General features: G+C 46.4%; 6 protein-coding genes across 11 annotated transcripts in view; 2 read left to right on the forward strand and 4 right to left on the reverse strand.

Moving 5' to 3' along the window:
• kif3a (kinesin family member 3A) overlaps positions 1-8,723 on the reverse strand; it is a 13,332-nt gene extending 4,609 nt beyond the window's left edge. The window contains exons 1-9 of one of the 3 annotated variants that reach the window (XM_049028259.1): positions 8,566-8,723; positions 7,896-8,178; positions 7,620-7,764; positions 7,054-7,138; positions 6,656-6,761; positions 6,319-6,458; positions 6,009-6,206; positions 5,154-5,328; positions 2,782-2,880 (exon numbers count right to left, since the gene is read on the reverse strand). In XM_049028259.1, coding sequence (XP_048884216.1) covers positions 2,782-2,880; positions 5,154-5,328; positions 6,009-6,206; positions 6,319-6,458; positions 6,656-6,761; positions 7,054-7,138; positions 7,620-7,764; positions 7,896-8,178; positions 8,566-8,571 — 1,237 coding nt within the window. In that variant the 5' untranslated portion in view covers positions 8,572-8,723. Of the gene's footprint in view, positions 1-2,781; positions 2,881-5,153; positions 5,329-6,008; positions 6,207-6,318; positions 6,459-6,655; positions 6,762-7,053; positions 7,139-7,619; positions 7,765-7,895; positions 8,200-8,565 lie in introns of all 3 variants that reach the window. The other 2 variants (XM_049028258.1, XM_049028261.1) reach the window with 2 other exon arrangements.
• An 8,040-nt stretch (positions 8,724-16,763) lies between these two features.
• LOC125750046 (POU domain, class 4, transcription factor 3) lies at positions 16,764-19,316 on the reverse strand. Its single transcript, XM_049027311.1, has 2 exons — positions 18,782-19,316; positions 16,764-18,454 (listed from the first exon to the last, which is right to left on the reverse strand). The coding sequence occupies exons 1-2, from the start codon at positions 18,899-18,901 to the stop codon at positions 17,567-17,569; spliced, it is 1,008 nt and encodes a 335-aa protein (XP_048883268.1). The 5' UTR covers positions 18,902-19,316; the 3' UTR covers positions 16,764-17,566.
• Positions 19,317-24,930: 5,614 nt separating this feature from the next.
• Positions 24,931-36,532, reverse strand: LOC125750044 (RNA-binding protein 27-like). The gene is given in 23 exon segments (XM_049027305.1): positions 24,931-26,965; positions 27,437-27,550; positions 27,784-27,867; positions 27,984-28,175; positions 28,452-28,556; positions 28,678-28,845; positions 29,032-29,106; positions 29,188-29,298; positions 29,899-30,018; positions 30,347-30,550; positions 30,764-30,917; positions 31,103-31,164; positions 31,166-31,245; positions 31,367-31,519; positions 31,870-32,001; positions 32,661-32,766; positions 32,768-32,886; positions 33,515-33,808; positions 34,120-34,343; positions 34,506-34,585; positions 34,683-34,813; positions 34,976-35,094; positions 36,315-36,532. Coding segments are annotated over 23 exon segments (2,976 nt in total). The 5' UTR covers positions 36,374-36,532; the 3' UTR covers positions 24,931-26,875.
• A 552-nt stretch (positions 36,533-37,084) lies between these two features.
• lars1b (leucyl-tRNA synthetase 1b) lies at positions 37,085-49,328 on the forward strand. Its single transcript, XM_049027304.1, has 32 exons — positions 37,085-37,250; positions 37,570-37,691; positions 38,498-38,585; positions 38,676-38,756; positions 38,870-39,007; positions 39,127-39,288; positions 39,476-39,588; positions 40,090-40,153; positions 40,290-40,357; positions 40,447-40,672; positions 40,865-40,952; positions 41,397-41,473; positions 41,585-41,638; positions 41,721-41,861; positions 41,944-42,021; positions 42,114-42,199; positions 42,305-42,370; positions 42,543-42,625; positions 42,722-42,860; positions 43,220-43,432; positions 43,897-43,954; positions 44,072-44,135; positions 44,625-44,808; positions 44,916-45,006; positions 45,090-45,230; positions 45,520-45,660; positions 46,157-46,267; positions 46,652-46,762; positions 47,086-47,190; positions 47,372-47,467; positions 48,646-48,778; positions 48,891-49,328. The coding sequence occupies exons 1-32, from the start codon at positions 37,245-37,247 to the stop codon at positions 49,094-49,096; spliced, it is 3,534 nt and encodes a 1,177-aa protein (XP_048883261.1). The 5' UTR covers positions 37,085-37,244; the 3' UTR covers positions 49,097-49,328.
• Positions 49,329-49,752: 424 nt separating this feature from the next.
• Positions 49,753-68,334, reverse strand: sh3rf2 (SH3 domain containing ring finger 2). Of its 4 annotated transcripts, XM_049027306.1 has the most exons (12): positions 68,320-68,334; positions 66,855-66,980; positions 65,650-66,063; positions 59,944-60,195; positions 59,128-59,223; positions 57,624-57,947; positions 54,735-54,874; positions 54,347-54,415; positions 53,473-53,643; positions 52,531-52,784; positions 52,118-52,437; positions 49,753-52,023 (listed from the first exon to the last, which is right to left on the reverse strand). In XM_049027306.1, exons 3-12 carry the CDS (start codon positions 66,022-66,024, stop codon positions 51,799-51,801), a joined length of 2,226 nt encoding a protein of 741 aa, XP_048883263.1. In that variant the 5' UTR covers positions 66,025-66,063; positions 66,855-66,980; positions 68,320-68,334; the 3' UTR covers positions 49,753-51,798. The 4 variants fall into 4 exon arrangements, with proteins under 4 accessions (XP_048883263.1, XP_048883264.1, XP_048883266.1 ...); XM_049027307.1 differs by lacking the exons at positions 66,855-66,980; positions 68,320-68,334 and adding an exon at positions 66,675-66,781; XM_049027309.1 differs by lacking the exons at positions 66,855-66,980; positions 68,320-68,334 and adding an exon at positions 66,708-66,730.
• Positions 68,335-69,066: 732 nt separating this feature from the next.
• LOC125750802 (PRELI domain-containing protein 2-like) lies at positions 69,067-82,991 on the forward strand. Its single transcript, XM_049029062.1, has 6 exons — positions 69,067-69,348; positions 71,422-71,479; positions 71,958-72,031; positions 72,454-72,614; positions 76,982-77,087; positions 80,850-82,991. Exons 1-6 carry the CDS (start codon positions 69,274-69,276, stop codon positions 80,904-80,906), a joined length of 531 nt encoding a protein of 176 aa, XP_048885019.1. The 5' UTR covers positions 69,067-69,273; the 3' UTR covers positions 80,907-82,991.
• The last annotated feature ends 60,555 nt before the right edge of the window (positions 82,992-143,546 follow it).

A 143,546-nucleotide genomic window follows, 5' to 3' on the forward strand; every position in this document is an offset into this window, starting at 1 on the left:
GACGGGCATCACCAGTGTGACTGGACAAGACGCCAAGACGCCCAAGAAGGACGGGCATCACCAGTGTGACTGGACAAGACGCCAAGACGCCCATGAAGGACGGGCATCACCAGTGTGACTGGACAAGACGCCCATGAAGGACGGGCAGCGGTGCAAGACAGCTCACCGACCCGGAGCCTGGCCTTTTCAGCATTTATGTTCATACACCGTGAGAACTGTGTGATCATGATTCTTTAGCCAGAACAGCATGCTGAAGAAAGGATGGAAAAGTCAATAAAAATTTGCTGAAGGCAGAACGCATTTCTCGGTACCAGCACAAGTTAAACCACAACACTGATTAACAGTAGCGACAAAGGATGCTTCTGCAGATGGAGGATTGCTACAGAGCAGAGATAAGGAGCAGAGCTTGCTGCAGAGCCAAAGTAGCTTTCAACGGCTCGCCTGCCAAGCCGTTCATCTCCACGAACGGCACTGATATGAAAGACACTGATTATTAGATATTTACAGTGAAACCTCCTGACAAGGCAATAACTGCTTACAGTAAACTCGGTGTTAAACCGGGTTACCAGATCAAGATGCTGCACTGGCTCAATTAAATACCTTCAATGTCTGCTCAAAATGCAGGGGCGAAAATTACTCAGAGTGTGTTAAATGACATATTCAATCAGAAATGAAGGTTTCAGCTCTGACTGAAAGCTTACAGGCTGAGGGGTAATATCTTACACGTCCTTTCTGACTGAGGCACCTTTGGTCAAACTATATTCAGAGAAGGAACTTAAGGGTCAATTTAAAAGTTTTGCTAACCTGTCATCTCGCTGACTGGGTCTTACAGAGATAGGGGGTTAGATAGCGTGGTGTAGGTGGATGCATACTTCAAACAAAATTGACAGAATCATTGTCATTTTGGCAATACGACGTTGCATGAGGGATATTCACCACGGTGATTTCGGCACACTACCTGTACAATGGCCACTGAGGCGAACGTTTTCGTTTGTTCTGGTCCCACCCACTGACCATGATTGGCTGACATAAATGTGACAGTACAGCATTGGTCAGCAGGACCAATCATGCAGTTACCAGCATGCTTTACACTACACCGCATGTATCTTTAAATGTGTAAAGTAACGTGTGTATTTTAAGGGTTGGGTCCCGAAATAGTGTCAATATGACACCAGTTCCTATACAATCAGTATGTAAGGGATCATACTGCTTAAATGCCTAAGCTGTTGATTGAAATATTTGCCATCTGGTGCTCAGGCAACAAAAACATCACCGCACCGCACATACTGTCGCTAGTTAATATTACACTTGGCTCAGATGTTAGCAGACCCCTATCGTTAGCTACCTTAAACGTGGTTAAAATGCTAAACAGTCTAAAGTGAGACTATTTCCTTCGAAACGATTCAGACACTGGAGCATTATGTAAATTTTATTTTGTCTTTATTTTTATTTATATATTTAAGGTTTTAAGTTTAGTGATTATTATACTTGTGTTTGATTGTATTTATGTGAATTTATGTAAATCTGTTTAGTATTTACTTATATTGACAAATTTAAGATGTCGATATATGCTGTTCTTTAATGTTGTCTTTTTGTGCTTTATTAATTTTTATATATTTTAAAGTTCCGATTTGAACAGCATTGGAACCATCCCTATTATTCATGTTTTAATGACAAATGTCGTAATTGTAATGTTTGTTGTAGAATGCATGTGTTTTGTTAGCGTGAAACAGTGAGTGTCGTGCAAATTTCTGGCCTCCCTGTCTGTGCTGCTGCTAGTATTAAATCAACAGTGGCTGTTAATAAAGAGAGCAACTTCCATTTTAAGAGCTGTCATATCTTTTATTAAAAAGACGGACACACTCGCCGCAAGACGTGTATTTGCGCTCTGTACGTGGGTCTGCTGCATCGAAAACATTCTGTAGGATTGCAGTGTGGCACAGAACAGTTTTTATGCGACACATGTTCTTGCAGGCATTCTCAATCCTGTTTTGTCCAGACATCGTTTGAACTGTACGGTCACCGTTGACAATCTGTTCTAGTGATGTGCTACTTTCGAAATTGTACCGAAACTGTACCGAAATTTCTTACATATACATTTCTTACATATAACTCTGCGTAAAGGTAACAACATGCTGTATTCATCTGCATGCTTGCTTGGTGCATATCAAAACAACATTCAAATTGAGATGTACAAATATTTAGATTTTAATCTCCGCTTTCAGCCTCGAGTGCACAGGTATGCTTTCAAGTACGCACTTCTGGGTGCTCGAGTACTCATTTCCATCTCTTACTCAGACACTTCTGAAACCAGGCCATGAAGTCAAACAACTGGACAGGGAAAAAAAACTCAATGAGCGGGCCTGCTCTGAAGGTCAGCCAAGTTCATCAGCTGAGAGGGGATTTCATTAGCTTGCGTGTCGTCATAAGGGCATCACCCTGTCATGGTGACTGGGAAGCTCCCCGCCTTTCAGGGGAGAACCGACAGAGCGAAGACGGTCGTGTGACTCTGCCAGGGGTTTCCTCCACCTGGGAGCCCCACACGGCCAGTCACACCGACTGTTTGAGAGAGGAACAGGTGTCCGAAGAGCAGCAGAAGAAACTTGCAGGCAGATACCTGGATGCTCACTTATTCTACCAACAATATTCCATATCCCAAGTGACATATGAATGCCTCCATAACCGGTTAGCCCATTCTAGCCCCTTCATTTGTAACCAAAAGCCATTACATCATCGGCAGCTCCTGGGTCAGCACGCAGTCGCGATGACGGAACGCCATACCTCTGCGTTTCCTGAGCTGCTCCCCACTCTCACCAGGGTCCAGAGCGGAATCGTCCATCTCCTCTGAGGCGCTGCCCTCAGACCCAGAGATCTCATCCCCTTGAAAAGCAAACACAGCATTAAGGCAGGGATCCATCACAGATGGATGCAGGTCAAAACCCAAAGGGAAATAAGTGGCATTGACGATACTGCCATATAAACAAACATTAAGAAATAAGAGTATTTGATACAAATTACGTTTTAATTATTTTAAGAACACTAAAATGAATTTCATCTAGGACTAAGACTAAATCGGGATGGTCGTTTCAATTTTGTGGTTTGGAAGACACTTAAAAAAAAATTTAAAAATGAGTCAAGTTACAGGAATGTAGGGCTAACCGCTCTGGGGAAAATATCTAAATGCGATTTTTCTGACAGATACAGGATTGTGATTTGATTTGCTGAGTTCAGGATAAAATCAATTTAAAAGACATGACGCAGCCTTACCATGAGATACCATCGAAATATTAAGTGGTCTATATTCTAATGCAAGGATGAAAAGTTCAAGATATGAATTGCTTCCAATATGTATTTAATATGGTCATATGATTCGGTGTGGACGCTGCTCTCAGATAATGCCAGACTCTTCATTCGCAACAATTTACTATACAGCAAAGCCAACCAAACATGGTAAAGTGATTGTATTTAAGTGTGCATTTTAAGTGCTGCGTTTGCAAACATCGCTCGACCGCTTTTTTACCCTTAGTAAAGTAACAGCGTTTCCTGAAACACGTACACTAGCTTTTAAACAAGGAAAGTTATTAAAGGCTTTTATATTTAAAAAAAGCATTATTCCTGAAGACTAATCAGCTAATCACTTTAAAAGTGCAGCCTTAAATTATTCAATAACACATTTTAGCCCTTTTGTGCTTTTCCCACAACTCAATACTGCCACCTGGCTACTATGAGCAGTGGTGGGAAAAGTACTCAGCTTCCGTAAGTCAAAGTGCAGATGCCACAGCAAAATGTTACTCAGGTAAAAGAAAAAGTTATCCAGTGAAATATTACCCTAATAAAAATAATAAAAAAAAAATACTAAAATAAATAAACAATTAAAAAAAATACAAAAGCAACCTATACCTTTAAATTCACTCAAGACGGGTTTGAACATAGCATTGCAAGTTACAGCGAAGCACAACAACAGACCTGCCAACCTCGGGATTTTTGTTTTTTTGAGTACCACAGTGGTGGCGCTCTCACAGACTCTCACTCGGTTGGGGGGCGTGACCGGAGTGCGCAAGCGGTGACTTTAGCTGGAGGGGCAGAAACTGACGACTGGCAGGACGCTCGGCCAATCATTTCATTTGATCCAAATGAAATCATTGGTCAGACTTTTCTTAGAACCATATGAGAATGTAATGATGAGGAGTTTCTATACCCTGTGGATTTCTCACCTTTTTGTGTGCCATCAGCTTATTAAAGCATTTGCATTTTACATACTTATGTATCTATTTTTTTATTACTTTAGTTTTAGTTATCTGTGGACCAGCAACCTAGCTGAAAATATCAAACATAGTTCCTCATCTTCAATCACATTTAAGAATCTGCAACCAGGGGCGAATCAAGCTTTTTAAAAGTGTGTGTGTGTGTGTGGGGGGGGGGGGTAGGTAGGTGGGGGAGGGTTCTAGGATGGGTTACATTCTCCTGGAAATTATTACATATATATCCATCCATCCATTTTCCGGGGGGTCCGGAGCCTATCCCGGAAGCAATGGGCACGAGGCAGGGAACAACCCAGGATGGGGGGCCAGCCCATCACAGGGCACACTCACACACCATTCACTCACGCATGCACACCTATGGGCAATTTAGCAACTCCAATTAGCCTCAGCATGTTTTTGGACTGTGGGGGGAAACCGGAGGAAACCCCACGACGACATGGGGAGAACATGCAAACTCTGCACACATGTGACCCAGGCGGAGACTCGAACCCGGGTCCCAGAGGTGTGACACTTAAAGTGCACCTCTGACTATGAGCTACTATGCCTCTTGCTTACAAGTTTGTTTTCATTCATAACACAGCACACATGGCTTAAAGACATCACTGCGTTAGTGAAACAGCACCATATAATGGTGATCGCAACTGCTGATTAAAAATGGCTTGTACCTTAAATGTGAATTGGTTTATAACACTGAAATTTTATGCTGCCAATTAGATGTGGTACAGAAGCGGCTGGGAGAGAGAAAGCCAAGACAATTGAGGTCCAAAGCACATTCAAATCCACGCCAGTGAGCTGAGGCTTCCAAGCATCAGCCACTGCAGTGAGAATCCTGACATCTTGACCTTTCGGACCAAAGTTGACCACAAAGTGAAAAGTGAAAGTGGGCCATACCCTCTAGTAGCTTCCTCTTCAGATCCTCAATTTCCTTCTGGAACTGGCGCAGGAGGGCATCCTTGGGGTCCTCATTGATTCTGGCTTTATTCTTGATGTTTTTGGCACGGTTGGCGTAGCGCAAGGTACTAATGGTCTCGTCATAATTGTAGTCTGCTGGCCCGATGTTGGCACACTATAGAGGAGTGTAAAAAGCTGGTTTTACCGTCTGAAGTGAAATGTATTACATATAGAAACATTTAAATCTATATATCAGTCTGTATTCAGGTACAGTTCAAAAGTCTGGACACATTCACTTAAAATCACTTATTTCTCAACAAGATACTAACTCGAAGGTTATGTATTAAGTTCTATGGTCTCCATTATCCACCCGACCTAAAGCCTGCAGAGGTTTGGGATGAGTTGGATGGAACAGCAAGAGCAAGGAAGCCAACTTGTGCCCAGAACTTATGGAAACTCCAGGACTGTTGGAAAAGCATTCCAGGTGGCTACATCTGGAAGAGCTACAGGGCTGGCATCAAAGCAAACTGGAGCTATTCTGAAGCTGAAAACTGAGATGTTGAACATTTCTCTTGGTCAGTGTAATATTTGATGTGTATTACTTAACTGCCTCAGGTCCTTTTACTTTAAGGTGAATAACATAGCTAAAACAGAGACAAATGCATTAAAAGTGGGTGCGTCCAGACTTCTGACTGGTACTATATGACTTAAATCAATAAAAAAAATATATAATTCATTCATTGTTATTTCGACAAGCAAAAGACCCTTCAGAGAGATATTCACCTAAAAAAAAAAAAAGCACACTACAAGAGCGATGGGTTTCATTACAGTCATATCATGGACATTCCCCGTTACCATCATTGTCTTTGAATTCCCGCCCAAAGAGTCCTGCAGCAGCCGGGTGAGTTTGGAGTTCCTATACGGAACGTGAGTGCTCTTGCCATCCACCAGGGCTGAAATTACGTTCCCCAGGGTGGACAGTGACAGGTTGATTTTTGTGGCTTCCTTCAGTCGCTGTCCAGTGGCTCCAGTCTTCCCCTGCCTCTCAGATCCCTGTCACCACAGACACGGGAGATCAGCACTGCCTCTAAAGACATCCCAACAAGAAAGCCAGATTCAAGCCAGAGATTCACGTGTGTGACATCAGCAGGACGGAGGGACTCACAGCCAAGTCTACAAGATGGAGTTTGCCCATGCGCACGTGCTGGTTACCGTCAACTCCCTTCTCGCTGCACTCGATCGTGATGGTAAAGATGGCATGAGAGCGCGAGCTGTGCTCGTTCATATTCGTGGCTCCAACAGAACCTTTGCATAAAAACAACGTTTAATCCATTTTGAAATGACCATCTGAACACATGGAAGAAGCATTTCTCTTAAGCACCAAGGCTGGGGTAGCTCCGCCCACAAACACCAAGAGCCGTTCCTCCCACTAACCCACACAGAGTCCTTGGAACAGCTCGACTAATGAAGTGCCCCACGTTTTGCACCCCTTTGGGACTCACGGTTCTTGTGACCAAGTGTCATGATCCTGTCCATGTCATCAGCATTGTTGACCACGTAGCCTGACAAATCCTTAATGTACACACCCACATCTGGCCTTTCCTTTACCTGCAGTCACAATATCGATGGAAACATGGACATACATGCGCATTATTATTAAAACAGACCAAAATGCATTAAAAGTTCACCTTAAACTTAGAGCCAGACAATGCTGATATAGGACCAGGTATCTAAGTAAATATTACAAAAAACAGAATGCAGATATGCTCCCCTCACAAATTCAGAAGTTTCACTGTGTTTTCCAAAAATAAAATTTCCACTGTCAATGTTATGAAGCACGACATCTTCGGCCAATGTCTTCCAACATCTGATTGATAGGAGGATATCAGAGTGATCTCACCTCTAACCTCTGCAACTGGTCCTTTCCCAGTAAGTCTCGAACTTCTTCATTGTAGATTTCCAAGTAGGAAACCCGAACCAAGAACCTGAAGCACAAGGAGCCATGACATATACTGAGAGTAACAGAGTAACTCATTTTTAGCCAAAACCCCAAAAAAACAAAACATAGAATATATACAATACATTTCTATATAACATGACAAAAATAAATAAAACTGCAGTCTTATTAAAAATGATAAGGTTAAGAATACCACAGGAACGGAGGGGAGGCGGGGGCAGTGGGTCAGTGGGTTAAGCTGCCGTGCCTGTGAGCCAGTTTGAACCCTGACCTTGGCAGAATGTTCACGTTTCTGTTAGGCCATGAATAAGACCCTCCCCAATGCACCCAGCAGCACCGCATATGTGGTCTGACCCAGTACTCAAAACCCAAGCTTTGTTCTCAGCTTTGCAAGACTCAATGGAGAACAAGATAGGATGTACAAAGCATTCCAGTATGTCTGTACTCATACCTGCGCAAAAGGGCCCTTAAAGGGTGGCCAGGTCATAGAGTACCCCCCCCCCCAGTACCTGGCATCTCCCTCTGCTTTGGCGATGTGGCCGAAAATGTGAGCAAATGAGTTCGGAATGATGCCCCTGAGCTCAGGCACTGCCCTGACACCTTCCATTGTGAATGTCTTCCCGGTGCCAGTCTGACCATAAGCAAAGATGGTTCCTGAAATAAAAAGCCAGTTAAACAATTACGCAACACATTTATTTTCAGGTTTTTAACTTATCAGAACGTAATCAAAAAAGGGCCGAAAAATTAGTTTTAGTCGCATCAGCATCACAACAAGAGTCATTTACCATTATAACCTTCCAAGACCGAGTCGATGATGGGTCTGGCCGTCAGATTATAAACGTCAAGCTGCTTGCTGTCAGGCCCGAAGACGGTGTCAAATGTGAAGGTCTTTGGGGGCTCGTTGGGGGTGTCTGCCCTGCTGACGGTTATGGTCCCCCGGATCTCGTCCACCATAACTGCCTGCTTGAAGCCCATGACTTTCTCTTTCTGGTTGAGGGGGCGGCACCGCACCACCACCTTCACATTGTCACTGACCTCCACCTTCTCGGCTCTCTCAGCCCTGTGACCCTGTCGGGGTATGGAAGGCATCTGGTGAGATGGCCAACAATGAAAATGCGTTCAAATCCTTACAAATTCGGGTTCCCATTAGATCAGACTGGGATAGTTAGCAAAAACGGGGAATACATCTGGAAATGTCATGCCAAACGCAAACATGCACAGTAATGTATGTGGCAATTCATACGATCAACGTCCATTCGGCTAGTTATAACTGGATAAGTAATACAACTAAAATTACATTAACATAATATTAACATTAAAAAACGAGCAGGAAACCGCCTTATTAAGCTATGAACTGACACTCACCATGAGTACATTACAGTATTACCGAGCAGGTAGGTTAGGTTCAGTATCTACGCGAGAACAGCAGCCCCCGTAATGAAGAAAATAACTTACCGGCATCTTCTACAGTTATTAAGAGGTCAGCAATATTCTAAATTCCAAAATCTGTCGGTACTTAAAAAAAAGCGCACTGAACGTTATCCAAAATAATCGTGGCTTAGCTCCATTGCTAAGTGACCATTTACACAGATACAAACGTCTGCGCATGCGCGCTGTTTTGTTAGTTCGTAACCATCTGACGGACGCAGAACATAGTCAATTACAGGAGGGGACTTTGCGACGTCGCACCCACAGCGAGCCAATCATACCGCACGTAGCTGGGACTATAACATCACGCCCAAGTCGGGCCCATTTTCCAGTGTTGCATTATTTTGGGGAACATACGTTCCGGTATTTGTGGTTTTGCTCCTGATTTTTAATATACTCTGTCTCACTAGCTGTTGTCAGGCAAATTATATCACAGCTAATGAGCTGAATCACCTTTCCCCGCATTAGTATTTCTGTTTAATCCTTTGTTGTTTTGTAAGATGTAGATTTCATATATTTTATAGCTCCATTTCTTTACAGATCGTGAATGCAAACGGAAATATTTTTTTTCATGTTTTATTGGATTATATGTATTGGGGAACCTTTCATTTATTTATAATAATAATTGTAGAATTATATTGTGTAGTGTATGCATTTTCAGTTAGTTGGTATACTTTCATTTAATACTATAGTTATAATAGACAGTTTCAGTTAATTATGGGGAAGAAGACTGAAAACATTCACTTCCATATATTTATATTATCATCAGCATTGTGTGTCCTTTAAAAACTCTCCTAAGGTAGTCAGTCTGCTGTCTGTCTCCCCTTTATTTCTCCAGGTATTCTTATTGTACAGCATACCTGAATTATGCATGTATTCTATTATACTGTTCATTTAGGCGTTGAATTAAACAGGTGTCCCATTCAGCTTTATCACCTTAGCACTATCTCTCTCAGTCATAAATTTAGTTGATAGTAGATTTAATGTACTATTTCAAAATTTTAGGTAACCTTTTATACAAATACTTTGAACTCACCGTGAAATAGAGTTACCAACACATCACCAAAAATACATTCTGATGAATTATGTTATCAAAAGCTCCCAGAAAATATGGATCAAAGCTCAATACAGCAAATGAGGTTGTCAGGGTTTGAAATGTGTATGTGGTTAGCTGGTGAATGCAGATGGAGGACTGACCCAGTGGATCCTAAAGGACTCTGCTGAGTCGCCCCCATCTCTTCCTGCACCACTCCTAAACAAGGTGCTTTGCTAAGGGGTAATGCTGGTAAGAGGCAAAAACATTTAAAGGCACCAGTCCTCTTTGTTAACATCCATTATTTAGATAAGAGAAGGTATCTGGCATGAATCTGCATGCAGCAGAAGGCGAGTAAAATGTATTTGCACTTCAATGCAGAGTCTAATTACCTGCATCTCTTCTATCCATCTTTCATGAGGGGATCCCACTTCATCACACTGAGCCAGAGAGCTTGATTGTAGCGAGCAGCAAAAGTGACAGATCAGTGTTTCCCAATCCGGTCCTCGGGGGCCCACAGACGGCCCACGTTTTTGCTCCCTGCCAGCTCCCTGCCAGACAGTCCACATTTTTTTCTCCTCTACTGGGAGTTGGGAGGGAGCAAAAATGTGGGTTGTCTGCAGGTCCCTGAGGACTGGACTGGGAATCACTGTGACAGATGCAGTGATCAGTAGCTCTGTCTCGCCTTGCAGCAGTCTCCACTCTAATATGTCACATCTGAGTCATTCCCCAGAAAGCAAGAGCCTTAAAGTTAGAAAAATGTGTTTTAAAAACATTCCTGCTTCTCATGGTGAACAAATAAGAATCAGCATTGCAGAAGGTGATCTGGGGATTAGTGTATGTACTGTATAGTGCGTGGTGATGGTTGAGGTGGTTCGCCCCTGGTCCTGTAAAGTATTTTGGGTGTCTTGAAAAATGCTATATAAATGTGACATTCATTCATTCATTCATTCAAGAAGGACCAGCCTTTTCATGGGTGGGGATACACCTTCAGGCCTGTCTGAGGAGAGGTGTGGTCCAGGGCGAGCAAGCTGAGGCCAACATAAGCAACATAATGCAACTGTAATGAAGAATAATGGGTGACAGTATACCGTGTGACCTTTCTGGAATTTATGGAGCAGCCAGCACCAAACGGGAGCGTGGCCACACGGGTTATGTTAGCCCAGGCTATGTGATTACATTTCCAAGATATGTGTATATTTCAGTGCATATTTAGCAGGGGGTGTAATGGTACACAAAATTCACAGTTCGGCACAAACCTCGGTTTTGGGTTCACAGATCAGTGAAATTTTCCTGGCCTTCGTGTCTCCTTCCCGTTTGGCCAGCAGGTGTTGCTGGTCATCCTGTCCTCCTCCCTGTCACTTGTCCCTTAAGCCCCTGGTGCGTTTTCCTTTGCTCCATTGCTGCATAACTCAGTGGGCTCAGAACTGGGTACCTAGCCAGTCTTTGTGCTTCAGGGTTGGCCTCTGGCTAGATTATCTGATTATTAGTATTTATTTGTGTTTCTGTTTCCCCCACGTTTGGTCTATTGTCGTTTCCTTGGTCTTGCGTTTTCCCTGTGTGTACTGCCACAGTTCAGTTTCCTAGTGTAGTAATTGCTCGTGTATGATTGGTGTTCCTGGTTTCAGTGTTTTCTGTCTCTTACTTCTTTGTTTATTTAGTGATACTGCTTACACCTCTTTCTCCTTGTTCTTATGCCTCAGTAGATTAGTTAATTGATTATGTCTTACACCTGCTCCTCATTCGCTCCAGTTTTCTGTGTGCATAAGTGTCTGCCCTGCTCTGTTCTCCAGTCAATCATTTTTGTGTTTCTGTGTGCTTTTGCTTTTTTGTTGGCGTGATCTATTTTGTTTTAATAAACTCCTTTGTCTTGGAGCTGTAAGTGGATTGTCGCTTTCTTCCTGCATGCCATACCCCGAGTCCGTAACAGAAAACAGTGTTTGTTTTGAAATTAATTATTATTACAACGGCAAACACGATGAGGAACAGTCGCAATCGAAAGGCAATGCATCTGTAGACGTGTCTGAATAACGAAAACTAAGAGATGCTTATATGCACTTCGTAAAAACAGTTATGAAAAATAAGTAAAACCTAATATCATAACAATCATAATGAACTAATCCGCGTGTTCTCTGCAACTGATATCTGTAGGGATAAAAAGCCATAATATAAAAGTATTTATCAGCCTGGTCTAACTTTTCTGTGCCCTAAATGCCACAGGTACACTAATTGCAGTGGCAGTTTCTGCTTTGCTTCCGTCGTACACACATTCGGATGATGTCACCTCGAATGAGTTGGCACGTTTGCTTACGTTTTCACGGAGCCCCTTGGGTGTCATGGTAGAAAAAAATATTATTTCATAGTAATTCGTGCTCTCAGGTTCGTGCGCTCAAATTAATCACCAGTCAGAGAGCACGAATTTCAACTCGAAGTATTAAACCATCTCGTTGTGTTTCGTAAACCAGAATGATCTTCCGAACCGTACAAAACAAAAAACCCCTAATATTTAGCTAAAATGACATATTCAGATGGGGGCGGCATGGTGGTGCAGTGGTTAGCACTGTCGCCTCACACCTCTGGGACCCGGGTTCGAGTCTCCGCCTGGGTCACATGTGTGCGGAGTTTGCATGTTCTCCCCGTGTCGTCATGGGGTTTCCTCCGGGTACTCCGGTTTCCCCCCACAGTCCAAAAACATGCTGAGGCTAATTGGAGTTGCTGAATTGCCCGTAGGTGTGCATGTGTGAGTGAATGGTGTGTGAGTGTGCCCTGCGATGGGCTGGCCCCCCATCCTGGGTTGTTCCCTGCCTCGTGCCCATTGATTCCGGGATAGGCTCCGGACCCCCTGCGACCCAATAGGATAAGCGGTTTGGAAAATGGATGGATGGATGGACATATTCAGATGAATTGTGGCTGCATACAATCAATGAAAAAATAAAATTATTTAGCAAAATTGTTTAGCGTATGGGGGCGGTATGGTGGTGCAGTAGTTAGCACTGTTGCCTCACACCTCTGGGACCCGGGTTCGAGTCTCCGCCTGGGTCACATGTGTGTGGAGTTTGCATGTTCTCCCCATGTCGTCGTGGGGTTTCCTCCGGGTACTCCGGTTTCCCCCCACAGTCCAAAAGCATGCTGAGGCTAATTGGAGTTGCTAAATTGCCCGTAGGTGTACATGTGTGAGTGCATGGTGTGTGAGTGTGCCCTGCGATGGGCTGGCCCCCCATCCTGGGTTGTTCCCTGCCTCGTGCCCATTGTTTCCGGGATAGGCTCCGGACCCCCCGCGACCCAATAGGATAAGCGGTTTGGAAAATGGATGGATGGATGTTTAGCGTATCATTATACAGGCAAGTTTCCCTTTTGTGCGGGGTCCCCTGGAGGATGGGGCCCCCCTAGAGGGCGGGGCCCCCTGGAAGACGGGGTCAGTGTGGCAGCACCAGTTGCACGACCCTTTCAACAGCTTGATGTACATTAGTGAGGGACTTTGGCTGAAGTTTGAAATGGCGAAGTGGCGGTAATGGGAGAGGACTAATAAAATGCAGAGCAGTGGCTGGCTGCCTCCATGTTGGTCACAATTTCATTCATCGCTCTTGGCATTTTATGAATAATTGAGTCGGCACTGTCTTGGTTCTGCTGTCCCCTGCCCCCCCCCCCCCCACACAGAGTCCCGGTGCCTTAACACGCACCCTGCCCGAGAGAGAGAGAGAGCTGCAGCAGAGTCCAGGAGACAGTTTCTGGCAATTAAGCTGTGCTCTCATCCCCAATCTGTCAGGCATGGTTTCCACTCCAGAAACATCTCAAGCAGACTTCCCGTCTCACAGCACCTATTGCTTCAGTCCTTCCCATGGCGATGCTCTTTGAAAAAGTTATCACACACCACATTACTTATTAACGTTTCTCTGTAAAGAGGAGCATTGACTTGTCAAGGATTTCTGCCCGGTTTTGAGCAAAGTCTCACGATAAGGCATAGTGTCAGTATCTCAGGGCCTGCATATGCGGTGCGTCCCCTCTTCTTGGTGGGCCGATGGAAGAGTTACCTGTGCTACATCTCTGCTATTGTGCTTTCGGAGCAGATTCGATACACTCACATGGCATCGCTGTAAACGATAGTTTAAAGAACGACAGTTTTACATACAATGAAAAACGCAGACATTCCCTTTGGCCCAAGCCTGTGAACTCATGATAGTATAGGCCTACGTGAAGAAGCGATCCCTCTAATCGGACATGAATAATGGATCAGCTCTCACTCCCCGCATGTTGCTCTTCTGTGCTGGGAATCTTCTCAACTTACCTTTATAACAAGTATGTTATGGCATCCCACACACTGGGCATCCCACCAATCAATAATTTATAGCTGCCTCCCTGCATGGATGGCTTCACCTATGAACTGACACACTGTGCCTTTTTCACAGAGTTGGGTCGCCCTGCACTTCATAATGAATGGCCCATTATACCCATCTTTATAGTATTACCAATTTAATTTACTCGCCAGGGGGCCTCGTGTATAACGACGTGCGTAGAATTCACACTAAAACATGGCGTACGGACAAAACTAGGAATGTGCTTAAGCAAGAAAAAATCCAGATGCATAAAACTGTGCGTACGCACCGTTTATATATGAGGCCCCTGGTCATCAGAGGCAGTTTCCCACATAATGATATTACAGTACTGAAGGCCTAACTGTTGCTACACAAAACGAAAGATATATGACCCCCGACAGCGTTAATAGGGAATGCTGTAAATAAATTAATTAATCAATAAATAAATTAATTAATTATTAATAATAATAATAATAATAATAATAATAATAAGAAGAAGAAGAAGAAGAAGAAGAAGAAGGAGAAGAAGAATCACATGACACTTTGGTTTTAGCGCATTTTGACTTCAAGACCGACTGCCGATCTATTAATTCCTTTCCGTTAATGATCACGGTTATTATTTTTTTTTTAAGTTTTTAAAGCAGCCACATACGAAGAGCAGTGGTACATCTGTGCCATCTAAAGATCAAGATAAAGTTCAAGTTCCTAATAACCATCAAGGAGTGTGAGCTATAAGGATGGGGGGTGGGGGTGGCGGGGGGTTGCTCCGGGGCGTCTCAATGCCAGCAGGATTCGGCAGCGCGCTGCTGCCTTGGCATCCCCTGGGGATGCAGCAACAGGTGTCGGCTGATGAAAAACATCCCCGATCAGACCTGAGACCTTTCACTGGCTATCATGTGATAGCTGTGATGCTATCGTGCGCCATACAGCATGCGTTTCATCCCTCTGCGACGTTCCTGCGAACGTTTCCTATTGGTATCACCTCCAGTCGTTTGTAGCATTCATTATTGATGACGTTTTTTGTCATCAGTGCATTTAACATTACCTTTTTATGTGGAAATAATTTGTGGGAGTACGTCTAATATATTTTATTAGCATGGCAGCAGAATAAGTCCCACGAGGCAAAGTGTCAGTGAATGCTGACCCGTCAGCAGTAGCGTGTGCTGAGCGCTTTCCTTAGTGCTGAACATCGTATCACTTTGTTGCTATTGCTTCCAAATCTCGCAAAGGTTCCTGATATAGTTCCACCTTATGTTTCGTAGAACACACGCACTTTTACTGAGACTAGATTATCACTCGTCTTTAGAACATTTAGCGTCCCTTTGTGTTTCGTTTTTAAAGCCTGGTTAAAAGAGTGGGAAGAAACATTAACGAGGCGTTTTCTGTGACAATCCCCGTTGAGGTTGTTTACCCTTTGAAGCTCACAGGCGGGAGACTTTAATGCTCTCCTTTATGCGTGTATTGCATGTCAGCCTAAACCGATTGTAAGTTTTAGATAATCACTCTTGAATCGTTCCTTCACACCTCAAAGGGAATAATTCATAAACCTGGTTCGTTTGGTCTCAGAAGCAAGATATGCTTAACATATTAATGATCCTGTAGGAGAAACGATTTGTTCGGTGATGTCTGAGATACTCTGAAGAAAAATGCCATCTATGAAGTGTTTTTTTTTGTATATTACAGTACATTGCGAATTAAAGCACACCTTCAGTACTTTGTGATGGCAACACGTTTGTGATAAACGTTAATGCTGTTTTATGATTTACAAAAATGGGTTGGCCTATATATATTCTGCTCGTTTTAGCAATTATTCTAAAACAAATTTCATATAAAGACCCATGCTAACATGTGTTTGTATCCCGTTTACATGTCACTAACCATTTTTATTCGTAAATCAGGATGAACCGAAATTCCCTATTGTATGTCGAAGCGCCGGTCAAGCTGTTTCAATTTCAGAACATTAATTTTGTTTTCACTAGGTACCTGCAATACGCGTATGCTTTTATAGACAACGATTAATGTAAAATAACTTTATTGCAACCCTTGAATTATCTAAACATAGTGTTTTCATACACTGATTCGATTTAACAGGCCTAACCGGTAAACATTTCCACCCATCCATCCATCCATCCATCCATCCATCCATCAATACGACATCCTCGATACATATAACTAACTGGATATAAAGTCGTTGTACAGCCATCTTTAAGTGGTTTTATAAATACATGTTTATCTTAGTTTCAAATAGAAAACCATGATAGTAATAATAGCAGTGAACGTCGTCTCTTCCATCGTCTGAACAACCCCCTGTTCCATAGTTAAATACATTAATATTACCGTGTGTTATGCAGCATCACACAATGCACAATGAAAGGCGACAATTCACACTTTCGAAACGAGGCACAAAGTTATCCTATAACAAATCTCCTCAGCAAAGAGAGCGATTAAATTCTATTTGATATCCTTTTATTTAGTATTTGGAAGTAGTTAAAATGTGTCGGTCTCTGCAAAATATTTAAAGATGCACTTTTCGTTAATCTTTTATCTTTGTCGCTCGAGGGATTCATAAACAAAATACACCACAACGCGTTTTGCTTTTCTCACTTTCATTCAACATAATTTATGTACAGTTTATAACAAAGTGCATATATTTTCTATCAAAGGTGTGACACGTCGATATAATGTCGGACACGCACTTAATACGTGAAATAGGTCATAACGATGAGACTTTCAAAAACAGCTTCATCGTTTTTTCAAAATCTTAAAAAGATCTCTTCCTACGAAAAGAAATAGCTTTTTCACTTTGATAAAATATTAATAGCTGATTGCTGAAGAAAAAAAACTGAATTTCACAGGAATAAATACGTTGTAGCTTTTTAAAAATTGTTATTTTATTGATTGACATCAAAACTAATACATGTTTGGTCAAATATAATTTGAAATGTGAAATCTCAATATACATAACAAAATGTTCGATGTTATAGGCCTGTATACTGCATATACATATACACTCTTCTAGAGTAAGATGATAGACCTTCATTCTTATAGAATAACGTGAAATATGCACTTTTATTAAAACTATATGTTATTTTCATTTGGTGCAGTCGGTGCAAACCCAATAAGTTAAAGTGAAAGCTTTTATTGGTGAGTAAAACGTGTCCTTGTTTAGTTTCATAATGGATGAGTTCAGGGTATTTGTCGTTCAAATGTGATTCACTGAACTACAGCTCCCTGCGAAGAGACATACATACATTAAATACATACATTTTAAAATGAAGCGTATTATGCTTAAACGAAAAAAAAAAACTATGAAGTAATTATAAAGAAATGCATGTAAGTTTATCATTCTTTAAAGATTTTTTTCACAAACAGAATTTATAGTGAGTTGTACATACCGATCGAATTAAACCGTAAAAATGTATATATGTATTTCATCGTAAGGGATAAAAGACAATCAAATACCATAATAAGCATCAAACAGCATCAAAGTGACAAACAGTTTACCTTTGTGAACGTCACGTAGGCTAGTTTATATCTCATCGCGAAACAAAATCAACAAAAGGGAACGAAAACTTCAAATGCGCATGAACGCGAATCCATTAATCGATTAACTAGAATCCTTAGAAGTCATGGAAGATCCCTGCTATCGGCATGTAAGACACAAGTAACACCAATGAATTATCTAATGTACCGCTGAGTATTTCATCCTTTTCTGTTTTTGTCTTTGATTACAAAACCAAACTCTAACGACGTTCTTTTTAAGGTCCAACTTTTCTGCGATGGCAGCGATTTTTTCCGAGGATGGACGGGGCTGGATGGCAAAATACGCCTCCAGAGATCGTTTCTCAGGTGCCGCTATCGAGGTGCGTTTTCGCTTCCGCTCGTTTCCATTGAAAAGTTCAGGCTTGTTGTTTTTCTCTCGATATGCCGCTTCTGCTTCTTCCAGCCAAGCTTGAAGGACGGGCTTGAGAGCAATCATGTTATTATGAGACAAAGTGAGAGACTCGAACCTGCAGATGGTGCTCTGACTGAGGGAACCGACCCCGGGTATCTTGAGGTTGGCGAGGGCGGACCCAACGTCAGCTTGAGTGACCCCAAGCTTGATCCTCCTTTGTTTAAACCTTTCAGCGAAGGCTTCCAGCTCTCGCGGATCTGATTCCACATCGTTGATGCACGACATGCCGCTATGCGTGGACAAAGAGTGGGGGTGACTCATACTCATTGCTTGGTGAAGGTGACCCATGGTCTGTAGGTGATGCTGATGCACTTGAGCGGACATCAACGACGGATCTGGTGCCCCCATGCCATTCACGGTTAAACTTGAGGAAATGTGGTCCAGTAGGTCTCCTTCCAGAGTTTGATGCACGTGGTGATGGGAGGTCAGAGTGGATGGGTGAGAGATGGGTACTGTGGAGGAGGTAGACGTGCAGGGGACACTGCTCATGGTATGGTAGGTCACGTCTGGCTTAAAATGATGACTCTTGCCGTGGGAGACAATGTCAACAGCCGCCAGAGCTTCGGCGCGGGCCAGCAGACTCTCATCAAAGCCGCCGAATATATTGCCCTGGAGCTGCAAGCAGGAATGCGCATATCGGAGTCAGGGGGGAATTCTGTCAACTCTGGATTGAAAAACATTTCCAAGCACAGAGAGAAACCTCCTCAAAGCACAGGTCATAAAAATTAATATGAAGGCTGAGGCATTGCCTCAATAGGCATGTGGATCACAGGGAGACAGGGTGAGAGAAGGGGGGAGGGGGGGGCGAGAGAGGGAGGGAAATAACGACAGCGCGAGAGAGAGGTAGAGCGGAGTTTGATTGTTTTACCGCCATGAAAAAAACATTAAGCTAATGTCCGTCAAAAAAGTGCCTTTAAGCAGTAATTATGGAGATTTACGTACCTGCGGGGCTGGTAAGCAAACTCTACGCATAGCTTCCGAACTTGAGTGGAGACCGGAGTACTTGGGCTCCTGTAGAGCTGGGTGCATTGAGAAATTCTGCTTGCCGTTCATGGCCATCATCTTGCTTTACACACCTTGCGGGCAGCTATACCTGACATACGTAGGCGCTGGGGCGACTCCCTGGCTCGCCGCTGTCACTCTGAGCTATTTCCAGTGACAGAGCCTCTCTGTATGCATCTCTCCCCACCTGCTTCTTTACTCATCTTACAAGCCGCGCGCCAGGAATAGGGCTGGGAGCTGTGCGCAAGCGTGCTGCGCGCGACCAGGCAGGGAAATTAGCCGGGGGATGCAAGATCATTTAGCTTCAAACATTTTGTGCAGCTTGGCTTCTGTACAAGCCACCCTGTTTTAATCACAAGGGTACGCATGGGGAGACAGTGAGGCACATGACACCGCCTAACAAATTATTCCTGTTAGATTTCATTCAGAATGCGTCGCGGGGGTGGTTTGCCGGTCGTTTGCACAACTGAAGTCCAGGTACTGATACTCGTCTCAACAGACTTGCCTAGTTAAAATGAGCAACGCATTAAGTTCGCATTAAATATAACTAACTTCCACCTTGCATATTTCCTAACAATGGACCGTGCATGTAGCAGGTATGAAGAACTGGAATAGCATATAAAATGTATGATAGCCCAATATTTAATTACATTGAGTTGCAATTTAAATGCAGAAACAAGTAGGCCTATCTGAAGTGAGTAGATTTTAACACATTTCACATTTAGGGATCATAATTATTACCATATTTACAGATGGATGGGATCCCATTAGTATTTACTCGCGTTTCGTGTTCACTCTTAGAAAAAAAAGACAATTTATATACCACTACTTAAAACCAGCAATCAATGCAAATTTAAAATAAATAGTTAGTAAACCATATAAAATAGAATAGTTTGAAAAATTGTACTATAATATTTTAGCTACTAGTTGTTAACAATGCTATTTAATAAGATGATAATTCTGGTAATATGCTTGCATTAATGAATAGGTGTCCAGAAAGTTTATGATTCATAACCCAACCCAACTATAATAAATACCCAAATGAGAGATATTACCACAATAGCTTCAGATAAAGGTAAGTAAACAACACGTGCTCCCGGCAGTTTATACAAAGAAGACAATATACAGTGTCATACCCTTAGCGTTTTAATTACGGTGGTTTTAGTTCAGGACCGTGGAGAGCTCACGTTTAGAAGAAGCGCGTTTTAAGTCGCACAGTCCTCAGAAAATGATCCCGACCGTTTCCCTCAGCCAGCGAGGTAACAACAGAGTATTCATAAGATCCCAAGTGAAAGCTGGGCAAAACATGGTGAACGAGCCGCGAATGTTAAAAAAGGAGTTGATCTTACAAGAAATAAGCTTCAAGTAAGGAGGGAAATCCGCTTCTTGTCCCATATACACACGCCGATTTCCATAAAACATTCAAAGTAAATCATCTATATTTCACGCGGCCTAAATAGTGACATAAAAGTTTTATTTAAAGTGGTACCATATTTAAAGCCCGCCATTGCTCGGAGGTAATTAACTAGAGTATAAATTGTATTGGCTTTCCTTTGAATAATTCAACGCAATTCTGGCTATGCCAATATCCAATAATGTCGATTGTTATCTCCCGTTAAAAGGTTTTCTATGCAAAAAAATAAACCTAAGTGTTCTACAGTTGTGTTTACTTAATGCAATGTACAAAGTAATGCATAAAATCAAGTGAGAATGCAGGCAGAGATATTCCATCTACATCCTGCATCTGTTTGAAGAGTCATAAAAGTGATTGTTAAATAGTTAGTTGCTGAGAAGGAACACTCGTTTCATTTTTTATTGCTCAGAATGAATGAACCATATTAAAATTGTATTGTTGTTATTTGCGTATTTTACCCACGAATATGTCTGGATATGTTTATTTAAGGGTAAATGAGGATGAATACCATATTCAGTAGGACTCATCACGGTAATCAGCCGCACTTTGCATGTATTTTCCTTATCTACGCTGATTTATAAATATTTCATTCAGTTACATACAGTTACACACAGTATTTCCCAGACTACAAAAAAAATCAATAATATTTACTGAAATTAATCTAGGTTATTAGAACCCGCGCATCTCGTGCAAAGCTTGGGATTTCCAGGAACGTCTGGCTGAGTAATTTCTCCCTAGAAGCTGGATAATCGGAGTCCAGAGAGCTTGTGGTCAGCCACCATCTACGCCAGGTGACCACCTGTTTGCATTGGTCCTGCCGTTTCCATGCTCGCTGAATTGCACAGATGAAGAAGTCGGTCAGGCCAGTGACGATTGTTCCATTGCAAAATCTGATCCAGTCGGACTCTCTGGTTACCCAGACGCTGAATAATTCAGCGCGTGTGCGGCAGGCATCCATTACCTTGTAGAATTTCTCTATTCGTTAAGGAGATTAACCGGTGCACTCTAACCGAGTAGAAAATCTATCACACACAGACTACACATCACTGAGACAGAGATTTTGGTTCTTTTATATATATAGTATACAACAACCACACGCGTCACAGAGAACCTGCACAGGGTTCATAGACTGGAAAATATCGCACAATATACACGTTAAAAGCCTTTGAAATATACCAAGAACACAGATTTAAGTAGAAACGAGAGAATGTTAGGGAATTTCGAAAAGAGGTATAGTACTATAGAGATATCTTTTTCTTTTGACAGCTCATATGGCATTAAATGATTTTAGCCAAGTTGCCAATGAATACAAACTGATTACTGACACCAGTATATGCAGCAGATGTCAGATGAAGTCAAATATTCATATAGCTATATAATAGGATGCCGTTACAGATGATTATCTGTGCTGTAATCGGTATACATTGTCTATTAACTGGAGTGGAAGTCAGTCTTACGGACTAACGCATTTTCCAGTCAGGTCCGACCCTCCTTTAGGTGATATAGGCGATCGCCTAGGGCGCCATTTGATTAGGAAAAAGGCACGAAATATCAAGTGGGGTGGGGGGCAGAAGATTATGTGATATTGGCTATTTAAACTATTGTTAATATTTCACTAACTAGCTAGTTAACAGCCAGAAATCCTGTGCAACCGATTTTTAAATTGGGGGAGGGGCAACAGAATTTCACCTGGTGCCAGAACACCCAGGGCTGCCTGCAGGGCTGGATGCTGAGAGGGTGATGTACCCCCTGCACAGGAGAATGGGGATCACCATGGACTGCGGAGGATGTGAAGTTCTGGGCCATGTTTAATCCCAGTCCAGCCTGGGTTCTGCATTTGTGCTTCTCATACACGGAGGGGGGAGTGTCATGGTTTCAACGCTGCGTCTCTGGTGACAGATTTGATGATTTACCAAATCCACGCTGATACCGAGAAGCATGGCTACCGCAGCGCGTTCGAAAGCCATGCCATCGCGGGAGGATTACTCCTGGCTGGGCACTCCTTCATGTTTTATCCGAATAACGAGTCAGAACGCACCTCCAAATTCTGAGAGACAAAGCACGGAAGGGAAGGACAACTCAAACCAGTCACCAGACCTGCCCAGGCTCCAGATCTCAATGCTTTTGAAGTAGCTAGAAAGTCTCAAGGAAAGAAATCGACAAGCAAAGTGCTTGAATGGAATATTATTTAGCCTTATGTAACGTAGAATATAAGTATTATGATATATATTAAAAAGTATGCCAAATATCCATGACGTACAATGTAAACATTATAATGTAGGCTAATCAACACCATGTAATCAATTGAGCTACTTTATCTTAGTCCTGAATCTATGAATATCCACTTTTATTAGCGTATATTTTATCACTATATTAAAGGACAAATATGTTATCAACCTTCTAGTTAGACAATGTGCAACAGGCTGAAACTGCCAAGGTTACTACTGAAGGAAGGGATTCGCCCGAGTTCACCAGAAGTTCACGGCTGAGCATTAAAAAAAACAACCAAGTGGAGCTGCTCGCGCCACCATTATGTTTGGCCGAGGGACCAAACGGTAAAAGTAATGGCTGACAAACTTATCACCTAGGGGTGTGGATTAAGGGACAAAACAATGATTGTGAATGGTTGAAGGAATGATGATGCTCAAGTGACGAGATACTGTTAAATGATAAGAACTTGTATAAAAATTGGTGTAAAACAGTACTGGATACACCAAGTGTCCGGCCTTGGTTGTAACTTCTTTGTTGCAATAAAGACTGAATTTGGATGCTACACAATTGGCTTCTGATTTGGCGGGGAAGGAAAAACCACAACACTTCTCTGGGAAGTTCTTCAGAAGAATGCAAGCACATAGTTACTGGGGGAGCTGGTGCCGTCGGCTGATGGTTCAGATGTAATGCAGAGTTAGATTTCTCAGTAAGTTGTGACTTATTCAATACACTTGAGAGTTATATAGTGCATTTGACAGCAGTCACCCCAAAGCTCTTTAGGTGGCTGTGCTGTGATACGTTATTATGACAGAATAATATGAAAATGGAGGGCAGGAGGAAGGAAAAATATATCCAGATTACAGCAGAGAATCGGGAGCAAAAACTCCCAAGAAGGGAGGAAAAAAAAACCTCGGAGTCCAAGGTCAACTGGACGCCCCCCCCATGCATGCTAACATTATGGGACAGAGTGGGCCTGTTTGCTAAGAGCAGGGTGAAAACGAGGGGTATGCAGCTCTGATCCCAGAGTGTTGGTACCCGGTAAGTTTCCCTGCTGCAATCTATAGTGAAGGACGTGCCCCATATCGCACCATTATTCCTGCTCCGAGGCTGAAATGGTTCCCCTTCCCATTCCTGAAATCAAGGGAAAATAAGTCGAGATCAGTTTGCCACGCTGTCGGCTCAGGGCTTCATCTTCTTACTCTGCCCTTCTCCCTCTTTCTTTTATCATTTGAAGCCAGACGTATGAAGCAAGAGTCCCTTCAGTGACAATGAAGGCAGCAGAAATAGCAGATGAAGCTATTTGTTATGGGCATAGGTTCAGGGCCAGAGAGCAGTGCTTTAAACCGAGGCGGGTTGGGGTGTTTCGCGCATGACTTACCGACTGAAGAGATGCACAATTCAGTAGCATTTCAATGAGTCAAATTAATAAAGTTTAACGATGTGCAGGAATTTCTGAACAGGGACTGCGATGCGACGGACGAGAGCTGACGTTACACGGACCCTTCTGGCTTCTTAGCGTAACACTAGGGTGCAATTCCACGTAAAAACGTTTACTTGCCCTCCTGCCCTATATCAAGCTCCTCTCCATCATCGAGGATCTGCACGTAATCGACGTTCAGCAGTAACCCTCATAGTCCTATTTGAACACTCCTTACAAACATACCTGCAGTTTTAATACACCAGCTCTTAGTGTTAACTAAGCAGAGTACAAGGAAACCTGGTAGAGGCCCAATCGTAGATTTGGACACAATTTACAGCAACACTGAATGTTCCCAATTGCACATTATCATGATACTTTTGTTAAAGGGTTACATACAAAGCCCCAGACAAAATATTTCCATCACAGGACACAATGCAGGGGACGTTCAGGACGGGTCATACATCAAGCTCCAAGCCTCCTTGGCTCCTAGCAACAAAAAAATATAGGAACAGTGAAGAGGAGACAGCACTGGAGCTTTAGTCCATGGCTGATAGCTGGACAAACATTTGGAGAATCGTCAGCGTTTAAATTGCCCATAACAACTCAGCACATGGAACACAGGCAGTGACACACTGAAGAGCACAACCATGCATCGCAAGGTGCTAAACGAGCACAAAGATGGCTGGTTTTCCATAGATCCATCTTCCAATCATTTAGCCAGTACAGAGCTCATCCCAAGGGACGAGAGAGCACCTTTGGCAGGATGCCAGTCCAATGTAGGACAAAAGCACTACTACTTAAGACCAGTCTAAATACATGTATTAACTGCCCTGAGGAAATATGCAAAGGTAAATAAATATTTGAATTACATGCATGCAGAGCTTGGCTAGGATTCAAACCTCCAACCCTGTGTCAGACTATACTACACATGCAGGTACTGTGGCGCCCCCAGGTGGCCACTTCATCACATTTAAATTGAGCAAAACCCAGAATCTACGAAGACTGGCACACTAGAACAGGAAAAATGGAAACAAGACAAAAATGTGGGATATATATTGGAATGGATCCTTTTTTTCCAAATTAGATTTTTTAGTCTGCTTTTTCTCTGTTCTTTCCTCAAATTATTATTTTTTTTTACCTCCCCCCCCCATTGCTGCCATTCCATAGTCTTTATTGGTAAAAGCCAACATGCTTGTGTTAGAAATTGATAATATAAACAACAAATCAAAGAGAAAATTACATCCACAGCTCCCCGTGTATAAACAGTAACAAATCTGAGCACTTACTGATTTCACATCACTACCATATAACACACATTTGCACAGCCTGCCGTTAAATGAATGAAGAAACATCACCGCACGTGACTCTGGGTGTCAGAGAAATAGAGCGAGTTGACGGTGAGAGTCAAACTTAGGGAAGAATAAGCACCGGACAGTAATAAACCAGGTGGAAAAATTCTCTTTTAGGACATGTTGTAACTGACTAATTCATTCTCTATTACTCAAAAAAAAATCAGCCAGATTATAACATTAAGATCAACTTGAAGGAACTCAAACTACAAGTATTGTTGTATCTGGCCAGACACAGCAAGGGATTTTCCAACTGTCCAATCTTTAAAACGGAAAACCACCTTAAATCATTTCAATGCGAGCAAATTAACACCAATCACGCTTTCGCTTGGGGAGAGCCAGCGTGTCCTGCGGGGTGCACGACCTGGTCCTGTCACTCCCAGACCACTTGGCATTACCGGAGTCTCCCATTGAAGACCCACCGTTCACTAGAGACCCTTACAAAGACCTTCAGCACCCAGGTCACATGAAAGGAAATTTCTTCTTGCTGTCATGTAAATCCAACGTTACTCTAAGCTAGTCTAAAAATAAAACATATCTACAATGTAGTTATTCTTATTGCAGAGGTCTGTACAGAAAAATACAGGAAAAATATATATAAAAAGCAACTGTCTCCTGGTAAACTATCAATAAGGCAAACCTATATACAAAAAAACAAAAATAATCCAAATCTCTGAATGCTGCAGATGTGTGTAAGATAATCCCTGGAATGTATTCCAGTCTCTAACAGGGGCACAAGAAAGGCTAAAAAGCAACCCCCCCCCCACCTCATCAAGCCCACTTGCTTCTAAGGCCAAAGTTATCTTTGGGTGATTATCAATAGAAACATACATTTCAGGGGTCACAATGAATACAACTGACATATGCATTCAATGTTTAAAAATACTGGCAAAAAAATAAGCTCTCCCACATTTGGATCAGGTCTTGATATGTATGTAAAGTGGCGAGTACAATTAAACAGGAGAACGTTCAAATTTCCCATACACATCTGCGTCTAGCTTACGTATTTAAAGCCGTGTTGGGGCTGGCATGGCTCGCGCTGATGACCTCATTTCCTGTTGGAGCCCAAACGCGTCAGACACGGCATCACCTTAGTTTTACGCAGTCTGTCGATCGGGGATGTAAGATCCACGAATCATCCACAGCTCCACTTACGACTGCTAGGGCAACAAGGAACTGGCCCAATAGAACATCCAGTCAGAACTACCTATCGCGACATAGTTTGTGTATTTAACCTTATATACATTTGAACAAGTTTTAATTTCTAAAATAAAACCTGTGAAAATAGTGGCAGATGTTGAACGAGACTAAAACCAAACTACAACAGGGAACGTGGGTTCTTTGAAAACTGTGGGTAAACTGAAAAATTCGGACCCGGACTAAAATAAAAAAAATAAGTTCTGCTTTATCTGTATCTGTGGATACAGTAAAAACTCGGAGGCTACTTGCAGACTGCTTTAGTACGAAGTTAAAGCGCGTCACTTCCGGGGGACGCACTCAGCCGTTACAGTATATCCCGCCGCTCGTGTCTCAAAAAACTTGAAACTTTAAAAAGTGATTTCCACCTTATTAAATACAGGTAAAGTTTTAAAAAAATAATCAAGTCCTTTTCACAAAAAAGGTCGACGTTCAGAGCCAGTTCATCTCCTCCAGGAGCGGCTCTCATCCTCGTCCTCCTCGTCCTCGTCTTCCTCATCCTCCTCTGGGAGCAGCAGGGAGCCCTCGGCCTCCTGCAGAGGCACAGTCATGTGGCAGCTTGTTAGACGGCGGAAGGGTTAAGACACTGAGAAGGAATGATAAGTGCAACACTACACCCCTGAAGCGCTGCCAAGGCAGAGCGCACTTAAAGCAGGCGGCACGGTAACGCGGAGGCTGCATCGCCAGTATGCATCGCGTTCTTAATCACGCTCGGCAGAGCCGACTCCCTTATCAGCAGCCCCTGGGAGACCCGCTGTGCCAAAAAGCAGCGATGAACGCCCAAATAAAAATTTGATGAGCATGCATACTGGTGTGGAGTACGGAGCCCTGAATGCTTTAAGCAGCTCAGCTCTGGGGACAGATTCAAGGGGGCACGGCTGTAACGTGCTGGGGGCCTGTTCCCTTTGACTAAAGGGGCTCTTAGACCGAATTCTCCAAAGCAACTGACTCTCAGGCCAACAGAAGCTGGGCATAGGTTGGGGGCACTGCCCCTGATAACGTACAGTCAGTTCCTCCTTGGACTCCTCTTCCGGCTCCGTGGACACGGATGGAGTTTTCGGCTTGTACCATGACATCTGAAGACTGCGACCTTTGAACTTGGCACCTTGGTTTGCAGCCTAAAACAGAAGGTTCATTTAATAGGATCCTTTCAAACAACTCATGGCAGATTTAGGGCGGTGAGAAAGCAGGCCGTTTTATGTGTCACTTAAAGGATATCGAAGAAAGAAAAAATAATAGAAGCTTATTTGACCATGGGCAGGGCCTGCTTCTCCACCCAGGGTCTCCAGGACCCCACTCAAAGCAGCCCCCTCACACCGAATCGTCAGCAGGCTCCTCAGGTCAGACTTACATTCTCAGCGTCACTCCGCGTCTTGAAGGTCATAACAACACTGGTGGCATCGTGGTCACGCAGCTCCTCAATCTCCCCATATTTCTGCGAGGCACAGGAAGTGCCGCGATGCATTAACCCCCATGGGCACTTTCAGCAAATTCAGAGGAAGTGATGGAAACACAAGTGCTTTCATCAAGTCACTCGCTTTGAAATCGTACCACAAAGTGGGACATCAGCTCATCCTTCTCCTCTCTGGACACTCCATGGATGGCCAGGGCTTTAGGACGGTGATCCACCACCATATGGTTACCCCCACCTCGCCCTCTCAAGCTACGGCCCCGAGCACGGCCCCGCCCCCGAGGAAGGGTGACCTTGCCTCGTCCAGCCGGGATCAGGCCTAACCGTGCAGCCTGGGGGAAAACAAGGGTAGGCAGAGGGGAGCCCACTTTAGACTGCAAAAAGGCGAGGTGCAGTGGGGTTGGGGGGGTATGGGTTCGTGAAACATAACATAGCGAGAAGCTTTAACATGCAGCCCGAATGCGACACCCTTCATCCCACCCAGACGGCCGAGAGCTGCTAAGCTGAATCCCTCGACAAGCCTTTAGGATCTTGACGAAAGTAACCTTTATTGCCAAGTATGGTGAAGGTTAGAGGGGAGGAGGGAAGAAAGGGGTGAAGAGTCTGACCTCCACCTGGAGCTGGCTGAGGCGCCTCTTCAGGTCTGTGGTGTCCTCTCCGGAGCTCAGCTTCTTGTGGAAATCCAGCTCTGCATCAAGCAGCTCCTTCTGCGCCTGAGAACACGACAGAAAACATCGACGCCGTACCGGTCACGCCAGACTTTCGGACAGAAGACGTCGGAAATGACGGCTAGACATGCTTCAATTTACTCACGAGCTCAGCAGTGAGACTCACGTCTGTCTTGGTCTTGGGTTGAGCAGACTTGGCCGCAGAATTGCAGGTTGGCTTCATCTCGTCCTTCAGCTGGGAGATCTTGTTGGTCAGCTCCTTCAGGGTCTTCATGATCTCTGCTCGATCCTCCGGCTTCATGTTTTTGTTCTTCTCGAGACGGTTTATCAAAACCTTGGGCGCGATGAGGAGACACACATCCACTAAGCTGCACGCCACCATTCATTTCACCAGCGAACCCAAAGCCAAACTGGTATCAATTTTTTTGGAAGATTATGGGTTCGATGACAGATGGGACTGTGCCCTGTTCACCATCACCTGCCCCAGACAGAGAAGAATGACCTGCCCCTGCACACTGACCTTCTGACACTCAATCTGCTTCTCCACCATCTCCTGCTTCTTCTTCCTCATGTCCTGCTGTAGCTTCAGGGCCTCCTGGAAGCACAGTAGAGGGTCGGTCAGACACAGGAACAGCCTGTGACAGTCACGGCCTTCAGAAGGACACCCAGGGCTCACCTGCTTCTTCTTCAGAGCCTCCTGGGCCTCCAGCGCCTTCCCCACCTTCCCCATGGGTTTCGGGGGTGTCCTACTGGCCGCTGAGCCGTAGGTTGCAGACGCAGTCATGGCCTAAATTAGGGCGCAAGATGGGAGGGGGCAAACAAATGCTTCAAGGTGATGTTATATTCAAGACATAAGAACCAAGTCGTCACCCCCTATATGAGAGCGTGAAAGTTAAAATGCTAGAGTACAAAGTTTTAACATCAGGCAAAAGTTGGTAAAAAAAAAAAAAAAGTCAAATCCACTTTCTTCACTCCGAAAGCGTGAGGCTTATTTACATCTTACAAAAGCCCTTTGAAGCGGCAGACTTAATCCAAGCAGACATTTGCTTTTTTGTAGAAAAGTATTGAATTATTAAAAGGCATGAGCTTCTATGAAGCGTGCTCACAGACAAGAGCACTCGTATCAGCGCGATGGGCTTGCGCCATCGTTCGGACGCGCTCAGGACTGGCATGTGCCTGGATGTTACCCGTAAGTGACCCTTTCACCGCAAACTGGGCGAATCCCTTACAGAGCCCTCCGCCAGGTCATGTGCTCAGGCGGACGGCAGAACGGACCCTAAACCCACAGATAAACTCAGAAGCCAGCAACTAATCAAAGATCTTTTTTGAAAATAATCATGACTAGAGCAAAGCCGCCCTGCCACACTGAGCACGTGCGTGTTCTTACCGGCGAACTGTCTGCCGCAGGCTGCAGTGAATCCCCTTGGTTCCCCGCGGTGCCCCCTAGGCGGTGCTTGGCCGTCTTGTACAGCACGTAGGGGCCGGGACCGTGCTGTTTGTTTACAGGCTTTAAAAAAAAAACACAGGGTGGGGTAGGTGTTCAGTTGACACTTCTGCACAGCACATGGTCCGAGTAGCAGACAGACCGGACTGACACCCCGACGGGGCGTGACATGTGGCGCAAACATTAAAGAACCATTAATGTAACAAACTAGAGACCGGCTCCCAGTAAAGGATGTGGGGAGAGGATGGGGAGCACAGGAGCTCACACTCTCGGTAGGGTTCCCATCAGGAATGATGGGTTACATTTATAAGAGGAGCCATCGGGGCACACGGGGCGGGGGAGGGAGGAAGAGATGGGGCTCAGGGCCTCACCACAGGGCAGAGCATCTCACCTTGTGGGGGCCCGTGTGTTGGGGCCCGGCGGGGGTGCTTGGACCCGCGCTCTGGCCCGCATGCTGCTCGCTATTCTCCCGGTGCCAGTAGACCCGGATGAAGCGGTTGTTGAGCACGGCCTCCGTGCTGGATATAGCGCGCCGGGCCTCGTCGTTGGCCGTGTACTGGATCAGTGCCGCCTCTGGGTCGCCTCCAAACACCACCTGGGGAAGGCAGGGGGGAGGGGGAGGAGAGTCTCCTTAGCACGTCCCCAGTGCGTGGCCGTGATGGTGCACCTGCGTTTGTGTTGCCTCCAAATTGCTGGTCTTTGAGGAATTAGGATAAACAAGTACACAGAACAAAACAACCCCGGGGACAATGCCCTTTGTCCCAGCAGCCGCTAAGAGCGTCTGAAGCGAAGGATGAGCGAGTCGCACCTGAATGTTGACGATGGTGCCAAACTTGCTGAAGTGCTCGTTTAACTTGGTGATGTTGTTGAGGTCGCGCGGGATGCGGCGGACCTCCAGCTTAGTGTTGGCGTAATGCGTCCTCTTCTGGAAGCCGGCCTTGTGCTGATTGTTGAAATTTGGTCTGCGTGAACAAAACAGGATGAGGAGCCACCTACTGGTGGGGGTGTGAAGTGTAGGGAAACACTATATAATTATTTTAAGGCTCAGGTTAACTTCAAAACGCAGGCAAACAGAACAAGGAGGAGAGAGTCTAGATTCTTCTAGAAAATAATCCAGGACAGACACAGGAGAAGGACTCCGACTTACTTATCCACCCACGGCTTCTTGGCTGGGGGGGCCTCCAAGGAGCTGAGGGTCCTTTTTTTTGCCATCCTGGTCATTGCCGTATCGGGGGGGGGCAGAGGGCACGGCCGACACAGAGGGCTCCGTCTGGATCACGATGTTGGCGGCTGGGAGAGGAAAAGGCAATACAGAGGGTTAGGGGCAGCTGGGAAGAAGAACCGCGAACAGCCAAGACGGTGATAATGATGAAGATGATGATGATGATGATGATGATGGCCCAGGCCATACCTCGGGAGCTCTGCGTGTCCATGTCCCCGGAGGTCAGGCCGATGAGGTTGGGCCTCTGCGTCTGGATACGCGGGATGAAGTGCCGGTACTGAGGCCGACTGGACACGGTGATACCTGGAGCCTCGGGGTTGTACGGCTCCTGCTCATAGTTATCTGTGGGGGGGGAGACAACAGTGCAGTTACGAAGTCAGCCACTGGGGGACCGCAGCAACACTGCAAGTATGATTAAGCGGGAAAAGGGTAAATATATAAAGTCCTGCTTGTTTGCAAACGGCACCCGCAAAGCGACTGATGTTACGGCATCTAAAAATTTACCATGAGCAATTGAACAGCTGCTCCATGTTTGCACCACAAGCTCACTAATGACTTATTTTAGCAAGAAGCAAAACTACAGTGTATTAAGCAACAAGTGCTGTATTCCAATGTCAGACTTAAGTGTTAAAATGCAAACTGGGACTGGGAGATGGGATCTGACCCGTTTCGGAAGATCGGCACTGGCTTACACTCTGGCCGAGGGTACTGGGGGTGTGACGCGGTGGGGGGCGCCCCCACCCCCGGCAGTGCCAGGGCAGACATCCGATTCGTCCCAGAGTGCTCGCGGGCATCTATCGCACACGAGGGCATTAAGGGGGGTCCTGTGGAGGCAGAGGGGAGGGTTTTAGGCTGATACGCAGACCACAGACACACAGGGGGACCAAGACGAGGGCAGAACTCACAGCCGTCTGCAGCAGAAATGACGTGAGGACATGACTAACCTTAAGGAACCCCCCCCCCCCCCACCCACAGTTCATACAACAAAATACGAGATTTTAGGCAGTTTTAGTTTTTAATTGAATTAACAGATTTGAATAAAAGTGAGGTTTATATTGTGGGGACCCACAAGCTAAAATGTAACAGGATTTACTACATTTTGGGGATATTTGCTGTTCACAACGTGACAGATAAACACAACCCTGTGCATGCAGGCAGAGAGACAGACATGCAGGCAGAGAGACAGACATGCAGGCAGAGAGACAGACATGCAGGCAGAGAGACAGACATGCAGGCAGAGAGACAGACATGCACTGCATGTGCACACAGAGGCTTCATATGGATTGACTCCTCACTTCAAGACTTTTATTTGCAAATAAAGACCGTGAGGCGTCAGTGATGTGACTGCAGGCGTAACACAGGACCCAAACAGGCACACGTGTGTAATGAGGCGAGCGTGTGTGTGTGTGTGTGTGTGTGCGTGTGCGTGTTTGGGGAGGGGAGGCCCGATGCCATCAGGAGCAGCGGGCTCACGGACACGCACCTGGCATGGGGAAGAGGGCAGGCAGGGGGGGCTGCCCGTGGGGGGGCAGCGGGAGCCGGATGCCAGGCGGAGGCTCGTTCATGGGGGGCATGGCGGGCCGGGGGGGGCGGCATTCCAGGCGGGGGCGGGAAGGGGATCATGGTGGGCAGGGTGACGTCGTCCACTACCAATGGGTCATTGCCGTGGTCAAACGGGCACAGATCCCCACGTATGCAGAAGCCTTTCTCTGGAAAGCAAGTCAGTCAGAGTCAGCGGGGGGGCATTGTACAACCACCGAGCACATACCCAGCAGCTGGGAGGAGCAGGACCCTCCCAAATCCCACCGGCGAGTCTGAGGGACGGCTCGCTGGCTGTCAGAGAGCAAAGAGCTGCACTGGGCCCTGACTCCCCAGGGAAACATTCAGGCTGCCTTCAGAGACCCCCCCCCCTCGCCGGCTTACAAGCAAGAAGGCGATGAACAGTAACTAATAGCAACCCTGTGTACAGCTCAACTCACACAATAAGGTTAAACTAAAGGGTTACTCTATAAAACAGCGTATAAAACAAGGTTACGCCATTAGTTATTCTCTCCATCGCTAGTATAGACAGCGACTGCCTCCCTTTTCATATGCAAGCCTATTTTTTTTTAATTGCTTCTTTAATTGCAGTGATGTATCAATGGGACACAAGCGACACCGATTTACACCAAAATTTATTAAATTTAACACTCTGCACAAGGAAAACTCTGCTACGTTTCCTCCTGAATGAAAGACACCAGTTCGATCAGCCCTTACTGCAGTAACAAGGACGGCAAAAAACACTTCCTCAAAGACACGGTCAGAGAAGCTTCTAAAGAGCCGCAGAGGCGGCCTTACCGTCGTAGTCGCGGCAGCGGCGTTTCGGCGCGGCGCTCTTGCTGAACTGTTTGCCCTCGCCGTGGTTGGGAGGGAAGAAGCTGGACCAGCTCTCGGTGGTGCCGTCGGGCAGGTGCGCTACCACGGTAACAGTGCTGGGGACGGCAGTGACGGCAGCCTCCGAGGACAGCGAGTGGTGAGGCGGCAGTAGGGGGTGCAGTGCCGGAGGGGGCAGGGAGCTGCCAGCAGGGGGCGCCGTGGTGGGAGTGTAACCCTCCTGGTCTTTCCTCTCCTGCTCGAACTTGGACCTGTGCTCTGTGACAGGAAGGGAAAGAAGCCCTGAAACTGACGGTACTAACATGCTAGTAACGCACCAGTGCATGTTGCAGTACGGACAGAAATGGGCATTTAATACATACAGGAATTAACCACATATGACACGCACAGGAACGAACATGCATATTACACACCTGGACTTCATACCTCATGGCTGAATGAGGACCGTTAAATGATTAAAAGCCAGAATTAACAAGCCATGCTGGTGGACTTTGAAACAGTTTTGCAGAACCTTAATAGACCCTTAAAAGATGAACCACCACCTTTCCCTCCTCGGCGGCCAGACCCACCTTTGCCCCGGCCGTGCTCCCTGTCCCCCCTCCCTCCCCGGCGGCCAGACCCACCTTTGCCCCGGCCGTGCTCCCTGTCCCCACTCTTGCCCCGGCTCCCACTCCGGCTGCGGCTCCGGCTGTAGCTCCGCCCCCGGATGGTCCCCATGCGCCGCTCGTGCCGCTCCCGGTAGGACTCGCCACTGCGCCGTTTACGGTCATCCCTCCTGCGCTCATCGCGTGTCCTGGGTGGGCGCAGGACATGCACAATCCCATCAGGAATACTCCTTCCTCTGAGCTATGGGCTTTGTCCCTACCAACACGGCCATCTGATACTGGATCCCAACTCTAGCAACACAAAAACAGAAATACCTCCATCGTCCCCTTACTCTGACGACGACACTTACCTGGACTCATTAAGGTCCGAACGATTTTTTAACGGACTCCTCCTCCTCCTCGCCTCCCGGTCTTCCTCGGCATTTACACTCTGGAGGAGGGAAAGTGGGGTGTAAGACATCCGAGGAACATGGAGGTGGAGTCTTGCGTGACACACGCCGCTCACACATCGGCAGGACACTCTGTACCTCCTGCTTCTCCTCTGCCTTTGGCGCCGATGACTTGGTCTCCAACTTCTGCACTTCTTTCACCTCCGTGTTCGCCAAGTAGTTTCTTGTCGTCAGACATTCAAAGAGTTTATCTACGAAGCCGGTCGTCTCTGAAGGAGGAGAGTCGTTCACATGGTCATGGTTTGCCAGCTTGGATGTGATATTACCCAGCGATTACACTTGAATGATACCCTGGACACCTTTAATTTTATATATATGACGGAGAACTCATAAAATATACATTTAGTGGGAACCAGGAACAAAGCATTTACCTTTCTGTAGAAATACATCCAACTGATCAGCACAAAGAGCCTTCAAGTCTTTTTCCGGTTTGTCCTTCTTAACTAGAGCAACAACATAGTTGGCTAATGCCGAGGGGTCTGCATCACATCTACAAAAGAGAGAGAGAAAAACAGAACAAATAAACGATTATGTGCCGGACTCCACACCGCATAAACCCCAATATAACACCTGGGGGGGGGGGGGGGGGGGGATCATTCACCTAGAAATACCAAAGCAGACATGCACTGACTGCATGCCCGGACATTCACATTTACAGGGTCATTTGGGAGGCCCAGCAAGGAGCACTGAAACAGGATTTACGGCGGCTTTTCCACCTGTTGATGGCCTGTTAAGGAGCGACGTCCCTTAACAGGATTTACAAACAGCGCATTAAAATAAAAACCACCGCGGGTTATAAATAGCCGGGTGAGACTGCTGGCCGTCGGCTCGCAAGGTTTAGATCACATAGCCACACTCTGATTTACACACTGACAGCAACTTCGATAACCATCCAGGCAATTCTTGGTTAGCCAGCATCCAGACTTAGTATAGCCTAGTGGTTCTCAATCCTGATCCTGGCCCCCCCTCTGGCAGAATGTTTACATTGAAACCCTAACTTAAATCAGACTCATATGCTCCTAAATGGGCTAATAATGAATGGGGCAGGTTGAACGCAGTGTGGGCTGGAATTAAAACATTCTGGCAGGGGGGACACCAGGAACAGGATTAAGAATCACTGGTATAGTCGAACATACATACTCGGGGGTCCGTGTGAACGGCCGAAAAAGCAGCGGTGGTGATTTATACCATTACGCTGTGTGTAGCTAGCGGCAGGGTAACCAGGTGGCCGCCTCTGGGTGCCCGGCTGTACGTGCGCTCGCATGAGGACACATCTAAGTCCATCGTGAGTATCCAGCGGATCGGAGCAACTAACCAAGCGGATTATTAAACGCCAGCTCCTCAGAGGCCGCCATCAACGGCCTAGCTAGGCTAATCCGACAGCAGACCGATGCCCCTCCAGCTGGAGCGAACGGCCAGACGCTGGAGAGACACGCCGCAGCAGTTAGCTAACCCGGCCGGGTAAAAATCCCGGGGCCTAGGGGCTGCAATGTGTGCCTCATGCTCGGCTCCCTGCCCCATCTGCCACGTCGTACAGCAACACGTTACTCATCACACACGTCTGGCTAGCAAGTCAGCAGCGGAGCAGAACTAGCCAGCTAGCATCCAAGCGGCGCTAGCCAGCTAGCAGCGAGTCCCGATAGCGGCGTGAGCGCCGACCCAGGCGCACTGCTATCCGAAATCAACATGACATTCGAATTCATCACTCACATTGGCTCCAAGAGTTTAGCCAACCACGACTTCAAAGCTTCCACATTCTCAATGATCATCTTTTGAAACTTGCTCTCAAATATCGACTATAAATTAATTATTTGTTGTAATGATCCCACTTTCATCGTCAGAATCGGAATATTGCAGACGCAGTTTAGGCCCAGAAACCGAAAACTTGCAGGTCGAACACACTATTTGACGGTTGAGTACGCGGAATGGAGATTGGCAGGGCGAACGGCCAATCAGACCCAGGGGTCGCGGGGTCGTCACACGTCGGTTGACTTCTGGGGCGGGTTCAACTGGTAACCGGAAATCCGTACTGCGGTGGTGTTGTAGTTTATACGGGAACAGGTTCTCAGAATAAGAACAAAGTACAAAAATAGTTAACACACTATCTTCATTTTTGTGTTTTATGAATATATAAAATATAAAAGTATTAAATAACAAATAGCGATGTATATGATATTGAATGTAACGTGAATCTGTTCAGAAATATAATTTTGTCCCATATATGTTAATGAGGCTCACGTTCATCTTTCCTTGTGCTTTAGACAAGACGAATAATAAGTGAAAGAATTCTTAAGGAACTGCACTTGTGGGCCATTTACAGGCCCACATGATATGCAGGCCTAGTACATACATGTCCTCATTTGGTATTTTTCAACACAGGCGACCGTTTTAGTATAAAAGCAATTCAAAACCCACAATGCTTTGCTGAAAAACCTCCGCGAGACGTTGCCTTTATGGAGATACCTGGGATATGCAGTTTCAGAAATGGACGGCGTTGTAACCAGCATGCAATCGTATTCTTAAGTTACGGCCCTGGTCTGCCTTTATCCACGCGTTTCCGAGTTTGATGGTGTGGACTTGGTGCTAAGTGGGAGCTATTGGAAGTTTTTGTTTGTTTGGGAAGCACCTGTCGTACTGAAAATGACGGTGAGATACAATTTTCTCAATCTTTAGGTCGTATTGTAGTCATTTGCAGCTTGTTAAAATATGTATTTTAACTGCTCCAAACGTGCCTTACTGTATAGCTTAATAGCTATGGTTAGCTAGCTCCTAGCAAAATAGGGTTGATATTGTTCCTCTCAGTGTAAAAACGTGTGCATGTCGAGGTACCTAGATCTCAGATATACAAGATCTACAACGATTTAAATGGTTTTAGCGCCGCTACATGCCAATGCCAGTGCCATTAGCAGCCCATCAATGTGTCAGAATTACTTAGCCGGGGGTGTCTCATGCATTCGTGCCGCAGGAACGGAAAGGAACTGCCAAACTTGCCTTTCTACGAAAGATAGAACGTGAAGTCCAGAAGAAATGGGAGAAGGAGAAGGTGTTTGAATGTGATTCGCCCAGCACACCAGAGCAAACCGAGAAGTAAGTACGATCACTGTCTGGCAAGGCAAGTTTTTTTTTTATATAGCACAATTTAAAGTGCTTTATAACGACAGAAGAGCACATTTAAATAAGAGGAATCCCTGGCCAGGTAGAGTAATTACTCGCCCATATAACTAACTGCAGTGTTTTTTCCTCCTAATGTTAATGAAAAATAAGTGCACGGCTTTGACAAGTAGTTTAAAGCATAACTTATCTTTGCATGCATATTAAACTAGACTAGATCAACTTTAGTGTTATTCTACATGCACAACTTAACTATATGCTTCCCACTTAAGCTGTAAATAAAATCCAAAATAAAATGGAAAATAATATGCAATATATACATATGTACAATATCGAGCTGAATGGTGAATCAAAGTACTGTAGAGAGGCTGAAACCATGTAATTAGCAACAGATCTCGTGGATTACAATTAGCAGCACGATTAGCGGGGGGGGGGGGGGGGGGCAGGTTGGCAGATGAGTGCATCTGGAATGGATGTTATACGAGTCTATTGTTCCTTGATTGGTTAAGATGACTGATGCTAGACGTTTTTGTGGCATTAGGTAGACTAGACAGTTCCATGAAATGTAGCTGTTGCTAGGTCTTATTCTGTGTGATAAAATGTTCTTTTGGTTTATGAATTTCATTATGGCAACAGATTTTTTTTTTTACACAATGATCTCACTTTTTTCCATGTAATACCTACCTTTGCCTAGTACATTACTGAGGATGTGTGTGTAGAGAGGCTGAAATCTTATAATAAAACATAGTAAATACTAACACCCCCTTTTCATTACGCTCCAGTAAGAACAAGTACCTCGTAACGTTCCCCTACCCGTACATGAATGGAAGACTTCATCTGGGTCACACATTCTGCCTGTCAAAGTGTGAGGTAATGTTCTCTCTCTGATACTTGCTCTACGATGGCCTTCGATCTTGCAGACTACTCGTGTGCCTTACTGTGTATGGTCTTGCCCTTCAGTTTGCCATGGGATACCAGCGCTTGAAAGGGAAACGATGTCTCTTTCCTTTCGGACTGCACTGTACAGGAATGCCCATCAAAGTGAGTCACTGCCGTTCTGATCACTTTGACGTCGTCGATATGTCCCTAGTGAGCGTTTACTGAATTTTTTAGTATCACTGCTTTTTTTTTTTAACAGCTCATTCATTTTCCAGGCCTGTGCAGACAAGCTGAAGCGAGAGATCGAGCTTTACGGTAACCCACCCCAGTTCCCCGATGAGGAGGAGGAAGAGGAGCCAAAGCAAAACGCAGGAGATGAGATCATAATCAAGGACAAGACGAAGGGGAAGAAGGTGTGGCGCCGTGTGATCCCGTAAATACGGTCTGGAGGTGACGAGGGGGCTTAATTCTGTGTGTTTTCTTTCTCATATGTAAAATACTCTTGCTTTTGACGTCGTCCCATCGGCCACAGAGTAAAGCTGCTGCCAAATCCGGAGGAGCGAAGTTTCAGTGGGACATCATGAAGTCACTTGGCCTGCGAGATGCAGAGATTGTCAGGTTTGCGGACGCAGCTCATTGGCTGGATTACTTCCCCCCACTGGCGGTTCAGGACCTGAAGGACATGGGATTGAAGGTGAGGAGCGCGTCTGCGTCTCCATGGCTTGGGATGTCAAAGAGGAGGCGAGCTGGAGCCTCGTCACAAGACGCCTGGCACCATGTGACTGACATTCCTGCTGAACGTGCCGGTCGACATTTTTGTGTTTCGCATGCATTTCGCTTGTGTCGAACGTGGCTTTATCTTCCATATTGTTGCATTGCAGGTGGACTGGCGAAGATCCTTCATCACAACTGATGTCAATCCCTTCTATGACTCTTTTGTCAGGTGGCAATTTGTAACCCTAAAAGAAAAGAATAAGATCAAGTTTGGCAAGAGGTGAGATGTGGGCGCTTTCACCTGGACCTCAGTGAAATTGTTGGCCTTGATTTGATTCGATTACCCTTATTCAGAGAACGGCGCAAGCAACGATTTGGTTTATCAATTACTTGATTATTTTTGATAATCTAAATTATTATTATTTTTTTTAACATCGTAGATAGCAAAAAGTGGAACATTGCAGTGCAAAGATTATCTTAACCATTAGAGCGACGGGTGAGATTCCCAAAAGTGTTATAGTGCAAATATCATCAGGTAGCTCTTCGTTTATGAATATTAACGGACCTCCGTATGTTTCGGAAAATCGGGTGTGGTACTGCTACTTTACGCATCCTCCTGCAACACGTGAACATTGGTGCACAACCCAGAAGTAGAGGTATCTTTACGGAGGATTTTGCCCCCAAAAATGATGCAGTGTTGTATCCTTACACCACTAAAGTACTGTCAGTGAATGTTTACACCAAAAAATAGGAAAGGTAACATGTTTTAAACTTTTCATAGGTACACCATTTATTCTCCCAAGGATGGACAGCCTTGCATGGACCATGACAGGCAGACAGGAGAGGTGGGATAGCAGTGTCTGAATCTCCCATGTGTCACATTGTGTGCACGCGTGTGTGTGTGCACGCGTGTGTGTGTGCACGCGTGTGTGTGTGCACGCGTGTGTGTTTCTTCTGACCCATTCCTCATGCCTTCTGTAGGGTGTAGGACCACAGGAATATACCCTCATTAAAATGAAGATCCTTGATCCATACCCTTCAAAACTAAGGTAACTCAATGTGGTTAACTGACATGTTGGTAGTTAAAACAAAGCTGGTCATCAGTGGTGTGGAGTGCGTCTCATGTCAACTTTTGCAGTGCACTTAAGGGGAGGAACGTCTTCCTGGTAGCAGCCACTCTACGGCCAGAGACGATGTTTGGACAGACCAACTGCTGGGTCAGACCTGACATGAAGTACATTGCCTTTGAGACGGTGAACAAGGACGTCTTCATCTGCACACGAAGGTCGGCCAGGAACATGTCCTACCAGGACTTCACCATGGAGAATGGGGTGATTCCTGAGATCATGCAGCTTCTAGGCCAGGTGGGTGACTTACAACCAGAAGTCCGGTCCACTGTATTCTCCCCTTTTGTGGTTACATCATGGACACATAATACAATGGCACAAACCCTTCATTTTGCACTTGTTCCTCTTCTGAAAATTCAGTGATGCTCCTCTTATTTACATCAAGCTGGCTTTGCTGGTTTCCCTACTGATTCTCTCCCCTCCTTCCAGGACATTCTTGGCTGCTCTCTGAGTGCCCCGCTGACCTCTTACAAGGTTATATATGCACTGCCGATGCTTACTATCAAGGATGACAAAGGTATTGCCCACATTACAGTTTTGTTTTTAAATATAGGAATAATGATACACAGAGATGAGTATGTAATGCTAGGAAGGTTTCCCCAATGCAGACCGCTCCTCCTTTATTGTAATTCAAAGATGCATTTATAATCAACCATTTCTCCAGTGTGAGCTTAGATAATAATGATGATGATGATAATGATAATATTTTATTGATATAGTGCTTTTCAAAAATTCAGACGCTTACTCAGAACTTAGTAAAGTAAAGCAATATGGCAAGCAACAATCAAAAAGCTTTTCAGTTTGGTTTGGAAATTGGTCGCTGTTTTCAGGAGGGGGGGGGGGGGAGTTTCAAAGTCGGGGAGCTACTGTAAACGGGAAAAGGCACGGACTTCGGGTAAACAGGTCAGCTGATCTGTGTGAGAACTGTACCGTATGAGAGCTGCGTGTCCTGTGGTCGCAGGGACCGGCGTGGTCACTAGCGTGCCTTCTGATGCCCCGGATGACATCGCTGCTCTCAGGGATATAAAGAAGAAGCAGGTGAGTTTGAGTCGCCTGTCTGCTTCACTCCTCCTCTTTTTTTCACTGATGAATTTGGTGAGCCTTTCGTCAGCTGTGCTTTGACACTGTCCTTTGAACCTGCTCACATAGGCTTTGAGGGAGAAGTACGGCATCAGTGATGAGATGGTGCTGCCGTACGAGCCGGTCAGTGCGCCGCCTGTCTTTGCTGGAAACGCTGTCCCTGGCCCCCAGTGCTCTGTCAGGCTAACTCTCGCTGCCCCTGTAGGTTCCCATCATCGACATTCCTGGCTATGGGAACCTCTCGGCTCCACTGGTGTGTGATGAGCTCAAGATCCAGAGCCAGAACGACCGGGAGAAGCTAGCCGAGGCTAAGGAGAAGGTCTACCTCAAGGGCTTCTACGAAGGGGTGAGTTGGCAGTGTCACGAAGCTCCACGCTGAGATGGCGTTTCATGGCATATGAGCTTCTCCTTTGATTGGCTCTCTCTAGGTCATGCTGGTGGATGGATACAAAGGACAGAAAGTCCAGGATGTGAAAAAGCCGATCCAGAAAATGATGGTGGAGAAGGTGGGCTCCCCCTTTGGGTCTGGTTAGGGTTAGCGCTTTGAAACAATGCAATGTTGTGTTCAAATAAAACTGGATTGGATTGTCTGTTTCAGGGTGAGGCCTTGATCTATATGGAACCAGAGAAGCAGGTGATGTCACGGTCAGCGGATGAGTGTGTGGTGGCTCTTTGTGACCAGTGGTGAGTCTGAGGTTGGGGGCGGAGCCTCCGGCCCTTATGAAGAGCGTATTCTGTATCACTGCACTGTACTGTAGCACTGTTAATGGTGCTTTGCCCTCCTGTCAGGTACTTGGACTATGGGGACACTGACTGGAAAGGACAGGCTTCTGACGTCCTCAAACAGATGGAGACGTGAGTCTCACTCAGAGCTGCGTCCCCAGAATGAAACCGCCATCTTTGTACAGTAACCAGTGTAGAGATCATGACTTATTTTATTAACTCTGATTTCGGCCGCGGTCCTGCACCTCTGCTTCAGGTCAGGTCCTGGTTCTGCTAAGACTCTGACGGGTCTCGTCCCTTTTAGGTTCTGTGATGAGACCAGGAAGAACTTTGAGGCGACCCTGGCCTGGCTTAAGGAGCATGCCTGCTCTCGTACCTACGGCCTAGGTCAGCAGGACGTAAAACGCTCATGCCTCCATACCGCATCGACAAAACTCTTTATAGTCTAAGATGCGTAACTGCGTAACCTCCACCCCTTCACAGGAACACGGCTGCCGTGGGACGAGCAGTGGCTGATTGAGTCGCTGTCTGACTCCACCATCTACATGGCGTACTACGCTGTGGCTCACCTGCTGCAGGGGGGGGTGCTCAATGGCCAGGGGCCTTCGCCTCTGGGTGTCCGGTATGCCTCTCATTTCTGCTCTGTGTGTGTCTGTGTGGGTTATGTATACCGTACATCGTGGGGACCAGATGTCCCCACAATGTGATTAAGAACCTGTTGTTTTCACGTTGCGGGGCCTATTTTTTTTTTCAGTCCCCATAAGGGGAAACTCAATTTTGTGCCAAAAGGCTTGTGTTTTGTTTGGTTACTTATGGTTAAGGTTAGGGCTGGGTGGGGGTTAAGCTCGTCCTTTTTGGGATTAGGGTTTTTCCCATACAAATGAATGAATGAATGGACCCCATAAAGTTGAACACAATCATGTTTGTTTGTGTGTATGCAGTACCAAGCACCACCTTCTGCTCTGTTTGGTCACCCTTCAGGCCGGAGCAGATGACCCGGGAGGTGTGGGATTATATCTTCTTCAAGGACGCCCCCTTCCCCAGTACCAGTATCTCAAAGGAGAGCTTGCAGAAGCTCCGACGGGAGTTTGAGTACTGGTACCCCGTGGATGTCCGTGTTTCGGGGAAAGACCTGGTGCCCAATCACCTCTCCTACTACCTGTACAACCACGTAGCCATGTGGCCCAATGACCCGTAAGTGCAGTACCTCTGGGATGGTGTGGTCTCCTCGCAGGAAGATAACGGCCCCTCATTGTACTGCCCTACAAAGGCAGAACTACTATGACACTGAGAATAGGGCTTTTCTGCCTCGGTGTTAGTGTGGATTTTATAGTTACTGCAATTTTCACAATCTTATTTCTTCAAAAGCTGAGCATAGCTGAGCTAAGAGATTATGCCCTGAGATAAAACAGAGCCTAAAAAGACCAATTTCAGTTTTATCAGTTTTGATAAAATATGCAGTTACTGTGTTTTGCCTTTGTAGGGCATTATATCACGAAGGAATTCAATGTTTTGCTAATTAAAACTGAACACCCATCTGTTATTTTAGCTTGATCCCACATTCTTTAGCCTAAACATTTTAGGTCTCAATGTAAGATCAGTTGCATTAAGCTGATAACATGAATCTTGTAAAGAAAAACTCTGCTCTTTGTTGTCAGTGGGAAGTGGCCCCAGGCTGTCAGAGCCAATGGGCACCTGCTTCTGAATTCAGAGAAGGTGAGACCCCCCCCCCCCCCCATGTTTCTGCAGTTGGTGTGGCCTTGACAGGAAGTGTCCAGTTGTCAGATCACTTTTCATCATAGTTTTGTTTCTGAATATTATCATTTTTTTCAGATGTCCAAATCCACTGGTAATTTTCTCACCCTGAGCCAAGCTATCAACAAGTTCTCTGCTGACGGTAAGCAGCCGTTTGTTGAAAAATTAATGTATATTAATGTTTGCCGTAGGGCTGCCGTGATTAGTCAACGTAGTCGATGTCGACGCTGAAAATGCATCAACATCAATATTTTAAATTAATGCATCGTTTTTAAATTTTATTAACATGATTTCACAACTGTTTCAGTTCATTATAGCAAATGTTTTCCTTCAATATCACTACATGATTATGGGAGTAGTTCAACTTATCACAAAACTAAAAGGTGATGTTACACTGCGCAGAGTACAATGGCGTCCCATTGCGGCAGTACTGCTATGTTGTTAGTTTTCAGCCCTAGTTTGTTGGCATAGTTATAGGAACTCAGTCAGTCTCTGGGGCTCGGTAGTGATTGAGATACAGCTGAACGGATCGGACCCTGATCTCCGGACTCTTGCAGGGCGCTCCACCCTCAGCTCCACATGCCTCTGTGGTGTCTGCCTCTGTCTCATTTCCCCACGCCTGTCTTGCCAGGGATGCGCCTGGCGCTGGCCGACGCGGGGGATACCGTGGAGGATGCCAACTTTGTGGAGGCCATGGCCGACGCTGGCATCCTGCGCCTCTACACCTGGCTGGAGTGGGTGAAGGACACAATGGCCAATCAGGGATCCCTGCGCACAGGGCCGGCGGACTCCTTCAACGATCGCGTCTTTGTAAGGTTGGCAACTCCAAATCCGCGTCTCGCATCGTCGGGAGTGTGCGTGTGGAGCAGGGGGTTGTCGTCCCTCAAGGCTGACGTCCTAACGTGATTGGCTTTGTCCGCAGTGAGATGAATGCTGGCATCTTGAGGACGGAGCAGCACTACGAGAGGATGATGTATAAGGAGGCGCTGAAGTGCGGCTTCTTTGAGTTCCAGGTAGGCTGTCCAATCGCACGCCCACGCCCAGTCCCGCCCCCTGCACGTGCCCAGTCCCACCCTCTTTGCGTGTCCCTCGGCAGGCGGTGAAAGACAGGTACCGGGAGCTGGCGATGGAGGGCATGCACAGGGAGCTGGTGTTCCAGTTCATCACCAATCAGACGCTGCTTCTGGCGCCCATCTGCCCTCACCTGTGTGAGCACGTCTGGGCCCTCCTGAAGAAGGTGAGGCTGGGGAGCCCCATGGCGGCGGGGGCCGCATGTGGGACCCCTTCAGACAGCCACCTGAATGTCATCTCTGCTCTCTTTAGGGGGTGTTTATCCTCACAGATTAGCTGAAGGAACATCACACGTCATGGCTGTATGACGGCTGTGCGGCTTTGTCAGTGTCCCTCTGGTTTCAGGGGGATTGTTCTTATTGGGATTCCCTGATGAGTTGGCCTGCAGCTTAATATCCTTTCCCAGGCATTTAGAGCGTATTTGCTTACTCCCCTGCGTTCTTCCATCCCCTCAGCCCGACTCTCTGATGAAGGCCTCGTGGCCCGTGCCCGGCCCGGTGGACGAGGTCCTGATCCGCTCCTCCCAGTACCTCATGGAGACGGCTCACGACCTGCGGCTGAGACTCAGGGCCTACATGCATCCCCCGAAGAACAAGGTACCGGCTGACGTGGGTGGGGTGTTTGGATGGGGTCTCCTGGAGGAGTGTGAGGGGCTCCTCACTCCTGTCACTGAGTGTTTTTATCTCTTGTTCCGTAATGGATCATTCGACACCACACGTCTCTTGCTAGCATGGCTCTGGTTCTGCGGGGGTGATGGGTCATGCAGGGATGCACTGGGGCACTCAGGAATGCGGCGCAGCCCGCTGGGGTACCGCAGGCTTTCTCCTCCGGTCTGTGAAAAGCCCCAGAGGCTGCGACTTGACGGAACCTGACAGCTGTCATGTACCATGAGCTCACTGGGCAGGTTCAGGGCGCTTTTAAGGGGGAACAGGCTTAGGATTATTCCGGAGGTTGTTATGTAAAATGCGAATCAATGATTTAAAATGGCTTTTTCTGTCCCGTTGGGTCATGTGACTCGGTAATGGGTGTCGCATGGCCGTGTGGACCTGAGGTGGGTGTGCTAGACTGACCTGTGGTCCTGCCTTGGTACAGAAAGGGGACAGCAAAGCTCCAGGGAAGCCGTCGCACTGCACCATCTACGTGGCTAAAAGCTACCCCCCATGGCAGCACTGCACCCTCTCCCTGCTGGCAAAGCACTACAAGGCAAGTGGTCCGTCAGCGCCTCCTCCTGGTTGCCTTTGGAAAGGCGGATTGTCACACAGTGCACCCGTCTCCGGCCTGTTTACGCCGATTCCAGTCTTCAAGCAGAAAGTCAGCAAGACTTCGATTTTTATTTATGTATTTATTTATTTTTGATCATCTGGTCATTTATTTCATTCTTATTACAAAGTATTATGACGTAGGTTTTGCAGGTAAGCTTTGTGGGTCCTTTCACCGTTACGGCTCCTCCAAACACCATTTAGCCAGTTAGGTTAATGTTACTGCCGCAGTGACACCAGCAGGCTGAGTGGGGCTGCATCGAGGGGCCCGCTGAGCCACCCCGGACGGCCAAGCCCGCTGACTCGCCTGCCTCTGCTCCGTCTCCAGGCCGACGACGGGAAGCTGCCCGACAACAAGGCGATCGTGGGGGAGTTGGGCGCCCTGCCAGAGCTCAAAAAGTACATGAAGAGGGTGATGCCCTTTGTGGCTATGATCAAGGTGGGCAGGCGTCAGAATGGCTCTCAGGTCTCCAGCCTCCGCGTTTCAGTTTGGGAATCTCACCATGTGTCCGTTTGCGTGTCTCAGACCGGGGTGGGGGGGGTGTTCCATGAAGTAGGATTTACAGTTAGCTGGGTTAATTTAAGCTGAATGTCCAGTAAGAGTGTAAGTAAGGAGGATTATTATTGGACAGTCATGACACCCAGCTAACCGGGAGATCCTGCTTCGCGGAACACCGCCTCGGCTCTCCGAAATGTTGTGCCGCAGGAGCACTGAGCATTGTGACAGCGGATCCATCTTAACACAGCTCTCCCGATTCACAGGAAAACCTGCAGAAGAATGGACCACGTGTTCTGGACCTGGAGCTAGAGTTTGATGAGAGAGCGGTTCTCCTGGAGAACATGGTTTACCTAACCAACTCCCTTGAGGTGACCACTCATTTCCTCTCCCTAGTCATATATCTAACGGTGTCTAGAGATTAATCACCTTTTTTGGAGGAAAAAGTCAATCCTTCTCAATTTATAATATTTATCGGTGTCTTAGACACACAAGTGTCTAACGTTTTCATCAGTATTCAATTCCAAAGATGGGTTTTCATTCCTTTGGCAGCTGGATCAGATCGATGTCGTATTCGCATCAGAGGCGGATGACAAAATAAGGGAGGAGTGTTGTCCTGGGAAACCGTTTAGCATCTTCAGAACGGAGGTAGATCATCAGCAGAGCCTTTTGATTCATTTCTAGGCAGATGCTCTTGGACAGAGATGCATTAATCAACTGTGAAGAAGAGTGATTTTGAAGACTGACGCTGTTTACTGCATGTTGGAGCTGCTTATTCTGTCCCATCAGATTTTACTGTTTGCTCTTCTGTTGGACATCTTTAGCAAATCGTCTCTGCATTTAAAATGTACCATTGCACTGCTCTGACTCATACAGTCGAACCTCGTTACTACGTACAAGACAGGATATCAAAAACCATGTACGTTATAAGCATAGAACGTTGTAACCACTTGGTGCAAGATGGATGAAAGAACTCACGAAATATCCATGTAAATGATAAAACTTTAATAGAACAGACCCTTAAGTTGACTACAAAACAAACGAACACATTATTACTTGTAAAATAATTCAACAAAGCTCTGTGGATCCTTGAAATTTTCCTTAAATTACTGACAAGTTCTTAGTGCCGGCCGGTGATAAACGGCAACGAAAATACACAACGGCTGTTCAAAATGGATTTTCAAAATAAACATTCGCATCCAAATTGACATTTGGCCTGAAAATATTTCTGAAATATTGGTCAAATTAAATCATAAAATCCTTTACTTCCATTATTATTCTGAATTCACAATTACCGGCATGACCGGTATTTCACAAGGTTTAATAAACATAGAATACGCACACAACACTTAACAAGCCATTACTACTCAGTCCAATAACGATCGGTCAAGGCAACTCATTTAACGGCAAGCAACGCAATAGACAAATGTGGATTGTCGGGCGAAGATCAGGTAGATACAGGTAGATGTAGCGACACAAGTTGTGGTGGGCGGGGAGAGCGCTGTACGTTGTAACGATGGTTAGTTTTACTATTTTCTCTAGAAATTTGGATGTTGTATCGAAGTTTATGCTGTAAACAATGGCTGCTATTGGAATAATACATAGGCTAAAAATGGGAATTAGAAACCTGTACGTTGAAAAGGTGAAAACATTGTATCCGGGGTACGTAGTAACGAGGTTCGACTGTACTTAGTTTAGTGAAACCCATATAGAATGTTAAAGACCCAAATACAGACACTGTTAAAATGAAAAAGGTCTCTTATCTGGAGGTCTTTATCCAAACTTCCTTTAAATGTAAACCCTCTGCTTTGTCTGTCCCCTTGCAGCCTGGGGTCTCTGTGTCCTTGATCAACCCTCAACCAGCCAACGGACTCTTCAGCACCAAGTTGGACGTCCACCAAGGCGACAGTAAGGACAGCATCGTCCGCCGGCTGTCCAGAGCGAACAGAGCAATCAAAGGTAAGTTCAGCCGTCCGCCAGGTGGAGCTGTTGATGTCCCCGGCGTGAGAGAGGCGGATGCCAGCCGCGGGAGGCCAGCTTTATATAACGCCCCTCTTCTCCACCATCCTAGATCTGACACGAGTGAAGCTGATGAGATATGATGACCCTCTTCTGGGACCTCGGAGGCTGCCTGTCTTGGGGAAGGAGGAACAGGGCAAGACGGCCATCTCCGACAAGTCCACGTTCCAGGTCGACCTGTCTGCAAAGAAGGTGCTGCTGACGGAGAACGGCCTAAACGTGGATATCGGGGACACTCTAGCCTATCTGGTTCATTAAAGGTCAACGGCATTGAGCGGGGGGGGGGGGGGGTGTTCTGCTCACATGCCTGGAGAATGCAGTCAGCATCTCGGTCCGTTTGCCATGTGATGCCCGTCTCTCTACACACCTTCAGGAAGCCAGGATGACCTCTGACTACCCCAGAATTACTGTTATTCTAACAGTCAAATAGACTGATGTGATTGTTGTTTAACAGCTTTGCGGTGTCTAATAAAAGCAAATGTTGGAGAAACTGCTTCTGATTGGCTCTCTTGCTTTTATCTTTTCTCTCCTGAGTTAGTGAAACACTGTCCTACTTAAGCAAAAGTGTAAATATAGGTAAGTCACTATTTCCCCACCACTAGAATGTCAGATGGTAATTATTAAATTTATTGTATATTGGTTTACACCTTAATATTAAGCTTTTATTTTTCAAGGCTGGGAGGCTTTCTAGTTTAGAGAATTTACAGAGCAATATCAGAGCAACTAATCTGTGCTGTAATCACACAGACCGCCTGAAGAGGGCAGGGTTGTTAGACAGGACTTCTGAGTGCCACCAGTATTGGGAATGTGATACCTCATTCTTCCCATCCACTAGTTGGCTCGTTCCTCAGACTCGGAGACCCGTTCGAGATCAGCAGCCAAACTCCCCATGACCAAAAGAACAAGCACCAGCATTTCCCTTTCCCAACATAAAGCAATTTATTTTTAAAAAATATTTCACTGTCACACTGGCAATGAAAAGAGGGTTGTAACACACCTTTTGTAACATGACATTGTAAGAATGATCAGTTGAAGTATCAGCATGTCATACTGCCAGCAATAGTCAGCATAATGCAATCCTTAATCTGCTGGGGAATTTTACAGGTTTATTCTGGCCTTAGCTTGGAATTAATAAGTAAAAATGCTGCTTTCTGTAACGGCATTAGTGTGCTAACTGAGGAACATTTAACGATCTCAGCAAGGCAGTCCCTGTTCCCCAGGTAGGCAGGCTGCACTCGACACCAGCATCCTTTCGTTTCGGGCAGGTCCTGACACCTCAGGTTTCTGCTACGGTTGAAGCTGGGGTGTAGTCCCCAGATACACAGGCACGCCAAGAACACTCCCTGTAATGATGGGGGGGGGCGCTTTACTGGAACCACCTGTGAGTGCTTAGCATATAAGGAGCTGTGTGAAAATTATGGCAGGTGGTAGTTATTTAGCGTTTAGGCATGTTGGTTACCACTGCTTACCTGAAGCTGAGCAGCTTTGCTGGGCCACTGAGTGACCTTTGGAGAATCCTCTCCACCCCACCCCACCCTGATACACTGGCTGTTTGCTGGCAGTTAATTACATGCTGTGTCTTTAAGTTATGGCACCACTGGAAAACAGAACCAAGCCACTTGTTTAAATGGCATGAAGACACATAAAGATAGTCACACTATACACACTGTTATTTACAAATGCAATTAGTACTAAAAAGAGGTTATATTCATCATGGTGTCGTCTTGTTTTAACTGGTTAATATTTAGTGGAGTGACTGACGTTCGCTAATCGGAATAGAATGCGGTGCATTTCAAACTAAGGTGGCTGCTGAGTGACGTTGAGAAACTACATCTGCTCACCGTCATAATGGTGACTGGTTTTTAAACCATCTGCAAACTTGTAATACCGGCCACACTGGACTGAAAGTGAATGCACATGGTTTAAGTACAAGAAAGCTACCGCAAATGTTTAATACCTTAAACATGAATAATGGTTTCCAATAATTTTGGCCATTCACACATCGCTTAGGAATATTATTATATACATTTAATAATGTCTTTGTAATCCATACTTACATGTTATTGTTATCTTTCGGTCTGAATAAAGCACCACACAAACAAAAATGAAAATACAAAATAATCAGAGCTCCAAATCTGCGACGTTGCAGAACATCGAGTGAAGCCAACAGTAATTGCAAGTGTCATGGTTCAAATACGGTTAGATCCAAATCACTGAACAGTAAGATCAGAAGTGAACATACACGCCTTCTTACTCAGAATCAAGTCAGTGGTCCTAAACACCCCTGATTACAGACATGTGAAATGCACGTGGGAAAGTTCGCCTGCACCCTCAGCATTTTGCAGGGTGAGATGCCCAAGGAGAGTGGACGAGTGTGAGAGAACTAAACAGCAGTGTGGCTGAGATCGCAGCAGACAGGAGTGTGTGGTAATGCTCCTGCCCACGAAAGTGCGACTCCATACCGTAACAGACTGAAACACTGCTGCTTTTTTAAAATGTGCACAATTATCACAGGAGGGTGATGATGATAATTATGACGATGATGGGCAGCTCATTGTCCATTTTCACCTTTGCTTTTGACATGGTTACATCATGCATCCATTTCCCAGAAGCCCTTGTCCAGTGCGGGGTGACTGTAAGCTGAAAGCCCATCCAGGGGACACCATGACAGGACACTCGGTCACCCAAGCCATGGTGCTGCCCTTCGGCCGTTTAAGAGGCTCACGGGTGCAACATGACGTGTGCTACAGACCTGCAGGAAGCGGAGGCCGCGGAGAGCGGACTTCAGGACGACTGCTGGGAGACTGAATGCTTCAGCAGCTGCGGCCTCATGGACTGCTTAGGGTCTGCTGTGCTGCTGGCAGGGGACTCAGGTTTACAGTGAGGGTGGGGTTAGGGTGTAGCATGTGTCACAGACAGACCATGGCACCATCCCTGGGAGGCCGGAGGCTCCGACGCGCTCAGCCGACTCTCTCAAGCCCCTCCACAGTGCCGCCCCTCCGCATCCCAGCGGTTTTGCCGTCCACGAGCACGGCCTGCGCGGTGGGGAACGCCGGAAGGCTTCCCCACGCCTCCAGCACAGGGAGCTCGAGCTGGGCGGCAAAGCCGGCGTGGGCCCTGGGTGGCAGGGTCTTTGCTTTCTCCCGGGATGCCCCTTGGCTGAGGAACCGCACCGACTTGAGAGGCTGCGGAGAGAGGAGCGGCCACAACTATGTGACTGAAACCTCGAGTGCGGCGAACGAATGAGAGATCAGACAAACACGCGGGCCGAGGCCTCACCTTCTCCGCAGCGTTCTTCTGTGAGTCTGGTTTCACCAGGATCGACTGAGGGTGTGCCGAAGCCTGCTTCTCCTGAGGCCCTCTGGGTGCTGCGTCTCGGGGCTCCGACGACAGGGAGCCGTCAGCAGAGGGCGCTGTCGCTACGTGATTCCAGACGGGCAGCCTGGAGGCGCTTAGGGCAAGGCCACTTCTCGTCTTGGGTGTAAAGAGGACGGAGGAGAGACCCTGGCTCTGCGGGGAGATCCCCAGAAGGGTCATCTGCTGGGGTCGGACCGAGGACGAAAGAGGTGCCTGGGAGGAGATCGTCTGGAGGGAGGAGCCTGAGAGTGGAGGGTGGGGTTAGCAATGCATGGAGAGCTAACCAGAATGGCCGGTGTCTGAGGGCGCCCTGCTCCTCCTTCGACGGTGCTCACCCCCGTGCGCAGCCCTGAAACCCCTCCTCAGGGTGTGCGGATTAGCCAATCCGGAACCGGCGCCTACCGAAGACATGGCTTGGGTCGCCATGGTAACCACAGGGCCATGTCCAGCTGACCTAATAGGCCCGTTGGTGGCGGGCCTGTCCTGGCCCAGGCCTGCCCCCTGGGGCTTGCACCCCACCGGCCTCTTCCCCCCAGGAGCGCTCAGAGGGGGAGGAGCAGCTCTCGGCTCCAGGAACCTCGCTGTGGTTCTGTGAAGACGACACAGTGTTACCTCTCTTTAGTGAAAAAGGCTTCGTTCCACCTTAAACACTTAGCCTGCCTTTCTTAACTGCACTGACACTTATGAGCACATCAGGGGAGAACATTAAGTTAAAAGCTCTTTGTAAGTCTCTGTATGGGGGAGGGGAGTTTTGGCTGGGGGCCCATTCACTGACCTCATTTCCTGTCCGAAAAGGGTGAGACCTTGTTCTCCCGCCATTGTCCAGCAAACCCACCCGCACCCAGATCCCTGAGCCCCCACACTGCTGCATCTCCTCCCAAGCGGCCCACTTCTCCTGTTGCACTCATTTTTTTTCCAAATTCCCCAATCATTCCTGGATCACATGGTCCTGTTTGCTGTCCACCCAGCACGAGTCATACTCTGTTCATAACTGATTATCTTTTAAACAGAGTATATTCTTTCCCTGGATGCTCTGCTACATGTTGTCTGAGTGCCTCTGATTTTAAAGCAGTTTCGCTGCTTCTTCCGAGCGAAACGCAGCTGCTGAGATCTCAGAAATGCTCTTAGGAGGAGATTTCAGCAGAAAGATGAATATTTCATGCGCGCCGGGGAACAGAGAGAGTCAAAGGCAGAAGAGTCTCCCTGATTCCACGCCGTTAGCTGGTTTGTAGCCCGGCTGGTAACCAGCCAAACTGCTGGCTTTTTGGCCGGTTTACCTGAGCACTGGCGTGATGTAGTTGGCAGGCAGGATGCCCACTTTGCCTGTCCTGAGGGACAGACCCCGGAGCCAGCCCTCTGAGAATCTGCCGTACACGCCCACCATCTCCCCCTTGCGCAGCTCCAGCTCCTCTGGGCGGCATGGGGTGTAGGAGTACAGCGTGGCGCACCTGGGTAACAAAGAGCACCACCAAGCTGCTCAGAGGAGGCAAGCACTCATGGGGGCACGCAGGGACAAGATAGACCAGGGCAAACAACACAGAACACACACCGATAGGCCACAATACTGTCCACATTTATACACACACACACATACACACACACACTCTCTCTCTCTGTGCTGGGATCTCTCCGCAGCACAGAATGCATCTGCGGACATGGTAGGAAGCATATTGGGTTATACAGAACCAGAGCCGAACCACTTGGAAAGGAAATGGCTGAGTGACTTAAGAGGAGCACTGTGACAGAGCAGGACTGCAGGGAGTACAGTAATAACTGTAGGGGAAAGAGCATGTGGTATATTAAAGCACAATCAGCGGATCCCCGGAGAGCATTCAGCAGCGACAGAGTCGCCCATTCGAGCCGGACCCAGATACCCTCCCCGCTGCCAGGCACCCTGTCGGGCCCGGCCCAAGCAGCACACGATGACACAATGCTGATGGTGTCGCGTCCCATAAAGGCCACTGGGACACGCCAATAGTGGGGTAGTTATAATGGGGAAATTAGAACTCAGGGGAATTTGGGCCCCAACGGCCGAACAATGAAACACGTAGGAGTTTCCCGCTGACTTTGTCATGGAAACCGTCTGTCTGCAAAATGAAATTCTGTTCGGTAAATCACGGCCCACCACCAGCGGATGCCTCCAAAACGCACCTCCCTTCTGCTGGCAAGCTGCTCGTGGTCGGACACCCTGTGATCGGTGCTGCCCCCGCAGGCGGAGCCCTGCAGTTTCATTATGACCAGGGGAAAGTCCGCAGTTGTGAGGAGCGAGAAGCATGAATGACAATACCCAGGATGTGGTTATCAGCTCATTATTTGGACATGGATTTATTTATGCATACACACACACACACACACACACACACACACACACACACACACACACAAGGCCGGTGGCAGCGACATTACACACACAAACAAGGCCGGTGGCAGTGATATTACACACACACACAGGGCCGATGGCAGTGACATTACACACACACACACACACCCACACACACACACCCACACACAGGTTGTGGCGGCGAGGGCACTTGCTCACACGCTGATGGACAGCTGCTGACTGGAAGACTGCTGGGTCTCCACAGAGGCCATCGGGGACTGGGGGCTGACCAGTGCCATGGTGATGATGGGCGGGGCCTCCTGCACCATTTTCCTCTCTGCGGGGGCCGGGGTGGGACCCTGTCAGCAGAAAGGCCATGAGGAGGGAGTGTCTGTAGGGGGCCCAGGTTGTACCTGTGAGCCCTTTTAAATGGCCTAAGGGCAGCAGCGCTGTACCTCAGTGTCAAAAACCGTCTCAGAACCGCTCGCTGACCTCAGAGCAGCGTTCCAATCATGCCAGAGGTCTTTTGGGGCGCCTAGTTCAACCACGAGTGGGGGGAGATGGGCGGTGGCCCCCCCGACACATTCATCCTCACTTATGGGAGGGGGTGTTCCTACATGTCAGGGCCCCCAGATTCCTGCAGTAGAAGCCACACCCATGACTGGGAGCCCGCGCCTCCCGTTCGACACTGATCACGCAGGAGAGACGGCAGGTCAGGCTCAGACACTCCAACTGTCACCAGTATAATTTTGGAAAAAACTTGAGCATTTCCTCCATTAAAAGGGACCCGTGCCGTGCCTGACCCTAATCCTGACCCTAAAACTAATCCTAATCCTGACCCTAAAACTAATCCTAACCCTGTTACTGTTTGGCATTGATCCAAAGCCCAGAAGTCACATGATCGCATGGATACGCTATTTTACTTTTTGTCACAAGCATTACACTCTAAGGAGGGACACAAACATATCCACAAGTCCACTATCATGGTGGGAAACCCAGTGTGGCCGCTTGTGTTTAGCTGTGTGGGGAAATTTCACCTCAAAAACACCGAAAAGTTCAGACATCACCATATGAGAGATGACGTGAGGTCCTGAAAAAATGCCTTCAGTGTAAACATGAAGACTGACCCTGATATAGTAACAGCGTCCTGCCCTACATCTCTGGGACCGGGGTTGGATTCTCCATTGTGGTTCCGTGTGTGTGTGTGTGTGTGGAGTATCCATGTGGTCGTAAGGTTTCCTCCGGGTACTCCGGTTTCTCCCCACAATACAAAAATATACTGAGGTTAATTGGACTTGCTAAATTGCCCATAGGAGTGCATGTATGTGTGAATGGTGTGTGAGTGTGCCCTGCGATGGGCTGGCCCCCCATCCTGGGTTGTTCCCTGCCTTGTGCCCGTACCTCCGGAACAGACTCTGGACAAGCGTGTTCAGAGAATGGACAGATGTATGTGCGAGTCCCCCCAGACCCTGGGGATCTATACACCCTGCTGTCTATGAACCTTCTTGAAACTGCTACCAAACAACAGAAATCAGGGAAAGTTGGGGCCTCTCTGGACCTCAGAGAAGGGGGTGAGGAGCTGGGGGGGGGCAGACAGCAGGCAGCCTCACCGGGCGTCACTCTGACACTGGAGACACCCGACTCGGATACACAGACACCAGAAAAAGAAGGAACTTCAAAAGGGTTCCATCAGGGTGCATGCAGACCTCGGTATGACAGCGGGTCCTCTGATGTGGGCTGTAAATGGAAGCTGAGAAAAGCATGAAACATTAAGAAGCAGGCAGCCAGCGGCTGGGGCTCACTGAGGTCAGGCAGAGGGGGGCGGACACCTCCCTGCACACGGGCTCAAGGCCTCTGCAGAGTGTCAGCCGGTGGGGTCAGGCCAGACCTCCCAAGCCTGGTGTCTGGAGGCGTCCGAGAACCGGAGATGCCAAAACGAGGGTGTGCTTATGGAACCCAGGCAGCAAAATCCAAAACGGCAAGCGATGCCGACGTCAGCTCTCTGTTTAGCCTCGTTTGGTGAGCACCTCCCTGCCCGTACATGGCGAGGCCCGCTTTCCTGCCTCATATAACAGATAGAGATCCCCTGCCTTCCTCGGCAGAATCGCAGGTAAAATCTCTGATGTCTTCTCAAGCAGAGAGTTTTTCACCTTCGTTGGCTGAAACTAATATGAGGCTCTCCTAGCAGGTCCAACTGCCCAGGACCCCACAAGGAGGCACTGCTCCAAGGAGATCTTCAGTCCTGTATGACCCTATATGCAGCAAACATAAACCAAATAGCTGTATCCACATTCTAATCCCCATTGCCAACCCTCTGGAGTACTTAAAACGCCTGTCTGAATGTCAAATTCAATAGGATTAACATTAGCAATGATCTCCTTTATTAAAAATCAAGAGGAACTCGTTTTAGGTGACAGCGCCTTCTTTGGAGATGACGCAAGATGTAATGACCTAGTTGGGCTGTAGTCAGCTGGTCATTTGAGTGTGAATCCTGACTACGCCTTCTGCAGGAAATGCAACATTTCCCATATTCCTGAATGAATAGTCTGTCAGCTTATCCAGAGACACCTGAGACACCAAAAACTGCAGTGGAGGTTTGTTTCAGGAGGAAAATTCACTTGCCCTGGCATTGGGGAGAGACGTGGGGGCAGATGAGCAGGGTGGAGCGATTACTCTGATTCCAACGTGGGCACTCGGAGAAGCTCACTCCTGTATTTCTTACTCTCCCTCACCCAAAGCCCACGAACATGGCCAGCCATCACAGACTGAAAAGACGCATTGATAACAGAACTCCACTTCCTGAAGCGATCGGAACATCCTGTTCCCCCGGAGGCACAAATACACGTGCGTGAGTGTTTACAGGCACACGTCTTCCTCTGAGGACGTGACGGACACGAGGACAAAAGCACACAGGATACAAAACAGACACCAAAAACACACGATGCACTGGGAACGCACTGCTTCCAGGTTCGGGAAATCTGACTTAAATATAACTGCTCTTTGTGTCGCCCCCGTTTAACTGCATTAGCTGCAGTGTCACAACATCATTCTGGGAGCAAATTATGGGCCAAACTCCCCCCCCATCCCCAGCCATTACGACACACACACCTGGAACAGGGCGCTCCCATATCCATCGGAGCGGCGTTCAACAACCTGGGCCGCGGCACCGGCATCGCCAGGCTCTGGGAAGGTGGGGGCGCAGACACTCGGGTCCTGCCGTCCGCCCAGGGGGCCCCGGGGCAGCCGGCTTAGCCGGCTCACGGTGCCGGCGGTGGGGGTCGCCGCGGGGCTGAGAGGGGCCCCGGGCCCAAGTCTGCGCCCAGATGCCTCCGCCACCGTGATGTCCCTGCTGGCACTGGTGGGCCGCCGCCGCGAGTCCGGGCAGCCCCGTCCCCTCCGCTTCCCCAGGAGTTTCACAGCCGCCGAATTTGGCTGAAGGAGAGGAGGAGGATCCGAAGGAACATAAGAGGGTGGAGAGAGCGATCAGGCAGTGCCTCCATCCTTGGCGTATTTACCGAAAGCACGGCACAGCTCCCCCTCGGATGGGAAGGCGGCGGGCATGTGCAGTCACGCTGCACCCTCCCAGCCCCGCCGGAATGTTCTAGACAAATGGGTGCCAGCCTGCCGCCCAGGGAGGGGAGGCATCTCCAGCTTAACGCTCTGCTGCACCTCGCACGAGGCGCTCACGAGCCCACAGGAAGCCTGACTGGAGCACACCCCCCCACCCCTCCTCACGTGGCCGGTGGCACTTGGGGGTGGGGGCGAAGAGCAGGCAGACATCAGCGGCCTGCGTGATGTGACCTGATGTCTTTAACCTCAGGTGAAAAGGCCTGTGTGTGTCAGTGAGGGGAGATCTGGCTGCTCCTCATCCAAGTGGCACCCGGCACAAGGCGGGGCGGCTGCTACCATACTGGAGGAAACCCTTTACTGATCTCTCCTATCCCATAGGAAGCCCTTTCCTGATCTCTCCAGTCCCATGGGAGACCCTTTACTGATCTCTCATCTCCCATATGTAGCCCATTGCTGATCTCTCTTGTCTCTCCCACCCTCTCCTCCTCCCCCTCTCCTCCTCATCCTCTCCTCCCTCTCCCTCCACCCTCCCCTCCCTCCACCACTTTCTCCAACATCACCTCCTCCCTCTCCTCTACCACTTCTATCTCCACCCTCTCCTGCTCCCCCTTTCTTCCTCCGCTGTTTCCTCCTCCTCCCTCTCCCCTCTCTGTCCACCACACGCACCCCTGCCGCTCTTCTGAAATATCTCACGTTGAACTGCTCCAGACGGTTACTGTGTGTGGACACGTTTCTCACAGGAGAAATCACAGGCAGGAGAAGCTGATAAGGCACTGCAGTGTGCAACAATAAGCACCAAAGGACGAAGGTATGAAGCTGATAAAATGTCACTGGGCCAAATCGACGGCGACTGCAGCTCTGTCATTCAGACGGCGACGTCATAAACATGGCATGTCAAAGAGGATGGTCATAAACACATCACGCCGACCTCAAATCACAGTGAAGGATCATCGAATTCACGGGGCAGACCGATACCATCCAGGGGACTGAGAAACGCGGGATTCTCGTTCCCATAGACCTCGGTATTCGCACCCTGACTTACCTCAGTGACCCGGATGGGGAAAACGCCGGTTTTATCTCCCACCCTTCCTTCCAGCCAGCTCTCATCCACTCGTCTTATTACAGTGATGACGTCGCCCTTGACGTCCATGTTCAGGATGAAAGAAGGAAAAAAAACAAGCGTCCATGTCAGGCCTTTAATGGAGACGATGGTCCCCCCCCCCCCCATCCCACCCCACTAAGAGGAGCACTCAGTGAGAACCCCTCATATTAACGTCCATTGTCTCTGAAAGGCCCCTCAGCAAGGCACTCCATCCCGCCATTTACAAGGCTCGCTCTCCCAGGTCATGTGACCACAGCAGGCCTTAATGGAAACCACCGGCAGCGTTTAAACCCTAAACGCAGACACGCCCAACATCCTACAAAACTCAGCCGTGAGCCGTCCTCGTGTTACACGCCTGTGCTAGAGGGTAGGCAGAGCTCTGATTGTGCCAAGCAGACAGACGTCACCAAGAACACAGGGAAAGATGATCCCGTATCTAACACTCTCTCCCATAAGCTCACTCCCCTGCAGCATTGGCTCAGTCTCACACAGTCATTTTGGCACCAATGACCCCATTCTGGAATACTAACCACCACACTGTCACTGTCATTCACACAGGGAACAAACATTTTTTCTCAGCCAGTAACAATCCATAGTCTGTTTGAGTTCATACCGTGATGAAACCATAACGCATGGCTCCGGGGGAGCCAGCGAGTGTGGGTCTCGTCCTGGTAGCTAACCGCCATTTGCCGGCACCGTCCCACACATATAAAGTGAAGAGCACGTCTCAGAACAGTTTCCCGAACAGACACACACCTTGAAGAAAGGCAGAAGGTCCCTGCCATCTTCCCGCACTTTCTCCTTGAGCCCGAAGTCATGGAGGGCACGACAGAGGGGCGGAGCCGGCTGCATCTTTGCCGAGTCAGCGGGGGCCGGGGTGCCGGGAAGGTCTCTGTGGTAACCGTTTTCGTCGACCTTCCGCCGGGGAATGGCAGCGTCGCCTGATTTAACACTGGACTCTTCGGGGAGGTTTCCGTGGTAATTATGCAAGGCCCTCGACCAGGGAACCTGAAGTAAAACGAAAAAAAGAAAATGTCCAAAAATAAAATGCTTGCCAGTATTACACAGGCTGAGAGACGGGGGCGGGGCTAATACATAAGGAGCCTATAAATGAAAGGAGGACATTCCCAAGCCACAAGTCAGCGAGATGCGTGACATTAACCGGAAATGTCAAAAGGAATTCCTCTCTGCCAATTTTAAAACCTCCAGTTCCCCAATTCAGTCTGATGGCTGATGATGCAGAAGATGCTGGAGGTGGTTAAGACATGTTAAACGCCCCGGGAGGTCAGTGTTAAAAGGCCGGCCTATTTCCATGCGAGTGTTAAAGCGTTAATGCCTAATATGAACGGACAGAGCAGCGCAAATGCTAGATGTTTTGTGCCGATATCGGACAGCAAGTTAGGCCTGGTAGACGGACGGCCATCTTAAAAAGCCCACCTGGGGTGACAGCATCATGTTCTGCAGCTATCCCACACATCCCATAATTGCAGGCATTACAGGTAACTGGGCTGTTCCGATAAGAGGCGTGTGAACAACAGGGCAGCCTGGCATAACAGGCCAGCGGGGAATGGCGTCTGGGGTGCGGAGAGCTGCCTCTTCTTGGGATAACTGGGCACAGTGACCAGTGGGGGTGAGGGGGTCCTGTGGCAGCCAGACGAAAAAAAGGCACACAAATGTACACTTCCAGTCCTCTCTGATAGAGAGTAATGTAATATGTGTGTGTGTGTGTGTGTGTGTGTGTGTTTGGTTCAGTCCGATCGGTTGTATTTCCAAGTCTAGCTACAGAATGTTCTCCAAATTAAAAAATGCCAGAACTGCCGAAAACATCACTGGTAAAATGTCAGATGGGTTTTCTACATCGGAATGTAATTGACTCTTGTACCTTAGAGCACTGAACAAGCTGACATGTGAAGCACCGCAGAAAGATCAGGTGCTCATTACGTAGTAAGATTCTGCCCATTTACCCAAGAGTTGTAATAGGACAAGAACTAGAAATGTCCAGCAGCAGAAGAAGGGAGACTGATAAATATGGGAAACAACACAAGGAGAAGCGTGCTTGGCCATGTCGTACGGCTGCGTTTCAAAGGTCCTTTCAAGAGTTCATACTCCACCGCTCACAAGCAGGGCCTCTACCATCCATCATGCTTTGAGCGCATTTCTGCAGGAATAAAGCAGCACGTCTCTCTTCCACTACATGGGGCTTACAGGCACCAGCGGCTCACATACATGTTCATCCAGAAGCACCTTAGCGTGCTTCATCGTTTCCCATTTTTGGGAATCATTTGTGTCGGACTTCAGATGCCAATCTGACGGGGCAGAGGTGGGGAATAGAATCCTATTTCTGCCTCGTCTGCATGCAAGCTGTGCACCGTCCTCCCCTGATGTCTGCATGCAAGCTGTGCACCGTCCTCCCCTGATGTCTGCATGCAAGCTGTGCACCGTCCTCCCGATGTCTGCATGCAAGCTGTGCACCGTCCTCCCCTGATATCTGCATGCAAGCTGTGCACCGTCCTCCCCTGATATCTGCATGCAAGCTGTGCACCGTCCTCCCCTGATATCTGCATGCAAGCTGTGCACCGTCCTCCCCTGATGTCTGCATGCAAGCTGTGCACCGTCCTCCCCTGATATCTGCATGCAAGCTGTGCACCGTCCTCCCCTGATATCTGCATGCAAGCTGTGCACCGTCCTCCCCTGATGTCTGCATGCAAGCTGTGCACCGTCCTCCCCTGATGTCTGCATGCAAGCTGTGCACCGTCCTCCCCTGATGTCTGCATGCAAACTGTGCACCGTCCTCCCCTGATATCTGCATGAAAGCTGTGCACCGTCCTCCCCTGATATCTGCATGCAAGCTGTGCACCGTCCTCTCCTGATGTCTGCATGCAAGCTGTGCACCGTCCTCTCCTGATGTCTGCATGCAAACTGTGCACCGTCCTCCCCTGATATCTGCATGCAAGCTGTGCACCGTCCTCCCCTGATATCTGCATGCAAGCTGTGCACCGTCCTCCCCTGATATCTGCATGCAAGCTGTGCACCGTCCTCCCCTGATATCTGCATGCAAGCTGTGCACCGTCCTCCCCTGATGTCTGCATGCAAGCTGTGCACCGTCCTCCCCTGATGTCTGCACACACCCATCATCACCCTCATCGTCACACACTTCATCTTTAACTATAGAAACATCCTAAGAAGCACTGGAATTTATCACAGACCTCCAACTCACAAAGCAACACTTGCAATAAGACCTTAACCAGACAACTACTGAGGTAGATTAATGACTTTAATAAGAACGATTCAGAGATGGCACAGCACAAGCGAGTCCCGCACCAGCATACTCATTAGCTCTGGGAACAATGGGGACCTTTTGTTAAACAGAGTGAAGGTTTCTCTGTGTGTCTGGGAGAAATGGAGAAACACTCAGCCCACATGAGTGCCGACGTGGGACTCTGTGTGCGGAATGTTCATTTATTGATCTGAAGCCAGAAAACTATTTTTCATGCTTAAAGGTGTTATGAAAACCACAAAACTTACATTTGTGTCCTGATACTTCGAGTAGGTTGCATTTATAACTGGAGACCAGATTCCATAAAAATGTCAATATTTGGTTACCAAACGGTTTCCGAGCCATTAAAAGGTCAAAAATAAATAAATGTGCCCCAAATAAAGGAAACTGAAAAGCAAGCAACGTCACCAAGATAAACGCTCAATAATTATGAATGCAGAGCCACAGAGCCACACTGAGAAAAAGGCTTCCCCGCAGCACACGATGCGGCTCAGAGCCACTGGCAGGGCCGGGGGGGCTGGGGGGGGACACAAGCCATTGTTACAGACACACATAGCATGACTGAACAGCTCTGCTCTTCGCAGAGCACCAAAGCAATTTCTCACAACAATGAGCCTGCTGTTTTGCTGTAGATTAAGCAAATTCTCTCTTTACACACAGTGCTACAAAGACGGAGGGCAGCTATGCATTTATTTAGCAAAGACCGACACAAAGTTACAGTACGAGGAAGAGGCTGTCGTAATGTATGATAAATGAACCTCATCTTATCCCACTTGAGGGTAGTGATGGACGAAATTGGGCTTCAAAACCAACAGTGGGCGGGTATGAAATGCGCTGTCAATCAGGTACATTTAAGCCCCCATTGGTTACTTAACTGCTGCCTGTTTGATTAAATAAGGCTGTGATGAACAGTCGTAGGTAACCCCACTGTCCCAGCCCTTCTTGGGGGGTATGAGGCAGTCACAGCCAACAAACCCAGCCATGGAAGATCAACGTCTAAATGGATATCTAATATGTATGACGGACAGACTGAAATGGCTGTGCAGTTCGCACCAGCAGGGCTGTAGGTTCGAATCCCACCTTCGATTTGCATGGAGCTGGTTCTCCCCGCTGTCCAAAGACACATAGTTAGGTTCACTGCTGTGTCTAAACCGCCTATCAAGTATGTGCATGTGTGTTCTCTCTGCTGCCTGAGAACGGCTCCAGGCCCTTCCCAGACCAGCAGGCCGGAGACTCCTATCATCACCCTGATCCTCAATCTTTAACAGGAAACACCCCCACGATGCACTTGCATTTACAACAGACCAACGACTCACAAAGCAACATTTGTAAATTACCTGACAATAAAACCTTAACTAGACAAGCAGTGTGGCAGATTAATGATATTAATACGAACATATTCAGAGATGGCACAGTCCCACACCAGCAACAGGATGTCCAGTTAGAAAATTCTGGATAATCCCAGAGTGAAACATAAACAGGTGACACACATCCATACCGACACAACAAAGCAGGCAAGCAGGAGTCTGGAGTCGAGCCCAAATGCTATGAGCACAAGGCACCGAATAACCCAGGATGAGGTGCCAACCCATCACAGGGCAATTTGGTGACTCCTGTTCACCTTTTCATGTTTCTGCATCATGGGGAAAATCACCACAGGGAGAACATGCAAACTCTACACACGCAGAGTCAGGGCGGAGGTTCAAATGCTGCTCTCCATCGCTGTAAGGTGACAGTGCTAAGCAGTGCGCTACCCCAGTGTGCTCTCCATCGCTGTAAGGTGACAGTGCTAAGCAGTGCGCCACCCCAGTGTGCTCTCCATTGCTGTAAGGTGACAGTGCTAAGCAGTGCGCCACCCCAGTGTGCTCTCCATTGCTGTAAGGTGACAGTGCTAAGCAGTGTGCCACCCCAGTGTGCTGTCCATCGCTGTAAGGTGACAGTGCTAAGCAGTGCGCCACCCCAGTGTGCTCTCCATTGCTGTAAGGTGACAGTGCTAAGCAGTGCGCCACCCCAGTGTGCTCTCCATCGCTGTAAGATGACAGTGCTAAGCAGTGCGCCACCCCAGTGTGCTCTCCATTGCTGTAAGGTGACAGTGCTAAGCAGTGTGCCACCCCAGTGTGCTGTCCATCGCTGTAAGGTGACAGTGCTAAGCAGTGCGCCACCCCAGTGTGCTCTCCATTGCTGTAAGGTGACAGTGCTAAGCAGTGCGCCACCCCAGTGTGCTCTCCATCGCTGTAAGATGACAGTGCTAAGCAGTGCGCCACCCCAGTGTGCTCTCCATCGCTGTAAGATGACAGTGCTAAGCAGTGCGCCACACAATGTGCTCTCCATCGCTGTAAGGTGACAATGCTAAGCAGTGCGCCACACAATGTGCTCTCCATCGCTGTAAGGTGACAATGCTAAGCAGTGCGCCACACAATGTGCTCTCCATCGCTGTAAGGTGACAGTGCTAAGCAGTGCGCCACCCCAGTGACCCACATAAGTCTTGAACAGCTCCTCCCGAAATGTCAGGTAAGCGCCTACAGACACGGTGTGAGGCTGCACAACGGCACTCTTGTTGTTGGAGTGACAGACAGCAGTGTGACTGCAGGGCGGACAGCCAGCTACACAAACGGGAGGCTCCCGGGAGACACAACCCGTCCGTCCTGTTGGAAAAACGGACGGATGCATACGTACGCCACTTCAGGGCCGGCATAACAGACAGATCTTTGCGGAACGGCCTGAGCTCTCACCATTTTATTACTGTCAGTGGTCAGACTCTAAGAATATTAAGTTCTTCACAGCAGTGTTTCCCAGTCCGGTCCTTGGGGGCCCCCAGACAGTCCACGATTTTGCTCCCTCCCAGCTCCAGAAATGTGGACTATCTGTGGCTCCTTGAAGACCAGGTTTTGAAACACTGCTTCACAGTTTGGGCTGAGCAGTGATGCAAAGATCCTCACTAAAAGACTAACCACACAAAACAAAGGTGGTCAACTGGCTTCCGAGCCTAAAACTAAAGGAGGTACAGTGGTCCAGTACAGATCCTGGGTCGGCACCTTTCAGCCGTAATTGTGTTTTGCGGAGCTACAGCGTTCAGCTTGGTGTGGTTCTGGTACAAGGTGATTAGAGTCAAGGGGTAAAAGCAGCTTGTGTTCAGTTCAGTGACTCATTACAGAGAGAACGAGGGATTAGAGGTGATTACTTGCCCTGTCAGGAGTGCTTTTACGCCCTTGTGCCTGTCGGGGTGCTGAGTAGCGAGCCTCCCTGCTTCTCCTTATGGAATAATTCCGGGCCAAGTGGGGCCTGTTCTTGCTGCTGGCTACCCTGGGGGTCCCCCTGGGGCCCCGCTGGAGGCCCTCAAGGAGCCGCAGCAGCAGGACGTTGGCGGGCAGCTCCTCGACGCCCCCCGGTGCCAGCGCGCGGCACTCGGGGCAGCGCAGCTCAGAGCAGGAGCTGGCCAGCTTCCGCAGGCAGGCTTTGCAGAAGGTGTGCTGGCATGGCAGGACCCGGGCCGTCGCGTCCAGCGGCTCCAAGCACAGCGGACACTCCAGCAGGTCGAACACGGACAGCTCCTCCTGCATCTTCCCTTACGCCTCATGGATCACAGAGGCGCCAGCATTCTGGAGGAACGATTCAGAAACACTTTAAATATGCATTACATTACACACTGCCAGATGTCATCAGTTGTCAGGAATATATGTTTAATAAAACATTCTAAAAGTCCTCCACTGTCCATTAAAAGGTTTTAGGTGTTTCCTTGCTTTTTAACTGTAAACAGATGACAAGTATCAATCGAGAAACGAACATCTAAAGGCTTCCTTCCCAATTAAAACTACTTTTATTCTGCTTAACACTGAGGAATCTGTCGTACATGATTTGGCCATTTGGATGTAAACACAACACCTAAGTCAAACAGCAACGGGGTAAAAAAACAAATAAAAAAAAACCACACACAATACAGACAAAATGTCCCAGGAAGACGGTTTGGACAATAACCTATACTTAAAACCAAAATTTTTCATATTACTAACTTTTACGGTCTCCTCAGGAGAAAGCTATGTCTGCCATCGCAGGGTAAACAGGTGTCAGCATTCACGGGCGACACATAGGAAGTAAAAGGCCAACAAACCGCCGCAGATCCGGATTTATATACTTCGAATTAAATCATTTACAACTGAATCGGACGTTCGCTATCCAAGAGATATCGGAGAAAATGATTTTATTCACAAACCCCTTGAATCAGGTGAGGTGCCTAGAAGGTTACCGTGCGAGAAAGCGGAGCTCACGGAAATCAGCTCGACACCCCCCCTGCCCCCAGCGCCCCCGGCCGCTGCAGGACGAACATAAAACACACATTACATCGACTAGCACACTGCAAGCTGAAATTCATGTTTTATAAAGTGAAACTAACCTTGCCCTCTCGTCGGCACGCAGCTCAGACAATAATCTCCTCTCCGAGGCGGACAGTTTAAAAACTATGCGATTAGTCACATGTAAGTGTCGATTTACAGGCTCTGGATGCTTAACCCTTAGGTGGCTGCGGGAGTCAGAGCAGGGAGAAATGCGTGTGCAAACTGCAAAATGAAAACACGGAAAAACGGCCGGTCTAGGCCTTTTCGCCACAGTTTTTTGCCTTGAGGTGTATAGGCCTTTGTTTAAATATTAAACCATATATATATATATTTATATATATATATATATACACTGAACACTGAATAAAAATCCATCCATCCGTTTTCCAAACCGCTTATCCTTCTGGGTCGCGGGGGGTCCGGAGCCTATACTGAACGCTACGGGAACGAGGCGGGGAACAACCCATGACTGGGGGCCAGCTGAATAAAAATGACATTTGTTAATTTAATAAAAAATGAACAGCATATTATGCTCAGTCCATTTTATAAATCTGCCTCTGTTTTATGTATAAATCCTTTTCAACCCAAAAAGAACGGCACTAAATATTGATGAACCATTCACAGGGCTGAATATTTTACTAAAGTGATTTCGTGAGACGGAGTTTGCATGTTCTCCCCATGTCGCCGTGGGGTTTCCTCTGGGTACTCCGGTTTCCCCCCACAGTTCAAAAACATGCTGAGGCTAATTGGACTTGCTAAATTGCCCGTAGGTGTGCATGTGAGAGTGCATGGTGTGTGAGTGTACCCTGTGATGGGCTGACCCCCCATCCTGGGTTGTTCCCAGCCTCGTGCCCATTGCTTCAGGGATAGGCTCCGGACCCCCTGCGACCCAGTAGGATAAGCGGTTTGGAAAATGGATGGATGGATGGATTTCGTGAGACGTGCGACCTTATTGTATGTGGGCCTGTAGAGAATGGCCGGCGTATATAGTTCGTATTAAATACGTAGGACAGCAGGGATATTCGGTGTGTCCACACTGAGTTTCTAAGCTCAGGTCGGGTGGTAGACAACTACGCCGATTTACAGGACAAGCTCTAAGCATAAAAGCTAAGAACAGCCCACTTGCAATTATTTGCGGATATTATTGAACATTGCAATATATACAAGTATACAAGCTGTGAAATTAATTTGACAGCACTGAACAATAAGATGGTCAAAGAATATTTCGCGTGATCACCTGACTGTGCGTGTTGGTGATATGGATTATTTTCTGAAAGCGGATCAAATACACAAATGCAATTTTGAAGTTTCTGTATATTCACTAATACATTCGTCTTGGAATTTTTAATGCAGGCCTATTTGATATTTTGTGTTGTGTCTGTGGGGCGGTCACTGTTCTTTTGGTTTTATCCAATATCCTAAATGCAACCCATTTAAACCCCCCAGAGGTGGTAATAGTATAAATGCATTACTTATAAACTTATCAGCCAACAGCTAATAAAAGAGGTGGCGTTTAACCTGTACCGCAGCCAGAAAGGAGATGTCATGCGCAGTCGAAGCCCGCATTACTGTTCCTGGATATGTCTGCGTATACAGATGCGCGTCCGCCCTCTAGTGGACTGAAGTGCAAAGGTCCATCCCGGCGCTGAAATTCTGTGGGAGTCATTCTAGTGCTGCCTCTTAAATATATCGAAGCCAAAAACATGTGACTGAAAAATGCCGTGACCAACAATTTCTGTCGAACCTTGTCTACTGCTTTGCTTTTGTATCTAGTCTTGTGTATTTCAATGCATATAAATATTCAACATAATTAACAAATCTTGATGGGTTGTCTCATATCCCGGTTGCAGTTTGTTTATTCATTTGAACGTAAAGTCAGATGCAATCAATAGTTTTCCAAAAGGAGCGAAATTATTCTCCTGCTGACGCTGGATGTTCATGATCGCTGATTCGGTTAAATGACACAAACTCACAGCGCTTTCGTTATGAGCGAACACATCTGGCCGAGCGAGATAACATTGCAAAATATTTCATTTCATGTCGGTTTAATGGAATTAATTTTCTTATATCTGCCTGACAAAATAATGAATTAGCAATATAAGATATATGTGCAGTTGAATTATAATGTGCTTCAACTACCCGTCGCGCAGTGTTTGGGGCAATGGAAACTCGGTTTAATCGTGTGTGGAGGTGGCTTTAAAAAGCGTGTCAGGGAGGGCTTTGCTTTAATGTAACTTTATGGACACCAGCCTGATTTCACTCGCAGCTGTACAATAAAAGCCACATTCTTGCAAGCTTGGATTGAACTACAAATACGTGATGGGTCCCGAGTGGTCAGATCACGCGAGATTTTAGGAGAACTTGGTCTGGCGTTTTTCTGTGGCAAGTTTACGTTACAAAGCCAATACTTTCGATATTACACGTTTCTGGATATATGTAAGAAATTATTAGAGTTGCTCCTATAATTAATATGCAAAAATGGTTATTACGATCGAAATAAGGAAAATGTACAGATACCCATTTGAGCGCGTGGTAGACATGCATCTGAACAAGGTAAAGTGTGACTCGCTACCAAACCCAGTGCTGTAAATGTCCACATGTGCAGCTACTCCAGGTAGTTTTAAAACATCGGAATGCAAATGTGAAATAAAATAAAATAAAATGCATTCCGCTTACTGATGGGTACTTCTATTACATTTTTAAAAACACCTTAGTTTGCAACTTTAAAGAAAAGTTAAATGAGTTGTATAAAAATGTCGATATAGATTAAATGTTTTAAGGCCAACAGAATATAATGAAATGACAAAAACAATCCAGGTCAGTTTATTCTGGTTAATTTTTAGATTTGTGCGCATTTTACACACTCATATGTACTAATGGTGGAACAGTTTAGTAGTGTCTGTACTGTACTGTACTGTACTTTACTGTGTACTGTGACGGGGTTATTTTTAAGACGAGCTGTCCGATGTTAAAGGCTTCGCCGCATAGGCGCGTCTGTCCTGCCGCACACGGACGCTCACCTCCGGCTCTCCGATAGCGGGACCGGGACCAGCGCGGAGTGGCCTGCCGGGTTATGCTGGGCACCTCACCCGATCAGCCCGTACTTTGTGCTTATTCATCCCTGCATTTGTATGCAATCGCCAGCATGGCTGATCCTCCAGTCCCTTCCCTGCAAAAATAACGTTAGATACAGCTTTTCAGATGGACACTTTACTGTCAGTAATTTTGCTAGAAACATTGGAAAAGATGCCCCCATCGCCCATGCGGCACATTAAGCATGCCTCCAGGCAGGGACAGAGTCACCCGCTGAATACGCTTCATAAACGTTAGCGATCCAGGCAGGTCACGCTAAATAACAATACAACCAACAGTCATAATTTACGGAATATAACTGGGGACATAGATGCGTTATTAAAATAAAACATCTTAACGTTGTATTTCATCGTGTTTTCTTCTCCAAAACTTGAACATTGCTAATGGACTAATAGGTAATTACCGTATGTATAAGGAGTGAGTCTTTATTGCCCCCACGACCCTCCCCTGGATGAATGGTTATTAGACGAACGGATGGCTGGCTATTTATTTTCATAAAAAACAAACGTTAATTCAATATTTGCGGATAGTGCATGTGATGAGATTCCAAAACCCTCTAGGCCTTTAAGGGGGTGTTTAACTGGTATTTAAACAGTTGGTTGACGATCATTATCGTCTCCCCCAGCCATGTCCCTCTGTTGTGGTCTCTCAGGGTACAACATTCCTAGCTGTCTTTTATATCCTCGTTGATCTATGGGTTTTTTTTCTTATTTTCTGCTTGTAAAAGGTAACATTTGTTTAAAATGAGTAGGTACCTAATTAGTCTGCAGCTTTTGTATAGGCTTTGCATCTGAGTTTGCATGCGTGGTATTTTAAAATGTAATGTGACTCTGCCATAGGAGTCAGGTTGGACATGAAGCCTGAAGGTACCTGCCTTCAGAAGTGCGTAGGGCTTCTGCGTCAGCAAAAGAGTCAGGTGTATATCAGTAAAGAGGCCCTCGATTGTGGTGTCTCCTCGCCACAATCACAGGATGGGGGGAAACAGCATGTTTATTTAACAGCGAATGCAGCGTCCAAGATTGCCGTTAAACTGAGATGTTTGAGCACGACTGCAAGCAGTGCAACAGTCTGCCTGATCAGGGTTTGAGTGCATGAGATGCTAATCGGTACTCAGTATGCATCACCTGGCACCTGCCCGCGCATGTCAGACAAAGAACCTCCCACAGAGAAACATAATCCCTTGCGAGACCAACACGGCTACGTTTACAGAATCAATGGCTACGCTTGTTTTGTCCTGTTCGTTTAAAGTTAGACATCCCTTGTTAATTGCTTGATATCTGGCCTTAGACGCAGCTTCAAAATCAGAGATGGCTTTTCTTACACGCCCCACCCGGCGCCCAGGAATGAATTATTCATCCACGTTTTTTTGCTGTAGACAGATACTTTAAGACATCCATTTAAATTTTTAAGAACGCACTAAACTTTCATCTCAGAAAGCCGTCCATAGGATGTGCGTGTTAGAAGCCCAAAGTGAGTCTCGCCGTGATTCATGTGTGTTTTCCCTGTGAACGCGGCCGCCCGTCTGCGACGCAGTACCCGACACCTCTCGAGGAGGATGTGAGAGGCATCAAGACGGTGGAGGAGAAAAGAGGTACCTGTCGCCTTTGTGCCAAAACGTACATCAAAGACAAAACACCGCCTTTGTGTAGTATGGACGTCGTAGCGCATGTTTCCAGCTAGAGGGAGCTAGAGAGAGTAGGTACATATAATCAGTGTAGCGTTTATAGTGAATGTACAAAAACAAACTATGAAATAACAGCTGATGTATTTACCATATAGGCCGGGGTTTCTCAACCCAGTCCTGGGGTCCCTCAGAATGTCCACATTTTCGTTCCCTCTTGGCTCCGAGCCTGAACATGGTGTTCCATGTTTTTGGTTGCTTGGTTGATTGGTTCAAGTGCGCTGGGATGGAGCAAAATTGTGCACCGTTTCGAGGACCCCAAAGAAAAAACACTGATACCGATGATTAACGTCTTTATATAGCAGTGTGTACTGTTCGGAACTCCAGGAGTCAAGCTACAAAATAGAGAAGTCCTTTAAATGCATTGCACTGGCTTTTTCCCTTTCAGATCATGTGTCCGGGGTTGTTTACAGAAAGAGGATAGCGGTCTGCAACAACGTACTCCCCAGCATCCTCAGAAAGGTCTCCGCTCACCAACTCCACGTACCGTAGATACACTTTCCTGAAAACATCATTGTCAGACGGACACCGCCTTTCATAATTTTAGAAGCTCACATTCTGCAGTATAGAAATATGGTTTAGCCGCAGAATAGGGCTACTTGTTTGTAAAGATCACCGAAGGCAGCAGAGAGCACAACGCCATAGTGTTCTGTAGATAGACCTGTGTTAAGGTGCCTAGTGATCTGGAACTATGCGCATCCCGCGGCTTTCAAAGATTAGGTACCCTGGTGTCCGTGGTAACAGTCGCCCAGCATCTTGTTGAGACTTTGGCAGTTTGGCCACTGGAGGACATCGTCTTGTAGATGCAGTCTTCTCACGCCAGTGTGGCGGCCGCACCGATTGCAGGCGACTCCTCACCCCCCTGGTGTCCGCTTGACCTGCAGGTGACGGTGATGAACGTCGATGACGTCTTTCTGGAAGAGGAGTCCTGGCTGGACCTGAAGCAGAAGACCATGAACATCAAGAGCCGCTGCCTGACCTGGACTCAGTTTGCGACCTTGCAGGAGGTGTCCGTTTTCAAGGAGAGCCCAGCAAACCCCAACTGGTGCGTCTGCCGTAGCACTGGTGCTCATCTCCACATTTTCATGTACTTGTTTGGGTCGTTACGGTAAAAAAAAAGAAAGAAAAGAAATTCTCTGTGATATTGTGCATGTGTTCCCTGGATCGTTCATGCACAGTGGTATAATCAGCTTTATTTATGGATTTATGTATTTTTGCTCCTCTGGGCTTTGAACTTCATTAATCGTAATGAATTTATTTTGACATTTTGTGCCGTTCTCGATCCATTTCACGCTGGTGGGATTTGGCATTTTAAAGAGAAATGCGTAAGGAGTCTTTAGCCCTCTTCTGAAATGTCAGAGGTGTCTAATAGCAGCGGATCCTGTGGGAAACGAAACATTGTAATGTATGGCTCTTGCACGGCATGTTGTCACATAACATTTCACTCGTGAAAACTAGTCGTAAGTAGTAGGCAGTGATGATGTTTGGCTGTCTGCATTGTTGGAGACGTACGCGATCTGCTGTATTTCACTGGATCGTCTCCGTTTGCCTTCCTGTCAGTCTGGGATTATAGGCACAGGTAGAAGCTGTTCAGGCTTTACATTCTGCTCACCCTGCTTTCCCCACTTGTACGGCGCTCGACGCGTCTTGGGCAGGGAAGGAGTCAGATTCGATGCTCCGGTTTTTGTTGCTGTCCGATGAAAACTGCGCATGTCACGATCGTCAAAAACGGAACTTTTTCCACTAGGTGGAACATGCCCATTCTGTCTTTTGATGGCATTTGAAATGTGAATATCTCAGTTTCAGTGAAATGTCCCGGGCTGTAAATCCAGTGCGGCTGCAGGAGGGCAGCGGCTTCGCGGTCGAGTTACACACCTGAAAATAATGCGGCCTCACGTCAGCCCGCCTCAGCCCTGAGCTGTGATTCGGACCTTCCCCGTCTCTCCCGTAGTGCGTCGGGCTAAGCTGGCCATGGGAGGGCGGAGCTGGAGGAGGACCGTGTGTCGCGTTTGACGGTAGCAGCAGTGAGTGTGACGCCCGGTCAGGATGGTGGGAACCCTGAGGATGCTGCACCGGCAGCCAAACGCCCTCGCAGTGAATCCGAGGTGCCGATCTCCCATGCGCAGTCGCTTTAATCACCGTGTTTCTATCCGTAGGGCCGGAATTCCTAAACAGTGCCGACCACTGTCTGTGGCTTCTGCGCACTCTGAAGCTTGACAACTGTTGGCTGTTGAGTAGGGGAGGGGGTGGGGGGCAGGAGCTTGTTTTAAAGTCTTTTACCTTCAGTGGTCTGATGATAGTGTTGCAGACATGAACCATCCTCACCATTTTCCCTCCAAATGTGTCCTCATATCACCGGTATAGTACGGTGGCCCATGGGGACCAAACCAAGACGAACACAAGACTGTGTTTCTCATCCCCTTTATTTAGACCTGTTGGTTCCTCCAGAAAAGAGACATTCTTTAGTATAGGCTTTAATCTGACTATTATGAAATAGTATGATGTAATTAAAATCTAAAAAAAAAATTAAGCTGCTGTGGAGATAGTGGTTTTGAAACAGGCAACGTCATGACGTGGAGTTCCATTGTCTGAGGTAACCTTAGGTGGCCTGCGCACCGAGAAGTCACTTTTGAGCATTGTGGTCGCTGTCATTGATGTAGGTCCGTCTCTGACCAGCCTGAGTTGGAGTCAACCACCACCAGCTAACGTTAGCCATCCCGCTCCAAGATATCGGGTGCAACAGGCGACTAGGACAGGTCTGGAGCGGCATGCAAACTGAATGGTGCTATTTGTTGATGTGGGGCTATTGCTCACTGATGGCTGGAGAACAAGCCTGCACGCCCAGCACTTTGTAGATTCTATGCCAGCATGTCCTAATGCAGAATTTTTGTAGGGATGTGGGGACCCCGGCCTTTATGCCTTTCACCACAACTCCGTCTTGTGGGCTTGTGAAGTATCATAACCAGTAGATGATGATCTGTTTCTATGTGTGTAGGATCTGAATTCCTCTTATGGGTTTGCCACCATTGACGACATCCTTTCGGTAGGTCCTGTACCTGGAGTGAGAACGCCGAAGTTGACCACTCTCTGTATTCACGTTGTCTTTTACTGCTACTGGAATCTTGATAACTGGCTTGAAACCAGGATGCACGTCTTGGTCAGGTTTTATTGAGTAGGTGACTGGGAGTGTACCCAGCCGTTCAACAAAGGGGGATGGACATCATCATCCTAAATTGCTGGTTGGCATTCATTGCCACCTGATAGACCCCTATCGATTGTCATCAAGGGCGTTGGTTTGGATTCAACACTAGTAGGGACAAAATCAGCTCCACCCCCCAATCTCCCACAAAATTGGGAGAGGCGTGTCCCTACCGTCTGGACCCAAATCTACATCCTTGAGTGTAAGCAGCCCAGTCGGTAAGGGTAAGGCTAACCAAGGCTTCACAAGTGAAGGGCATGAACCTGATGAGTGGCAAGAGAGCGGGATCTGACCTAATGTCTGGATTTCTTCTCCGCCATAGGCTGCGAGCTTCATGTATTCCGATGCGTTTTGTTCCCTTGTGTTTCTCACTTCTCTGGAATAACATCGGCACCAGTAGCTGCTTTACGCTCAACTGGCTTCTTATTGATGCGCACTGTATAGAACAGGGGTCCCCAATTATTTTTTCCAGAGGACTGAATTCTATCACCAACACAAAGCCAAGGGCCACTGCACCAGATATTGTTCTGTTATGCCAATTGAAGCTGTTTTATTTGCAGATAAAATTTGCTGAGGAGGGTGGGGGGGATAAAATTTGCCAAGTACGGAACACGTTACGTGCGACTCTCACGGGCCATCTATTGGCTAATCCTGGTGTAGATTAATTCACATGCCTACTATGGGGATCTGCAGCATTTTTTAAGAGTGATTGAACTTGCTTGCTGGCTCGTTTACCTTTTCACTTCATGCTTGCCACCACAATTGTTGCAACTGACAATAAACTGTGATGTTTTGCGGTCAGCCGTTTGTTTCAGTGACACGTTTTCATAACATGCTGCATGTTGTCTACGTTGGTGTTTTGCTGAGCTGCTGCAAGATCTGTAAATGCATTAAACTGGCATATTACACTGTTTCGGCCAGTGTTATGCAGTAGGAATTTTCTCACATTCCATCATTTACAGCACAGCATACTAGTTTGTCTCTGAACTCACGAGTGCCACATCTGCATGCCTTTGCTTTGTTTCTTAAATCACTCACATAGGCTTCTATTTTTCACCAGTTTTTTGGTTGTTTGTTGAATTTATGGCATTCTGCAGTATAGTTTTTTTGTAGGTTGCATAGTTTGCAGAATTCTCATTTTTAAACATTCTGGGTTCTCTCTCAATTCGGCCTGTACGATGATGCATCTTCAATCTACTTCTCCTGCGAACACAGCAGTTGCATTCACGAATGCACATCCGCGCTCCATAGCTTCAGAGCCGGCTGCTTCGGTGTGATCATGGATTCTGACGCAAGCGTTGTTACCGGAGGGTGCGGCCGCTATAAATATATCATATTCTTTCTCAAACACACGCCGCTTCTCACTGATATTTCCATCAGACACTAATGGATCGCGTTTACAAAACCTTCCTCCTGTACCCTTTCATCCATCCATCCATTTTCCAAACCGCTTATCTTATTGGGTCGCGGGGGGGGTCCGGAGCCTATCCCAGAAGCAATGGGCACGAGGCAGGGAACAACCCAGGATGGGGGGCCAGCCCATCGCTGGGCACACTCACATACCATTCACACTCACATGCACTCCTACGGGCAATTTAGTAACTCCAATTAGCTTCAGCATGTTTTTGGACTGTGGGGGGAAACCGGAGTACCCGGAGGAAACCCCACGACGACATGGGGAGGACATGCAAACTCCACACATGTGACCCAGGCGGAGACTTGAACCCAGGTCCCAGTGGTGTGAGGCAACAGTGCTAACCACTGCACCACCATGCCGCCCCCGTATCCTTTCATTATTGAGAAATCAACAAAACTAGAACCCTTGGCTGCGCTGACTGGGAAGAGTCATTCTTAGTGTGGTAGCCTTTGCCAAACTTGTCTCTCTTCCTTTACTCAATCACCAGTGTAGTGAATCAAATCTTCTGACACCCTGATGAATGTTAGACAAGAGGCTGCGATTTGTTTTAAAGTCTCTTACTGTCATTAGTTCATTGAAGTTATTACATAAAACTACCTTCCCAGTCATAACTGTACACATGCACACTAATAATGCATGAGCATTATGGTAGCCTGCTGGTACCAGATCATGATGAACACAACGTGCTGTTCTACAAAAACAATATCTCTTTATTCAGTCATGGTTAGTTTCAGCTTTTTTTCTTCTTTCAGATGCTTTTGCTCCTTCTTTGACACGTTACTTGCTTGCCGTGCAGGACGGAGTTCTTCCAGAAAGGCAGTGTTACCGTGACGGGGGTGGGACGACTCAACAGGCTGTTTGAGCTCTTTGCTCAGTCCTTCTTCAGCAAAGGAGTACAGAAGGTAAGACGTGACCTGGAGCTCGTGTCCGTCTGGGTGAATCGGGCCTGCCGGGTTTCTGAGAAGACGTGGTCCGGCCAAGATCGTGGGACAGCACAGTGCTGACCTTCTGAAAGCAGGAGTACAGGTTATGATGACACTGTGATGATAGTGACACACTCCCTTGACGTATTTACAGAGTCCCTAATGGAATTAGATCAGCCTGAAAGCCTTCCAGAACATTCACGTCAAGTTTGACAAATGGCTTCATTACACAGGATTGCCTGGGAGCCTCCAGGAGACCACGAATCTCACTGCTATGTTAGTGTCAGCGCAAACTCCCAACACAATCAAGGAATCAGCCAGCACACAGCAAGCTAGATGTTAAGGCAACTTTTCTTGATAAAGCTGTAGTGTTTACCTATGACCATGTTAATTACTGGCCAGACTGGTAAGTTTGCCACACAGAATCCATTCATTAGTCCTGTATTATAGTGCCTAATTCCACATCGGTATGAAAACAGAGTAACAATGTCCAAATTATTACTGTAGTGTAAGATGTGTTTCCCAGTCTTAGACGCCATAAACGTTCAGCTGTCCTGAGAGGGATTTGGGAAAGCCACTGTTTATATACACGGATTTGGGGCTAAGGTTCAAACGTACCTCCTGGTTATTGGTCTGAGACGCTTTTTGCAGGTAACTCCGCAGCACCCATCCCAGCGAATGATTGTCGGTGACTTACTGAGACGTCTTTCTATTGGTTAATGCCAATTTAGCCCACTTTCCATCCATTCAGGATGTTCTTTGCATTTTTTTTAACTCAAAACACAGAGTATACATACAGGTTCTTATTTAACAGACACTTTGAGGAGCAGAGTCAGCCAGTCCTGGGGGTGATTTGGGGTTAAGGGCCTGATGGTGACATCACTTCGATCGCCCTGGGAACCGGCGAATGTCCAATCACTGGCACAGCATCCTAACCCACTGAGCCGTATCACCCACCATTTTAAAACGGTCAGACGGGTCGTACTGAGTAACAGGGGTGTCACTCTCATGATCATTTTCCCTTCGGCGTACAGGAGACACCCGATTGGTTCACAATGAGGCTTGTAACATTTCCATCTTTTTAAAATAAGACAAATTTGAAGCCGTAGTCTTCTATTGATCCGTGTGCTGCAGTAATGCAGCATTAAATGCCTGGTCGCATTCAGTGGACGTCTTATCGGAGTTTGATTAAAATGACTTGCGAGCACTCAAATCGCACAGGGACGCTGATGACTGAATGCGACTATAAGAGGAAGGATGCTAGGTAAACCACACCACAGTCCTCAGAAAACACAGCATCTCGTTTCGTTTTGAGACTGGAGTTGGCTTGAGGCAGCAATTAACCCAGAATAATCGGTAAATTTCTTCCCTTTGTTTCGTAACTGGGAACCTGAGTGTGTGCTTAAGCCCAGAGTGGGGCAGCTGGAGACTGACTTATTTTCCAGGAATTTCATGTTTTGTGGGTTTGGGGTGGAAGGTGTGGTGGTTGGGGGTAATAGACAGACAGGCCGGAGGTTGAGGGTAATAGACAGACAGGCCGGAGGTTGAGGGTAATAGACAGACAGGCCGGAGGTTGAGGGTAATAGACAGACAGGCCGGAGGTTGGGGGTAATAGACAGACAGGCCGGAGGTTGGGGGTAATAGACAGACAGGCTGGAACAAACACAGGTGTCGCTGGAATAGAGCAGGAGCTTCTCAGGAGAAGCAACATGATGACAAGGTGCAGCTAGAATTGCTATGAATCACCGCAGTGGCCCGATTCTCCCCTAATCCCAGACCATCTCTTCATCTTTCATTTTGCTGTTGAAATATTGCAGTTTGTGAAATAAACTGTAAGAATAGAGCTTTCTTCAGGATTATCCATCTTACGTAAAGGCCAAAGGGGATCTTGGCATACGTGAAATCACAGTTAAAGCCTTGCCTGAGCATTGCTAAGAGCTCAGCTGCATCAAACACCAGCATGCTAAGTCTGTATTTAGGGCTTGAACATGCTGGAGAGTTCCGGAAATGCACTGGAATCAGGTTTTTAGCTTATAATATGAGGGTCATGTGCCCTTCTGCAAGTGATGGAACTGCACTTTCAAAAGCATGTTAAATGTAAGTCAACCTGAAGCATGTGTGGCAGCAGTGAAGTTTTGCCGGACCTGCCTGGCTAGTCTGGCCCCTTCTGTGGTTGCCATGGCTATTCTCGGGTGTGGCGGGGGGCTCTGGGAAGGCCGTGGAAATCGCCATTGACAGAGTTGGCTCTGCACCAGATGAAATATGATTTTCCATAACGTGTCTGAATTAGCGTTGCATTGCTGGTCACGCTCGGATGGCTCACGCCAGAATTATTGAAAGAGAAGCTCACCATGGATTCTTCTAACTGCCCCGCTTGTAGGGGAATCACCCTCGGCATTAAAGAAGCCTCCCGCAGAGCTCAGCTGATTCTTGGTGGGTTTGCCGAGACTGAGTGATGTTTCTGTGCTGCATCCTGAACATCAGTGTACCTGAGCTCCAAGGTCAAGAAGCTCGATGTCCAAAGTATTGACAGCATCCCTTTAACCAAAGAGTTAAAGCTCTTGAGTCTGTTTCTGTTTTGTCCGTTTTACTTATTTATTGTTCATAAATAGAATCAGGAGCCAACAAGGTATATAAATGAAACAAGCTTGGATCTGTCTAATTAACTGGATTCTTTGAACAGGGATTTTGGGTTAGATGAAATGAACTAAACGTTCACTGGCAACGCAGCGTCTGACAGCGGGTTTGTGTCAAGCCTGAACGCTGTGTGATGACATTTGGGTCTCCCTGACAGTAACATAGGCCAGAATAACTTCCTCTATCAGCCTACAAGGTGAACCTAAAGGATTCTTCATTACTGCCCCAACTGAATGGTTCTCTGTGTAACGATGAGGCGAAAATATCAGACTGTGAATGAGTTGCATCCGGCCATTTAATGACTTAATTTAAAGTGTTAAAATTCCTTACTTTTTCTGTGAAATGTGAAGAAACAGGAACTAGCTCTCAAAAAGCAGTGATACATCATCCAGCTCCTTCCGTCTGTCTATCAGAATGAGCTGGCAGTGTCTCGCCAGACAGAAAATTCAATCAGATCAGCCTGGGTTGGTGTCTGTCTCTCTACTCTGTAGATGGTGTCTTGGATTCAATGGACAGTCTGCAGTAAATTGTGTCTCCAACTTTTTTTTTTTTTTTTAGCTATTTGCTAAGTTTCATAGTGCTCAGGTGATGGATGAGTCCATTACAGGCTCGTTGTCTGGACGACGGCAGCGAATTTGTTTCTTCATGCACCTGTTTGCTGTGCTGAGACACGGTGCTCCCAGGCATGCAGTCACGTGTGTCTTGTGAATTAACATAAAAACTAATAAAATGTATAATTATGGTAAAAGAATGCAAAGCACTGATTTTAGCTGAAGGTTAGAAGCGCAAACCACAGAGTGGGGGCAGACAGCTAGTAATGATGTCATCATCTTCATGTCCACATAAGTGGGAAGGTATTAAACATCCTGCACATGTCATAGATTAATGTTCATTCTTCGAGTTTCCTTTGTTCATTGTCATGTGCTCAGTCCTTTGCTAGTCTGTGAATGTGATTGGTCACATGACATGTAGCCATGAGGCGGACCTGCTGTAAAACATTAGATTAAAAACCTCCCAGCTTCCCGGGAGGTTTTGAAACCCAGTGGTTTTTGAGTGGTGCTTCAGTAACCCTGTTCTCTCCTGTGTTCCTTTCTAAAACCCAAGAGCGTTCACATCATGGAAACCATCCTGGAGCAGAAATTTGGGCGTCCATATTCCTGAGATGCTGCCATTTGTGAGCCAACGTCTCCCGTTCCACGAAGAGGGTCTCTTAAGAAGAATCGCCTGTTCAGTTTTTAAACGATGCTGACGTACGATGTCACTGATCTCGAGTTGGGGAATTTTTTACCACAAGCCGTGTGTCTGATGAATATGCAGCCATTTTCTCACAGACGCAGCTGCTCTGCCTTTATGGACGTTAATGTTTTCCAGGTGTGTTTGGTGTGTTTTCTGCAGTCACACGTTTGCTAGCACCTTTCGCTAATCTTATCCAAATAAAAACGTGTACATATACATATTTACACATTTAAAAGTTATACTAGTTTCACTAGTATTCCCTATAACTGTTAATCTGCTAAAGAAATTGAAATGAACCGATGGCCACTGTGTCACAGTCCGAGGTTCCCATAGTCCCACGGGACATAGAAGGTGAATTCAACACTGGTGTTCAAGTTAAAATAATGAAGAAATGCAGCTGTTTGTTCAATGAATAACTGAAGATTCTCAACCAGATTTATGGGAAGCCTTCAGAGTTAAATCAGCGACATATTCTAGTGCACTTAGAAACGGCAACAACCGAAATTTTAAAGTCACTTCAGTCTAATCTTGATGCCTTTCATCAAACCTTTGTTTTTTACCTTGACCAAACAATCATTTATTGTACAATAATGTTCAAAATATTGAAATGAGGAATTTCATTTGCCAAATTACTGTGTATATAACTACTGGGTATTAAACGACCATGTTGTACTTGTAATTTAGAATGAGACCTTAGCACTCATGTGCAATGTGATTCTTTTTATTGGTTTTATATGTGAAATACTGAGATGTTTTCAACTGAAAAGGTGTTTTCGTTTCCTGTCAGATTCTCTCTGGTGTTCAGAACACAGTGTTGACCTGAATGTATAACCAATCACACGATTATATATATTTTATGTTGGATCGGATAGACATTGTTTACCAGAGCAGAGGCTCATGACCGGGGGAGGGACCCTGAGCTGAGGCGCTCATTTTACTCCGCGTTGGTGACCAGTGCTGCCTCCCAGTTACTGGTTATTGCTCATGCACATCCCTCCGGTTACAGGGTAGCTCTCACACTAATCCTGCCTTTTACTGGTTAGCTCTCACATGCATCCTGGTGGTCACTGGATATCTCACACACATCCTGCCAGTCGGCTTCCGCTGGCGGTGTTTCCACATGACGCCACATGACGTTTGACGTGAACGGCCAGCGCCGTTCCTCTTCAGCTGTGAGCCGAGCCATGGTCCTAACAAAGGGGAGCCTGGGCGTCCTTCTGCCGGGGAGGTGTGGCCTCCTTCCTGTAGCGTGATGTCACATGGGGACACCGGTCCCATGGTCATTGCGAGACTCATGCTGAACGTAGGCGAGGTTGATGGTGATCAGGGATGACAGCACAGTCTGTAACCTTCCACGGGGGATTTTATATGTCTTCGTGTCTGTCACTTATTATCAAACTGCAGCCTAGGGGGAGTGAGGAAGTCGTGTGCAACAGCTATGCTATTGCTGTTTGTTTACCACTGTTTGGGACGATTCATCAGCCCACTTTTTAAAGGCTCACGTGCAAGCTGGGCAGCTTTATTAACCATTACGATTTGCTAGCAGCATTATACGGTCTGACGCTTGACACGAGGAGGGTGAAGAGGATACCTCACCAAACCCGGGCTGTAGCCACCAAGGCTTCTGGGTGCCGAAATGGTGCGACCATCGTTTGGCTGCCGGATGGATGGCTGCCCGGTGCTCAGACCTCAGGCTTTGCTCTCGTCTGTCTGTCTGTCTGTCTGTCTGTCTGTCTCTCATAGGACGGCAAGATGAAATCTATGATAGCCAAAGAATTCCTGCACACCTGCACAAATACATGATTTGTTTATTTCCACTGCAGCATATCAAGTGGTATTAAAATCAGCGGATTGTCTGACCTCAGCATTATATACAGGCTTGAAATAAGGGAGTGAGATCCCTAAGAAACCATCAGGTTCTGAACCGCATCTGTTTCTACGTTCTTAGGTTTAATTGTCTATAACACGCATCATTGTTGAAGCAATTTTTAAATAAAGAGCATGATTATATATTTCGGATGGCTGTTTTTTTTCCCCTCACAGTGATGGAATGCAGAATTAGGGTAATAAGCCCCCCTCTGACCTACAGGAGCGCGTTTCACGTGGGGGTGGGGCCGATCCTCCGGAAGATGGAGGAGGTCTGGGCAGATTCAGCACACTGACATCAGCCTCTTATGATGATGAAACGAGATGCTGTGGGCTGTTTTCATCTTACTGGATTATTGAATAATTTCAGGATTAACAAAAAGTAGGTCTCGAAAGTATTAAACGACACGACAGTCATTACAATATCTGGTAATGTACCTTAATAGTTTTAATATACATTCATAACAAATACATTAATATTGATAATAACAGACATGATCATGTTTGCTACATTACAGCTGTTAAGGTATGTTAGGATGTCAAGGAATTATTAACATATCAATTTTAAATCTTGTTTGAAAATTATATTTATAGATAAAGGTGATGCAATTGCAGAACCTATGCAAAAACAAGAAACAAATTCACTTATTTAACAAGGGAAATTTACTAAGATACCAATTCCTACTGAGGAAAAAGTTAGGAGACCCTGTGCCCTAACAGCTGGTATTTCTCCCTTTGGCTGAAATAACCTCGATGAGACGCTTCCTATAACCATCTATCAATCTCTGACATCGACTGGCAGAAGGTTGTCCCCACTCTCCAGTGCAGAATTCCTTAAGCTGTGTGATGTTTGAAGGGTGTCTCGCCTGCACTTCCTCTTCAAGACACCCCACAGCATCTCTAGGATTCAGATCCGGGTTTTGCCATGGTCCACCCCCAATTCAGCTTCAACTTCTGGACAGATGATCTCACATTGTCCTCAAGCACCCTCTGATACGATGAAGAACTCATAGTGGATTGTATGATGGTGAGCTGGCCGGGTTCTGCTGCCGCAAAGCAGCCCCAATCTATGACATTTCCTCCCTCATGCTTCACAGCTGCTATGAGGTTCTTTTTCTCAAAAGCTGCCTTTGGTTTATGCCAAACATGTCTTCTGCACCCAAATAATTCAGTTTTAGATTGATCTGTCCAGAGCACATTGTTCCAAAAGTCCTGCTCTTTGCCTAGGTGGCCTCTGGCAAACTTCAGTCTTGCCCTGATATTTTTTTTTGACAGCAAGGGTTTCCTCTTCGTAAACCTCCCATGCACATTAAACTTGTGTGCCGTCTCTTTCTAATGGTAGATGCATGTATCTTGACATCACCTGTGGCAAGAGCTTCCTGTATGTCCCCTGATAACAGCTTAGGAATTTTGGAGACTTCTTTCAGCATCTTACAATTTGCGCTTGGACTGAACTTGCTAGGACGACCTGACTTGGCCATGTTGGCAATTGTTTTAAATCTTCTCCACCTGTAAATTATTTTCCAGACAGTGCAATGGTTGAATCCAAACTCTCTTGAGATCTTTTTATATCCTTCCCAGACTCGTATGCATCTACAAGCTTCTTTCTGAAGGCCTCAGAGAGCTCTTTGGATCTCACCATGGTGATACCACTCATTTCAACAATCAAGTGCAAACCACACTGTCTGTGGTTTAAATAAGACAGGCTCCACCGAAAAGCTCTGTAACGATGTTCTAATTATTTGCACCTGACATCATGCACCTGAACCTAATTCTAGGCATTTTAAACAGTAATGGATGTGAGGGTGTCCTAACTTTTTCCTCAGTGGAAATTGACGTCATAGTTAAATTCTTCTGTTAAATAAGTGGATTTGTTTCTTGTTTTTGCATAGGTGATACAATTACATCATCTTTATCTACAGATATGATTTCAAAGAAGATTTAATATTGATATGTTGAAATTTCTTAATATAGAACCAAATATTTAATGGGGTGTCATAATTTTCCTCACATGCCTGTATACTTACATGCTGCTTAGGAATGTTCTATGAATGCATTATGAAGGTGCACTGAATGTTCTATGAATGCATTATGAAGACATTACGAAGGTGCAGATAATGTAAAGCGTTACCCAATAAGTTCAGCATATGTTTCCACTGCCTGCTAAAATAAGACACACATACGGTTTTTCATTTTTTAATCTTTTATCACTAGTGATGTGTAGCTGCGAGGATACTGTCAATTCAGAGTGTTTACAGGCGTACAATGAAAACACTCCTGACTCCATTTGCATTCCGCCATTCTCCTCTGGACTCGGGCTCAAATTGTCAGGCTCTTAAAGTGCTGGGACAGTGCAGCATGTGGTTCTGAAGTGGGTATCGGCGGGTCACTGTCTGCCGCCCTGTGCCGGCACGTCCTGGCAGCCGGGCCGGTCCAGTAAGTGGTCCGGAGAAGAAGCATGGCTCCGTGATCGATCCGTGGGGGTAAAATATGGATGACCCCTCTGGTCTTCGCCTGTGTTCTTTGCCTCTCCTCTCCTTCTGGGCTTGTTAACCAGGAATTTGTAATGATACCTTAATAACTTAAAAGTGCCAGTTCGTAACTCTTAAAACTTGCAGTGGGGAAAATGTGCTTAGCTTGAATATTTGAAAAAGTCCATGAGGTTAGATTCATGCGGCTGTGGAGTTATTAAGTGGGTGGTTTATTAGTACTAAAGGCGTTTTAGTGACTGACCAAATGACTGAAGTAGATTGGCTATAAATTCACAAGTGATTCTGTAGAATTTGTGATCTTTTTCACGGCAAAGCTGGTGCCCATAGCGCTCCGCGTGCCCAGTTACACGGGGGCCGCATAGCAGACCTGGGCGGGGGGGTTAGACCTGTTTATGAGGAATTGCGGATTTGTTAAAGTGTTAACCCTGCAGAAACCTCATCTTGTATGTCTGATGCCTGTCGGAGCTGTGCGATGAAACTGATTTCATTAATCGCAGGAAAACGTGCTCGTGACCTTCGCTTCGAAGATTTTCCACCCTCTCATCTGTCCAAAAATATTACTAAATAGATTATGGCCTAGAGCCAGATCAAAGCAGAGCTTCCATTCAGCTTTTAATGAGACCTACCACAGACTCATTATTTGATAGTCTAATTGTGAGGAGATGTGTCTAACCAGACAGCCATCCTTTTAAGTGAAAGCTGATCATTTTTTCTTTATTCCAAATAAAAGTGATTAAGGTCATTCGTCTTTCTGAAACCATTATAATCTGCTGAATCATTTATCTTTCATGTACGAGCCACTGTTTCTCTAGCACTGGAGACTATTTACTTCATAATTAGCATTTTAAGACGAATATACTTATTTTTTATACAGTCAAACTGAATAGATATTACATTGTAACTTTCCTAGATTATACTCTTACTTATTTTTTTACTTTTTTTTTCACATTAATGCTTATATTATTATTGCAGTGAAATATTAAATGGGTTTCCTCAAACCTATCACGCAGGCTGCCTTTTCCTGCATAAAAGCAGGTCTTTCTGCACATTTGCCTCACCCAGTATTGTCAATATCATACCTCTAGATGGCAATTTTTTTCTCTGTTCATTTTCTTTTGTAAAATAGGAGGAAATACTTTCAAATCCAATGTGTATAGAGTTCTGGAGTTGAAATTTGGAAAGACGACGTGCCTTTAAATGAGGCTGGCGGTGAATGACCGGCTCGGTCGTGCTTCCTGCCCGCGGGAATCCGCAACGTCTGCTCTTTGACGATCATGGGAATCTGTTGATTCAGCGCTGTCAAGTCCTCAGACTGACACACCAGGGTGACATGTGGGAGGCTTATCAGGCACTAAGCAACATCAGCAGCCCCCACAGTACGCATTTAATAGAGAGGGAAGCTGCCGGCTAGCTGCGCACACAGCTCTGCAGTGATGTCATGCCCCCAGCTCAGATCAACGGTATTTTCCTGTTCCTCTAGAATTATGCTTCCCCTTTAAAAGTCTGTTGTGCGCAGTTGAGGTTTGGAGCTCTCAGCAATGCGAGGAGACCCAGATATGTTCCTTCATAGTGACAAATGATCACATTCCTTCTCGTGACCCGTGAAGGCCTTAACCCCTCGACCCGTTGATTTCGGCACCCGTGCACCGCGCCACCGGCGAGCAGTGGTCTGAACAGACACCCTTAGCATCTTCCACCTTCTGTGAGCCGCACTGAATCTCCCACAACCAAGCTGTTCCCAAGGACCAGCATGCAGCCCAAACGTGCAGAGTGTGGAGGGTAATGGCAGCTACAGCGGACACACTCACAGCATCTCATCCGGCTGATTCGTTTTCGTGGAATTCCAGTGGGATGTTTCCTTGTCACAGCAGATGGGTTCAGTCAGTTCCATAACAAACAAAAAGTAATTACATTTACACTACAAAGTCTATTTTTTATTCCACTGAGCTCTGAAAGACTAAAAAGTATTTCAGTACTGTTCTCTGCTATTCTTGATAAAAGGCATAATTGAGGCTTAGCTCAGCAGTGGATACAAAACAAATTCTTTAAACCACTGTCCTGTACAGATGTCTTGAAGGTTGAGGCTCAGAATTTTTATCATTGATAATTTTGTCATTTCTAAAGCCATTAACATTGATAGGAATCTCTACAGTAATTTATTACTATTAGAATTAATTAGACGTAATTGGAAATTGACACAACATTTAACACAGCTGAGGATTTACTTAATGGCATTTAACAACTGAACAAAGAGCAACACAGACTCCATAATACAAAACTATAATATTGTTATTAATAATAATTATATGCAGTGTATGAAACCAGGAGTGAGTGAGAGAATGCAGCTGTTTTCTTACAAAATAATCATGGAAATGTGACACTTAGAGCACAAGAATAAAGTGGGACCAACTGAGCATGAACTAATTTCGCAACTAAAATAACAGCAAGAGGCTCATTGGTCTGGTCACTCACCATAACCAGCATAGTGAGATGGGGGCCCTTCTTTCTGTTTCACATCACTCACCATAACCAGCAGAGTGAGATGGGGGCCCTTCTTTCTGTTTAACATCACTCACCATAACCAGCAGAGTGAGATGGGGGCCCTTCTTTCTGTTTCACATCACTCACCATAACCAGCAGAGTGAGATGGGGGCCCTTCTTTCTGTTTCACATCACTCACCATAACCAGCAGAGTGAGATGGGGGGCCTTCTTTCTGTTTCACATCACTCACCATAACCAGCAGAGTGAGATGGGGGCCCTTCTTTCTGTTTCACATCACTCACCATAACCAGCAGAGTGAGATGGGGGCCCTTCTTTCTGCTTCACATCACTCACCATAACCAGCAGAGTGAGATGGGGGCCCTTCTTTCTGCTTCACATCACTCACCATAACCAGCAGAGTGAGATGGGGGCCCTTCTTTCTGCTTCACATCACTCACCATAACCAGCAGAGTGAGATGGGGGCCCTTCTTTCTGTTTCACATCACTCACCATAACCAGTGGAATGTCTCACAATGGATGGACGTCCATTCAGCACAGCCTAGGATTCATACACTTATGTTTATGAAGAATCCCACAACATGATTCAAGTCATTGTTGATTCACGAGAAAGGCTTAGACAATGGGCATAATACAGGTATTGTTCCAGAGCAGTCTATCGCAGGGTGAATGCGGTATATATAATGTCAGTATATATAATTGTACCAGTATTTTATTGTTCATGTTGGTAAAATTTATTATAGGAAAACAGGAAACATTATAATGCAAAGTAAGAACCAGACTTAATACAGAGAGCCAATCAGTCATATTCAGTATATTGTAATGACTAAATGGACTGTAGGAAGACGGGATAATATGTACTTTAATATTTATTTATTTACCTGTATAGACAAAGCTCTTCAGGGGTTTCCCAGCGGAGCATGGTGCAATGAAAACAGGACAGTTACAAGGTGTGGGGCGTTCAACCACTGGGACTGAGTATGAGCAGAAGAGGGAGTGTTCTGGCCAGAGAGGATGAAACTTTGATAACTCCCCAAGTTTACCCCAGATGGGGCAATAAGAGCCCTGCTGGCTGGGCAGATGGGGCAATAAGGTCCTGGCCAGCTGACTGGAAGGGGCAATAAGATCCTGGCCAGCTGACTGGACGGGGCAATAAGATCCTGGCCAGCTGACTGGACGGGGCAATAAGAGTGTCGCCTGAATTTAGGCAGTGTTATACAATGCATTAGAATTGCAGTACATGCATTGCATTCCAGCCGAAAGTCGAGCTTCCCGTGGATCAGCTGAGTCTGCTTTTCACAATGATGCACTCTGCCGGTATGTTTCTAATCTCTGCTTCCTGTCGGAGTCCCTGAGGCGTCTCTGAGCAGCATTTCAGGCACATGCACCAACCACAAATCATAAAAATGAAAACTGTTAAATGATCAATAGATGAGACGCCATAAATATATGCCTGACACTAAACTGGATGCCGTCTGCCATGTGCATGACGCTTTAATGCCAGCGCAGGGATGATGTGTGTAGCCACATGAAGAACGTGCAATAACGACACAGAGGGAACCTGTCACTGTTTCACGCAGGCAGACACAGGGGGCCACACTGCCTGTGATTCCTGGGACACGCCAGGGTGCCGGTAACAAACACTGGAACACTCATTCCCACTGACGCCTTGGTACTGGGGAAGCAGCCGCCCAGTTTTACCCGGTTTCTGGGTCCTCAGAGCAACTAAGTATCTGCCCACGTCACATCTTACTTTCTGTTTAATTAAATATAATTGAGGAAGAACTACTTTTAGTAATGTTATCAGCGTGGGGATGACTGGACCTGATGACATCTATCTATCTATCTATCTATCTATCTATCTATCTATCTATCTATCTATCTATCTATCTATCTATCTATCTATCTATCTATCTATCTATCTATCTATATGCCTGGCTGTCTATCTCTCTGTCTGTCTGAGTGTCTGTCTTTCCATCTATCTGTCTGTCTTTGTTTCTGTCTGCGTCTGAGTGATTGTGGCACAGTGGAATAATGTTTGACAGAACTTACGGGTTTTTTGACACTACGTTTGCCATGCATTAAGCACAAACTAACATTTACTCTCTCCCTGCTGGTGAAATGATCCAGGAAAACTGAATCAAAACTGTTAACCATGTTCTCAAAAGTGCACACAGACCTACCAGATTAATAAATATGACACATTTTTAATATAATAAAGCAGCAGAGGCATGCATGTAGCTGAGAATTCAGCAGTGACCACATGTCTCACGGCTGTGACTTTAGGGTGCTGGGCTGCCTGCTTTTGATCAGACACGATCCATCTGCTCGCAGATCCATGATCGACTGCACTGTTAAAAATGCAGGAAGAAGCTCTGTCATATTAATATTAAAAATGACTTCAATTTAACGAGGCAGAACAAAAATAGAACTGAGTTTTATTAAATATTAAGTTAAACAGTTGATCTATTAAATAGGTCTGTTATAAAGACCTTCTGGTGTTTGATTTGAATGCTGCTGTTTATTTCAGAGATCACTAAACTGTAGTTTTCCCCAGCTGCACAATGACTCATAGTGATGATATCGGAAAATAAAACCTATTTACTTATTTCACAGATGCTGTGGATCAGGAATGGAACTTCTGACACATGAGAAGTGCAAATAAGTGTAGATCAAGATGGACGATGTGAACACTTCTGTTTTCTCTATGCCGGTTTCCTGGCAGCGACTCCACCTCCATTAAAAGGGTGTAATGGCTTCCTGTTTGACAACATTAGTAATAATTCACATTATTATGTGTGACAGGCATGTCTCACATATGCACTGAAGCATCATTTTCACAAATTGCCATTATCATCCGTGCGAGTATATCCCTGAGGCTCTGCGGCAAAATACAACAGATTGCTGTCACCACCTAGACTGCAGTCGATATGGCAAAAGGGGATGGGTCTGTCGCAGCTGGGCGTGGGGGAGGGGGACGTCAAGCAGAGCCACCGTTGGTCATGTGGCCATGGTTTCATCCACGATGTGCCTCGCTGCATTTCTCCAGAAGCTGCTGGAGTTACGTAGCTGTGGATTACTGTAGCCACCAAACCCGCAGGTTTGCCCCCAAATGCTCTCCAGCACATTAAACGGGCATCAATCTGCAGCTTTGATTGGCTCAAAGTAAATGTGTGTGAGGTAGAGAGTTATAGATTATACCTACTGTTTGTAATTTTCATATTTGCCAATACAGTATGTAATTATTGTGTTGGCTAATCTTATTGTTACATTCATTCCAATGTTGTCTCAGTATCCAATAAAGAACCTCAGATTTTTTTGAGTTAGACTTTTGTTCAAATATTAATTAGAAATGTCAAGCATTGAGTTCTGATTAGAAAGTTACGCGACGGCTGTGTGAGGATGATACATGCCTAAGCAGGAAAGGCTAATTGGAGACTAAATTATTCAAGTAAATAAAGGAAACTTCTGCCAGGGCGTCATGCTTTCTGACAGTCATTCTGCTGAACCGACCAACTTGGAGGAAAGTCCCACTTAGCTTTGTCTGCTGCGTAGCCTGCGGTCAACAGCCCAGCTCTGCCCGCTTTGGCTGGAACGTAGACATACGAGTTTTCCTCCAACCAGGAGCCCTTCAGAGGTGTTACCCAGCCAAGGGCTAATTTTATTTGGTCCCCTCTGCCTCACTGACCCAATTAAAGGAATTTCTGCCAGATGTGTGTACGGCTCCCTCCGGTCGCTGAGCCCGCTAACCTTTGTGGACCAGTTGCTCGCCCTCTTATTGATATTCCCAGAGACGATCATTCCAGAGTCCACAGCCTCCCCTCAGTCGCCAGAGATACCCTATTAACCTAAGTGCCTCGTCGTTTGTCTCAAGGAGCTCTTAGAGTCACGATTCAAACATGAGTTTGGATGAATTGTTTTGTTTTCTTATTATTGATTTTATGTTTATGCGAATAAAATGTCAGTCTAGTTATTTAAAAGAACAAAATATATATTCTGAATGGGTAGGATAAGACCTTCACACTCCTGGAATAAGGTCATTATGACTGATATTATTTTGTTTTGAATGGGCGATAGCTCCTTTAGGAATGTTCTAGAATCACAGTTTGCCAAAAGTGGTTAATAAGTTTAGAGAGGGAGAATGTGAGAATGTATAGAGAAGCTGAAGAGAGCTGTGTCAGGGAGAATCTGGGGGTTAAGCAGCCCCCCTGGGTCAGGTTTTTCATGGGGGCCACATCAAGTCTCTTCACAAGGAAGACATCTTAGGTGGAAGATGAGAAGCAGTGTGCCAGTGGACCCGGCTATGGCTGCAGGGTACAGTTTTACCTTGACTTCAACATCCCAAAGAATCATTCATCAAAATGAGTTTTGGCCGCTTGTAGCATCCATTAGCACTGGGCCCTGTTTCCGGTCACTCCTGCTAAAGTTTAATTGCCGTGATTTTTCTGGGCACATGCCAACCAAAAGCTGACACGTTTTCAAAGGCAGATACAGGAGCCATGATTTATCTAAGGCTGGTGTTTATATAAAAGTCCCTGTGCTTTATGCAGTTCTTGCACGTAGCCCTCACCGTTTCTTTACTCTCCCCCATGTTTCTCCCTCCCCTGTCTCTCTCTCATGCCCCCTCCCCGCTGGGACGGGGTCTGACTGAATGGCCTCCCTTTTCAGATTTCTGTCTGTGTGGGTTTTTTTTTCCCACAGCAAATCCTGGGTGGGGGGGTCACAGCTGCTGTTTTAGCGTGAAAACAGATGGAGATGCTGACAGGCAGGTTGGGTATGTTCGACTTGGGTCTCAACTCCAAGCCCTCACAGACGTTTAGCCCCAGGTTGGGGGGGGGGGGGGGGTGTGTATCAATAATACACAATTTAGGGGCTCAACTATTAAAGAGTTCAAGTGGTTAAGATAAACCTCAGAGCAGAAATACCCGTGCTGCTCTGCGCCAACATGCTCGTCGGCTCCAAACCGGCCGTCTCACTGCAGAGCTTTAGCGTAGCATCTGCTGCAAATGAGTTTTTCTATATACTCAGAAGAGAAATATGTTAGCAATAAATTACCCATAATTCAGTTGTTCAAAGCTGCATGCTGCGCTGTTCTGTGATGTGAAGGAACATCTATATGTTGTGATTTCTCTCATTTTTTTTCCACAGTATTGTGATTTTGAGACTTGGGAATGAACCACCAGCAATGAACTTCCGCGGAACGTCACTGAAACAGGGATACTGACTAAAACAGATAAAGCTACAAATTAAAGCAACTGAGGAAAGTCCCTTAAGTCGTATTTAGAAATACCTGTGATGTTCATTTATTTACGGAAAAACCCTTTTATTGGGGGAGGGACAGAAAGACATGGATGAGTGACATGCAGTCCCACGCCTGGGGCTGCTTAAAGATCCTAAATGACAGTGAGGCGGGAGATGGGGGAGAGAGATTAGGGTGAACAGGGACAGGCAGCTGGCTACCTGAGATAAATGACCCCCTCGCACATCCAAGAATAACAACTAACATTTATATCGCCTTTCACATGTCTGCAGCCTGAGCCCTGTGATGGACAGGCATCCCTGCCATGGTGTCACCTTACTGGTGCCCAGTGCTGCCTATCACCTTGTACAAAATGGACATGGAAGGTGGATGGAGAAGAGGGATGCTGGATAAGGCCATGAGATGATCTCCACGAGTCACTAGAGCATTTCCCGGAGTTGACTAGCAGCGTGTCCAGGAAATCCTTGTCCAGGACTGGCAACTTTGATCAGCAGGCCGGCATGCAATTTTTACCGGGAGACAAGTTTGTACGCACATACACACGCATTTACATGTATGTAACAGTTTTATTACCTTGTAAATAGTCTGTAGGGTTTGCAAACTACGTAAACTTTTGATGTAGCTAATTTTAGTTTTATAATGGTGTAATTTGTGCTAAGATTTCTTGCATGAGCGTGAGAGTCTGACAGCCTGAGTGTCACGGCAGATGTGTGTGAGTTGGCAACCCTGCGTTGTTACCAGTGATCTCAGACCTGCTGAAGTCTGTATTGGCGCTCCTTGTCAGCCAGCCTTTCTCAGTGTCCGAACACACATCCTCCCGCCCATCAGGATGACCGCAGTCAGCAGCAGAACCCTGACTGGATGCTGCTGATTTGTGGCCCATTGCTTATTGGGTGATAAATAACCTTCATCAAGTGGGTGGCCAATGAGGACCCGGTTTCTGATAATGATCACTTGGTCCTGTAGGATTTATTTGATGTATTTCTATGAGCAGCAGAATCGCAGCTGAACATTTAAAAGCAGCCGCTCAGCCTGGAGACATTCCAGGATGGCTGAGCAATGGAGGAGAAGAGGCTTACAGATTGCATTGGAAGTTGGAACAGAGCCATAGAAATTGCACTGGAAGCTGGAGTAGGGGCTTACAAATGGCACTGGAAGCTGAAACAGGCTTTCAAATTGCACTGGAAGCTGAAGCAGAGGCTTACAAATTGCACTGGAGGCTGAAACAGAGGCTTACAAACTGCACTGGAAGCTGAAGTCTCTTGGGCTTTTGTCTGGAGGGGGGGGCCTCTCTCCTGTCAGGGGCAAACCTAGTGGCAGTGAACCACAAGAAAGAGGCCTGCAGGATTGCATACATTATTGCATATAATCATATAAGAAAATAACATTAAGAAAAATAGCCAGAATTAAAGAGTTATTGTCGAAGAAACCACCTTTTAAAGATATTGTAAATATTAATGCAGTTTCTTTCCTTTTTGAAAATTCTTTGCAAGTAACTAAAAATTCTGCCCTATTTTGACCCTATTGATTTAAAAAATGTCATAAAAAGAAGGTTAAAGATGGAAACCTTTAATGGTTGTGCCAAAACTGGAACCCTCTCTGTGACCTGGGGGTATTTAATACACAGCCTGTGGCGTCGGTGGTGTATTAGCTTTAGGCCCAGCTTACAATGAGGTGGTTGATCACTGAGCTGTGAGATGAGAGTCGCCTACGACAGCCTCCAAAGGGCAAATTCAGGCTGAAGAGACAGAAATGTGTTCTGCTTTAAGTGTCGCTCGGGAATGAGAGAGCGGGGGTCACCCTTGGCCGGGATCCGCGTGTCTCATTAACACGGAGCGCGTTTCAAGGGCAGACTGCTCTGGAGCAGCACGGCGCCGGCTGCCAGCGAGCACGCCTGCCTCACACGCCTCCGCCTGCTGCCATCTCCCAGAAGCACCCATCCAGGAAGTCCTGCCCCTCCCCCATGCATCATGTGACTTAAAGTCAGTTTCACAATTAATATCAGCATCTTATTAGTTTAGGTTACACTTAAAAACATACTAAGGAGAAGTGTTTGATGTGCACTAAAAAATCCTACGATTTAATTATTTTATATTTTGAAAATGTACCTCATACAGAATAAAACATTGTCATCTGCTCATAGTTCCTTTAGTTCTCATTTCTGGCTCTTTAATAGTTTTATTCTCTCTATTAATAAGAGCAGGTGGGGTCGGCGGGGCATGGAGACTCTGGTATATTCAGGTGGGCCCTAAAATGTACCATTGAAAGTCACCCCTCCCACACATCCCCCCCCCCCCCCACACACACACACACACACACCTTGTCAGGGTCCCAGAATTTCTAATAATGGCACTACTGGTTGATTATAGCCATGCACGTTAAAAACAGTAAACAGTATGGTAATAAAGGTAGAAAGGCTGCACTCATACCTCCGGAGCTAAGAGTTCAAATCTGAGCTCAGGCAGTGTGGGTGAAGTTTACACTTTTGCCCTGTGTTTGTGAGTGCAGTTTGCACGTTTGTTTTGTGTTTGTGAGTGTAGTTTGTATGTTTGCTCTGTATTTGTGAATATAGTTTGCATGTTTGCCCTGTGTGTGTGGGTGAAGTTTGCACGTTTGCTCTGTATTTGTGACTGCAGTTTGCAGGTTTTCTCTATGTTTGTGGGTGCAATTGGAATGTTTGCCCTGTGTTTGTGAATGGAGTTTGCACTTTTGCCCTGTGTTCGTGAGTATAGTTTGCACGTATGTCCTGTGTCTGTGGGTGGAGTTTTCACATTTGCTCTGTATTTGTGAGTGTAGTTTACAGGTTTGCTCTGTGTTTGTGAGTGCAGTTTGCATGTTTGCCGTGCGTTTTTGAATGGAGTTTGCACATTTGTCCTGTGTTTGTGAGTGCAGTTTGCAGGTTTGCCCTGTGTTTGTGAGTGCAGTTTGCACGTTTGTTTTGTGTTTGTGAGTGCAGTTTGCATGTTTGCCTTGCAAGCTGACTTCTCTAAATAACTCAGCCCCTACGATGGACCGGCATCCCATTTACGGGTCCCCCATTCTTCTGTGCTGCCTTGGGTTTGCCCCAGGCCCCCATCACTGTCTTGAATCAGCACTTATACAGAACTGGTGAATCACACTGAAGGATATCTATGTCTGTGATTCGGTACCACTTCTTGCTCAGATGAATAATTCTCTTGCTTTCCGCTGGCCTTTGTTTCCTGACAGTGCTCTCTTGATATGACGTCTGACAGAAACCTCTTCAGTTATGAAACTGAATGCCCTTACTTGCCAATTTAGGACCATATTTTTCATTATACATTTTCAAGTGTGTACAAAAAAAAAAAAAAACAATTATGACACAAACATAGAGCTGGGCACATGTTGTAAGTCTATTTCAGACTGACCTTGAAACAGATTCACTTTATTTTGTCACCGGATGAATTTTAAACATGAGCTACTTCTGTTGCTAAAAACAGTGGCCGCAGTATTTATTCCTGCTAATTTTGTCTATTTTGATCTTTATCCCTGAAGGGCGGACTATTTTTATATACCTGCAGCCCATCAGATACACATAAAAACCAGGCTTTTGAAATGTTAACCTTTGTTGTGAGTTAGTTCCTTCCTGGATAACGTCAATGAGGCCTTAACGTAACGCAACGTTTCACTCCGCCAAACCGGGCCTTGTTTCCATTTTGACTGCACGCTCCCTTACCTGTGGTCTCATCTATTGTGACCAGTAAGGCGTCGCAATAAAACAGACTGTTGGAGGGACAGAAAGTCACCGGCAAAGAGGAGCGCATGCATGGGGGCACAGCTCTCTGCTGCGACTTGATTTCGCAATTTACGGTTCGCATCTCACAACCTCCTTAGAGATGAAATAAAGGGGAGATGGCTGAGTGAAATATGAAGCCATCTCTCACAGCTTGTTGCAGTGTATCTGCGCTACATGTACTTTTTTACCAGGCTTTATTAGGACTGTTTAGGTGTGTCATTCAAAGATGCCACCTGAACGGGGGCAGGAAGGAGACATAGTAATAGTGACAGTGATAAATACATGGATGTAAAGAATCTGCTGTTGAATTAAGACGGCAGTGCTGGACTCTCGAACGGCAGCCTGTTCGATATCAGCAGCAGCATGGTGACATGCTGTGGCCCTTTGATGTGTCATTTTCAAACCGGGGGCCGTGGACTCAGTGAAATGGAACATCGGTGCTGGTGGGGGGTGATTTACAGAGGCAAGGCCAAGATTGGGTCCTGGCCTCAAGTATATCAGCTGGGTTGATCTGTTTAACGGTGATTGGTCAGGGACCCTCAAAAGGGCGGGGCATACAGGGAAAAATCACCCCAAAAATATCTCTGTACAGTGAGAGTTAAAAAGCCCACGGCCCATTTTAAATCTCAGCTAACAGGCGGCTGCTTTTTCGAGCAGCTTGGAAAAAAGGGGTTTTATAATTTTACCCAGGAAGCGATAAAAGTGTTGAAAAAGCAGGAAATGAAGAAACATTATCATCTTCCATGTCTATTTGGTCCAACTTCTGAGAGCTATAGGGAAACATGAGAGAATGGCATGATTTTTCACAGATGCTAGTGGCTTAAATAATTTGTCCTGAATATACTGGCGTAAGTAAATTCTATTTGCGTGTCTCGGTAAATTCGGGCGCAGGACACTGATGTTGATGTTGCTCTTTAACCTCCTCATGTCTTCGAACCCAAGGTTTGAGAGGAGAACACAAACAATACAGCTTGAACTTATACTGCATTGTGCGATATAAGTGTTAACGTTCCCAGATTAAATGGCATTTGTTTATTGGGGATTAAGTTCTAGTTCAGGTTATAAAAATGGTAAAACTAAACCCTGGATAATGCAACATCAGCAATTTTAGAGTAAACTTCATAAAAAAAGATTCTACTTCATATCTGTGAGTTCTCACCCATTTTAATTCTATAAAAGCGAAATGCTCTACTCTGTCTGAATTCATAAACATCAGGACCAAAGATGGGCCTTTGTCTCTTTGGCGCCTGACTGGGCTACACCATGAATCCTTATCAGGACTAACAACAGCAGAATCCATTAATATTATACTGATGTTCCATGTGGACATATTTTTTTTTGGCAAATTAAGCATCTCTTCAATACCCGCACCACGCCTGTCATCACACTGCTATGTACTGAGCCTGGCTAGCACAGATAAATAGCTCAATAGAAAATCTCATATATAGCCTGTTCGTATTGACACTTCTGGAGTGGGAGGATTACCTTACAAATACTAAAGTGATTCCGAATGTGAGCAGCCTCTCGGTCACGATGGCCCCAGACTGACACAGCTTTTGGGGGCTGCTCTGCCTTTCAGTGTCAAAGCTCCCCTCTAAATGATAACTTAAGGAGCTGTTCCCTTGAATTATTCAAGCAATACCTATGAAATACCTGCACCTATGGAATCTGTATGAGAAATTCTCTGTTATTATTGCCATAAAAATTCAAGTAGATTCTCTTGTAGCTGTTGCCTTGTACTTCCCGGGTTGCGGGGTTTGAGTTTCACCTCCTCAGGTCGCGTTCTGCTGGGTACCTCTGCTTTTCTCATGGACGGTGTGTGTCTCTGTGCTCTTCTGTGCGCTGGTGTCCTGTGCTGCCTGGGGTGGGGGCCGGGGGGCCTCCATGAGCCTGAGCAGGGTGAGAGATCGGAAGATGGATGGATAGATCAGTGACAGGAACTGGGAGGAAAAGTAAGATCATCTCAACCTTCTGTCTTTGGGTGGAGGTACATATAGGGAAAGAAAATGGCAAATAGATCATGAAGTAGAAAGTTTTATAGAAGCCGAAAATGATGTTCTGCTGTGCTTAATAACACAAATACGCACAATAAAAACAAAGCAGGAATCCGCCTTAGAGAAATGAGCAGGGAAGACATAGTTATAATAAGACATTATTCCAAACACAAGGTTTCATCTGTGGGCACTTATGTGACGAGAATGGGATTAAGAAATAAGCTTTGACTTGATAAAGAAGCAGAGTGAAATGGAGACATTTTTTATCAGAATCTTTCAATTAGCTGAGCACAAAAGCTCAAAGTTAAATATATCTTTCAATAACTTTGGTAATTCAATATCTATGTCCTTTGTGTGGGAAATATGATAGAAGGGCTTTATGGTCTGTCCAGAAAATGTATGTGTAATGATTTTCTCCAAAGTGCAGCATGCTGCTTCAACAAGACAGGGGGGCAAACACAGCGGCATCCAAGGCCACCGCGCCCCGTCTCTCCCTGGCAGGCCGCCATGGACGGGCACCGCGCCCCGTCTCTCCCTGGCAGGCCGCCATGGACGGGCACCGCGCCCCGTCTCTCCCTGGCAGGCCGCCATGGACGGCCACCGCGCCCCGTCCCTCCCTGGCAGGCCGCCATGGACGGCCACCGCAATCCGTCTCTCCCTGGCAGGCCGCCATGGACGGCCACCGCGCCCCGTCTCTCCCTGGCAGGCCGCCATGGACGGCCACCGCGCCCCGTCTCTCCCTGGCAGGCCGCCATGGACGGGCACCGCGCCCCGTCTCTCCCTGGCAGGCCGCCATGGACGGCCACCGCGCCCCGTCTCTCCCTGGCAGGCCGCCATGGACGGCCACCGCGCCCCGTCCCTCCCTGGCAGGCCGCCATGGACGGCCACCGCGATCCGTCTCTCCCTGGCAGGCCTCCATGGACGGCCACCGCGCCCCGTCTCTCCCTGGCAGGCCGCCATGGACGGCCACCGCGCCCCGTCTCTCCCTGGCAGGCCGCCATGGACGGCCACCGCGCCCCGTCTCTCCCTGGCAGGCCGCCATGGACGGCCACCGCGATCCGTCTCTCCCTGGCAGGCCTCCATGGACGGCCACCGCGCCCCGTCCCTCCCTGGCAGGCCGCCATGGACGGGCACCGCGCCCCGTCCCTCCCTGGCAGGCCTCCATGGACGGGCACCGCGCCCCGTCCCTCCCTGGCAGGCCGCCATGGACGGGCACTGTGCCCCGTCTCTTTATCAGATAACTTTGAACTGCCACAAATAGAAATTAGATTATATTGTCGGTCACATGGCCCATCATTTCATATCCATATGTCCGGAGTAACAAGTACAGCACGTCTCTGAACTCTGTAATTCAGGCTTTATTTTACAGGCCACTGCACTCATTTGTAATGAGCAGCAAGATGAAATATTAAAATGTAGGAACACTGAAGAGCACTGGCTCATCATATATTTTGAATCATGGATGTCAGTGAAGTGGGGAGAAATGTTACTGTACAATATGTTTTCCCACCACAATGGTGTTTGTGCACAGCTGACTTGCGGTCAGCCAATCAGGGCACGTTTTTCACATGCTCTTCAACGTTAGCTCATGCTGATTTATGCATGACGCTCTCATTTTCCTCGTGGATGGATGTATATCATACCGTCACATTTACTGATCTACATTCTAGTCAGAAGCCACCCTCACACGAACATTTACACAGCAGTTCCTCGCTTTACGGCCTTTAAGAGCCTCTCTGAATGCTTTATGACCCAAAATGTGTACTTCACTGCCAGCTGAACCTCTTCCTCTTTGCATATGCTGTGGACAGAGTGTGTCTGCCTGTCTGCTTTCCCAGCTGACTCCGACAAACAGCTTCCTTCAGACCTGCCTCCATATCTGCATCCGACAGCTGGACCGCTCTGCGATGACCATCCCTTCCTTACCCCTGAACGGCTCAATTGCAGCTAACTCTCTGCCAGATGAGTCACCTACATGCATTAAAGCGTGAAATATTCAAATTTTTTCTTAACTTTTAACTGGCTTTAACCTGCCTGCGGCCTTTTTGGAGGAATGACAATTATAGCAGGTTTGTGTCTTTAGCATGTGCAAATAATCCAGAAAAGGAAGCCTATTAACTTTATCAGCCTAAAATAATTAAACAGCTGAAATGTGACCTGTTGTGCTTGTAAACAATGGGTGCCTGTGTAATTCTTAAGTCATTATTGTCTGGATATTTAAATTCATTTAAACATACCAATGATTTGTTCAAACATGAAATATATCTACTTGCATTTGTAAAGAAAGGTGAATTTTTTTGTAATCATTGCATCGACTTTTACATTTTCCATAGTAAATTGATTCATAGGAATTGGATAAACAAAATAATAAAATATCAAATAAAAAAATGACAACTGATCAAAATAGAATGTTTGTGCATGTTTGTTATTTATTTTAATTAACGATTAAACGCCTGTACAGCATGTGAAATGCAGGTTTTAATCTCCTTACCCATTCATTCATGAAGCAGAAAGATGTATGTTGTTCTTCAAGCGGCTTTGTATTATAACAGATACAATTTGGGGCTCATCACAATATTTGCAAGTCAATGTTACACACACACAGACACACACAGACACACACACAGACACACACACGCACATACAGACACACACGCGCACACAGACACACACGCGCACACAGACACACACGCACACACAGACACACACGCGCACACAGACACACACGCGCACACATACAGACACACACAGACACACACACACATACAGACCCACACAGACACACACACGCACATACAGACACACACACACACCCACGCACACACAGACACACACACACACACTCGCGCACACAGACACACACGGCACAGGGGGGAGTATCGGCTTGTTTAGGTTGTAACATTAATGAGATTACTCATGCTTACAGAACTACATGGCATGGCAGAATTGGATAGCCATACAACCCTCTAGACATAATGTAATTCCTTGATCATCCCAGACTGAATGCCAGCAAGCATTAGTTGATGTTCTGATACCAACTAATATACATACAGTGATGTCTCCTTTTCGCGGTGAGCAGAAGGAGAGAGGAACAGACACTAAGGTCAAACAGAATTCATTCGCATTATACTTACCATGTTATATTTTTTAAAGTGACCCCTTTGTCGCTCCGTTTGCTAGACGTTATCTTTTCAATATCTAAACAAGCAATTTTCTAACGGCATAAACCTGCATAAAAATAATTGCCATTCATAGATGCTTCTATTGCTGTAGCATTTGAAATTCAGCTCCACCTTCGCGCTCGCCATTGTAACCTTAAACGAGAAAAGCTAGGACCGTTAGCTTATTAAAATTCATTATCCTTACGGTCTGCAGCCTCATCAGATAGACATTCGGGGTGAGACACTCTGGTCGGAGTCTGCTCCAGGCTGCTTTTTCAGAATAACTCATAAGCGGCCATTTCAGCCTGCCTGCTGCCACTGTCGGCCTGCAGAGTGTCTGCTGTGATTGCTATCGTTCTGGGCAGCTGAAAACAGCATTTATCATGTATTATCTGAGCGAGCAGCAATTTTCTCTTTCGCAGCACTGATGGATGGCTGGACCCTTAATGAACAGTGAATCAGGGTGTCGGCATGCAGCGTTGTCTCGGCACCATCCTCTTAAGTAGCGCACGTCTGAAGGCGCGTCCCAGCATTTAGCCGCCTGACCCCAGAGCACTATAGGCCGGCCAAAGCGAAACACAAATGAAGTTAGGGGCTGATTAGAAGTTTGAATTATACTTTTAAGTAGTCCCAGAAAGTCCAGGCTGTTATCTTTAATCCAGAGCACTCCCGGGCTCCGGAGTGAGTTCCAGAGCCAATTACCTCTTTCGATTAAATAGCATATAATTATCTTAGATTACTGCACTGTAATCATTTCTCATTTACCCAATCGAACGAAACGTGCTTGAAAGGAGTTTACAATTATTCTTGATGTAAGATTACCGGTGTAAGTTACGTACGGAATACCCAACTTAAGGCGATTAAACGGGAAGATGCTAATCATTTGAGTGTCTTGATTGTGATTTTAGATGACAAAGCCTTTTTGCATATTAATGCGGCAGAATCCACATCTCTGAAATCAGCATTAGATACGGCCTGTAAAAGAGCCAAACCTGTAACGCTTATGGTGTAAAGCAGAATGCACTGCTGAGCGATTGCGGATGGGGGGGACGGGGGGGGGGGGGTGCCTTTGATCACTGTCATCATTTCTGATGGTAGGTCTATTTAAAAGTGTTTTAAAACACTGTTTCTCAGGGCGGAAAAGGACAGTATCTAGAGAGCTTGGTGTTTAAGCAAAAATCAGCAGCTTCAGGTTATACAAGGTTCACTTCAGTATCTAGTCATTAGGTAACTAGTTATAAAAAAGAAATAAAAATATCAGGTGGTAATACGTGAGAGCACTGCAGTTGAACCTTTGAGCTCACTAATGCCCCCGCATACAGTATTTTAATGTTCCCCTATAACCCCGAGCTGTTTAGTGGTCATACCGTGGGTGGAAAGAGGGATGTTAATGAGATATTAAAAACTGTGCTGCAAATCTCTGAATCCTGGTACCATACTGTCCTCCTGGTTTGATTTCTGCACAGCAGCAGCCTGAAACAGATGTGTGATCATCACTGCCGTTATTATTATTATTGTTGTTGCAGGTTTAAAATATCTCAGGGCTCTGCAGAACCCTCAACCACGAACAGCAAAGCTGATTTATTCAGAGTAGCTTTACAAGGGAGCGGATTTACCACACAAATAGGACAACCGCGTACTGTACATTCACTTAGGGTAAATTTAGCTCTACATTTTCATAGCTGTAATCATTCTCTCGCTTTAATTTACGGGGGTATTTTTGCTTATTTATAGCCGACTTGTATAAGAACAAAGTTCTCGCCATACACGCTTCCTACTGCTTTTATGCAATCGCTTTTCAAATGCCGTTAATGTGTGTCGTCCGTAAAAATAAACTCTTAGTTTTTTTACGTATTTTTAATACTACTGGTCTTTGTTTGCCCGTAGATCCCACACAGCTTCACTGAGCAAACACAGGCGGCCAGGGGATTCGCGTCGGCTTTGTGATTCAGATAAAATTAAAGTCAGGTCCCATCCACTGCATGCAGCCCTGTCTGCAGAAACTGCTGAATGTACCGGATTATCAGGCCGGGATGCCGTGCCCAGGTCACAGTGGGTGTGCTTCTACATTTTTCCACTGACTTCTGTCGTCAGGTGACAAAGCTATGGAGATAGCGGAGCCGGGAGTGCTGTGAAGGCTGTGCTTTCAGAGGATAGGATATCTGCGGAAGTAAAGGATTACAGAGCCGCTGTACCATGTATTAATGTTCTTCTGGCCTTGGGGATTATTTCACAGGCTAACTTCAGGAAATCCACTTTGAGTTCAGCAAATCATGCTCTTTATTTATGTATCTTACATTAACTTTTTGTTTGTAATATTTATTTCATGCACTGGTAACACTACTTGACCGGCCACAAATAATATAGTATTATGCTATTACTTATGTAGTAATTAACCACACTGCGATGGGCTGGCCCCCCATCCTGGGTTGTTGCCTGCCTCGTGCCCATTGCTTCCGGGATAGGCTCCGGACCCCCCGCGACCCAGTAGGAAAATGGATGGATGGATGGATAATTAACCACAAAATAAGTCTTAGTTACACACTGATCTCATGTTAATACATCATTAATGAATCGTGACTTTTTATTTCAAATAGTTACTATATTTGTTACTGTATCTGTTAATTCTGTAAACCTTTGTGAACTACTGAAGGTGCAAGTAATAAATAGCAAATGTGAAATACTGATGTTTGTTCGTGTTTGTTCATGATTTTCACTTCAGTAGTAACTGAGTTATTGCTAAGTACATGGGTCTCATCCAGCAAAGTGTCACCCATGCAGATACATTCTGATGGTGATATTCTGTGATGCAGCCATTGTGAGGCCCACAATAGTAAATCAGTACAAAGTGCGTGACATCATGTGCAAACATAACATAAACAGATTATGTGATTATGAAGCACTTATAATGTATCATTCAGTCTACTGTATGAGAGGGAACGTCCCTTGTGTAAGTAGTGAAGATGACAGGCTGAGCCAGAGGTCCTACGATGCCCTCGGGTAGTTTGCTTAAACATCCGTGGCCTTTTCCATCTCTGGAGGTCGTTTCTTGCAGCTGGGGAAGAGAGAGGGTTTGTCTGAGGCTCAGCTCACGGCGACACTTTCAGGGCGATGTGGTCGAGGCTGCATGCAGGCACTGACGAGACTGAATTCTGAGCCATCCACTGTCAGACACACCCTCTTTTGTCAGAGATAGTTACTTCAGGCCTATCGGACAGAATCAGATTTTATTAGAAGCACCGTTCTGAAGTGAGTGACGACCTTTCCTATATTTAATTTATGCTTAAGGATGGAGTGACACATGAACAGAAAGGTGACTTCAGACCAGTTCTGTTCCCCTATTACACTCACCTGGGGGGGCGGGGGGGGGGGGGGGTTGTTACTGTGGTTACTCTGTTTAAGTTTTCATCCTGCTCAGCTGGAGCACCCCCTCCTCCCCCAATTAAATAGCACACAACAGGAATCCTTGAAATAAATGTTTACGCGGACAGTGTCACACTGTTCTTTCAGAAGAGAACTTGAGCCGCAGTCTTTAGCTGGGTCAGGTGTGAGTGAACTCTGTGCCCGTGTTAATTGGCCGGACACCTGCGCCTGGATGAGGCAGGCTCCTCCGCCCCCCCCCCCTACCCCCCCCCCCTACCCCCCCCCCCCTACCCCCCCCCTTCCCCCCCCCCCCACAGAGAGACGGCTCCGTCTAGCACTCAGCTTCGGTGCCTTGTGTAATTTGAACATTGCTGTTTTTCACCGACATTCAGGCTGCTACTCGCCCTGCATCTGTGTCACATTCTGTGAATGGTGACAGCGGGCAGAGTGGCCAAGTATATGACAGCATGCGTGTCTGTCACCGGCCGTCACTGGCTGGCCTGAGAGATGATGTGACAATGGTGGACATCACCGGCAGACTTCAGCCAATGCATGAAACATGAGTCTGGCTCATCTGTTGCTCCTTACGGCTCTTCAGACGTACGTCCCATTGTTGGCTGGACTGCAGTATCTCCCTTCCAGTACAAAGAAACATCTTTGCTATCCTTACAGAATAACTGTGACATGACACCAGGATGCCTGATGCTTATTGACAAGAGGTCATGCCCTGTGTGCTGCCTGTCCTACTCCCAGAAGACCCCTGCTGTTGTACCCTTGAGCAAACCGCTTAACATACATCCATCAAATACACTAAGGATATGCAGCCCTGTATCCAGCAGGTTTTCTCTCCTACCTGGTCTCAGGCAGACAGAAACTCCTCAGGTACGATGGAGAACCTGCTGGGTACCGACACTCCGGGACCGAGGTTGCCGCCCCCTGCGAGACACAATCCAGTAGCATAACCTGTAAGGCACTCTGGGTGAAGATGGCTTGGAAGGCGGTAAATGCTGACGCACAGGGCGCTTTCATGTGTGCTTAAAGCAGCCCCCCCCCCCCCCCCCCACGTTAGCCTCGCACTCACGCTGGCCTCAGGCTTTAAGCAGCTCCTCTCCGTGTGCCTGTACCAGTACAGTGGCAGCAACTACGCTCCATTCCCCTCTAATGGATGGAGAGGCTCGCAGCCCCAGGCCGTCGTTCGTCCGTGTTCAGTCAGGACTGCTTTGCTCAGCAGACTGCCGGCTGCTCGCAGCAGCCTCTCTTCACCGTTACTCTGCCCATTATTATGGTGCATTGGTGACTCTCCGTCCAGAGCTACACACAGAGAATACCTTCTTATGCACACTTATCTAACAGGCTGCTCTTCAATTTGTGGACTGTATTTGTGTAGAGCAGTAATATCTTATTGCCCAGTAAATGATAGAAACACGCCCCACCAACAAGTTATAATAGCAGAGCGGTTAAATGTTAGATGGCCGGTTAAATGTCAGTACAGATGGAAGGAGTACCTATCCGTAAGATCGGATAGGCAGGTTTGAGGCAGGTTCTGCTCACACAGAGCAGGAATAAATTATGACCTTAACTGTGCACTGGTACCTTCTGATGAGAGGTGGAGATTTCAGGCCCAGAGAGCACAAGTCCAGACCAAGATTTTGTTTCGACCAACCAGAGGAGTATAAAGAGTCACAATCACAGAGGACTCAACTGGAGAGAATTATTTTAAGATTGTTGGTGATATTTTACATGAAATCAAGTCATTTTATTTATGAAGCACGTGTAAAAGGTGCTATACAGACCATAATGAAACACAACAAATATTCTTAGATAAAATTATTGAAATAAATAACAATGGCTGTGATGGGCTGGCCCCCCATCCTGGGTTGTTCCCCGCCTCGTGCCCATAGCTTCCCGGGATAGGCTCCAGACCCCCCGCGACCCAGAAGGATAAGCGGGTTGGAAAATGGATGGATGGAAATAACAAAGAATCAATTAAAATTACAACCACAATTTAAAAAATATATATGCTCAGGCCTACTCAAAAGCTAATGAAAATAAATATGTTTTAAGATGAGATTTAAAAATTTCAACAGTAAGTGGAAGTGGGAGACTAATCCACAGCCTAGGTGCAGCAACTGAGAAGCCTGACCACAAATATCGTTCGGCCGGCTTAAAATATTTGTCTGCTCATGTTTTCTGTATCAATTTCACCTCTTTTTATTTGCGGTCTTGCTGTGGTGGACCCCAAGGCTGCCCTTTCTCCGCTTTTAATCTTCCCCATTTATTTATCTCATTCTCAGCCTTATAGGACATAGCAGGGGCTGGCCTTTGGTGAATATTGGGTAAAATACTAAGTAATTCCAAAAGGAAAAACTCAATAAGGGGAAAAGACAAAACAGCACTTACTAACGGTATAAGATCGTGTTTAGTAGGATTCCAGGGAACTCAGTTCCCAGCATGCTGTCAAGGCAACGACACAAAGCATTAGCATCCAGATTAGCAAAATAATACCCCGGTAATGTGTTTACTGAATTCGGCGAATAAGCCCGTCCTTAGATTCATGATTGCCGCCTTCAGGGCGATGCAGGTACACTGGGGAAGCAGACCACGACTCCTGCTTCAGCTTCACAGTCAGATGGGCTTTTCTCTTCTGCCTACCCCTAACCCTAAACCTAACCCTAATCATTTGTTGAATTAATCCCACCCTCAACAAGCCCCCAGAAACTACATAATACTCGGTTAGCCTGTTTTGGCCGCTCCCCGATCTTTCTGGTCACCACAGGTCTACACCTACAGCTTCTTAGCTTCTCCATGGCGTGTGGATCCATCAGCAAAAGCCTTGACCCAGGCATCCTGGAATGGTGAGGAACAGCAAGTGCTACCTATCATCACTGGGTTTAACCCAACGGGGCCCGATTAAAGAAACGCTGGAGCTGCGGGTCGCGATGGAGCCGGCGAGTGAAGGGTCACTACACCTGGGCAGCTTATTTAGTTTATTAATTTGCGAATTCATCCCTACTTGTGAGAAGCAGGCAGAAATACCCTCTGCCATCATGTGGTGGTTTGCTAAGACAAAAACAGACTCTTCAGGTAAATGGAAAGTGTTCTTAGTGGAGGCGATAGAGGGCTTCCGGGATCTTACATGTGAACATTCAATCAGTCAAACCTTTGCGATGTGAAACAGTAGCATTTGGCCGAATTTACAGGGCAAGATTAACGCAGAGATAGCAAACATTCCAGAAGCTGAAGTGTTTCTTGGTGTTTGTCTCACTCAGTGTTAGTCAGTGCTTACATAACTTACACTATTTCAGTGTAGAAGTATTTAAGGTTGTTTCTTTTTAATTTTCCAGAGAAAAAGTATTTAAAATGTTGTTGCTTGCTAAAGAACAGATGGATGGATGGATGGATGAGTGTTTCAGCATCCTTTGCATTTACTGCAAAGTAATGTCTCTTTTTGACTTGTTTTATCACATTCGCCACCAGGGGGCAGTTGAGTGTAATAAATCCGTCAATACATCCATTTTCAATTACCACTTGTGTAATTAGGGTCACGGTGATCTTGAGCCTTTTCCTGGGAAGCATAGGGCAGGATACACAACCTTGATGGGCTGCCATTGTGTGGCAGCACACAGTGACATGATACGTGTCACTCAGGGTTGCTGTTTCAGCAGGGGGAGGACGGGGAAATCCTGACAAAGAGTGGGAGGAAATGCAAGCTGCACGCAAATGCAAAGCAGGGGACATATTCAAAGCGAATGGCCAGTGTGAAAGTCACAGCATCCCATAATGTATAGAGTGAGCACGGTTGTAAGAGTAGTGTGAGCTGTTTCTTCATCAAAGAAACGCTCGTCTGATGATGATGATGGTATGATGGTGTGATGTCCGTTCCATGTTGAAGATCCACCGAGCAAACATTTTAACTTTTGTGTAGCAATTTCATGCTGAAAGGATGAATAACTGAGTAATTAAGCCAGGGGACCAAGTCTATGATTAGTAAGATACAGCAGATTTATTTTACTTTGTTTGGCTTGTATATGTTTTTTTCAGGAAGGGAATCTGTTTAGGCTACATTTTACATTATCACAAAAAATAATATACTAATTCTGATGTGTCCCGTTTACCAGATCTTACCCAAGCAGGGGAGATTTCATGTGGGTATGGCTGAAGCCCAAAAACCTTCAGCTCGGCTGTGAATTCATGGTGAGCCACACACACACTGAAGATGAGGGGTGGAGGTCTTCATCAGTCTGTGACTCCATTTGTGGGAGAGAGTGATTATGTCATGGAGAAGCTGCGGGGGAAGGAGGTACAGAAGGACCCGGGAGAGAGAGGGACAGAGAGGGAGAGTGAGGGGGAGATAGGGAGAGAGGGAGAAAAGGAGAGGGAGACAGGGAGAGAGGGAGAAGGAGGGAGTGAGAGGGAGACAGGGAGAGATCGAGAAGGGGAGAGGGAGGCAGGGAGAGAGAGGAGGAAGGGGAGAGTGAGAGGGAGACAGGGAGAGAGGGAGAAAAGGAGAGGGAGACAGGGAGAGAGGGAGAAGGGAAGAGTGAGAGGGAGACAAGGACTGACAGGGAGAAGGAGATGGGGATTCAGATGCAGGGGCACAGAACCGTCCCCTGATGTTCAGACTTTATCTCAAGGCTTAACCTAAGAAAGGAGGAGCGTCAAACAGCTGATAGCTGCTGATGGTGGCTGGGCTCTGCAGAGGGTTGTATGACTGGAGAGGTCGCCTTTTTGCTGAGGAGAACGGTGTTGTTCCGGAACATATCGAAGCGTTTCTGGTCAGGTTTTAATGCCACTGCTCTTCCATTTCATTTCCCATTTGATGTTTCCTAAAAAGTAGGTGCAGATTTCTTGTTAAAACAAAACTCCATTGCTGATGTGAGCGTGTGAGGTGCCAAGTGGCATGATGAACAACAGGTAGCTATCACATCACACAGAATCCAGGTCAATCTGGAAAGTTTACAAATGCAGCAGAGTACAGTGACCTGTACAAGAAAGCATGGTTACTGGCTTATCGGGGTAACTTGTCGGGTTTAAGGTACCACAGTTTAAATGGACTTCATATTCGTTACATTTCAGCCAGACCACCTTAAATCCGACAAGTGACCCCGATAAGCCAGTAACCCCGTTTCGTAGTACAGGCCCCCGGTGAGGATCGGTGATGCCCTCCCTTCATCTGCGGCAGCTGCCTTTGTTTTATTTCCCAGTTTGATGCTGGGCTGGTATTTCCTGGAAATGGAGATTTTTTGCTGGTAGAAGCACAAAACATGACCCATAGATGGAAACACCTACTCAAAGGCTCTAATAATTGCCAGGTTCAGTAAATTGGTCTTTAGCTGCCAGCTTATTATTGGAGAGCCAGTCAGTGCGCAGTAAATCAGGCGGCGTGGAAAGCTGAGAGCCTTTTCTTTGGTTATTTGTGACTCTGCCTGAGTGCACGGTGCAGAGGAACGACTTCCATTCTAAGTGGGATCTGCTTCCTGTAAACGGACACCGGCATCTTCTAATTCATTATGATTGAAAGGGAACCGCAGAGGTCTTATGGGTAAAAAGCCCAAGGCAAACCAAGTGAAGCAAGCAAGCAGGACTCCTGTAGGAACCAGGCAGCGTTTTAGTAAAAAGCTCTGCTTTCGAATCGGGCATTGAATGATCAATGTGTGGTGAGGGGGCAGTCATATTGTCCTCCTCTGTATTTAGTAAACGTGACTCCGCTTTCTGGTTCACGATTACTGCAGATCCGTGGATAATTAGGCACTGAGTCAGCAGCTGGCTGCTTCTTTCGAAGGCAAAAGCATTTTACAGCTCATTCTTAAGAATGATGCACTGAAGCGGCATGGGAGGCCATGACTCTAGAGGGTGCTGTTGGGAGTGTCACTGGGTCTTATGCAGACCAGAAGCTGAACACATAATTAATGTTCCTACGAAGGAACAGGCAGAATTATCCCACCCAGCTTTACTGTACTAATAAAAATTTTAAGGCTTGTCCGCCTCACTGCAGCAGATGGACCTGGGAAACCTTTTGCCTTACTTTGATCCAGCTTAAGGAAACGACGACAAAGAATGCCATGCAAATGCTTTGTACTGAATAATCTGAATAATAATAATAATCTGGGTCTGAATAATCCTGAAAATCAAACGCCAGTGCTGTAAGACCACAGCTCTGTTTAGAAAGATCTTATTCCTCCGACAAAAACAGCCCACAGATTATACCACATCTCAGTTTTTTCATCTCTAACTTCATTTCAAAATCAAAGCACAGATGTCCTTAGAACTCACACTTTCCTAGCTACTTGACTTCTTTACTTTGGGTAAACTCAGCCCTATCCACAAATCGCTGTTTGCCATATATCGTTGCCGAAAATTATTAATATACTCTATAACGAATAAATAATTCATACAGTGAATCAATAATCTAAAAAAAGTAAAGTTTCCCAGAGTCCCAGCTTAATGTGTGTGTAATTACATCAGTGACATATAATCTTATAATATATTTCCCGTTTCACATCTCATCTCACGCCACAGATATTCTAACCCAGTGATATTACTTATTGTTTACATCTGGCATATTCAGGCAAAAGCCAAACTTCAAACTAGACCAGACGGATTTTTTTACAATGCTTCAGCCCATCTAATTGATCATTAAGAGAAAAAATGCATCTTAACACACTTCCCATGATTTCCTTTGTTATTTTCTTAGATATATCAAGATATTTGACATGATCTTTATCACCTGTTAAATGGCATCCCATCCAGGCTGTACCCCATTCTTAGGCCCTTTTCTGGATAAGCTTGTTGGAAGAACGGTTGATGGATGGATGGATGGATGGATGGATGGATGGAGGAAAAATATGGTGTGACATTTCCCAAACATCTGTTGTTAAATTATATCACGGGAGGGTCAAGAGGAAACATTATCTGTGTACAATGTCCCTAAGTGAACCTACTTCTGGGTAAAACCCCTAACTGATTAATAAGTGTCAGAGCATAATTATACATTTGAAAACAGATTTATTCTGAGTCTTGAATGTTTGCCAACAAGGCCTAATATTGTGTGTAGTATTAATAAATCACAGTAAGTCAGTTTGAAAGGATCAAGGCCTTTCATTTTTAATGCAGGCTAGAAAATAAGCTCATTAAAAACTAAAAAATGAAGGGCCTTCGACACTACAAAGTGAACAGAACTGGAAAATGGTGAAAGTAAATAACCCTTAATCATGTATGTTTCAGGAATCAAAAGTCCAGCATTTGCGTTACCTGATCTTTGGGCATGTCTTTAGGGGTAGTAATGAGAGTAAGGGCATGTGTATAGGGTTAGTATTGAGAGTTTAGGTATGTGTATAGTGTTAGTACTGAGAGTTAGGGTGTGTGTATAGTCTTAGTACTGAGAGTTAGGGTGTGTGTGTATAGTGTTAGTACTGAGAGTTAGGGTGTTTGTATAGTGTTAGTACTGAGAGTTAGGGTGTGTGTATAGTGTTAGTACTGAGAGTTAGGGTGTGTGTATAGTGTTAGTACTGAGAGTTAGGGTGTGTGTATAGTGTTAGTACTGAGAGTTAGGGTGTGTGTATAGTGTTAGTACTGAGAGTTAGTGTGTCTGTATAACCTCCGGCAAGGCGCGCTGGTCGTGCTCTTGCAGGTTGTGGTTTCAGCCATAGCTCTGGTTCTCTCTGTGCCTGTTTGTGAGTCAGGAGTCTGCATGACCTTCTTCTCAGAGCCCTGCTTTCTCCTCATGACCTAAAGACACATGGATCAGCTGGATTAAGGTGAGCAGAGTGCGATTACCTGGCATCCCATCTGCAGCCTCCGCTTCCCGATGCGTCCTGGGAAGGCATCCAGGCTCTCCCTGATCCTGTGTCGGATAATCAGTCTTAGCAGAATGCCGGATTTGTTCACCTCTCTGTTCCTTATACACATACTAGTGGAAGGAAAATACACAGCATGTACAGCAGTGGCCAGATCATTAAGTACATCTGCTCTTTGAAACACCTGACTAAATACATGCAACATGTAGACTGGGTCAAGAGGTGCAGTCGTTCTTTGACAAAGGATTACAGCTGTGATTGTTGGTGCCAGGATCTCAGAAACAGACCATCATCCTAAGGATTTCAGTCGTATCTGGTACTAGCTAGGCATACCCAATAAAGTGGCCACTGGTTGTTTAAATATAAATGTATATTTTTCATACTGAGGAAGGAGAATGGATGTTCACAAACTCTATTTTAGTCTATAAATCATTATTAATTAATTAATATCATTACTTATGTTATTACTAGCCTGAGACTGAGTATCATTTCTTGACATGTTTGTGTATCAGATAAGAACTTGGAGTTAAAGTAAACACTGGCTTGTGTAGCCGGAGGGGAGACGCACGTCCCCGGCATGCGAGACAAGGCTTAGCCTCCCGGTGCCATCTGTTACGGCTCCTTTTGGGCAGCATCATCTTCCTTGGCCTGGGGGGGGGGTCGCTTAGTCATGACGGTGGAAGGACGGAACAGCATAAGAACAGCAGAAGTTCCGGGAGTGTGATCGAGCGAGCGAGCTAGGCTACGTCACGGACACCACTAGCATCACTTCTTGGTGACCATGAGACCAGATTGTAATTCAAGGATAGTCGTGTAGATGTGCCGTGACCATGCAGAGTGGCACACTGAGCCTCCTGTGCAGGACATCTACTATAAAGATGCATGTTCTCATTCATTAACCCTGTCAGCATGTCAGCTGCCATAATATAACCCGGGAATTATCGCCTCGGCTCAGTACAAGAGCCGTTCGCTGACCGATGATCTAGTGTTTGTAAATCTACTAATATTCATTATACCAAATTTTGTGTGTGCGTGTATGTATTTAAAATGCATATTTAAAATGCAGGTTAATGCAAATAACCTATTAATACACATGCAGATGTGTCTGAGAGAGACAGGAAAGGAATGAACATCATGGATTTCATGTATGGTTACTGGAGTCCAATAAGAACGGTGATGAATTCGCCTGTCCAGAGTTCAAATACTGTCCAAAAAGAAAATATCATTTGTTTTGTTTCTGCTTTCTGGGAGATCGATAATGACTCACAGCAGGTGGCTAAATGGAAATCCCAGCCGGGAAGAGAGTGACTTACCCTTTACCCCTCACCTGCACAGAAATAGAGATTAATGTGATGGTGCCACTCTTCTGACTTTCATTTAAGAGTCAGTAAATACTGAACCCGGCGATGGCTGCCTTACATAGGGAGGTGTGGCTTTTAGTGGACAGTCTGACTGCACTTGTCTGCATCCCAGCCTCGGTGCTCAGCGGGAGGGAACGAAATCTCAGAAAGCACTAAATGCTGACCTTCCATATAGCCGGGGAGAGCTGTACAAAAATGGGCTTATCAGTCAGCTCGTATTTAAGTTTGCTTAAACTGTCATTAGAGCTATTAATGCTTTAACATTGGTCTGCTTCATTCAGATGAGATTTCACTGGTGCTGGGTGAAGGTGTCAGTCCCAAATAAGTTTTAAATGTTTATTTAACATATCTGTTGTTGACTGGTGAATTAGAAATGCAAAACTTGTGTGAAATGGGTGAATTGTCCCCCCCCCCCCCCTTAGGTTGGGTTTAGGTTCATTTTACCATCATTCTTAACATGTTGACACGTCAAGAGAACAAAATTAGTGACTCAGGTCCAGCAGCAAAGTGACAGTAGATCAATAACTGAAAGCTCGATAACTTAATAAGACCCAGAATTACTCCCTACCTGAAAATGTATTTCTAAGACCGATCAGTGAATGAGAGAAAGTAACATAGTTTAAAAACAGAGTTAGAATACATGAGTTCCAGACTTTGCCCTGTTAGTGGATGGAGTGAATAACTCATACTGGGTTAAATGTACAGTAATGTAATTTTAAATGTAGCTGTGTATTTTCCATAATAAGATCAGTTAGCATCAAATGATACAGTTTTGCTACTTTCTCACCATGCATACGCAGCATCTTGCCAGCTTGTGGAGGTTCTGTTCAGACGTTCTCTGCAGAACCTTTTTACCTCATTGGTATTTTGTGGACGTCTTCATGAACTCCCTGCACCTGCTCGCATTTCATTCAGGGGGGGGGGGGGGGGGTCAGCTCATCCACTCCCACTTTCTGCTCCAGATTTACTTGCATGCTTGGAAACTTTTTCATGCTGCACTACTGGTACATTCTGGGATAATATTCCAGTGAAATTCAGCAGTTGTCATTTCTTCAGCGAAAAAGGAGCCCCAAACTCTCATGTTGCCCCGTCCATCTTCATGTCCGGAAGGCGTGTGATTCTTTTTCTGAAACGGAAACAGTCCTTATTTATGCCGATCCCTCTTTCGTCGGTTCTGCTCACAAAGTCATCTTTCTGTGCTGTGACACTGGTGAGCACTTGAGACAGATGCCAGTGGTCTCTGGGACCAGTGATTTCTTCACTGGTATCTGTCCATACGTACCACAGTCATCACTCATGGACATTGACAACAGTCGATGCAAGATGCATAGCCTTTACCCTGGAGATTTTTATGGAATTCGACAACGTTGTTCGCCCCGCCTGTAATGGGACAGGTAATAATGGGGTTGACTTTGAATGTGCAGATCATGCGTAGTGTGGCCACCTCCATCTTTACTGAGCACCGTACTTTATCCTTCTCTAAACTGTCTGAGAAATCTCCTTCAATCAGCCTCCTGAAACCAGTAGTGAAGAGTTGATTCTGATGATTTACCTCATTTTATACAGGAAAGAGCACCTGACACCAGATTATCATGACATTCACTGGAATGTCTGACTCCTAACCCTCCATAATCACTATAAATACTGCTGATTATACCAGTGATTCATGTGCTTTTATGAGCAAAGGCAGGGATTGCTGGGCCAGTAATGACAGGAAAAAGCTTCTCTGGGTGTTATCCCATTAATGAGAGTCTTCATACGAATAGTTTAGGTCAATATGACAGGACAAAGATGTTGCAACTTTCTCCACCCCTGAAGAAAATATATCTTACACACTCGCCTCAGTTTTACTCTTCACATTTACTACTGTGCAAAGGTCTTAGGCAGTTAAAGGAAATGCTTAAAGCTGTTAATGTGCATAGTAAATATATATCTGCTCAGAACAAAAAACACAATTTAACATTAGAAGGTGTGTAAATTAAGGGCAACACAACAAAAAATAAACAAGAATTTCTTCTTTTCTCCAAAAAATGACTGATACCTTGTTGACGGCTAACACACTAACTCTCAATGCAATCTGATTCGGTTCCCAAACTCCTTACGGGCACCTCAGCCTTTCCATGCATTTGTTACATTTCACCACCAGCTCACTTAATTAACCAAATTAGTTTAAAAAAATCAACGAGGTATTGATTCGTCATACAGGTGTGGTGCAGAGTTATACGCACTTCGGATGACCATGTCACCTCTTTGAAAATTTCTATATCTCCCTTTTTTTAATCATTTATTATGTCAAATACTAAAAATAACGATGCTTAAAGGTCTTAACAGACCTTTCTTTATCTTTAAAAGTCAATTTTTTTTGTCATTCTTCAGTCGTTCTTCATTCTTTTCTTCTGGCATCCATGGGACATCGGTGCAGCTATCTGAGCTGTTGGAGGCGGATTTTCTGTGCGATTGTGAAATTTGTCCCCCCATCTATGTATCTCCTGTGATACGGTGTCTTTCATGAAGAAGGGATATGAGATATTTTTAGTCGGATAATGTTTTTAGTTCAACATGTTCGAAAACTCAAGAATGATGACAGGTAGAGGATTTAAAAGCACAGAGTGTTATGCCATTCGTGCAAAACGTAATGTTAATTGTCATACAATAATTGGAATGCAGTTTGACACATGCAGACGGGAAGGTAAACGTGAGCAACCATTGTTAATGTGACAACTGACGTTTTGTGTACATACTGTCACGATCCACGGCGCGGGTAATGCGTACAAGTAGGCAGGGAGGCAGGAAACAGGCAGGGCAAGCGCAATCGCGGAAAACGGGGATTTATTGGGGAAGGTAAGGGCACGACGGAACGCTGGCATTGACAACATCAATGACGGACCAGGGACACAGGCAAGACTTGGACTTAGATAGACAGGATCAAATCAAAACAACAAGACACAGCTGGTTACAATCAGGGAAGCACATGTTGATAATCAGGGGGGCGTGGCACACACGAGGATCGGACAAGCCGGGTATGACACAAACATACATTTATATATATATGTGTGTGTGTGTGTGACTGACAAAGTCACAGTTTTAATCAAACATAAACATTACTTAAGCATCATTTACTTTGCCTACGATTTTTGCACAGTACTGTATGTTAATTTATTTATAGTATACATTTTTATTTGCGAAAGCCATTGGGTGGAGCTGCATGCCTACATTTCTGAATCCCCCCGAAGGCTGATCGCAGTGCTGATGGCTGCCATGATCTAAGACCCGCCATTATCTTTGGACCCGAGTACACAGCAGCATGGTTGGGACACACGCTGGTATCCACCATTTAAGACAGTTTGTTGTGGCACCACTATCCAAGAAATCAGCCTCCAGAAGCGAATCCTTCAGCAACCTTGACAGCTGCCCTGGATTTACAACACACAGCGGTTATGTACGCAAACCCTGGGATGTGGCACTGCCAAGCCCCCCCTCTAGGTGCCGGGGGGCTTGGATCATGCTGAAAGCCTCCATTCTGTGCCAGTAAGCAGTTCAATGAGAAGAGACCTCAAGGCATCAGCTATCAGGACGCCATCCACCAGGATGCTGTCCACCAGGACACCGTCCATCAGGACACTGTGTGTCAGAGCTCCCTGCCATCAGGACGCCGTCCATCAGGACACTGTGTCAGAGCTCCCTGCCATCAGGACGCCGTCCATCAGGACACTGTGTGTCAGAGCTCCCTGCCATCAGGACGCCGTCCATCAGGACACTGTGTGTCAGAGCTCCCTGCCATCAGGACGCCGTCCATCAGGACACTGTGTGTCAGAGCTCCCTGCCATCAGGACGCCGTCCATCAGGACACTGTGTGTCAGAGCTCCCTGCCATCATGACGCCGTCCATCAGGACACTGTGTGTCAGAGCTCCCTGCCATCAGGACGCCATCCACCAGGACGCCGTCCATCAGGACACTGTGTGTCAGAGCTCCCTGCCATCAGGACGCCGTCCATCAGGACACTGTGTGTCAGAGCTCCCTGCCATCAGGACGCCGTCCATCAGGACACTGTGTGTCAGAGCTCCCTGCCATCAGGATACTGTCCATCAGGACACTGTGTGTCAGAGCTCCCTGCCACCAGGACGCCGTCCATCAGGACACTGTATCAGGATGCTGTCCATCAGGACACTGTGTGTCAGAGCTCCCTGGCATCAAGACGCCGTCCATCAGGACACTGTGTGTCAGAGCTCCCTGCCATCAGGACGCCGTCCATCAGGACACTGTGTGTCAGAGCTCCCTGCCATCAGGACGCCGTCCATCAGGACACTGTGTGTCAGAGCTCCCTGCCATCAGGACGCCGTCCATCAGGACACTGTGTGTCAGAGCTCCCTGCCATCAGGACGCCATCCACCAGGACGCTGTCCATCAGGACACTGTGTGTCAGAGCTCCCTGCCATCAGGACGCCGTCCATCAGGACACTGTGTGTCAGAGCTCCCTGCCATCAGGACGCCGTCCATCAGGACACTGTGTGTCAGAGCTCCCTGCCATCAGGATACTGTCCATCAGGACACTGTGTGTCAGAGCTCCCTGCCACCAGGACGCCGTCCATCAGGACACTGTATCAGGATGCTGTCCATCAGGACACTGTGTGTCAGAGCTCCCTGGCATCAAGACGCCATCCACCAGGACGCCGTCCACCAGGACACTGTGTGTCAGAGCTCCCTGCCAGCTGCCCACCCTGGACTCTCCCTTCCTGCCTTGTTCTTTTCATCCACAGCTGACAGGGCTTCCAGCACATGCCAGAACTGCAGGCTGTCTTATAATGTGCTAACATTTGCTGACATATTTATTATGGATTTTGCTCAGTATTCTCCCATCCATACTACAGTAAATATGTGGTTCACCTCCCCGGTTAGACAGCTGTTACACCAAAACCTGTGTGTCATCAGTGCAGAAGGTCCCCACACTAGCCCTCTGCTGTGATCTTAATGTCACCACAGGGGCCTTGGACGTCACTCAGGGCAACTGAATGATACGCAAACAAAGCACGGAAGGTGTCGCCCCCTTCAGGTTCTAACAGTTACATTAATTTAGCAGATGCTTTCATCCAAAATGACATTTTTTTGAGAAAGCCTTTGAGTTGGGTCTTACCTAAGGGCCCAACAGTGACATCAGTCTGGAAAACTTTGGATTGAAGCAGTGGCCACCTGATCACAGGTACAGTGTCCTAAATGCACCCCCACAGAGAATATAGCATTAAAAATTCAGAAAATAAAAGGTATGAAATAAAGAAAAAGGCCATATAAAACGATTTATGCTTATTTTACAGTCATATTAAAATCAAACTCCGCAAATTTGTCAAATATTTTAATATTACAATCATTAGCAATATCACTCATGTGAATAGCATGCTTAGCTGTATATGCTATATGTTATTACATCATATTAATACATCATCTACATATTAGCTTTGTTACTAGTATACAAAGCAGCCTACCTACTGAAGCACCTTTTTGTCTTTTATCCAATTGGATGTTTGTCGTCTGATTGCTGTTGTCTGATTGGAGGTTTCATACGTCAGCCTTTTGGGGTCTCCCAGTGTAGGGTCTCCCAGCGTGTGCAGAAGGGGAACACCGTCTCACTCAAGGGTAACTGCAATTTGGATCAATAGCAGGTACATGCACATCCATTCCCAGTGAGAGACAAATAAAGTGTTTTTTCCACCTTAACCGTATCTGCCTGAGCCATTACTGGGAAACTAAATAAGGATTTTACTCACTTGTTTGCTTGCGGTGTTTTTTGCCCCCGAAGACCCTGTTACGGGAGGGCATCGGGAAGGAGAAATGATCCACACAGCGGCTCCCAACAAGGAATTTATTGAACACAAAGGAGCACAAAAGGGAGAACCAAAAAATAAAAGGGTCATGAGAGGTTGATAACAAAAGAGGTAAGGTAGGTATATGCACAAAAATAACAAGGGCTAACAAGGGGCAGGTGTGGGCTATTGCAAACGAAGGACAACAAGGAACAGGTGAGGGCAACTAACAGAAACAGCAAAGGTCCAAACTTTAAGGGAAACTAAAACAAGGAAAACTGAACAAATGGGACGGGAGCCAAAAATCAAGGAAGACCCTCAGTTGACGATAAAAACAAAATAAATACACAGCACCCTGTCCAGGTGAAGTGCCTGGAAGAAGGAATTATGACTGAGAAAACTTATGACATTACATTATACATGAAAGCATAACCCAACTAAATAATAAACATAAAAACGATATTCTAATTGTTCTTTAGGAATAAATACTCATCACTGAAACGCTAAAACGCTGCAGCAGTCATTGCCCATATAGTATTTATTTTGGTTACTGCTTTCACAAATCCCTGACTCATGTTTCTTTTTGCTTAATGCATCGGCCCCAGCTGCATGCCTGAAAAAAATAGCTCGGACATATAGTTTGCACTTGCGGTTTCCACCACCCTAATGAGACCACACACCTCAAAGGAATCGATGACGCAATTAAGGGAAACGACAAGCCTTCGGAAACCTCCCTCTGTGTGGATGCAGCGCTGCTCTGCGATGGCGTCCTGGGAGCTGCAATCAAGCTTAGCAGGAGAAGCTGTGCGGTAAAATGCACCACTCAATCAAACGATGTTCCTGGAACACAGGGGCCGTGAAGAAAATTGAGATTCCCCTCTGATGTTACAATATAGATGCATCATATATGTGTGAGATTACGGCCTTGGCTGGCCATAATATTGATCTGGATGCATTTTCTGAATATGATTTCCAGCCTGTTCTTTCATCTCTTGGGAGATGAACCTCGGGGAATTACAGCGCTTGAATTAAAGCAGTCAATGCATACGCTGTGAAAAGAGTTATGTTACAGATGCAGATTGATCAAGCCGCCTGTACTGTGGTCCTGGTTGTGCTCTTTATTGTAGGAGGGTGAAAATGAGGCTCTTTTATTCCATTAGGCTGAGGACTGGTATAGCATCCCTGATAATGTCGGACTCTCTCTGCTATTAGCCTCTGCCCTTCCCTTGGTACTTTTGAATTCGTTTGCCTACCATTCGGTCACTAGAGAGCTTCAGTCTTTCCTGTCGGTTTCAACAACAGTTTTTTTCCCTGAGACTTTTGGGTCCTGCAGTTCATTAGGGCTAATAGTTGCATGCACAGCTGTGTGTGAGTCTACCAGCTGAAATAAGCCATGAGTTCTGCTGTATAATGGGTATCCGCCGCACAGGAAGGTAGAAGGGTATTACTCTGTAGGTCCGCTGTACTGGCAGTCTCTGAAAGTGTAGGTTGCTTCTTATGAAAGAGTTGGGGAAAATACTCAGTCCCCCAGCCCACATGCATTACAATAAACCAGAATCCAGCAACCTTGAGGGAAGATGCTTTTTGAGCAGAAAAAAGAGACAGACTGGAGACTTAATGTTTGTGATACTATGACTCATTCTAAGTACCTTAGATTAATACTTTTGCAAGTAATATAATTTTGTTTTTATTGAGCAGATGCTTTTTCTCAAAATGATGCAGGTTTTGTGAAAGCTGAGTCACACAGTCCCTAGACCAACTGGGGGGATTAAAAGGTTTATTCCAGGGCCCAAGAGTAAGGTTACCTTGCCCCCCCCCCCCACCTCCCGTTTCTGAACCAACCAGCTATGGATCCCAGGCACTGCAGCCTAACCTGCTGAACCACACACAGCGTGCAGGACATTGAATCTCCCTATGTAAAGTCTACACCTTACTTGGCATCACTGGAGCTGCAAAAAGAAAAGCCATCAAGTCCACCACAGAGGCTGCAGAGAGAGCCTCCAGGTGGATTTGGATGAAGAGGTCTGAAACGTGGGCCAATGCTGCTGGGACACAAGTTGGGGCCTGATCAGCCCTGGCTGGGTCGCCTGAAGGAGGGTGTCTGATGTTGCGAGACCCGAAACACCCAAAGATCTCAGGAAACATCACTGATGATGTGTCCCAGGGCATCTACGGATGTATCTATTCACAGCGTAGCGGTTCTGCGGGTATCCCTGGCTGTGTGTGTGTGTGTGTGTGTGTGTGTGTGTGTGTGTGTGTGTGTGTGTGTGTGTGTGTGTGTAGTTTACACATTTTCCAGATGTTTGAATGGGTCCTAATACAAACCAGAGTAAATATTTCCTCTGTCGACCTTCTGTTTCGCCTGAAATAGTCGCTCAGTGCCCTGAAACACCAGATCCTTTCCTCTTATATGCATTAGCAAGTCAGAATTGATTTTTTAACTACATTTGACTGTATTTGTTTTCTTTACGGTTCAGAGTATTTTTCCTGCTTCTGCAGAATTTGGTGTAGGGTGGGGTCTTTATATCTAATATGAAGGGCAAACAAGGGGGGGGGTTGTTGCAGTCACAAACACACTATTTTCATTTGTATAGGAAAATCCCTAATCTCATCAATGATCAATGACGACCATAACCCTAACCCTAACCCTAACCCCTACCCAGCCCTAACCCTAACCCTAACCCTAACCCCTACCCAGCCCTAACCTTAACCATAAGTAACCAGGGAAAATACAAAACTTTGGTATTTTTAGTTTTTTGATTGGAGTCATTGATTTAAAAAAAAAAAAGTTTCACCTTGCGTAGCCAAAATATTATCCCCACAGCATCAATATGACAGGTTTTTTATCTCCCCACAATGTAATATATACCCCCCCAGACACACACACACACACAAACCCAAAAGCAATACAATTCCTCTCTCCGCGATCAAAGCCGTTTCATCTATGTGACAAACGTTGGCCGGGCATTTCTGACCCCATAACTTCATAGACACTTTGCTGTGTATAGCACTGACTGCCTCTTTATCTTTTAGCACCGGTGATGCACGTGTTCGGCTCTACATGTGCTCAGTTATTAACCTGCACTGTTTATACCCAAAATACTCCTCATATGTTGTTCTCATAGTCCATGACAGTTTGTTGATGAGTTAATAAACGTCTCTGACTCCAGCCAACCTGCTGAATTAACCCTCTCTGTCCACTTACTGTCCCTGGAAATGAATTCTGGTCCCATGGCCACAAACATACCGTTTCAGATTCTAGCAGAAACCCTGTTTTTTTCCCCACACACCAGCAAGGACTCATTTCTCATGCACTTTACAGCAACCTGCCATTGTGTTTACTTCCATATTGCTATCTCGGCATCATCACCTCTGAGAGAAATATTCACTCAGGTAAACATGCTCCTGTGCTCCTGTTTAATTCATAAAACAGTCCACAGCTACAAGGTCACAGCGAACTTTTTATGTCCAAATATATAAGTATTGAACTGTTTAATTAGTTAATAAGAGACGGTCTTGCATGACTACCCAGGCAGATATGTAAAAAGATAAATAAAGGTGACATACAGGAGACATCTCCGTCCGTTCTCGCTGTTCTTACACCTAATTCCCATCGCATTGTATAGATACTGCATATCTTAGCTTATCTAAAAGAAAGTAAATATTCCATCTTAAACTGTTTTATATTTCGGGTTTCATGTTAACATCACTTGGGCAAAGCAGCGCATCATTAACTTTTGCCAGTCATGCTCTTTGAAAATCTGAACGTACAGAAAATGAAGGAAGGTAGGAATAAGAGGGGCTGGGGGGGGGTGGCGGCTGCACACGGCAGACTGACGCCTTTAATTACTCAAAGCAGCCACGATTGCGGTCGAGATACTTTGACAGATATTTTATTTTAATTCGCAGCAGGCGGTAAAACAACGAAAGTCTCGGTGTTTGCTCGATTTTACGCCTCTTTGCGCTTGTAAGACTCCCTTAATACGCCTATCGATTCTTAATTTCCCCTCCCGTTACGTTCTGCTGTCACTGTTTAGTAACGTCTTTATTTTCCAAAAGTCTCTTGCGTGCTTACATGGTCGTATCTAGCCCAGTACAGGCGTGCTCTCTGGACTGATAAAACCAAAAGCCATCGGCAGTTACTGGTCAGCGTTGCCTGCTGTAGACTGGTTTTACTTCCCTGTTCTTACCACAATAACCTGTAATTCAAATGACCATTTATTCACCTGCATTCTGAGTGTGCAGATTAAATAACAGATAAACCCTATTAAACCCAACAGTGCTTGGAGGCCGAGAATAAATTACATTTTACTACCTTCTCTAATGAATGACAAATTACCTATATCTCATAAATATGATAAAAATGCTTTCATGGGGAATTTATTATACATTTCATGCATTCATAATACATGTAATACATAATATTTCATCATACTTCACAAATCCCAGGGAAGCAGGTTCCATTTCACTTCTAACACGTTAAAGTATATTATGCTTGCCCTGCAGTCATAGCCGTCTACCTTTCTAACATTTTATGATTTCTTAAAAAATTATTATTATGATTACTTTGTCGCGTTTGTGATCGTAATAGGATATAACACGGACCTTGTACTTCAGAAAACAACATTCATTAAACCCCCCCCTGTGTTATTGAGTAGTGTGAAAGTAGTGTAAAATGCTCTGTCTGGTTATAACTCTCTCCGCAGTGAAATTATAATACGGTATCTCTAGCTAAACTGGCAGCATCTGGGCCCTGTCGTTTGTGCCTGAGGGATGCGAAGCCAACATCGGCTTTCATGATCCTGACCCCTATTTTCACGGCGATTCCGGAGATGGCGCCAACACTGTGGTGAGTCCCACCCAACGCGCCATACTGGCCGCTTAGGGAATCTCCTTCTGTGCTCACTTAACCTGGGGCAAACTCTCCTTTTGGCATTTAGCGATATCAAGGCAAACCAGCTCCACGAGTATCTGTAATGCACATTATTCCATCATTACAATGGAATTAAAATTCCGGCAGATGACAATAGCAGAATCTGCTGTAAACCACAGGATTTTACTTAATTTAAGACGCGCGGATTTTAATAGACTTTCCTTCATGCTTTATTTTAATCTTGCCTTCTGGCTACCAGTATTATTTTGACTCCGGGTAAGCAATTTAAATCACAATTACAGAGAAACCTCCCGTCTTCTGCAAGGGACGGTGCTGGAAAGAGGAGACTGAGGATGGAGATGCAAGAGCTCACCTGTGACAACGCGGCTCAGCGTACGGCCGGTGTTCTGTCGAGTTCAGCTACTTTGTCAAGTTAGGCTACCGTAGTGTTAATCAATAGCCCTAACCCTGACCCCTAAAACCTAACCTTAACCCCCAACCGGTGGAACTGCACATGCACAAAAAGGCTCGATAGTACGTCTCGATAGGTAGCTCAACTCGTCAAAACACCAGAAAGTGGCTCCAGCTGCACCAATCGCACCAGTCTGCAGAACAGCAGCTTCTCGGGCAGGAAGCCCGTGATTAATCAATGTCGAATGTATCTAAAGTACTATCATACACGCAGTTTTGCGCAAAGCTGCATTCAATTGCGAATAAGTGTTAGCGACTCGAAGAACAACTAGATGTTTCAGTGGATCGAGAACCATTTTGATTAGTAGGGGTTTAAGTGTAAATGGTGTGAATTAATTAGGGTCAGCGAGACGGACAGCATTATCGCTCAGGGTAACCAGGCAGGCATCCGAATTGGCCGATCCGACCGGCCGCCTGGTGCATTGCCTCAGTGGGACGTAATCAGCCGCACGCCTCTGCCCTCGTGTTTCGGTCCTCGCCACAAGACCGGAAGGTTTTAATATCGTCATTAATCAGCCGCGTCTGCCGCATGCAGATTTATCAGCGGTGTCTCTGACGCTTTGGCCATGTTGTCGTGTGACCCTCTGGCTCTGTCTCCATCACAAACCCAGAACATCTAGACGGGACACAGGCACACAAGCAGAGCTGCGACCAGCCAATACAATGACAAATGGTTTCATTTTCATTCCATTTCACTTCATTGCATTTTACTGTTATGAGTGCAGTTTTGTTAGGGTTATAAAATCAAATTTGCTTATATAATGCTGATAATTGTGAATTATCTGTTGACGAAATACATTTAGCCACTGTTACTGCAATGAATAATAGAAATAATAACTCCGTTCATTTTTTCAAAATTTGGAAACATTTTCTGCGATTTTATTTTGGGTTATTCATGCTCAGTAAACTCTCCATAAGTAATTTGATGGCCCTTGAATACTTTAGTTCTGTTGTCTGTGTCAGAAAAAAAAAATTCAAACTGCAGCTGATCTGAATGTGTACGTATGGTCTGTAAGTGCTTTCCCTCCTGCTGAAAGCATATGCAGATATACAGTGAGTGCTTCCAAATCCTGAGACAGACATGCTAACTAGCTGAAGCTAGGTACCAGAAATGACCCTCCAGGTAGGAAATTTCCTAATGTGTTCTTGAGAGTGTTTTCTGGAGAGAGCAGCCTGAAATTGCCCTCTGCAGAAACGCCTGTTTTCTCCCAAATGACACATAAATCTCTTGATGACCCTTGACACTCGGCTGTGAATGAACACACTCAGAAATGCTAGAAGAGTAAAGGGGGTGTGTACGGCGTGAGGCGATATGATCTGCGCCGTAAGCTACTGTGGAAAGTCACACGAGTCGTGTGCTTAAAAAGTCGCGCTAATGGTCAGAGAACCAGGGAATTACTGGGCCTACAGTCTCTTCGTAGCTAAAGAGCCTAAAAAACAGACTCATATTTTCAGGAAATACAGCTGCACAGAATTACGACACAGCTCATAATGCATGTCCGGCCTGGTCAGTCTGAATGCCTATCCACAACGGAATCCAACAGTCACACTGCACTCTTTTCCCCAAAACACTCTGCTCATATTAGGCTCCATAGTCTCGGATCTCTACACTGGCCAAGAGCTCGTTTGCTTCCTACTCGGTCTGATATTGGAAGATTTATGCAGAAACGAGAGATGAATTTTGCTCACAGATAGTCAGCTGGTGAAGGGGATATGTCAACGACTGTTAGTAATATTCCTCATTCGACAAAAAAATTCATGAATTGCAGTGTTCATAATTCAGCATAAATATATGCAAACTGTCAAAATACTAAAAATTCAAGGAAATGACATGCGACTTTAAATGGGACACACTGTAAACGGCTGTGATTGATGTCTACCGATACACGGTAATTGTTGTAAACGTCATTGCTAATATGTAATATGGTGTTTCCTCTTAGTTAGCAAAATCCAGCCTGGCTAGAGGCAGGGAAAGACCCAAGGGCTTTGTCCAGGCACATTTCCATCGTAAAAATACAATTTGAAATAGCTCAGTTGAGCAGCCACACTTGGGAGCTGTTCATTTCTTTGGTAAGCTTGTTTCTGATATTTTTTTTTCTGCTGTAGGTCTCAGAGGGAATGGCAGCTTGGTTTTCGCACAGAGGTAGGTGCATCTACATGTTGTCAGTAAGCATGGGCCATTATAGCTTATTAATGAGGTATAACCAGCCTGTCAGGACGGTTGACAGATATCGCGGGAAGATCAATGGCTAACTATGTGTTCAATGAGAAATGCAAATACACTTAGTCAAAATTACTATAATTTCTTGACCAATGAGTCTCTCCACCACGCCACATACTGTTAGAAGATCAAAACGTACGCTGAGTATTGAGATCACGTTGGAAGGATGTTTCTTAGTCTAAAAAAAAAACCAATGGGAGAAAAAAAGATTAGTTTTGATGTAATTTTAACCAGTGCTGAAACAGAAGACAAATTAATATACCGACGCGAAAAGAAATGTGTACAAAAGTGTGGATTCAATTCCCGCAGATGAAGGATAGAAATGTAATATCGGGTGGCACGTAATCGATGTTTTTGTCAGCCTGAAACCTCAGGGTTTGGCGTTATCTGTAATTGCTGTCACCGTTGGCCATGTGAAGAAGAATGAAACAGCTAATTATTTGCAACATGAAGTGATGGAATTTGAGGTAAAATAATTAAAAAATGGCATTTAAATGCGACAAGCAAGCACACAAAGGTGTACTGTAGGTAGCGCCCCTGCAGGGGGCTCCCTGTTGGGCAGGCCTATTACTGTTCGGGCCTCATTTCCCCCCGTCCTGGCTGTAATGGACTGTTCCTACTTTGAGACTTCATGCTGCCCAGCTTTCTTTGAACACAGTCTTAAGCTGTCGGTTGTTTCACTGCTAAACAAGTCATCACAGCGTAGCCTAACGCTGAAGAAAATGGTGCAAAGACACAAGACTATCGTTACATGTCCCGTTTATTTGATAAAATCCCACAGGGGTGGTAGACAAATTGTGAACAGATGTGTGGGCAACACGATTAAATGAAGGTATGCAAAAATTTTAAGGCTAACCTTAGCGAAAGGGGGAAGGTAAACTTCTTAAATTTAGGCGATTGATCCACCGGCAATCATGGGATAAAACTATAGATGTGAAGTTTCCCAGCAGCCACAGACACAGCAGGTTGCACGAGCTGCTGTCAGGCGCCCGATGCTGTGTGCCTCAGTGTTTCTGCGTTACACAGGGAAGTGCTCACATGTTTTATTTAGTAACTGAGGAGATGAAGGGGACCCGGGTGAGACACACCATTCAGCTTCATTATAACAAGCCGCAGCAAAGGCAGTGAGACTCTCTCGTGTTGTTTGCTGGTCTTCGCGGGAATATGCGGCTCCTCCGAGGGATGTCAGTCTCAGTGACACACTGGGATCCCTAGAACCTTGGGATGCCCCCAAATCCTTCAGGAACTCCATCCTCAGGTGCCATGACCAGCAGCTGACAGCAAATCTATTTATGGCTCCCATCAATGACTGACAGTCGTAACTGAATCATTCTCCGGTGGATGTTCCAAACGTTGTCGTTTATTCATTTACTCCGTTGCTGCTTTTTATTACTCGCGTGCTAACTAATTAAGCAGGAAATTGTGCTGTAAATGGAGGGGGAGGGGGATTGACCCTGCAGCCAAATGAACACTATGAGGAGTGGCTTCATTTGTGAGCAGCGAGCTGGGTGCCCTGAGTTCCCCCCACCCCGCGATGTGGACACATGTAGCTCATTATCGCCGAGTCGCTGATATTCACCTCGATGGGCGGCCGTGCCGCTTGATGCACGTCATGAGGCAGGTGCCTCCGTTTCTCTGCGGTGCTCATGAAGGTAGATGAGGCGCCCCTTCTGAAGCACCCTCTGCACTCTGCAGTAATAACGGCGAACTTTTACAGTAGACGGAGCTCTGAGCAGCGATCTGCCTCTCAAGCTACAAACCCAGACAAATTGCTTGTAAAAATTTTAGATCAATACAACTCTGAGCATGACCAGAGCTCTGACGCGTAGAAGAATTTCTTCTCTGTACTATATAGAGGTTGGGGTGAGGGATGCGATGCATTTAAAATGGAATATATACATTATTAAGTCTTTTCTGTCCATCTATCATTCTGTTAGCAGCTTGTCAGATTTTAAAGCCAAGCTAAAAACCTCTTTCTTTTTGGTAAGGCATTTAACCTTCTGTATGCATAATGTATTATTATTATTATTGTTATTATTATTATTATTATTGTCTAGCAGAGAGACTGTCCCAAGTGATACAGGACAGGGGACATGGTGGACATAGTGGACATGGTGGACATAGTGGACATGGTGGACATAGTGGACACGATGCCTGTTCACCAAGCCTTTTCCTTGACATAAATAGTGAACAGCAGTAATATAACAGTCATATCTATAAAGCTGGGTACGATGGGGGAAGCACACGTGGAAAATCAGGGGGCAATGACAAACTGTGGCTGAAAGTTTATTTTAAAATATATTTGTGTAAGATGTCCTGTAGGAAGAGAGTGATTGAGCAAGTCAGGAATTAAGAATTAAGGTGAGGTGGACTTCTCTTCAGGCTTCAGGATAGGGTTAGGATAAAGGTTAGGCTTCAGGATAGGGTTAGGATTAGGCTTCAGGATAGGGTTAGGATTAGGCTTCAGGATAGGGTTAAGGTTAGGGTTAGGCTTCAGGATAGGGTTAAGGTTAGGGTTAGGCTTCAGGATAGGGTTAGGATTAGGCTTCAGGATAGGGTTAGGGTTAGGCTTCAGGATAGGGTTAGGGTTAGGATTATGGTTAGGCTTCAGGATAGGGTTAGGATTAGGGTTAGGCTTTGGGATAGGGTTATGGTTAGGCTTTGGGATAGGGTTAGCGGTAGTGTGCTCTGGTGGTTACTGCCATATTGTCTGTGACTAGCTTAATTACCTTTCTGGCTATATCCACCTAGGACTGGTGTAGTACTGGTTTTTTTAAAAATTCCTATCCCACACCTCAAAGAGGTGTATGTTTTCAGGGAACCCTACTGCTATAGCTAGTTTACTGAGGCAAGGCAAGTTTATTTATATAGTTGATTCCGATGCATTTACAAAGCTGAAGGATACATTTAAATATATTGAAATGAATGTAAATAAATGCATAAAGGCATGTGTCCACCCTTAAGACTTTTTGCACATGCTGGCATTTTTTATCCTCGCTATTAAGTTATTCTGGGACATGCTACACTGCTTGGACTCCATGGTCCTGCTTGAATTTTGAATCCCCGATATGCTCCATTACTGCAGGTCTGCACGTGCCCATACCCAAGACCTTGGCCCATACTGGCCATTTTTAGCTAGAGCACTTTGGTTGCAGTTTACCTGCCATATTAACCCTCTGAACCAGACTCATGTACCAAAGCCGGTGTCCGTTCCCATGCTATCAGACCCTGCATTATGTGAGAGGCAAGGAAATATATCCCACAGCTTTGTCAGCACCATCAGGTACGCACTAACCCCCCTAACCCTAACCCCCTCCCCGAAGGTGCGAGGTGTTATTCTCTGGAGCTGGAGATGGGGGGGCCTGAGCCATGGCTGTATCTCCTGTGAGCCGACCTCCTTGACCTGGACAGTCTGCCAGCAGTTATCCATTATATCGGTCCACAGTAGGCCACAGCTTTGGAGGTGGAGCTATGCAAATTTTTGCCTTTTTAGTCCACTGATTGCACCGGTCCTGAAGTGGCTTAGGTTAGGGTAGGCTAAGCTAGCTTAAGTTAGGTCAGGATCTCCTCCAAAAAATAGGGTGAGGCTAGAGTTTGACCTTGCATTACAACAAGCGTTAAGGTTAGGATTAGGATTTCGAGTTCGAGTTGCTGTTTGGGATCCCCTGGCTCACTGCTCTGCAGAGTCTCCCTGATGTGACAGGAAGGTGTTTAACTGGACGTCCGTTTTTCAAGGTGGCAGCGTGTGTGGGGGGAAAAAAAAACATCAACAAAGTCATATTGCCATAAAGTAATGGGGGTGTCACACACAGGATGATCCCAGTAAACACCCTGACGCCATTTCATAGCTTAAGCAATACGTCACAGATTGGCTGTCAGTTTGAAAACGAAAAATGAAGCATGTGGTCAGTCACGCTGCCGCTGGTTTTAAGATGTTAGCTTACAGATGGAAGATCTCAGCGACGATTGACACCCAGGGTCTGAACTTACAATGTTCTTAATACTGCCCTGCTTATTAATAATTCAATTTTTAAATATAATGAGGGCTTTAATTTCAATAAACTTCGTCTGCCTAAATAGCAATGCACTGGGTTAATGAGATACTTAATTACTAATCTACGCATTTGACATATTTTTATTGTGTGCAAATCTAGCATGTACCAGGAGTGCCGCGTGACTGTCAGTAACAATATCTACATTTATCAACATAATTCACATGTTTAGTCAGTTCCATTCTCTATAACTGCACCTAGCTGAAGAGGAGAGGTTTCTGGAGCCCACAGCATCTCCCAGCAGCCTCAGCTTAGCGTTAGATGATGGACTTTTGCGATTCATGATGCCGCAAACAGCTGTATGATCCGGGACAGTGTGCTCTTTCCCCTGATTAAGGCCATTTACGCTTTATTGTGGCAGTGATCTATAAGTCCATCAGGAACTGTATAAATCAGCACCCACTGCACAGCCTGAAACAATAGCGGCAGCTTCATTAGAGCTTCCTAATTTTACACTGGATTCATGGTGGATTCAAGTAACACATCTTATCTGGTTAATACCCATTTCCCAGTATCCTGCAGTGTCCAGTACAGTGTCACATACGTCACAGGTCACAGCACTGAATCCCTTCCGGGGTGGTTTGGCTCAGGCAATGGAGATACAGCAAAAAGCATTTCCAGCCTAATTACTGTGTGCTGCTCATTTCCACTTGCCTTCTTGTCGCCATGGCAACCCAAATGTGTTTAATTCACATGGATCTAAAGCTAAAGGAAAAATACGGTTCCATTGTAAATATTTAACTAGCGTATTGTGGTCTCCGACTGCCATCCCATCGTACTCAGAGCTCTGTGAGAGCATACGTCTAAATAAAGGACCTGAAAGGGAACCCGCGAGCGAATCACATCGGCCCGAATTTCATGTACGGCTCACACAGTAAAATGGAGGTCAGAGAGCTGCTCGCCAGTCTGCTTATACCCTCTGCTTTCCTCTCCAGTTTTAGGTCTTTACCGGAAATGGGGGGGTTCAGTATCCCGAAGCACAGAGAGGAATAGAAAAGTTTCCTGCTGCCATCTTGCTAGCAGATGCTACCAGGATTTGGGGCTCCAGGAAGACACCATATTAGACCACTAACTCAAACCAATCCAGTTTTTTAGGGCTTCTGTCACTGAGGGGCCCCTTCTGTCACTGAGGGGCCCACACTTGGACACACCCTCACTCCACCCCCTTTATGGGACCCCTAGATGGTACAATCAGCTTCTGGTTATGAGCGTTCGTGACACTGGGTGACTGTGAACCTTAATCGAGGCCACTCTGTATCACTCATGTGACTGGGCCCCTTATAGCTGCTCTTCAAATTACAATATAATGCTCATCACAGTCAGTGGACCTTGCTTTGACTGTGACTGCTAAATGAGCCAAATAACAGAAATACACCTTTGCCATTCAGTTATAGAGCATGTGCTGGTCTGCAGTTAGCAAAGAGCTGGGGAAAGGACTGTAGCCTCCTGTGACCAGTTTAAATACTGTAAGAGCAAAAGTGAGTAGAAGTTAAAGTCAATGACCACAGCGTCTAATGGGTGACTAGCAATCAGATTATGTGTATTTCACATTGGACTTAATTTTACTTTTATTTTAAAAAATGATCCATTACCTTTACATTTGCTATTTACTAGAACATTGTAATGCAAGTTCATGCAGCCTATGAGATCATAGGAAATTTTGTGCTGTCATGCGCAGCTCTTTTGATTTGTATCCAGGTCCTGAGCGGAGGAACTGATTTCATCAAGCATGTCAGGAGATTTATGCACAAAGCAGACCCACATATTGCAGCAACATCTGTCAAACTGAAGAACAGCATCTCACTCCAAGTCCTGAGTCCATCACCCAGCTCAGGCTTCCGAAGAGCCAGATGACATTCAGGATGGACTTGAGGATGTTTCACATTATGTGGGAGCTCCTAAGTGTCTCCTGTAAACACTGGTCACTTCAGAGCTCTAAATCACAGTCGGCCTGCTTCACTGTACAAACAGGCAACAGACAAGGTAGTCATAGTTGAAATTATGCCCATAGAAATGAATGGAGAGTCTCCGAAAAGATGTGGATACAAACGTGTGTGTGTGTGTGTGTGTCTGTGTTTGTATCTGTGTGTGTCTGTGTTCTCCCCATGTTTGTTTAGATACTCTGGTTTCCTCTTGCAATCTGTAAAAACTTGAAATCAGTTAGTTGGTGTTTCTAACGTATCCTTTGTCAGTGAGCTGGCCTCTTGCTCAGCGTATCCCCTGCTTAGGGACCCCTCCCGGCTCAGGGTATTCCCTGCTTAGGGTACCCTCTGGCTCGGGGTATCCCCTTCTTAGGGTACCCTCTGGTTCAGGGTATCCCTCACTTAGGGAGCCTTCCGGCTCAGGGTGTCCCCTGCCCTTTGCCCCCTGGATTAAACTGCAAGCTCACCACTTAAGCGGTTCTGGGAAAATGAAGATGTTTCTGCATGAAGAACAGAATGAATGGAATGTTGCATTACTTATTCTGATTGAAGCGCTATTTCCAGAGGAAATTCCTGTTTCTCACTTCATCGAGGAACTTAATCTGTGGAGCTTTCTGTGAATTTCATTTGCTGGCAAATCTTTGTCTGGAACATAACTGAGAAGGGCTCACCTTCATGGCTCTGTCTTCATGAATCGCTCAAGCATTTCCACATATTAAAAAAAAATGTTATACTGACCTAAAATATAAAATATCTGGCCAGCTGGCCAACAGGGAGAGGCCAGGATGAGAGGCAGCCGGGACTCCTGATTACTCAGGAAGCAGGACGTCCACATAAATAGGGAGGGTCAGATGGCGGGAAGTGAAGGAGTTGCAATCATAAACGGACCCCACACCCTCACTTCTCACATCATAGTCAGGGTGCTACTGCTCTGGGCCTTAGTGGTACCTGCCCTCCGGATGTCTGCAATCGGCTGCTGGTCATCAGGCTGCCCTGCCTCCTTGCCTGTTACCCACAGCGACCCCAGGCTTCCCTGTCCACGTCTGTCACCCTCAGTGTCCCCAGGCTTCCCTGTCCACGCCTGTCACCTTCAGTGTCCCCAAGTTTCCCTGTCCACACCTGTCACCCTCAGCGTCCCCAGGCTGCCCTGTCCACACCTGTCACCTGCAGCGTCCCCAGGCTTCCCTGTCCACACCTGTCACCCTCAGCGTCCCCAGGCTTCCCTGTCCACGCCTGTCACCCTCAGCGTCCCCAGGCTGTCCTGTCCACACCTGTCACCCTCAGTGTCCCCAAGCTTCCCTGTCCACACCTGTCACCCTCAGCGTCCCCAGGCTGCCCTGTCCACACCTGTCACCTGCAGCGTCCCCAGGCTTCCCTGTCCACGCCTGTCACCCTCAGCGTCCCCAGGCTGTCCTGTCCACGCCTGTCACCCTCAGCGTCCCCAGGCTGTCCTGTCCACACCTGTCACCCTCAGTGTCACCAGGCTTCCCTGTCCACACCTGTCACCCTCAGCGTCCCCAGGCTTCCCTGTCCACGCCTGTCACCCTCAGCGTCCCCAGGCTGTCCTGTCCACACCTGTCACCCTCAGTGTCCCCAAGCTTCCCTGTCCATGCCTGTCACCTGCAGCGTCCCCAGGCTTCCCTGTCCACACCTGTCACCCTCAGTGTCCCCAAGCTTCCCTGTCCATGCCTGTCACCCTCAGCGTCCCCAGGCTGTCCTGTCCACACCTGTCACCCTCAGTGTCCCCAAGCTTCCCTGTCCATGCCTGTCACCTGCAGCGTCCCCAGGCTTCCCTGTCCACACCTGTCACCCTCAGTGTCCCCAAGCTTCCCTGTCCACGCCTGTCACCCTCAGCGTCCCCAGGCTGTCCTGTCCACACCTGTCACCCTCAGCGTCCCCAGGCTGCCCTGTCCACACCTGTCACCTGCAGCGTCCCCAGGCTGTCCTGTCCACGCCTGTCACCCTCAGTGACCCCAGGCTTCCCTGTCCACGCCTGTCACCCTCAGCGTCCCCAGGCTGTCCTGTCCACACCTGTCACCCTCAGTGTCCCCAAGCTTCCCTGTCCACACCTGTCACCCTCAGCGTCCCCAGGCTGCCCTGTCCACACCTGTCACCCTCAGTGTCCCCAAGCTTCCCTGTCCACGCCTGTCACCCTCAGTGTCCCCAGGCTTCCCTGTCCACGCCTGTCACCCTCAGCGTCCCCAGGCTGTCCTGTCCACACCTGTCACCCTCAGTGTCCCCAAGCTTCCCTGTCCACGCCTGTCACCCTCAGTGTCCCCAGGCTTCCCTGTCCATGCCTGTCACCCTCAGTGTCCCCAGGCTGTCCTGTCCACGTCTGTCACCCTCAGTGTCCCCAGGCTTCCCTGTCCACGCCTGTCACCCTCAGTGTCCCCAGGCTTCCCTGTCCACACCTGTCACCCTCAGTGTCCCCAAGCTTCCCTGTCCACACCTGTCACCCTCAGCGTCCCCAGGCTGCCCTGTCCACGCCTGTCACCCTCAGTGTCCCCAGGCTTCCCTGTCCACGCCTGTCACCCTCAGTGTCCCCAGGCTTCCCTGTCCACGCCTGTCACCCTCAGTGACCCCAGGCTTCCCTGTCCACGCCTGTCACCCTCAGTGTCCCCAGGCTGTTCTGTCCACGCCTGTCACCCTCAGCGTCCCCAGGCATCCCTGTCCACGCCTGTCACCCTCAGTGTCCCCAGGCTTCCCTGTCCACGCCTGTCACCCTCAGTGACCCCAGGCTTCCCTGTCCACGCCTGTCACCCTCAGTGTCCCCAGGCTGTCCTGTCCACGCCTGTCACCCTCAGCGTCCCCAGGCATCCCTGTCCACGCCTGTCACCCTCAGTGTCACCAGGCTTCCCTGTCCACACATGTCACCCTCAGTGTCCCCAGGCTTCCCTGTCCACGTCTGTCACCCTCAGTGTCCCCAGGCTTCCCTGTCCACACCTGTCACCCTCAGTGTCCCCAGGCTTCCCTGTCCACACCTGTCACCCTCAGCGTCCCCAGGCTTCCCTGTCCACACCTGTCACCCTCAGCATCCCCAGGCTTCCCTGTCCACATAGTGGCTTCCATTCAGTGCCTGTCACACACCAACTCTTTGATCAATAGCTGCTGTTGCAGACTCCCCCCTACTAACTAGTTTTTAGGTCAGGTATTTTTAGAACAAGCTGTTTGTGATCCTTGGAAAACAGGATCACTTCTGAAAATAAGATTAAGCAAGTAGGACAAACCAATGAGTCTTCTTTGGATTTGCAAAATCATTGTTACTGAATGTATGTAGATATTTTATCAACAACAAAGTCCATGCAGCTACGTAGTGATGCTTTGACAGCAATACGGTGCCTGTGTGTTATGACTTTGGATCATTAAACCCACCTGGACAATAAATCCGGAACAGCAGGACAGCATTAGCTAACATCCACTCCAGGCGGTACTTAGGCAAGTCTGTTGATAATGCAGACAGCTCACTAAACTAGGAGATTTTGCAGCTGAATAACCGCACTGATCAATTCAGTTAATTGATTGCTTAATTAATTTTAACTCTACAGAATCCTAATCTTAATAGTTAACATTATCCTCCAGTTTGTGAAGAAAAGTGCCATTAAATGGATGCGTGTGCTGTGGGAATTTCGAGAGAAACCATACAGTGCTCAGCTCAGCGTGGAGGTGCCGCGGTCAGTCGCCCTTAGCAACTGCCGGATTCTCCGAAATGAGTGACCTGGAGGATGCGCACATGCCAGAGGGTCAGCCGGCGCTCAGACTCACCTGACAAGCACTTTCACGGCCACCGACTCTGCGCCGATTAACGCTGTAATTAGCTGAGTAAAACATGGGGTAGCTTTCATGCAGTCTGACTCGGATCTGATATTCTGAGGCCCCAAGACATCGATGTGACAAGAAAACAATAAATACAGCTCAGGATTCAAAGCTGAACCATAACTAATCAAAAGTGGTACAGCGATGAGCAAAAGTCAGCGTGAAGTTTTAAAGATGAAGCTCAGAAGAATCAGAGTACTAATAATATCACGGGATAATATTTTGGTAACAACTCTGTATACATCCATGTGATTGTGATACATGATACATATTTGACATGCAGTCAGCAATATATATGCATAACAGGTTTTAAATCGTAAGATTTCATTATTATTCGCTGTATAAGAACGCAATGGGCAAAAGCCCATGTTGGCTTGCCCTATCTACAATTAAGGTAAGTGACACTGAAGGATCTTTGCATCTCCAGCAAGGTCTGCTGCCTGATTCGTGGGTGCAATCCAATCACTAATGGTGTAAGAATATTCTGTCTCTGTGATAAAGCATAATTATAGTAATTATGAGGGAGACAATCCATTGTGAAGCATGCTGCCAGTCTGCATCTTAATAAGCAACCTTGCCTTTACGGTGCCCACCTACCAGATGATGTTAGGGACTGAGTGTCCCTTCTGTCAAATGCTTTAATGATCTGTTTCTTTTTAACCCTAATCCTGTCCCAAGTAGGTCACATGGTTTTCTAATCGACATAATTATGGATTTTCAGCCATCATGAATTTGCTTGTGTAATGAACTGCATGTAGACAGGGGGCGATACTGGACAAGTCGTGAAAGTGCGTAACGCTGCTGGCGGGAGCCGAGGCGTAAACAGGCTGTGTTTCAGGGCTCATCCCCACTGTCACGTACTGCCCCCTGGGGGGATCACACGCTCTGACACCCTGTGACGCTCCCTCATCAATCATGCACTTAACAAGCGAGAATCACACGTGCATAATCACCACGACTGTGATAATAACACGAGTCGGGGGGTCATAAATGATTTAAAAACAAGGATTTTATGAAGGGTACAAGAATCATGCACCATTAGAGTGGAAGGAGCAAAGCATGGCTACATTCTGGAGGAGGCTGAATGTTCCGGTGACCCCCCTCCCCCCCAGCTAAATAGCTTGGACTGAATGTCATTCATTGTCATAAAAATCAGATCCTCCTATAAAGGCTTAGTGATGCTCCTGACTACATACTTTAAGAACCCAATAAGGATGAGAATGCCAGTTTTACGGAGAGGCCTGGTCACAGTCTGGACTGGGAACCAGTTGCAATCTGTGGAAATAAAACTACAGGCATTCCGAGAGCTTCAAGGAGAGTCAAAAAGGCGGCAAAGGGTTTCTGTGGCGTCGCCCGGGAAGCACCTGAGGAGCTTTAGCCTCTCTGACCATGACCACAGCACCCCCACAGCACCCCCCCACAGCACCCCCACAGCACCCCCACAGTACCCCCACACAGCACCCCCACACAGAACCCCCACACAGCACCCCCACAACCCCCCCACAGCACCCCCACAACCCCCCCACAGCACCCCCACACAGCACCCCCACAACCCCCCCACAGCACCCCCACACAGCACCCCCACAGCACCTCCACAGAACCCCCACACAGCACCCCCACAACCCCCCCACAGCACCCCCACACAGCACCCCCACAACCCCCCCACAGCACCCCCACACAGCACCCCCACAGCACCTCCACAGAACCCCCACACAGCACCCCCACAACCCCCCCACAGCACCCCCACACAGCACCCCCACAACCCCCCCACAGCACCCCCACACAGCACCCCCACACAGCACCCCCACAGCACCCCCACAACCCCCCCACAGCACCCCCACACAGCACCCCCACAGCACCTCCACAGAACCCCCACACAGCACCCCCACAACCCCCCCACAGCACCCCCACACAGCACCCCCACAACCCCCCCACAGCACCCCCACACAGCACCCCCACAACCCCCCCACAGCACCCCCACACAGCACCCCCACAACCCCCCCACAGCACCTCCAGAACACTGGTTTCTTTTTTCTTTTAAAATGACTGTAAAATCTGTAAATCCTAATGCTTTGTCCACTCCATACGGTATGTTTTATTTCTAAACACAGTATCTATTCAGATGTATTTTTTATTAACTTTATTCAAATGTATTTTACTGTAAATACATCCCCTATTGTGTAATTATCCTTTGTAGCTTATTGTGGTTTGTGCTTCTATACATTATAGCCTAACTACTCGTCGACTGGTAAAGCTACCTGATAATCCCCCCCCCACCCCCCCACCCCACAGCAACATTGCATCACTGTCACTGAAAAGCATGACAAGCAAATTCAACGAAGATGCAAAAACATACAGAGAAATTGCTTTTAACGCTTATTTTACATTAAATGTTAGTATCCATCCGAATCCTGTAGTCTGTGAAGAGAGACGTCTGTCTTACTGTATATGAACATGACATCATTTCACTAAATTGGCCAATCATAAGAATGGCCAGAATTCTTTCACAGAACTAACACTAAATCCAAATATTTCTCAGTGACGGAGTTAAATATACCTGCATGTGATAATCAATCTCGCCTTGATTTCTGTGCTCATTCCAGCCTGCAGATTGATAATAAGCATCAGGATATCGTCTCTTCCACTCTACTCCCACTATCTTTGTGTGGCCTTCAGATAAATTGATTGTTGCTCTCCTTTCGACTCGAGATCTTTCATCCGGACTTATTTTTCCTAACACACACGTTTACAGAGGCACTTCATATAGCCGGGCACATTATTCATGGTTAAGGTAACATTAAAGCGATTAAGTGGATTAATTGTTCGATAGAAATTCAAGCAAAGCCTCAATGAGCACGGCAGCGAGCAGACTAACACCACATTGTACGCTGAACATGCTGAAGTGCGTCCATATCACTGTAGACGTACGCTACTGAACATGGTAAAGTGCGCCTGTATCACTGTAGACGTATGCCGCTGAACATGGTAAAGTGCGCCTGTATCACTGTAGACGTATGCCGCTGAACATGGTAAAGTGCGCCTGTATCACTGTAGATGTATGCCGCTGAACGTGGTAAAGTGCGCCTGTATCACTGTAGATGTATGCCGCTGAACGTGGTAAAGTGCACCTGTATCACTGTAGATGTACGCTACTGAACATGGTAAAGTGCGCCTGTATCACTGTAGATGTACGCTACTGAACATGGTAAAGTGCGCCTGTATCACTGTAGATGTATGCCGCTGAACATGGTAAAGTGCGCCTGTATCACTGTAGACGTATGCTACTGAACATGGTAAAGTGCGCCTGTATCACTGTAGACGTATGCTACTGAACATGGTAAAGTGCGCCTGTATCACTGTAGACGTACGCTACTGAACATGGTAAAGTGCACCTGTATCACTGTAGACATATGCTACTGAACATGGTAAAGTGCGCCTGTGTTACTGTAGACGTATGCTACTGAACGTGGTAAAGTGCGCCTGTATCACTGTAGATGTATGCTACTGAACATGGTAATTGTTTTGGATTGTTGGCTTGTTTTTGTGAAGTGTACTGAAGGTAGCAAAATCTGTTGTTTTCTACACTCAGTTTATCTATTATTTCATCCATCCATCCATTCATCATAACTGTTAACTTATAGGGGCACATACATAATCATACACTGTTGCCAATTGAGAGACACCAATGAGTCTGCGTGTGCACCCCCCCCCCCCCGACACCCCATCCCACATCCCACAATAACACTCCACTTTGAGTCAAAATGTTGTGCCCTATTGATTTACTGCGCAGAGAGAAAATGAACTGGAAATGGTGGGAAATGCGACAGATCAGCAGTCAGACTCAGACATGAATCATATTAGGTAGATTTTTTTTTTTATTAGCAGAGAAACATAACCAGCAAGCGCATTTCAGCCTAAATCCTTCATAATAAAGGGCTTTAGATAGCGGGACAGCCTCAGTCTCGGCCTGATTACAGTCTCTGCTGCTGATACGGAGAATTTCTTCGGATTACAGACTTTGCTAAGTTCAATTTCTATTCATCGTTAGCGCGTTACATGCATTCTATTCAGAGAGTCACATGACCCCTTTGTCGGTTTTCAAAGGCATGCAGGCTTAAAAGATACGCTGATTTCTGGAAAGCGATGGCTTCTGAGCCACTGTTATGTGTTAATGGGAGGAAGGTAATGAGAGGGAGAGTGATGGTCAGCGTGGAGGCGTGGGGGGATGACGGGCGGGTATCTCTGCGTAGTGGCTTTGAGACAGTGAACTCTCTCTGGGCGCTTGTCTGCCGAACACAGTGACACTACAGGTAGATATCGCTCCCGGTGTCACTCACATGTGTGACTTTCAAAGCAGAAATATGGGAACATTTTATGGGAACATTTGTCTGGAATTGGCATCTCTTATCACAGCTGTGCCAAAGGTTCCGAGTCCTTCACGGTCTTGGATCCTGAAGGTGATCACTCTTTACTTAAGGCTGCCTGTAGCATAACCCGTGTTTCTGAGCTCCCCAGTACCTGCTATCACCACTTGAGGGCGTGGGGGAGCACCAGAGATACTCCTCATCTGCAGCCACGTTTTTTACGCCCCCCATTTATGTAGAGCGGCTCCTTCTGGGGTGGGAACGGCCACATGCGTCGCACCTAGAGGAAAACTACGTCACTTGGGGAAATGCGATCAATGTTTTCCTGGAATTAGTCATGGGAGGTGTTACCCCCATTAAACCCTCTGCAGGTCTGCCTTAAAGAGGCAGTTCACCCCAAAACTGAATAAAAATATATGTTTCGGTGGGCCTTTAGTGCTATCTCTCCATCTACGTCGTTCTGCTGGCTGTCTGGTTTTGGAGATACAGTATCGGCTGAAATGTCGGGCTTCTCCCAATTATAATGGGACTGAATGGCAATTCTTTCTGTGGTGATTAAAGCGGCAAAAAAATCCATCTGAAAAATCAACAACAACGTCTCTTACTACAAATCATGACCCTGTTGCTGAATTTAATCTGTAGACTTTCTACTAAGTAGTTTAATGTAGGAACTATTTTCTTCTACTGAACTCCAGTCGCAATCTGTGCAGAAAAGCAAAACATCTCGGCGATTCCTGCTACACAGCGATCGGTGTGAGGAGCCCTACTTCATCAAGCACATTTGCACGTTTTTTTAAATCTCCTACTCCATATGCAGGGAAATATACGGGGGCAGGGTCACGCGGATCAGGTCACGGGGGCACTAGCCCCAGCTAAATGCTGATTGGCTCCCGGATTGCCCCTCCCCTGTCACTCACGTATTCCAAACATATCATTGGTTAATGATAAGTTTGGCCTCTTAGTATGAATTATGTCCTCTCTTACAGTATATCCCACACCTTAAAAATTCTAGGAATCCCCCTGTCCATGCGCCATGTTTTCTTCTGCCTAAATATAAAAGTATGCTACCTAACTCATCTACTTCACTTAATGCTCAGCCCTTTATAAAATAACAACCCATGGTTTCTGAAACTGTCTTATATCCAGTGCGGTAAAGTTATAGATATTCAAGTTATATTCACTGTGTAGACACAGAGACACACTCCGCTGTATATCGGCTTAAAATGGATTGTTCAGTGTAGAAGTACCACATTAAGGGTGGGCCTCTACTTCCAGCCGAGGAACACAGAACGCTTGAGAGATTAAATAACAAAATCTTTTCTTTCCTCGAGCTGATCAATAAACTAATGAAATCACCTAGAAACGGGTCCTCAGATATGCAGCTATACCTTTGAGCAGCAGTCACTTCACATTCCTCACCCAGAAAAAATAATATAAAAATGATCCCGCGACTGCAGTTACTCCGGCGCATATTTCCAAAGACTGGAGCGTGGTTAGATCTCGGAA

The sequence above is a fragment of the Brienomyrus brachyistius genome, chromosome 10, assembly GCF_023856365.1.
Source record: "Brienomyrus brachyistius isolate T26 chromosome 10, BBRACH_0.4, whole genome shotgun sequence".
Lineage (NCBI taxonomy): Eukaryota > Metazoa > Chordata > Actinopteri > Osteoglossiformes > Mormyridae > Brienomyrus > Brienomyrus brachyistius.

Excerpts from the sequence above, each read along its gene's own strand:
- LOC125750046 (XM_049027311.1), bottom strand. The coding sequence starts at position 18,901 with ATGATGGCCATGAACGGCAAGCAGAATTTCTCAATGCACCCAGCTCTA. Across the intron at positions 18,455-18,781 it reads TTTGCTTACCAGCCCCGCAG|CTCCAGGGCAATATATTCGG; the intron begins GTACGTAAATCT and ends TCCTGCTTGCAG.
- lars1b (XM_049027304.1), top strand. Across the intron at positions 42,022-42,113 it reads AGAAAATGATGGTGGAGAAG|GGTGAGGCCTTGATCTATAT; the intron begins GTGGGCTCCCCC and ends TGTCTGTTTCAG. Across the intron at positions 46,763-47,085 it reads CCTTTGTGGCTATGATCAAG|GAAAACCTGCAGAAGAATGG; the intron begins GTGGGCAGGCGT and ends CCCGATTCACAG.
- sh3rf2 (XM_049027306.1), bottom strand. The coding sequence starts at position 66,024 with ATGCAGGAGGAGCTGTCCGTGTTCGACCTGCTGGAGTGTCCGCTGTGC. Across the intron at positions 60,196-65,649 it reads GTAAAAGCACTCCTGACAGG|GTTCCCTGGTCGAGGGCCTT; the intron begins GCAAGTAATCAC and ends GTTTTACTTCAG. Across the intron at positions 52,438-52,530 it reads TTTCAGGGCTGCGCACGGGG|GCTCCTCCCTCCAGACGATC; the intron begins GTGAGCACCGTC and ends CTCCACTCTCAG.
- LOC125750802 (XM_049029062.1), top strand. The coding sequence starts at position 69,274 with ATGGTTATTACGATCGAAATAAGGAAAATGTACAGATACCCATTTGAG. Across the intron at positions 69,349-71,421 it reads TAGACATGCATCTGAACAAG|TACCCGACACCTCTCGAGGA; the intron begins GTAAAGTGTGAC and ends TCTGCGACGCAG. Across the intron at positions 71,480-71,957 it reads GACGGTGGAGGAGAAAAGAG|ATCATGTGTCCGGGGTTGTT; the intron begins GTACCTGTCGCC and ends TTTCCCTTTCAG.